General features: G+C 37.1%; 6 protein-coding genes, 1 long non-coding RNA gene and 6 pseudogenes across 11 annotated transcripts; 6 read left to right on the plus strand and 7 right to left on the minus strand.

Annotated features, from left to right (window-relative positions):
• The first annotated feature begins 12,200 nt into the window (after positions 1-12,200).
• LOC130999002 (uncharacterized) lies at positions 12,201-12,973 on the plus strand. The gene is made up of 2 exons (XR_009093374.1): positions 12,201-12,473; positions 12,825-12,973. It is a non-coding gene; the product is annotated as an uncharacterized LOC130999002 (long non-coding RNA).
• Positions 12,974-19,356: 6,383 nt separating this feature from the next.
• LOC130999003 (pentatricopeptide repeat-containing protein At1g52620-like) lies at positions 19,357-21,813 on the plus strand. The gene is made up of 2 exons (XM_057924465.1): positions 19,357-21,220; positions 21,358-21,813. Exon 1 carries the CDS (start codon positions 19,408-19,410, stop codon positions 20,872-20,874), a length of 1,467 nt encoding a protein of 488 aa, XP_057780448.1. The 5' UTR covers positions 19,357-19,407; the 3' UTR covers positions 20,875-21,220; positions 21,358-21,813.
• A 1,073-nt stretch (positions 21,814-22,886) lies between these two features.
• On the minus strand, positions 22,887-26,307 carry LOC130999004 (pentatricopeptide repeat-containing protein At1g80150, mitochondrial-like). Of its 5 annotated transcripts, none has more exons than XM_057924470.1 (4): positions 25,951-26,307; positions 24,122-25,789; positions 23,981-24,029; positions 22,887-22,949 (listed from the first exon to the last, which is right to left on the minus strand). In XM_057924470.1, exon 2 carries the CDS (start codon positions 25,639-25,641, stop codon positions 24,361-24,363), a length of 1,281 nt encoding a protein of 426 aa, XP_057780453.1. In that variant the 5' UTR covers positions 25,642-25,789; positions 25,951-26,307; the 3' UTR covers positions 22,887-22,949; positions 23,981-24,029; positions 24,122-24,360. The 5 variants fall into 5 exon arrangements, with proteins under 5 accessions (XP_057780453.1, XP_057780452.1, XP_057780450.1 ...); XM_057924469.1 differs by having other exon boundaries at positions 24,122-25,840; XM_057924467.1 differs by lacking the exon at positions 25,951-26,307 and having other exon boundaries at positions 24,158-25,864.
• Positions 22,887-50,104, minus strand: LOC130999006 (pentatricopeptide repeat-containing protein At1g80150, mitochondrial-like; annotated as a pseudogene).
• Positions 33,040-34,925, plus strand: LOC130998654 (uncharacterized; annotated as a pseudogene).
• LOC130999007 (protein DUF642 L-GALACTONO-1,4-LACTONE-RESPONSIVE GENE 2-like) lies at positions 40,446-42,098 on the plus strand (annotated as a pseudogene).
• Positions 50,105-53,465: 3,361 nt separating the features above from the next.
• On the minus strand, positions 53,466-54,886 carry LOC130999008 (protein ENHANCED DISEASE RESISTANCE 2-like). Its single transcript, XM_057924472.1, has 4 exons — positions 54,728-54,886; positions 54,196-54,297; positions 54,010-54,060; positions 53,466-53,708 (listed from the first exon to the last, which is right to left on the minus strand). Exons 1-4 carry the CDS (start codon positions 54,869-54,871, stop codon positions 53,571-53,573), a joined length of 435 nt encoding a protein of 144 aa, XP_057780455.1. The 5' UTR covers positions 54,872-54,886; the 3' UTR covers positions 53,466-53,570.
• A 253-nt stretch (positions 54,887-55,139) lies between these two features.
• On the minus strand, positions 55,140-56,353 carry LOC130999009 (uncharacterized). The gene is made up of 2 exons (XM_057924473.1): positions 55,685-56,353; positions 55,140-55,342 (listed from the first exon to the last, which is right to left on the minus strand). Exons 1-2 carry the CDS (start codon positions 56,350-56,352, stop codon positions 55,282-55,284), a joined length of 729 nt encoding a protein of 242 aa, XP_057780456.1. The 5' UTR covers position 56,353; the 3' UTR covers positions 55,140-55,281.
• Positions 56,354-62,552: 6,199 nt separating this feature from the next.
• LOC130999010 (protein DUF642 L-GALACTONO-1,4-LACTONE-RESPONSIVE GENE 2-like) lies at positions 62,553-64,205 on the plus strand (annotated as a pseudogene).
• A 6,633-nt stretch (positions 64,206-70,838) lies between these two features.
• On the minus strand, positions 70,839-72,213 carry LOC130999011 (pentatricopeptide repeat-containing protein At1g80150, mitochondrial-like; annotated as a pseudogene).
• A 3,355-nt stretch (positions 72,214-75,568) lies between these two features.
• LOC130999012 (protein ENHANCED DISEASE RESISTANCE 2-like) lies at positions 75,569-76,994 on the minus strand. The gene is made up of 4 exons (XM_057924474.1): positions 76,831-76,994; positions 76,299-76,400; positions 76,113-76,163; positions 75,569-75,811 (listed from the first exon to the last, which is right to left on the minus strand). Exons 1-4 carry the CDS (start codon positions 76,972-76,974, stop codon positions 75,674-75,676), a joined length of 435 nt encoding a protein of 144 aa, XP_057780457.1. The 5' UTR covers positions 76,975-76,994; the 3' UTR covers positions 75,569-75,673.
• Positions 76,995-84,648: 7,654 nt separating this feature from the next.
• LOC130999013 (protein DUF642 L-GALACTONO-1,4-LACTONE-RESPONSIVE GENE 2-like) lies at positions 84,649-86,301 on the plus strand (annotated as a pseudogene).
• Positions 86,302-93,004: 6,703 nt separating this feature from the next.
• LOC130999014 (pentatricopeptide repeat-containing protein At1g80150, mitochondrial-like) lies at positions 93,005-94,311 on the minus strand. The gene has a single exon (XM_057924477.1). The coding sequence runs from the start codon at positions 94,235-94,237 to the stop codon at positions 93,011-93,013; it is 1,227 nt and encodes a 408-aa protein (XP_057780460.1). The 5' UTR covers positions 94,238-94,311; the 3' UTR covers positions 93,005-93,010.
• Between the last annotated feature and the right edge of the window lie 38,709 nt (positions 94,312-133,020).

Below are 133,020 nucleotides of genomic sequence, written 5' to 3' on the forward strand. Positions count from 1 at the left end.
TGCCTCCCGATAAGCGCCATTATTTAAAGTATTTGGCTAGACTATTGATGCAATCATAATCTCGTCTGAGGTGACAATGGAATTTCTTCCAATGTTGTCATATGAGATGCATCGCAATATGGCTCCAACTTGTGATAGTTGACTACAAACGTCTTTGCCGTAGCCAAACTCTTAATCTCCACTGGTCCGCCTGGCCAAACAGACTGTATCTCAAAAGGACCTATCCATTGCCTTCCAAGCATGAATCGGACCTTTTCACCGACTTCAAATGTTCTCCAGAATCGATGCTTGTGATAAGCTATCGCTATTAGATCTGCATACCCCATGTTGGTATTATAGGCTTCCAAACGGAGCTCCTCCTCACACTTATCTTTTAAATCGGGTGGTTCCACATTAAAATGCAGAGTTCTATAACGTGGTTTCCATCTGGGCAAACGAACCGTATGTCCAGAACCTGTGAATTTCGGGTCATCATGAAGAATTTTGTCCTGTTTGGGCAAACAGAACGTATTTCCAGAATCTGCCAATTTCGGGTGGGCATGAAGAGACTTGGTAGACTCTTTGACTTCTTCATTGTTCATCCCACGAGCATCAAGACCAGTTGCCCTTTTGGTCAAAGTTGGTTCCAACTTGTCCTACATAGATTTAGTCTCAAGATGTTCTTGGACAAAAGGGTCAGTAACATTAGTGGCACAAATAGTTTTAACAGCAGGGAGACTTTTCATGGTATCATGCATCAATATTGAAAGTAAACTTCTCTCCATGATAATCCAAACAAATAGTACCACTATAAACATCAATGACCGCCCTAGTGGTCCTTAAGAAAGGACGACCTAATAGAACACCAGTTGACTTCTTCGATTGCATACTACTCATTTTCACCACATAGAAATCAGCAGGATAAACAAAATTATTTACTTTCACAAGGACATTTTCAAGCAAACCTTCAGGGTGCACACATGATCCATCGGCTAACTGAATCACAACTCTAGTATCTACCAATTTCACACCATTTAAACTATTATAAACAACTAACGACATGACATTAATAGAAGCTCCTAGATCACACATAGCATGCTCAATCTTAGTTTCACCGATATAACATGGCAGAGAAAACATACCTGGATCCTTGCATTTGGGCGGCAACTCTTTTCGTATCACTACTGACACGTTCTCGCCCATCACAATTTTTCCAGATTTCTTAGACTTACCAGCAATGAAGTCTTTCACAAACTTGCCCAGATAAGGAATTTTGAGTGCTTGGAGAAATGAAAGATTGATCTCTAACTTCCCAAAGATTTTCATGAAATCAATGAGCTCTTCCTTCGGCTTCTTCTTTACTAACAGCCTGGGAAAGGGAACGGGTATCTCGATCTCGGGATCATGTAGACTCAAAGGTTTATGAACCTTAGACTGCTCACCCTTAACCAATTTGTGCTCTGCTTCTTGTTCTTTCTGCCCAGCTGTCGGATCATTGTTCTGTTTGGCCAAACCGGACTGTTCTGTATTCTGGATTGCAGAATCCACCTTGCCTCCAGAATTTTCGAATTTTTCCAAGCTGAATTTGACTCCAGAATCCTTGCTCGGACACTTCTTTGAATTCTGGGTTGTGGGCTTACTCAACTCCTTGCCACTCCTCAAAGTAATCATTCTAACGTTCTCCATCGGATTCAATTGGACTTGTGATGGTAAAGCACCTTGATGGCCCTTGAGTTGATTCACGGACGTTGCGAGCTGAGACACTTGACGAGCCAACCCATCTATTTGCACCTTCTGCTCGGCTTGAGATTGTTGAAGTTGCTGCACATTACCTTGCAAAAGTTGCTGGTTACCAATCAAATCCGCCATCATATCCTCAAGCGACTTGCCTTGCCTTTCGGGAGTAGGCTGCTGAGTTTGTGGTGCCTGATACCCCGTCCTTTGATGTGGAGGGCGGTAGTTTTGCTGCTGCGGCTGCTGCATTGCTGGTTGCTGCTTCGGTTCGGGATCTCCACAACAAAAGTTGGGATGGTTTCTCCATGGTGCATTGTGGTTGTTCGAGTACTAGTCCCGTTTGGGCAAAGGGGGCAGCAGATCAGTACCGCTGTAGAAATTGTGGGAAGAATTCGCTTGAGCTTGATATTCTTCCTCACCCCCTGTGCACTGCAAGCTCGTATGGCAAAAGTTTCCACACGCTCCACATGGTTTTTCCGTCGGTTGTCCAGCGCTCGCCACTTTCTCCACCACAGTGCTTAGCATTCTCTCTATCCTTCCCAATCTCTCTTCGAACTTGTCATCCAAATTTGAGGAGCTTGCTTGCGCAGCTTTCTTGAGCATTTGAATGCGTGGCTCATCATACTCCCTCGTTGCATCCACCAAGTGCTGAATCAATCGTTTGGCTTCACTCACAGTATTCTGGGAAAATCCCCCTCCACTTGCTGAATTTACCAAATTCTTAGTGTCTATTGTCATCCCCTGATAGAAGTACTGCAGAAGGTCTCCTTCAGAAAATTTGTGGTTTGGACAACTATCCACCAATCTCCTGAACCTGGTCCAATAAGCGTTTAATGACTCATCATACTCCTGCTTCGCTCCACTGATTTCCTTCTTTAGCGCATTTGTCTTGGTGGGAGGGAAAAAATGCTCCAGGAATAGCTTTTTCATCTCCGCCCATGTAGTGATAGAATAAGGTGGAAGACTCGCGAACCAAGAGTTCGCCTCTGCTGTCATAGTGAAGGGAAAAGCAGCTAGTCTGAAGTGTTCATCTGTTACCCCAGTAGGGCGCTTCTGCACCTTGCAGATCTTGATGAATTCACTTAGGAAATTATATGGATCTTCCCCCTTCTTGCCGTAGTACTTGATGAACATTAAGCAGTCCAAGCTTAATCTCTATAGCAGTAGCAGCCTCCGGCATCCGGATCGGGGTTCGGGGGTCATCAGCTTCGTGGCTGGAGAGATCGCACAGTCTAGGGTCGTCAGCCATGTCGCTCTCAGTACTTGCAACAGAAATCGAGTCGGTTTCCTCTTCACAGTCTGCTTCTGTCTCTGAATCGTGGTCTGTTTGGGCAAACAGAGCCTCGTCAGCAGCGACGGCACTGGGCTTCTCCTCGACGAACTGTTCCGTTCGAACAGAAAGGTCCGACTGTGAATCCAGCAGATCCAGTAGCTTCCTTGCCTTAGCCTATTTCCTTAATTTCTTCGCGGTTTTCTCAATTTCACAATCGTAGAGGAGGTTCGACTTGGAAGATCTGCTCATAAACAAAAGAAAATAAAAAAGAAAAAATAGATCAAAGGAAAAAGAATTAGATTAACACCGCTCCCCGGCAACGGCGCCAATTTGGTGGACGTCGTTTTCCACCAAATAATTCCTGCAGAATTATCAAAACTAATTAGTATAATGATAAGCAGGGTCGATCCCACAGAGAGCAGGTAAAATCATTCAATTCCCTAAAATCTATAATTTTGGTGATGCCACCACGCCTTAATTTGAGAAAAATATTAATTAACTAAGAATGCAATAAATCAAACTAAAACTACTCTTGAAATAAATCAATAAAAAGGTAATTCGGCTCAAATAAATCCACATTAATTCAAAGCTCTGATCATCGACGCAATAATTAATTAATCCCTATTAACCAATTAGTTATAGGATACCGTGATACGCACTGACATACCCCAATTCCTACTTACTGTGTCGATAAACAGCTGGAGACGCCAGACCTGCTTATTTCCCTTATTAAAATATAACCTAACTGGAGACGTCAGACCTAGATTTAATATTCTAATAGCATTAAGATGAAGGAACCCAATTTATATCAATTATCCTAGAGACGCTAGTAACAATTAATACACCAATTAATTCCTACTACGAACACGGTAGCTTTATCACTAATTAGTCCTCTTCCAACAATTACGGATTGGCAGGAACTAATTGACTGTAATCCAATTTAAACTAAGTTGACCAGGCTTAAATAAAATCGGAATTATCCTTAAACCCTAGGAATTAATCAAAATTAATAGGAATCAATTTTAAAACCAATTAGGTCTCACAGATTATTAAATTAATGCTTCATTATTCTCGCCGAATTAAAATATTTAGCTACTCATAATGAAACTAAAAACAATAAAATAATTAAAAACAATCATAAAACAATAAAATAAACTGGAATTGAAATTGGAAGAAATCACCGAATTAAAAACCAAATAGATTCTACTGCCACAAATCTTCAAAACAGCCACACTCCTCCAAAGTCAAAAGAGAAAAGAAAGAAAGAATTAAAACCTAAAATCCTAAGTGAAGTAATCGTGTAGTGCTCTAAAGGGTTGACCAAATAAAACTTAAAACTCTCCCTAAATATATGCGGCTGTGTCATGTGTGGTGTTATTCGAAATTAAAATCTAACACCAATATATATACCTAATCTATGCGGCTATTATGGAAACAAAAATTAGGGAATTAATACTCCCTTAAGCCACCGCCTCTCTAATCCCTACGGGCTTCGGCCCTTAATAAAATCAAACCCAAAATACTTAAAAATATGAGTTTTGGACTTAATTAAATTTGGAACAATTATCTTCAAGCTCAATCTCTAAAATTCCTCCATCTTTCATGCGATTCTTCATAAATTCTCGAATTTCCACCATCTCTTCCATCCACGAGCCTCGACTCTCCTCCATGCAATTCCTACATCAATCACACCAATTTACGACAAAAACACACTAATCTAAATAACTCAAATACACACATCAGTATATATATATATATATATATATATACATTTGAAAAAGACAAAAAAATGAGATTTGGTTACCTTGTTATTGCATGTTTGGTGAGGGCAGTAGTATTGGTCTATGATGACAGGATTGTCAGCTGATTCGAAGTTTATGTTGGAGAAGACGATGTTCTTGGCAAATCCCGCGCCTCCCTTCACACAAAAGAAAATGAAAATGCAGTGAGGTCACAAAGATATATATTAATTTAGTATGTGTTAAATCTGTTACCTGCCATGATTTGATCCTCACGCCATTTTGGGTCCTAATAAAAGTGCAATTTTCTACATGTATTCCTTCAACTTCGTCGTGTTTCTCATTTTTACCTAAACTTCCAATGCTGCAAGGAGCAAGAACAGGAAAGTCTCTTACTAAATAAATTTATTGAACTTCCCCGTCCCATAAAAATATATGGGCATGTGACGAAGGGAGTATTATATTAGTGTAAAAAAATTAAGAGGTCAAAGACAACGAATCGTACCTTATACCATGACCGGGGCCACATGTGATCCTCGAAATAAAGACACTAGAAGTGCCTCCATTGATCGCGATGCAGTCATCCCCTGTTAGTGAAACAAGACGAGGATTATATATATTGTACTCTCCTAACTACTAATTACAATAAATTGATTTAAAAAAAATTAGAATTTTGAAAGGGGCTGGAGAATGTACCTGTTGCCATGACACAATCTTGAATGTTAAGATTTGTGGAAGAACTGATGTCCATGCCATCTGTATTAGGACTAGTTCCAGGTGCAGTAATATGAAGATTTGAAATATTTGCATGATTGCATCCATTTATTGAAATGTGGTTTCTTTGGCTATTCATGTGCTTCAATCCGCTGACGTGGAGGTTGTTGCTGTGAGAAAATCTCATTGCCTGAAATTAATTTTCACAAGTTTGTATAGATACAATGTTAGTGCTTTGATGCTGATTATAATGTTTGTTATTTTGTAAAAGATTGCTTTGTACTCAATCTTGAACTTACTGTTGGTGTTTGATGCTGATTATAATGATTGTTATTTTGTAAAAGATTGCTTTGCACTCAATCTTGAACTTACTGTTGGTGAGTTACTTTGATCGCCCTGAACAGAGAAAAAATAAAAGTGAGTTAAAATATTTAAAAGAATACCATAAATAGTTATGTTAAGGGAAGGAATTTTAAACTCAATTCGAACAATAAATTATTCTAAAACCTTATTATTTTTAATTGATATCATACCAGTGAAAGAAGTATCACATATTTGAATACTACTAGCAGAAAGAACGTACGTTGTACATGTAATTAATGTTATTTTAATTGGTAATCTATTAATTCATTACTTTTATTAGATAATTTATTGGATGGATATATTTATTTATAAGCCTTATCAATAGCTATAGATATAAAGTATTCTTTATAGATTTGAGTGACAAATAAATGTATATCAAAATAGATTTATATTTTATAAATATAATAATAAATATATATAATAGGGGTAAAATAGGCAGTCCACAAGTTATGTCTTAGACTGGCTTAGGCTCAATAGCTATAGATATAAGAGCATCCGCAATGGGCTTACTTGATAGCCTACCTGATAGCCTACTTGATAGTGGGTTGTGTTATTGAGTAGGTAGTGCTGCATTGGGATTACTTGATAGCCTACTTGATAACATTAGTTTTGATTTTTATGTTTTTCATTTAAATTTAATTGCTCAAATTTAAATAACACAATTTATTTCAAATTTCAATTGCATTAATTATAAAATCCTAAATATTACATAAAACTTAAATAAAATAAAAACAATTCCTAAAAATTAACTACTCTGGCCCTAGAGGTCCGAAACGTGCCCAAAGGTGCTCCACCAAATCATTTCGGAGCTGACCATGTAGATGTCTATCTCGGAGAATTGTATCCCTTCGCACATATTCCTCGAAGGACACCGGTGTTTGTCCACTCTCCGTTGAAGCACTGCTAGACGCCCCGTCATCATCTCTCCAGTTGACAGCCGCTTCACCTTCGTGCTCCACAATCATGTTGTGGAGAATGATGCAACACAACATGATGTCCTTCAGGTGCTCTATGTACCAATTGCGCGCCAGACTTCGAATGATTCCCCACCGAGCTTGAAGGGCTCCGAAGGCGCGTTCGACATCCTTTCGTGCCGATTCTTGCATCTTCTTGAACCTTGCCTCCTTCGGATTGGTTGCCATTGATGGACTCTTGACGAAGCAACGCCACTCCGGATATATGCCGTCACATAAATAGTAGTCCATCCGGTATTCGCGCTGGTTGGCATGAAAGACCACCGGCGCCGCAGTTCCTCCTAACACGTCGGAGAAGAGAGGCGACTGATTCAGCACATTGATGTCGTTGTTTGAACCAGCGATGCCGAAGAAGGCGTGCCAAATCCACAAATCGAAAGATGCAACGGCCTCCAATATCAAGGAAGGCTCTCCCTGATCCCGGCGTGTGTAGGCGTCGTGCCACGCCTTTGGGCAGTTCTTCCATGCCCAATGCATGCAGTCTAAGCTCTCGAGCATCCCGGGAAAACCATGTCGCGCCTCGTGCATATGAAGTAGGCGTTGCACGTCAGTTGGCGTTGGACGGCGCAGGTAATAGGCTCCAAAAGCCCGTATGACCACCTTGCAGAACTTCTTGAGACATACATGTCCGGTTGAGTCCGTCACTTTGAGATACACATCGAAAACATCCGCACTAACCCCAGTGGCTAATTGGCGGATAGCCGACGTGCATTTCTGTAAAGGAGAAAGAGAATCTCGACCGAGTGCATCAGTGCTCATATGGAAGAAAATATCTTCACCTTGAACAGCCTCGACGATGCGCAAGAACAGCTCCTTCTGCATGTGAAAACGACGCCGGAAAAAAGTAGGGCCGTACGTTGGATTGTCGATGAAGTAGTCTTGCATAAGACGTACATGGGCCTCTTCACGATCACGGTGGACGTATGATCGGGGACGTTTGACACGCGCCGGCTCTAGCGCCGGTTGGGGGCAGTATGATTGAAGCACTTGTTTCTGCAACTCAACCAACTCCATGAACCTTTCAGCTACTTCGTCGGAATCGGGCGAAGAATCATGTTCGGGTGACGACATTTTTGGAAGAACGAAGATGATATTTTGCAAGAAAAATTGTAGGAGGAAGAAGGAGTGAGTTGTGATGAATGAAGAGTGAGTTGTGATGAATGAGGGAGGGAGAAGTATTATTTATAGAGTGAAAAGAAGAGAAAAAAAAAATGGGCTCAAACGACTAAAAGAGCAGTTTCAAAAAAAAAAAAACAAAAATATTCAAAAAAGTCGTTGGAATTTTTTATTTTTTTATTTGAGGCGTGTGCACAGCACGCGCCGCTCGAGTGCTACACGAGCACTCGAGTTAGGATTTATTAGTCTCTAATTAGAGATTATTAATATTCAGTGAAAATTTAATTAAAACGAATACACCGTACATTTGAATATACAGTGTACATGTGTTTTGGGATCGTATTACTCACGTGTCGCCACCAAGAATCGCCTTGCCCATTTATGACGCCTTGTCCATTTCCCACCCACCACAGAAAGCCCTTCAACTTGATGGAAGAAAATCCATTCACCAACATCCTCATTTCCCCAAGCTTTTCTTGGATGTGCAACAATGCTTCCCAATATCTGTCAAATAAATTTGTATCATCAATCTTCTCAAAAGGTCTTTTTTGATTGTGAATTCACAACCACTCGAATTCACAACCAAAATTTAATTCACAATCACAATTTGTTTTGGTTGTGAATTCAAGTAACTATAATTTATTTTGATTGTGAATTCAAGAATATTAAGTTGTGAATTCATCGAGATGATTGTGAATTCAAGAACATTAAATTGTGAAATTTAGTTTTTAAAGTTTGAATTCACAACTAAAACTATAATTTATTTTGGTTGTAAATTCGAGTTTTAGTTGTGAATTCATAGATCTCGTTGTGAATTCAAGAATATTAAGTTGTGAATTCATTGAGTTGGTTGTGAATTCAAGAAAATTAGGTTGTGAATTCATAAATATGGTTGTGAATTCAAGAATATTAAGTTGTGAATTCATAAATCTGGTTGTAAATTTAAGACCATTAAGTTGTGAATTCATAGATCTGATTGTAAATTCAAGAACATTAATAAATTATCCAAAATCTCTTTCTCTTTAATCAATCAAATCTCTCCAATAAAAATCACAAATTCAGTTGCGCATAAAAATACATTTCCGCACAAGCCTAAGTGAAGATAAATTGTTCCAACTGCAGCATTGAATTTTCCTAAATGGACTATCTCTTATTCTTTCACCTTAGATTACTACAGTAGCAGAAAACGAAGGGTTAGAACAATAGCATCCATAATTAAAGCCATCAGGCTGCCCAACACCTATCTCTCTCTTTCTCTTGGTAATTGGTGGTGGGACTAGCAAGAGAGGAAAAGAAAATCAAAAAAACTATGCGTGCTTCACATCACAAAATCCAAATAACAAGACGACCTGCCGGATTTACTGAAGTCAACGGAGCGCCACGGCAGTCGGAGGCGCGGAGACGAACGGTGAAGGAGAGGTAATCGACGAAGGAGGAGCTGGCGGTGAGAAAAATGCCGTAGGAGAAAGAGAAGCCGATGAGGATGCAGGAGCCGCCGCCGCCATTTCAAGCACTCCAGATCTCCGGCGATCGACGGCAATGTGAGATAGAAGTCAATGTGCTTCTGGGAATCAACTCTCACAAGGAAAGATGGAACATTCACAACTTGTCTCCCAACCTTGGAGAAGTACATAATTTAGTCTACAATCATCATATAAAATTCAAGATAGCAACACTGGGGAAGTATATAATTTAGTCTACAATCATCATAAAAATTCAAGCTGTCTACTGACCCTATACTGGAGAAGTATATAATTTTGTATACAATCATCATATAGAATTCAAGACAACAACAATGGAGAAGTATATAATTTAGTCTACAATCATCAGATAAAATTAGCAAGTATAATCTATCATTAATAATTGATAGCAAGGGATCATCATCATATAAAACTGATAGCAAGGGATTATCTATCATTAATAATTGATAGCAAGGGATCATATATCATTAATACCTAATGTGTCTTTGCCTGATCAGCACTCTAGCATGGTGAATAGACTTGGCCATGCCAGCCTTGAACACTAAAGTTTGGAGGTGACGCTCGAGGAAGTTCTCCACAGTGAGGGACAGGACATAATCGAGCTTGTTATGTCAGAGGCGGGGAAAGCAACAAGCAGTGCATAGAAAGCAAGGCCACTATGAATGAGCATTCCCACCAAATGCCGCAGCCACAACTCATTATCTTCCACAGAATATGCGGTGATGGTGTCGCGGCCACCTAAACGCACAAGAAAGAATTGAGCCCACAACAAATTCAATTCAATTCCGGCCTTATCATTCATACTCTTCTCGCATGCATCAAGAGTGTTCTTGGTGATGATGCCAAGGGAAACCACTGCCACCCAATCTGCCAATACGTACGCACACCAAATAATGATTCTTATCCAAACCTTGCATACATACTTCCTGCGATTGCCCAACACCACCAGTAAAATTTGCAATGCCATGCTCAGGATAACGAACATCCTCACTTGCCATTCATTCAAGAATTTTACCCAACCTACTAGGAATACTTCCACAACTTCTCCCCTGCCACCAACAACTAGTCATTTTAGCCAAACATAAAATCAGCTTCAATTTCAATCACTTCATCAACAATGCACTAATATTGTCACAGCCCGACCTAAGTTTGTGAATAGTTAAGTCGGGAAAAAGTGTGACTGAAAACAAAGTAAGAAAAAGAAAAAGAAAATAGATCTCAATAAAAATCACTAACCTGCTTAAACAATAATTTACCAAAATATTTGGCAATCATAAAAAATCTTTTCAAAAACTCAAAAGCAGACAACTCACAATACATAACGACAAGTTGTCTAAGTATCAAGTGACATAATTCTGTAAGCTATTAGTTTGAAATCTTTGCAACAAACCAATAAAGTAAAACGCACTAAGCGTTGCAGCGGAATAGCTTAAGTGGATTACATGTATGAAGACATGGAATCCTGAGCCTAATTTAGTACTTATATATCAAAAACTTTGCTCTGCTGACATCCATCTGCATCACAGCTAAACCTGCACATTTAGAAAACATATACATGGCTGAGTACTAAAAACATACTCAATGGTCACATGCCGAAATAACTTTAAAGCTTGCTCTTAGAGCTATATATTGAAGTTGCCATCTCAACCATCACACAGGAGTTTTATTTAAATAACCTGTGCATGCAAAACTGTAAAACTTCCATGTAATTATCATAAACTTCATATACGTCTGCAGACATACTTCTTTGTACTCTACCATATCTGCAATGATAACTGTGTGCCGAGAAGGTGGCCACCTTCTACGGTCACTGACCGGCCGATACGCTAACCGGCTCAAGGTCCTAGACCGGCCGATACGCTAAACCAGCTCACGGACCTAGACCGGCCGATACTCTAAACCGGCTCACGGTCCTAGGCCGGCCGATATGCTAGATCGGCTCACGGTCCCTTGTGTACACTAATCCTGTCTAACATCTGGATAGAACATGATCCGAATTCGATTAACTTCTGGTGCCAGATATGTATCATACAAGCTCATAAATTTTTGGCAAGTCAATAACTTTAATATAACATCATTCATATAATAACATAATTAAATAGTGCGCACTTCAAATTTCGAGTTTAGAAAGCCCACCTGATCGTGGTCTGACGACATTAGTAATTCTGAACTATTGCTTTACCCTTGCTTATATCCGACCTTCAGTATAAAAACTAACTAATAAATAATGAGGAAAATGATGTGGACTGATTTAGACAATACTTATGTTGGTTTTAAGGTGATGGTTCTATTGAAAATTATGGTATGAAGACTAGTTGATATTTGGCAAACTTACCAACAAATACCAACATAAACTTAAACTGCAATACTCATAACTCTAGCGTTAATCATAACTCTACTCATTCTAATTTAATAAATAGCTATTAACTGGAAATAATATAAATCTATTTTTCTCTTCTTTCAAGAATTTGATTCTATAATAATCTAGTGTCTAATTTATGCATAATTACATAGAGTAGTAGCATAATTTAATTATATGTCTAGGCCATTTAATAAATCAAGCCAATTATTAGCAAATACCTAATAATCCTTTATACATATTTATAGGCTTAAATTAAAATAAACTCATCTCAATTAAATGAATTAAGGACCCAAACCAATAATTAAGTCCATAATCTAATTTATTACTAAGGTCCAATAGTAATTACTGGCCCAAGTATTTTCTAAGCCCAATCAATTATTAATCAGATTAAAATTATCAATATCTAAATCAAGAATCCCTTTGTAAATTAAAGAAATCAAATGCAGATCTCCCCCCCCCCCCCCCCTTCCTCTGCTCACACACGGTTCTCTCTCTCACTTCTCTCACATGCGTCTCTCCTCTCCCTCTCGGCCGGCGAAGTCGCCGGTTTTCGCCGCCTCCGGCGCGGCGGGGCCGGTGCCACTTCTTCACCCTCCTTTTCTTCCCCATTTCATCTCCTAAATCTAAAATCCCAGAATTAAAATAGATCTAGGGATTCCTATTTTCAATTCACGTTCTCCGGTGAGTTCCGCCACTGCCGCCGCCGTCTCCATCACACCACCGCTACCTCCGTCTCAGGTAAACCCCTTATTTCTTTCTTTCTCTCTGCGACTCTCTCCTTTCTCTCCCTCTATGTCGCTCTGCTTTCTCTCCTGTCCACCTCTCTCTCTTTGTGTCTCAGTCTATTTCCCTCTCCCTCGCCCAAACTCTCACTCTTCTCTGCTACTGGCGGCCACTGCAGACCGCCTAGCGTGGGCAGTGCCGGCGGTCGCTGCCGCCAATCGTGCCTTCGCCGCGGTTGCTGCTGCCATCCCTTCCGCTGTTCTAATTATTTCCTTCTTCTTTTCTCTTTTTCTTTATTTTCTATTTCAATAACCTATTTCAGTTCTAATACCTCAAACTAATAAATCCCTAATTTTTCTATTTCAGGAGTCCATGATTCAGGGTGTCTCTCGGAGTGGCTACTGCTCAAGATCCGATTTTTATATGTGATTATAGCTATTATTCATCACTGTTCTTGGTTACTACCTTTATCATGTAAAGTTAACTGAATTGAAAAGAAAGACTACCTTCTTTGATGTCTGCTGTGGATGTGTGTAATTTTGTGTGTTGGATGGATGTTTACTAGCAGTTAAGATTTTGCAGAATGAAGAAAATGGTTCAACGCATGACGGATGAAGCTTATACCGACTTGAGTCGGTTTGTGTGAGCAGCTGCGTAAAAGCTAAATGCTACGTGTATGAAGAATAACTAATCTGGATTAGAAGTTTAATCTGAATAATTTAACTTACGCTAATAAGGTTGACTAACCTGCTTAAGGAAAGAATGTTGGGTTTGGGCTTCCTCATCATTTCTTAATATGCTTAGCCCAACCAAATAGCTATTGTTTTTATACTTAAAAACTGAATTCATATACACAAATATACACAAATTGGGCTCTGGCTTTATTGGGCTTTTTGCATAAAATCCTATCAACCTTAAAATCATGAAATACTCGGGCTTCTATGATTTTAAAAATCTCGATATAATCTGCTCGTTAAATAACTAAGTTCAGGTTTTACATAAAAATTGAGACTTCTCTTTCTTCTTTAAAATCATAGAAAACAATATTAATAATATATATACTGCAGTGAAAATGCTGGGTGTTACAAATATGTTTGCACATGTTAGGCCAACAATGCTAATTCAACATTTACAACACCAATCAACAACTTACATCAGCCAAAACAAGTGTTGTGTAGGCGGCGTGCCACGCCTTTGGGCAGTTCTTCCATGCCCAATGCATGCAGTCTAAGCTCCCGAGCATCCCGGGAAAACCATGTCGCGCCTCGTGCATATGAAGTAGGCGTTGCACGTCAGTTGGCGTTGGACGGCGCAGGTAATAGGCTCCAAAAGCCCGTATGACCACCTTGCAGAACTTCTTGAGACATACATGCCCGGTTGAGTCCGCCACTTTGAGATACACATCGAAAACATCCGCACTAACCCCAGTGGCTAATTGGCGGATAGCCGACGTGCATTTCTGTAAAGGAGAAAGAGAATCTCGACCGAGTGCATCAGTGCTCATATGGAAGAAAATATCTTCACCTTGAACAGCCTCGACGATGCGCAAGAACAGCTCCTTCTGCATGCGAAAACGACGCCGGAAAAAAGTAGGGTCGTACGTTGGATTGTCGATGAAGTAGTCTTGCATAAGACGTACATGGGCCTCTTCACGATCACGGTTGGATTGTCGATGAAGTAGTCTTGCATAAGACGTACATGGGCCTCTTCACGATCACGGTGGACGTATGATCGGGGACGTTTGACACGCGCCGGCTCTGGCGCCGGTTGGGGGCAGTATGATTGAAGCACTTGTTTCTGCAACTCAACCAACTCCATGAACCTTTCAGCTACTTTGTCGGAATCGGGCGAAGAATCATGTTCGGGTGACGACATTTTTGGAAGAACGAAGATGATGTTTTGCAAGAAAAATTGTAGGAGGAAGAAGGAGTGAGTTGTGATGAATGAAGAGTGAGTTGTGATGAATGAGGGAGGGAGAAGTATTATTTATAGAGTGAAAAGAAGAGAAAAAAAAAATTGGGCTCAAACGACTAAAAGAGCAGTTGCAAAAAAAAAAAAATCAAAAATATTCAAAAAAGTCGTTGGAATTTTTTATTTGTTTTATTTGAGGCGTGTGCACAGCACGCGCCGCTCGAGTGCTACACGAGCACTCGAGTTAGGATTTATTAGTCTCTAATTAGAGATTATTAATATTCAGTGAAAATTTAATTAAAACGAATACACCGTACATTTGAATATACAGTGTACATGTGTTTTGGGATCGTATTACTCACGTGTCGCCACCAAGAATCGCCTTGCCCATTTATGACGCCTTGTCCATTTCCCACCCACCACAGAAAGCCCTTCAACTTGATGGAAGAAAATCCATTCACCAACATCCTCATTTCCCCAAGCTTCTCTTGGATGTGCAACAATGCTTCCCAATATCTGTCAAATAAATTTGTATCATCAATCTTCTCAAAAGGTCTTTTTTGATTGTGAATTCACAACCAAAATTTAATTCACAATCACAATTTGTTTTGGTTGTGAATTCAAGTAACTATAATTTATTTTGATTGTGAATTCAAGAATATTAAGTTGTGAATTCATCGAGATGATTGTGAATTCAAGAACATTAAATTGCGAATTTTAGTTTTTAAAGTTTGAATTCACAACTAAAACTATAATTTATTTTGGTTGTAAATTCGAGTTTTAGTTGTGAATTCAAGAATATTAAGTTGTGAATTCATTGAGTTGGTTGTGAATTCAAGAAAATTAGGTTGTGAATTCATAAATATGGTTGTGAATTCTTGTGAATTCATAAATCTGGTTGTAAATTTAAGACCATTAAGTTGTGAATTCATAGATCTGATTGTAAATTCAAGAACATTAATAAATTATCCAAAATCTCTTTCTCTTTAATCAATCAAATCTCTCCAATAAAAATCACAAATTCAGTTGCGCATAAAAATACATTTCCGCACAAGCCTAAGTGAAGATAAATTGTTCCAACTGCAGCATTGAATTTTCCTAAATGGACTATCTCTTATTCTTTCACCTTAGATTACTACAGTAGCAGAAAACGAAGGGTTAGAACAATAGCATCCATAATTAAAGCCATCAGGCTGCCCAACACCTATCTCTCTCTTCCTCTTGGTAATTGGTGGTGGGACTAGCAAGAGAGGAAAAGAAAATCAAAAAAACTATGCGTGCTTCACATCACAAAATCCAAATAACAAGACGACCTGCCGGATTTACTGAAGTCAACGTAGCGCCACGACAGTCGGAGGTGCGGAGACGAACGGTGAAGGAGAGGTAATCGACGAAGGAGGAGCTAGCGGTGAGAAAAAGGCCGTAGGAGAAGGAGAAGCCGATGAGGATGCAGGAGCCGCCGCCGCCATTTCAAGCACTCCAGATCTCCGGCGATCGACGGCAATGTGAGAGAGAAGTCAATGTGCTACTGGGAATCAACTCTCACAAGGAAAGATGGAACATTCACAACTTGTCTCCCAACCTTGGAGAAGTACATAATTTAGTCTACAATCATCATATAAAATTCAAGATAGCAACACTGGGGAAGTATATAATTTAGTCTACAATCATCATAAAAATTCAAGCTGTCTACTGACCCTATACTGGAGAAGTATATAATTTTGTATACAATCATCATATAGAATTCAAGACAACAACAATGGAGAAGTATATAATTTAGTCTACAATCATCAGATAAAATTAGCAAGTATCATCTATCATTAATAATTGATAGCAAGGGATCATCATCATATAAAACTGATAGCAAGGGATTATCTATCATTAATAATTGATAGCAAGGGATCATATATCATTAATACCTAATGTGTCTTTGCCTGATCAGCACTCTAGCATGGTGAATAGACTTGGCCATGCCAGCCTTGAACACTAAAGTTTGGAGGCGACGCTCGAGGAAGTTCTCCACAGTGAGGGACAGGACATAATCGAGCTTGTTATGTCAGAGGCGGGAAAAGCAACAAGCAGTGCATAGAAAGCAAGGCCACTATGAATGAGCATTCCCACCAAATGCCGCAGCCACAACTCATTATCTTCCACAGAATATGCGGTGATGGTGTCGCGGCCACCTAAACGCACAAGAAAGAATTGAGCCCACAACAAATTCAATTCAATTCCGGCCTTATCATTCATACTCTTCTCGCATGCATCAAGAGTGTTCTTGGTGATGATGCCAAGGGAAACCACTGCCACCCAATCTGCCAATACGTACGCACACCAAATAATGATTCTTATCCAAACCTTGCATACATACTTCCTGCGATTGCCCAACACCACCAGTAAAATTTGCAATGCCAGGCTCAGGATAACGAACATCCTCACTTGCCATTCATTCAAGAATTTTACCCAACCTACTAGGAATACTTCCACAACTTCTCCCCTGCCACCAACAACTAGTCATTTTAGCCAAACATAAAATCAGCTTCAATTTCAATCACTTCATCAACAATGCACTAATATGTTTGCACATGTTAGGCCAACAATGCTAATTCAACATTTACAACACCAATCAACAACTTACATCAGCCAAAACAAGTGTTCTGTAGTTTGGATGATTTCAACTTTTTGGGGAAATTCTCATCCCTTTGTAATACCTGCATGAAGGACATAATCGAGCTTGTTCTGGCTCTCATCCAACAGACCATACCTGTTCATCCTCCCCCCTCGAAAATACGACGAGGATCCTTTTCATCAAGGGTCAAAAGATTTCTAGCATTATTCCTAATGCGGCTCAAGGCATACTGAACCCTCCATAGCTCTCTTTTGCACCTCAAACCATACTCTCCAACAAGCTTTAGCTCAGCATCGAGTCGCTCCTTCTCATAAGGACGACGAGGCTTCTTGAATGTCTTCCCATCTGTAAGATGGACATGTTAACAAAGTTTTGCATAATCTCATTCATATGTCTGAATCTTTTCCATATTACATCGACAATTAATTCGACTAATGCTCGTCTAATTGCAAAATACAGATTTTGGATTTATCAACAAATATTCCCAAATTAATAAGTTTGTTCTAATACTAAAACATATATCGAGCTCAACAAATATTCCAGGAGATGGCAGATTATTGGTAAAAACATGAAACATCAAATTTTGGAGCTCGAAGTCGGAATCAATGGATTCGGTGCTCTAACCACTGCGATGCCTCCGATTACGCCACCGATTGATGAATCCAAGGAATTGAGATCACCGCGCGACGACGACGGCCACGGCACACACACTTCCACCACCGCCGCCGGATCCATCTTCTCCGGCATGAGTTTGTTCGGTTACAGCGGCGGCGCAGGGACAAGGTCGTCGATCGTCGATGGAGGTGTGGATATTGGTGACAGAGATCACCGGTGGGGGAAGAGGGGAGGAGATGCGTGAGTGAGGGTTCCGTGGTGGTGGTTGTCACGGCTTGCCTCGGTGGTGGAGATGGTGCGGCGGCTACCACGACCAGCTCAGAGACGGCGGCGGCGATTCGCTGGAGATGGTGCGGCAGGCGGCTGATTTCCGACGCCGAGAGAGAGAGATGGAGCAGATCTCGACTCGTCAATCGCTGAGCGAAGGAGCTTGTGGTAGCGCGAATTTCCGACGCCGAGAGAGATGGTGGAGACGGCGGCGGCGACGACGGCGGAGAATGCTACGAGGGAGAGATGGTGGCGGTAGTGAGATAGAGAGAGAGTGACGTGAAGGTGAAGAGAGAGAGAGGAGAGGGATAGAAATGAGTGGATATTTTTTATTATTTTAAAGTGAGGGTTATTTCCGTCATTTCAATCATAAAGTGGACAATTTTTAATGTTTTTATTTTAGTGGATAATTTTTATTTTTACAATATGAAAGTGGATAGTTTTATGTATATTAACTCAAAAATTAACCCGTCAAAGAAGGGAACAACGTGCAGAACTGAAATTTCAAATTATATTTCAGACACCCAATCATTATTGTTTATGAATGACACGAAACACAATTTTTTCCTGACAAAGAAATATTAAAAAAATAGAATGATATGAGGTGTAGCAAAAATAAAAAATGAGTATTAATAAATCTTGATGTGGTACTTTGAATTCCAATAATTGTGTATGGTAATTATGTATTCCTCACCTTTCTAAAAATTGGCAGTGCATAAAACTCATAAAAATCGAGAGAGAGCGGGTATAGAGGTAATTTAAACTGGGTGTAAGCAGCATACCTTTGTCTACATGTCCATTTCAGACTCATTACCCTTCCCCCCCAACCTAGAATCAGTCGCGTTAAATCTATCATCCTCATCATTGGCTGAAGTTTTGAACTTTCCGAAGTGAAGAAAACAAAGAGTCCTTCGCTTTATTTGGGATGATATTACCTTCATTCCACTAGTGTTCGACAAAATTCGCGATGCGAGGATAGTTCTATGGTTCTCTTCAGTTGACCTGATGGGTTCGTACTCTACTTTGAGCTCTTGGTCGGTCCAGAGTCTTCGCAGAAAGCGACCGTATTGTGGAGGTTTGCTTGAAGAAGCGCCTACTCACGAGCCGATCTATCTGTGGTGACACACGGCTGCCCATTACCGCTGATCTTTGCTTACGGCTTGTGAAGGAAGACATGGACGCTCGTGGGTTGTTAGTGTGCGGTGATGCCCGTGAATAGTCAATTCCAGTGTTTCAAAGGTGAGGGATGTGTACGAAGGCGTTGAGAAACCAGTGATTGGAAGGTGGGAACCGCCTTCCCAATATTGTTCTATACCTTTATGATATGCAGAGAGGTGATCACGGGGCCGAGTTAAAAGTGAGGGTTCTTCGATAGACGGGGCTATGATTGGATCAAAGAGGGAGTTGGAAGGTTTATGTAAGGAAATGGAGTCCAGCGGTATTGAGGTGACTACCGTTAATCTATAACAATGTGTTGATGGTAAATGTAAATATAGCCTTGTTGGAGAAGCTTTCGAGACCACAAGAAAGATGATGGAAGTAGGGTGCCCGTTGGACATTGTGACGTATAATTCTTTGATTTCTAATGCTTGTAAAGATGGGAATGTGCTGGACGCGGAAAAGCTTTTGGAGGAGGTAATCAATCGCGGATTGGTTCCCAATAAGCTAAGCTTTACCCCTCTTATACATGCCTACTGCAGGGAGCAAAATTTTGAGAGAGCATCATGTCTTCTTGTTGAGATGACACGAAGTGGACATAAGCCCGACTTGATAACCTATGGAGGTCTCATTCATGGCTTAGTTGTTGCTGGAGAAGTTGAGGCTGCTTTGACAATCCGAAACAATATGGTGGAAAGGGGAGTGTCTCCCGATGCATGCATTTACAATGTGTTAATTAACGGACTTTGCAAAAAGAGTAGGTTTGCTGATGCAGAGCAGCTTCTCCAAGAGATGCTTGGCTGTAATGTGTCTCTCGATGCATATGTTTATGCCACTTTGGTTGATGGATATATAAGAAGTGGCAACTTTGATGATGCTGAAAAACTTTTTGACCTCATAATCAAAAGAGGTGTCGATCCTGGGATTGTAGGGTATAATGCTATGATTAAGGGCTACTGCAAGCTTGGGAAGATAAAAGATGCCGTTCTTTGCATTAATAAGATGACTAGAAGAAACATCTCTCCGGATGAATTTACATATTCTACAATCATTGATGGATTCATAAAGCAGAATGATTTGCTTGGTGCATTGACTGTATTTGGCCTCGTCATCAAACAGAAGTACACGCCAAATGTTGTGATGTATACCTCAATCATCAGTGGCTTTTGTCGTTGTAGGCATGTTTCTGGTGCAGAAAGGATTCTCCGAGGAATGCAATCAAATGGTGTGCCGCCTAATGTTGTGACTTATTCTGTAATGATAGGCAGCTGTTGCAAAGAGGGGAAACTTGCACAAGCATCTTCCTTTTTCGAAGAAATGATGATGAGCAAGTGTAATCCCAATGATGTTACATTTCATTATTTGGTGAACGGGCTATCAAACAATGCTGCTTCTATTATTCAGTCGACACAAGATGGTTCTGAGTGGCATAAGCCTATGCTTCTTGATATCTTTGGGACAATGGTGTGTGATGGTTGGCATCCCATATCTGCTGCGTACAGCTCGATTGTCGCTTGTCTTTGTTTAAACAGGATGCTTGGAACTGCGTTACAGCTGACTGATAAGATGTTGAATAAAGGCTTCCCTCTAGACTCGGTGAGTTTGGCTGCTCTATTACATGGGGCTTGTTTAGTAGGGAAATCTAAAGAATGGAATAGCATGATTACTTCCAAACCTATTGATGCAAAGCTTGATGTTGCTTTGAAGTATTTGACCATATTTGGGCGCTACTCGACTCATGAACTGACTAAGGAGACCTCAGTGATTTTGCATTCCTTGCTACAAGATTCATGTCTAACGAATGAATTGGCAGGTTCTAGAAGTCTTAATAAACAATAGGAAACACTTCAAAGTCTGAGCATGTGATATTTCTTGTGATGGTGTACAGTTTTCTGGGAATTTGAGGTTGAGAAACTCTACATTCCAAGCTATTTATTTCGTGATTTTGTTCTGTATGGCTCACCGGATTATCATATTTCAATGGGTGTATGGCTTTCCTCCATTTGGTAGCTTATATCAGAAGCAACTGAGGCACCAACTACCATGATGTATGCAGCAGCAACATATGAACAAGCAGATAATGAGGCGAACATCCCACTGTTCTATTCGTTCAAAGAAGCAATTATGCGCCCTTACGTAACATGTCATCATAAGGCAAGGAAAACGTAGACTACATCTGCAGATGGTAGCTCATAATATTTCTAATCTAGTTCATTCTTGATTCTCGTGCAGTTTATTGATAGCATACTTTTCGCTTCTACATGACCTGCCTGTTGGCATATTGCTGTTCATGGAGGAATCTAACAGGTAATAAAATTGCAGGATGGATCACCTGCAGGGAATAGGCTGATTCTCTCATCATACTTCCCTCAGCAGGCAACACTTTTCCAACAAGTGAGAAACTATTATCTCCATATTTCGTTCTGAACCAAGCCATTTTCACCAGGAGATACAGTATGGTATTTTCTTCGAAAGTAGGCAGTGTGGGAAAGGTGAAGCTACGGTTATCTTGATGTCGCACTATCAAATGAATGGACTGTGGTGTTTTACTCTAAGAATGGCGTGGGGGCAGAGTAGCTATTGTTAGCAGGGTATATTTTTCCCTGGAGGTTGATCTGAAAGATTTTATTACATTGTAACAGATCTAGATGGAAACATAAGCAGATTTCAAGCTAAAAGTGCAATTTTGAATTGTTCTTATTCAGATTTTCATAATAAGTGTAGAACATCTTGAAGATTTTATTCACTTTTACATATTAGGCTCTGCGAATTTCAACAGATTTCTCTGCTTCAAGTTCAAATTTTCAGAAGCCCACTTGCAGATTTGCATGCTAAATATGGATATTTTAGTCCAAACCTTGCATCTGATTTCATTAGTGTGCATATATACAACACAATTGATAACCATTGTTGTATTGAAGAAATAAAACATTGATATAGGTATGCAACCTTGTGTAAACGGAGTGCCTCCAATATCTCACAGAAAACAATAAATCCACTAACAAAACACAATTCCACTGCATATAATTCCATTAAAGGGTTAATGAACAACATTGAAAGAATAGCTACACCTAAAGCAAAAGCTTTAACCACAACAAATTCAAGAAACAATTTGATACAAAACTTTAAGCCATTATTCAGACTTCCTCTTATGCCATTTTACATGACTAAAACACATGCGACATCCATAACAGTAGGCATAATAAGAGAAGACGGCTTGAAACATCAACTCTGACTAGGCTTATTCTTCATCATTTCCATTCTCCCTACCCTCTTGCGCCACGGCCATTAACTCATCAAAATTTGCTGTTTTCCCAAGTACTACTTCAATCTATATGGGGAAAAAAAAGGGTACCATAAGATGTTAAAGAAAAAGTACCTTAGCATCAACTCATGGTATTCTTATCACATATGGGAAGAAACATATATCAGGATAAAAACATCAACACTAATCCTTATACACAAAACCGGTCTGAACAGGAATCAACTTACCTTGGCTTTTTGAACGGGCCTTCCCCGAGAATCATCCTTTATCTCCACAGTCGATGTCATGATTTCTACATGTGTAAAAGTAGATACATTTAATTTAATCTATGTAACATATATGATGTATTTGTAACGTTTATACACTTGATTAGAAAACAGCAATCAAATTGAAGGCTTTGATTTATAAGATTACGCAATTTCCTTCATTTTGTAACACCATTTTATCCCAACAACCACCAAAATTACTGCTATAGCTGATTACTCAATCAAACCTTTTCAAATCAGTATGGCATTTTGTTTCCAAAGTTGCATGTGTTGGTTACAAAACAATAATAAAGAATATGGGGCTGTAAAGAATAACTCACTCTTCTCAACAGCAAATCCATTGTTCTTCAGAATTTCAGCAACTGAGACAACTGTTGAGATTGCTATAATAGCATAAGAACAAACACAAAATCAGTACAAAACCAGGACAAAGAGAAAAAGAAAAAATTAAAAATCATACAATATGGGATGGGATCCACTCAGCAAATAAAAAACAAAGTAGAAGTTCAGAATTCACATTCTACAAAATAATCTACATCAAAATCATGTAGATCAGATATGTACAGGAAGCAGAAAATAACTTTTGCTCCTCCCTGCCACGTAATGGCTCCAGTAACGAGTGCTTATCTATTTGCAATAAATTACTCTAGAGTACATTATGGTGGAATATGTTGTATTTCATGGCACAGAAAAACATCCTCAGCAACTCGCAGAAAGAGAATGAGTAGTAGGCTGCCAGCACAAATACCAATTAGACATTTTCACATGACTAACTGGTCCCGAGAGAACCGCACCACAATCTTAGAAACATACGGAGCAGTCGGAGCAGTGTAGTTTAAGGCACATCAGAAGAACACAGTAATTCAACCACTAATAGCTCTTGACAGGGTTACGGTACGGAACTAGTAAACAGGCACATTGCATTTCTAACACAGGAGCAACCGGAAAATGTCACTGACCATTGGGCAAGTGAGCTACTCTTACAAAGCTACACATTCTACACAACACTTTTACACAAGCAGGTAGCACCTCCTTATGCCATCATAAAGTATAGACCAACATAACTAAACAATCTATCATAGCATCTTGACACCAATTCCTTCCTTATGAACATAGAACTAACATAGAACTGAAAACAACAAAAGGACTAAAAGGAATTGATATGCTTAAAGAACGTCCAACTCATCACAGCAAAAAGTTTCTAGTCTAGAACTCAAGATGCTTTCACAATTCACGTAAAATTGGAAACGCGTTTGACAAAACAGAGCATAACCCAACAATCTAAACCCCTTTCATTCTTATCAGTCACGATCAACATTATTCATACAAAATAAAAAAATGAGAATCGAAACCGATAACCAGGTAAAAGGTCGAGGAAAAACACATTTAATGTACAAATAGGGATTGGAGTTACCCATGCCAAGTCCGGAAAGCTCCACCTCACTGTGTTGCTACATATACCTCTAGATAACACATGACCTCAAATAAATTAAAACACAATTCATAACAGATGTCGAATCCGAATAAGCAGATACAGACACCAAGAAATCTATACCTTTGTAATGTAATTGAGTAATTGAGTTAAACTTACGACTTAGTGAATCCGTCCTCTTAGAGCTTTCACATCACTAATAACTCATTCGGGCAGAACCAGAATCGGCTGAAGAAATTACATGCAGTCACCAAAGGTAGTATCTCAAAGGCAAAGCTCCAATCGACCTTGCTCTGCAACCAATCAATCAAATTACCTCCCTATGAGACGGTTGACCCGTCCAATAAATTAGTTCATTTCCTTCATACTAAGGATTTCATGAATTCAATTTGAGCCGAATTAAAAGGAGGTTTCCTTTTCAAAGCAAGACTATAGATATGCCTTGCCTTATCAATCTTCTCAAGTTTTCCATCTCTGACCAGGCCATCGATCAGCTTGTTGATGGTGTCCACACTAGGATACCAGTTATTCTCCATACTTTGTTTACACATGTTGTATGCCATGTCGATTTCTCTTGCTTCACAGAAATAATGGATCAAGGTTTGGTAAATTTTTTGATTTGGCTTGTAGCCCTCACTCCTAAAAGCAGAATACACATACATAGCCATTTTTAGATTTCCCATTTTGCAGAAACCTTTGATCACCAAATTATATGTGATCTCATCAGGAAACTCAGGAGATTTCTTCAATCTCCGCATGTAATCCAACAACTTATTAGCATCCCATGTACGCCCCTTATTTACCAAGTATTGAATCCTCACATTGAAGGTCGCAATATTGGGAAGACAACCTTTTAATACCATCCGGCTCCACAATCCATTCGCAATCTCTGGCCAGTTCGACTTGTAAGAGGCCTCTATAAGCAAGGTGTATGTAAAAACATCAGGAGCTAGTCCCCATTTTCCCATCCCAGCCATGACAAGAAACGCCTTATCCAGTATACCCATTTCACATAAACCCTTGATAACAATATTAAAAGAATATGCATCTAGCACAATTCCAAATCTAGCAGGAACATCATTTAGAAACCAATTAATCGCCTGTAAATCCCGAGATTCAGTCAATACCTTCAAAGCAGCATTGAATGACTTAACAGTCCTCACACAACCATACAAATGCATGTCACAAAACGTATTGACAGCATGCTTAGTCATTCTAGCCCTCCCATACAACATAATTATTCGTATAATGAACCCTTCCCGACGACCCTGTGGCAGAGTCTTCTGATGCTCAAGCAAATTCTCGATATAATCAAGCTGGCCCGCCCCAGCTAACCTAGAGACTGTGTCCTCAAAGACAAATCGGTTCTCAACAACAAGCTTATTTGTGGCATTGGCCTTAAATAAATTGAACAGTTTCTCAGGGTCCCTTTCATTCTTTAGCTTAACCAATGCAGGCTCATCTACTGAACTAGGTTTTCCAGCACTACTGCTGGCGGAGATAACTTTATTAACGGATGAAGAAACAGCTGCGGTGGCCAGATTACGGTGGGTGAGCATTCGGATTACGGATCGGATTTTTGCTTGATCCGATCCGATCCGAAAATCCGAAGTTTGAAGAAAATAAAATCCAATCCGAACCATATAATCCGTTGATCCGAATCCGAAAATCCGAAGTTTTCGGATAAAATCCGATCCAAACCGAAAAAATCCGAAATATAAGCAAAATCCGAAAATCCAATTGAGGCTGATGCACCTACCCAATCCTCAAATTCGAACACAATTCATAAGGCTGCACCAATTCATTCGAACAAAATTGAAACACCTGCACCAATTCATAAGGCTGAAAAATTCGAACACATCAACAAAATTCGAACACAATCATAACTCATAAATCATAATTAAGCATCAATTTTCAACATTCTTGAGGTTCACTAAAAACTAAAATCGAACCTACTGCAGCCTGAAGGAATGACGCGCCGATGAGGTGCTCTGGGGAGGGCGTCTGAAACTCTGAGGTCAGAGGTGGAGGGCGTCGGCCGTCGGGAAGAGAGGCGCAGATCTGCGGCGCTCTGCGCTCGAGCTTCGAGCTGCTCTGGGGGATTGCAAGCGCGGAGGTGGCGTGGTGGGCGATTGCAGGCGCAGAGTAGGTGGGGTGGCGGCCGGCGGCCGGCGGGATGGGACGGCGCGGACCGCGCGGTGGAGACTGGAGAGGGATGGGAGTCAGACAAGGCGCGGTGGTGGAGCTGTGGCTGTGCGGCGCTGATTTAGTTTAGGGAATTAGGTTTTAGGTTTTACTTTTTAACATATTCAATAATTCAAAATTATATATATAGCTGTTTGATATATATTAAATACAATTCGGATTTCGGATTAGTTCGGAATTGAAAAGTACTGATCCGATCCAAATATCCGAATTTTTCTTAAAATTTGATCCGATCCAATCCAAAGATCCGATTAATCCGAACCAAAGTTTAAATTTCGGATTGGATCGGATCGGATATTCGGATTTCGGGTATTTTGCTCACCTCTGTGTACGGCGCCAAACCTGCGAATCAGTCGCAGAGTGAGCATGTTCTAGAAAAGCCCTAATTTTCATGCATACCCACCGGCCAAAATCACAGATTTTATCAATAAATCGCCGCAAAATGCATTCACCTATCTCAAACACCCACAACAAAACCAAAATTTTTTGATCGTGGATCAAATTAATCAAATCCCATCTCGAGAAACAAATGAAATCAATCAAATGCAGCACAAAATCCCAGAAATAAAATCCAACCAAAAAACGTAATATAATAAGCCCCAAAATCCAAATGAGGTTTCCCCAAATTGCAGATTAGAATCTGGGCAAGTGATATAATAGCTAAAACAATGCGAATATTGAATCGATATGCTTTGTTTAGAGATTGGAACGGATAAATAAGATAATCAAGATAGAGGAAGAGATGGGTTATATACATATATTTGTATGTATATGTTAGTTTGGGTGAGTGGAGAGGGTTTTGAGTCCATGAGAATTTTAGGTTAGGGGTTTTGGGTTCAGTTTTTACATAACTGAGGTCTTATTGATCTGATGCACGCGGTTACACGATAAGTTTTTTTCCCTGCTGATGTGGCCAAATACTATTGGCTTTCCTGTAGCGCCGCATTCGGCTGGCAATGGAATTGACTATGCTCTCTAGCACTCAGCATCAGTCAACGTGGTTGATCTCTTTCGTGACACGAAATTCCCTTTTTACCGCTAAATCTTGTGCACAGTGTTTTTATGCATTAAATGGAGACAAAATTTAAAAGCTTAAAACCAAATAAAGAATAGGGAAATGCTGAACGCACATAATATGTGCGCACATAGTTGAATATTTTTGTCATTCTATAAAGTGTTAATGGGCAAAAATGCCCTATCCCTTATGTGTTTTTTGAAAAATGCCATCTCTTATCATATAAAACATTTTATGCCCTACATATGTGAAGTGCCTAATTTACCCTTTGATGTTGATGGGTTTGCTTGGTTTTTTGTGAAAGTCTTACACATTTGACCGATTTGACAGCCATCGGTCATAAAAGTCAACGATTTGACAGCTATCGGTCAAGAGTATATGTGTCCGGCCGGTGGCTAGATCATGTGTCCGGCCGGGCGGACACATGTTTTCACCGGCCGGACACATGTTTTCACCGGTCGGACACATGATCTAGCCGGTCGGACACATGATTTTATCGGTCAGACATGTGTCCGATCGATAAAATCAAGTGTCCGGCCGGTGAAAACATGTGTCCGCCCGGCTGGACACATGATCTAGCCACCGGCTGGACACATATACTCTTGACCGATAGCTGTCAAATCGTTGACTTTTATGACCGATGACTGTCAAATCGGTCAAATGTGTAAGACTTTCACAAAAAACCAAGCAAACCCATCAAATCAAGGGGTACTTAAAGAATAGGGCATGAAATTCTTTGTATAATAAGAGAGGGCATTTTTACAAAAAAAGATAAGGAAGTGGGCATTTTAAATTTTCACTCTATGATCATGATAAATCAAAATAATTGTATTTTAAATAAAAAAACTAACAAAATCGTGTTTATATCTTTTTCTAAAATGAAGTGCCAATTGTTATGTATAGGATCTTGATTAGTGGCCGTATCAATATTTTGTTTCCAAAATTGTTGCAATAAATAAAGGGAAAAAATTTCCAATATTAATTAAGGGTAATTTAGTAATAATAAAAATTCAAATTAGGAAATAAATTTTCAAGGACATTATGTGCGCACATATTATGTGTATTTAGCAGTACTCTTCGATAAAATATCACAATTTGTACACTAAGGTTCCAAACTAATATCATACCTCAAGAGATTTCGTATAGTGTTAACGGGCGAAAGCACGCGCATTCATAATTTATCTATTAAAATTATCCATTTATTAATAAATATATTCAATTTATCCTAAAGTAAAACGATATTGATGAGTTTGCATTGTTTTTTGTAAAAGCTCTTACACAATTGTACTTATGTAAGAAAAATGTAAAATTATTAGTTAAAAATTATATAAAATCTGAGAAAGAGGCATTTATTATTAACTCGCGTCACTTTGTAACCCTACTATAGTACTATACTATAAATTTGAAAATATGAAAAATTAAGGCACGTTTGTGTTATAAAAATATTAATACGAAGGCGAAAAAAATACAAACTTATATATATTATGAAATAAAAATAATTCCGAAGTTAATGGCTTAACTAGTCGTCGATAACCCTTAGCTGTCGTCACTATCCGCCGTGATATATTAGATGTAGATTATTTTTCTAGATGTAAATATATCACTAGCCGCCGATAACCCTTAGCCGCCGGAAAATTATCCTCGTGGCTAGTGTCGGTGGCTATGAGTTATTGGCGGCTAGTTAAGTCATTAGCTTCGATTTTTTTTTTTTTTTATAATATGCATAAGTTTGTATTTTTTTCGTCTTCGTATTAGTATTTTTTTAACACAAACGTGCCCTAATTTTTTCAATTTTTCAAACTTACAGTATATTAGGGTTACAAAGTGACGTGAGTTAGCAATAAATACATATTTCTTATATTTTGTACAATTTTCAACTAGCAATCTTACACTTTTCTTACACAATTGTACTTGTGTAAGAAAGTGCAATAACTTTTACAGAAAATAATGCAAACCTATCAATATCACTTTAGTTTTGGGTAGATTGAGTATATTTATTATAAGGGTGGGTAGTTTAAATTTCAACCCTTTCATATATACTCGCTCCTATTTAAAATGAATATCTTTTTAGGCTCTTTTTTTCCAGTCCTGATTCCATTATTACCTCTAATAACTCACCTTAAAACCCACAATTTTTAATTTTCATTAATCACAAATTAATAATTTATTAAGGGTAATTTTTGGCAAAAATAATTTTTTGAGGAAGACATTATTTGAATAGAAAGAAGTATCCTGCAGTGAATTGATAATAATAATAAAAAAAAAGATAAACTAATGGAATTTGCTTTCGTATTCTGCGTAGACTCCAGAAAGACTATGGCTGAGGGTAATCAAACTAAATTGAATAGTGTTAAACTCAAATCCAAATAAAAAGGTTTAATCTTACTTTGATTTTATCACATTAATTTAGATTAGGCTTTGAGCTTGAGCACGAACGTTGTATTAAGGGAGCTAATTATTAAAATAGGACTGTAACTTTCAGTGTTCTACAAAAATAGGATTATATGTTATGAAATTTAAAAATGAGGACTATATGTTACAGAATTTAAAAATGAGGACTATAACTTCCAATTTTTATATTTACACTACTATATGTCCTCATTTACACTACTATATATCCTCATTTATAGGAGTGTAAATGTAAAAAATAGAAATTATAGTCCTCATTTTCAAATTCTGAAACATATAGTCCTCATTTTCAAATTTCGTAATATATAGTCCTATTTTTGAAAACATTGAAAGTTACGGTCGTATTTTAACTATTAGCTCTGTATTAGGGTGTGTTCTCTTTGTGTGATAAATTTATTATGATAAAAGAGGGGATAATTATAAATTCTCCTTTTGAATCTCATTCTTTTTTCTAATTTTTTACAAAATAGAATTTAACAATTTTTCATTCCTCATTTTACTTCAAGTAGGGATAATATTATCACACTAAAAATAGAGGAATAATTTATCTCTTCTTAGAGTGAAAAGAATTAATAAGAAATGGTGGAATTCACTATTGTAGAAAATGAGAGGAAAAAAAAATAAGGCATTTAAAAATATAAATTTTAGTTATCCCTCATTTTTTTATGATAACTTATCAAACAAAGAGAACACACCTTTAGAGTAAACGGTTAATGATAGCTTTTATCCACTTCCAAAGATAAAACTTTAAAAAAAACTCACTATAAAAAGGAACTATAAAAATTACTCATTTTGAGCTTGAAAAAATACTAAGTTGTCCTTACTTAGATTTGAAACTTCATCTCAATATTATATATATGTTACTCAAATCCCAAATTTTGTTTGATATACTTGATCAATGCGAATCGAGCATGTTGAACATTAATGACAAATATTTAACATGTTCGACCATTGTTAGTTGAGTAATCGAACAGCCTCAGAAAAAGCACACGAATTACAATTCTCCAACCATATCACGTCCAAAACATACACTATATTAATTAATTTTTTTAATCATGCTTAAAAATGTGATCTTTAAACTAGAAGGGAAAAAGTGAGTTTACATGCTTAATAATTAGTTAGATGCTTCTGCTTCAGTCTCAAAGAATAACGGTAGGAAATTGGTTTTAAGTTGACCAATATTTAATTAATTTTCAAGTATCGAGAACATTTAATTTAACAGAAGTAAATGGCACAGTATCGATCCACGTTTCAAATAAATGATCGTAGTATATTTATCTACTCAAAACCGATTTCCGGTAAGTAAGAAGTAATTAATTAAAGTTTGATACTTGAAATATGGAGTTGTGGAAAAGAGATAAGTATTAAAGAGATATTAATGTTTATCCCATATTGATTTGTAGATAATAATTATTATAGTATATAAGTTATTACATCCAGTGACGTAGCTAGAGGGGGGCAATGGGGGCACTGGGCCCCGCTGAAAATTTTAAAAACATTAGGGGTATTTTAGTAATTTTATATTTGATATTAAATAAATACATAAATATTAGTATTATTTTTAGTAATAATTCCAATTTCTCTACTCAATCGTATATGAGATACGTTATCGAATGATTGTCTAATATCTTACATCAGAAATGATGAATTTGTAAATATGTACTAATGAAACGATTATATAGCGATTTCAAAACATGAAAATTAAATAGAAGAGAAATTTTATGATGGTAGAATATTTATTTTTATTTTTGTAATATTATGGTGCAACTAATGTAGCATTATGATTTTATTGAAATTGCTAATATTCGGAGTCTTTTATAATATTATGATTATTACTTTCTTCGTCTCAGCTAAGTTGATCAACTTATTTTCGACAGAAAATTTAAGAACTTAGTATTTTAAGTGTCTTTGGTAATAAAGTGAAATAAGTGATTAATTTTTTATTTTTTTTTGCTTATATATATTTATTCCATATAAGAAAATTGATCATCTTAATTGAGACGGTTAAAATTTTTTTTACAAAGTTAGTTGGAACCAAGAGAGTATTTGGCCCCCCCTGACTGAAAAGTCTGGCTACGTCACTGATTACATCAATACATGAAATAAAACCGTGTGTACAAGTGATGGGTTGCAAAGTCCACACGCGCGCCCCGCCACTCGTCCGCCTCGGCTCCCGGCATCAAATGGGCTAGAACAGGAAGCTGCGCGGTGACCTTAAAGGCGTCGATGATAATACGGTAGACCGGATTTCTTTTTATTTTTTAATTTTTTTAAGAAGAGTAGTAATTAAAATTATGTCGTTTGATCGATAAGCTTGTCACATCAATTTTATTTTTTTCACGTCAGCTTTGATATGGGGAAAAATGAAATTTATGGAAAATTTCAAAAACTCTCAATATATATATATATATATATATATATATATATATATATATATGTTAGCACTAATTTTATAGTATATGGTAAAAATCAAAATTTTACTATAATATATGAATTTATAATCAATTATATCCTAAAAAATATTACACATGATCTCATATGCATAGCAAACGAGGTAGATATATAGAGGAGGATATGGGCGGAGCCGCCGTAGACAGCGGAGGAGGATTGGCGGTGCTGACGTGGCGGAGGACAATTATATTAATATATGGTGGTTTTCCTATATTTATGAATATTCAAGAGATTTCTTGCACTATACAATCGACAAAGTAATTGCAAGCTGTAAAGTTGTTCCACGCTTGCAAAATCAAAACAAAACTATCCAAGAAAAAGAATCAAACACATAAATAATTAAAATATTGCAGAATCCGGTGGAGACAAAACGAATTTTGCATGCGTGAAAATTAGTATTTCAATGGTACAAAAAATGTTTGACTCTTGACTCCGTGATTCTGTTTCCACGAGTTGATGTACAGACCTCATTCTTTATGAATCATCCTTGCAATTATCTGTTGATCAATAACACTACATTATTTATAGTCATAATATATGAAATAATTTTTTAATTAATTTAATTTAATCATTAAATTGATGGTACAATTCAATCTATAATAATCTCTCCAATTTTAGTCAATTAAATGTTAATTTTCTATTGAGAGATGGAATATATTGTTTTTTTTATTTAAGTTTTCATTTCATAAAAAAGTTGATGTGGGGTAGAAGATTTTAAAAAAATAAGAAGATATAGCAAAAATTTACTAATATTATAGAAATATAAATTTTTATTAGAAGCTAAATTATGTCTTTCTAATAAAGCACTTATTTAGAGAGAACCTCGAACGCATAAGAAATTTATGGCTCAAAATAGAGAATTTTGGACGACGATCGAGTTAGACATTACGAGACTGCCTGTAAAGTCCTTGACATTATACCCCAAGATTATTATCATACGATTTCAATGATATATAATCAAATGGTCGTATTAATTCAAGTAAGGTAGAACAAACAAACAAACAAATAACAACAATAAAAAAGAAGGATGGTTCTATTCATAGCCCCCATTTTACTCCTTATAGCCCCTCTATTAATATTAATAATAATTAATTAAGAATTTACTATTCTACCCTATATTTTATAGCCCCCAAATTTTATTAAACTTTAAATTAATTATCACTTCAATTTTATAACCCCCATTTCATATTGAAGAATTCATAGCCTCCCTTCCCCCATTTATTCGTTCCCCCATTTCATATTGAAGAATTCATAGCCTCCCTTCCCCCATTTATCCGTTCATAGCCCCCCATAAAAGAAATCACAATTCATCAAAGATTTAATCAAATCATCCGTCCCTTTTCTCTCAACATTTGTGCCATTGCTCTGTTTCTTCATCAAAGAAGAAGTGAGATTCTTGGGCACACCCTTTTCCGCAATTCCCTTTTAACCATTTGCAGAGATGTTCTTGGCTCCAGAGGCAGATTCCGACGATGAATTCGCCGTCGTGTTAGCTGGTTCGGAAGGTTTTGTGGCCGAAATTGTGGTCTGATTCGGCTTCAAGACTTCAACTTTATCTTGAATTTGAGTCTGATTTTGCTTCGATACTTGTCGCCACAAGTCACCAACCGTTGGGAAACCTCCTGGGCTGTTCAGAACTCGAGAATTAGGTGCTCCGTCACTTCCAAGTAAGTCCCTTTTACCTGCAGAATTCTGTTTTTGAGGTTTTCTTGATTGAGTGGAAGTTGAAGTTGATGCCTTTCTGCAGTGAAGTTGAAGCGCCGGCGACGGTGAAGTTAGGGGAAATGAAGAAGAACGCTGAGTGCTATGGGGTTTTCTGTCTCACTTATGATCTCAAAGCTGTGAGTTTTTTATTGCACACACTGCGCTCGACATAATCCTCATGTGTTTTTCCATTGTTTCTTTTTTTGTTAGACTTAATTGTTTGTTTACGAGGTTTTGAGAGCTAGAATTAGTAGTTTTGAGTATGTAATCGAACTAGTTCAAATAAAGCCAAGATAATTTAGGTAATATACAAATATTGGAAGTAGATCAATGGTGGGAATAAGTGAAGATTGAATGTTTCATCATGTAAAACTCTTGAGACATTACTACATTGCTTCATTTACTTGGATCAGAACCGATGTTCTAATGTGCGGATGCACGTTTTTTTATTGTGTGTGTGTGTGTCGTTGGTAGGAAGAGGAGACGAAGTCACGGAAGAAGTTGGTTAACATTGCTTTCTCTGGTGTTGCGGGGATGATATCCAATCATCTTCTCTTCAAAGTAAGAATTTTTTTTACTCCAATAATATATAAGTTGGGATTCTATTGAACAATCAATGCAGAAATGAAGGCTTCATTGTGAAGTATTTACAAGTTTTTGAGTAATAAATTTTTCTGATCTTTCAGCTTGCTTCTGGTGAGGTTCTTGGACCTGATCAGCCAATTGCATTGAATTATTAGGATCCGAGCGATCACTGCAAGCGCTTGAAGGTACGAATTTACCAAGTTTGCACCGATGTATGCCGTACACAGGCACCTTCTGTCCCTTTGATGTCATGACAAAGGGCGGTGCAAGTGAGATTAGGAAAATAGAAGTTTCTTTGAGTGTCAGTTTACTAATTCCGATGACGAGTGATGTGTGACACAGCTAGTGCCGTGCCTTCAGTTTATCGTTGTTATATTGAGATTATTCTTTATAATTTTTAATCTTGCAGTTTAATTTGTTTTCTTCTTTTTGGTTTTCTGAGGTTATGAGAAATGGGAGGCAGTTTGAGGCAACAATACTTGAGCAAGATAGTAAGCTTGAGTGATTTCCTTTCCTTCTTTCATCCAATCAGTATCATCCCTACTTACTTAAAAGCCCTCGAGGCCAGATCAGAGTTACTCATTCCAACACTTCCTTATCACTCTCTATCCCCTCCTAATCCAATCAGCATATGAACTGATGTTTGCAGAATTTAAAATGTTATCACTTTGCTCTTGTGTCATACTCCTTTTGCGTGCTCTCCCTGAAGTAGTTTTTCATAAATATTTAAAAAATACATAAAAGTCCATATAAAAACGTATTTTAGAAAAAATATTAAAACTTCAAACATTAAAAAAAAGTGGTGGCAAATAAATACGTGTAATATAGGGGCATAAAAAAAAAAAACTTTTGTATGTTCTTTAATTACGTTTATAGAATTCATTTTTTTTTACCAAAAAAATTTTATTTATGGTAGCTACCAGTCTACCTCAAATATTTTTGGTTGAATATCTAGTACTTTAAACAGTATTGAAATTTACTTTTGTTTAGTCATTAACCCATATTAACTTTTGTCTTGCAACAAACAAACACCCAGGGTTTTTAATTAAGGGCCTCTTTTAAGTTAGGGTCGAAAATAGTCCAGATGGAACTGATATAGTGCTAAGTCTCAGTTAGTTTGTCAGCTTGCGTATTTTATGCTTGAACACGCTTGACTAAATTTCTTCAATCTAAATTATATACTACCTACACTGACATAGCGTATGCAGTTCATTGAAATAAACAAGTAGAGCCTAAAATTATGTATGTCTGAATGTCTCAAACCTGCACATGTGCTACTTTGAAGATCCTGTATGTATTTTTATTTTTTGGTTGACATGTTTACAAAAATGGCATGGCATTCCTATTATAGTCTCTTATTGTTTTGCAGTCAAAAGTAAATGGCAAGAGTCTCTATCCCGGACAGGAGGATCTAGGTGGACGTGGGATTAGCAGAAAAGCTTCTATGCTCAAAGAAAACGAAAATTCACACTCCACTTCTGATCTTTGTGATGTGCCATTTGAATCTGATAGGAAAGAGAAGTTAAAGATGGTAATTGGCAAATCAAAGAAAGATGCACAAGAGACAGAGAAAAAATCCCAAGAATGTGGATTTACTGTAGATGCAGCTGCAGCAGCTGTTATCCTTAAGGCTGCCACAAAAGGAATTAAGAGCTCTGGTTTGCGATACATCACTAACACTGCCTCAAATTCGCATACTAATGCTATTAGAAATGAGGAGGGGCAGCCTGCAAGTTCAGGCAGTCTTCAGCCCTTGCTACCATTTAGTACCGGTGAAAAGTCTGATAAAAGTGGAAGTTGCAATATCTCTGCAATGTTGCCAAAGACAATTGCTGGAACAGCTTCTCATGAAGTTGCAGGAGGGGATGATTCTTCTAATGCAAATCTGACAGAAGTGCAGAAGCTGAAAGCCGAGAGGCTCAAAAGGGCTAAAATGTTTGTGGCTATGTTGAAAAGTGGGGCATTCCCATCTAGAACAGAAGCATCAAGAGGATCATCAGCAGAACCAGTAGAACCTGGAGTGTTGAAACCTGCTGCTAGGCTCGTTGTGCTAGCCAAGAAAGAGAGGGCAGCTTCACTGAGGCAAAGTGAGCGACAATCAAAAAGAAAGTATGGCTCGAAATCTATTGCAACATTTTAAACAATGTAATAAAAGCTTCTAAGCATGCAGTGTGTTCCACTTAGATAAAATTTTATATGAGATATGTGAATGCGTGGTTAATGCATCCCAGACATGTTCATATGATCAGAAACACATGTATTTTGTTCCCATGGAATCATAAAAGCAATATAATACACACAAAATCTGACAAGCTAAGGGTCTTAATCATCTTATATACTATTCAATTAAATAAGATAAAAAAATCAGGAAACAACCTGTTTCCTTCTACTTTTGACTATTACAAATGCCGAAAAACATTATAGAAGCATGTCAAACATAAGCACTTTCACATATATTCTTCAATTAAAGTCATTTCATATCTCAACATTGAAAAGAATGAATGTGAGACCATCATAAATTAAGAAAAATTTAAAATACCTGTACAAAATGATTGCCATTTACGAATCCAATCGCTATTACCCTATGTTGCGATTGTGGCGGTGGACTAGATCGCAGAGGAAGATATGTGCAACATTGTTGTTTAGAAATATGAACTAGTGCCACATTATATCTCGTAGCAACCAAGTGACCCATATCAGGTAAACTCATCCAGTTTTTATATGGGGCTGGAGTTGAAAAAAAAGATAAAGCATCCAACAATTCAGCAACACTTTCCACTGACCCGTAGAACTTCACATAATAAGAACGATGACTGCATAATTCTTCAACCAATTCTCCCCGAACTTTTGACCAATTATCTTCCCCAAAGCCAAGTAGACCTGCAATTGCACGAAAACCACAATGTTCATCTGCTTCCACATCAGTTATACTACGAACATGTTGGTGTATATATAATGGAAAAGAATCCAAATAATGCATTGTGCGGTTAGATCTTTTCACTGTTAATTTTGCTCGCTCTTTAGTGGTAACTGATTTTGCACTAAGCATTGCTTCATGCTCGGAAGCTAATGTCTCAACAATTTCAAAGTATGAAGGATCACGACGAGTTGAGTCAGACTTTTTGTAGGATTGTCGTCCCTTGGTCTTAGCCTTTTGCAATGGTGGAGTAAGAAAAGTTGTTGTCGGATTTCCAAGCTCTCTTAACTTTCTTTTCAACATCAACTTTCCTGTTTGATCAGAAGCATGAAAACACGATAATATCGTATTTATTTCATCATCAATACTCACCTCGAATTCATTAGTACACTGGGTTTTTTCTAAATTCAATTTCAACCAGTGAGGATGAATACTTGAAATAGAAATCGGGCGAGAATCTCTCAAGCACTCAGCAATCTCATGTGCACAAGGCAATCCATGTGTACTTTTGATAATGCACTTACATAAAGATGAGTCAACTCCAATATCATTCGCTCGTTTTGACTCATTAAGAATCGAATTTAACGCCTTCCTAGAAACAAAACCCCGCAACTCTCTGAACAATGCAGGCTTGAAATTATGTTCTACCACATATTCAGGCTTTGCTCGAATGAAGCTTTGATTTCAATGTGTTGCGTCTCAATCATAGAGTTAATTGTATTCCAAGAACTTTCAAAATCACTCTGAGATGAACCGAGGGATCTCTTTAACTTTGCTTGTGCACTCTCAACTCTACAAAAAAAAATTATATATAAATTAATTAATTTGGGTTCTTAATATCCTAGAAAAAAGAAATTCATATTGCGCATAAATATGATTTCATTGAATAATAAGTATTATTTAATTAATATTATAGCTAAATACAATTAAAATAATATTTTTAAAGAAAAAATGTTGGATCTAAACAACCAACGTACTTTCATCACTTCGCGCGAGGCTACAGTTTAGGTAATTACATTTTTTTTTCTTAATAAAACGTTCTTTACCTTTAATTTTAAATTATCACATGTAATTTTATTATCATTTAATCAAACTAAATTTATTTTCCTTGAATATTATAGGATTGCATACTTTCAAAATCACAAATACTATAAATAGCAGTCAACTAAAAATTGCCATAAAATATTTCTAATATATTAATTCACTCATGTATCTAAAGTGCTTTATACATGAAATCGACAAATTAATTCACATAATTTATAAATTAAAAGACAATAAAATACAAATTATAGGGCAAATACCGAAATTGGAAGAGTAATGCAATTTACCCTATGATTGGTACACGCAAACAATAAATAGCTTTGGTTAAATTCCTGCTAGCTAGCAAGGTGATAAAGACCAAAATACCCTTGGACTTTAAACATTATAAATAACCTTGGAAGTATCTCACAGAAGCCTCTCTCTAAAAATAGTCATAATTGTGAGTGAGGGAGAACAAAAATGAAGATAGTGCTACTGCTACTCTCAGCAGCTTTCCGCATCGCGTTATCATCAACAACTCATGACGGTAATAAGCTTTCCAAATTTAATTACTACTATTTTTCACGCTTTTTACGTACTAATTTTTTCACTAGATTAGTGCATTCTATTACGTTCGTTATCTCGTCGAATAAATGCTTCCGAAAAAGAAAAAAGAAAAAAAAAACTGAGGAGAAATTTGTAGTTACTTTTTTTTTGAGAGAAAAAATTTGTAGTTACTTGAATGTATTGCGTTGTTGTTCGTTTGGGTTGTTGAAAAATTAAATAAAGAAAAATCGAGATCAGTATATCTAGTGCGAGGAGTTTATTAAAGAGTGTTGGAATATAAAAATAAACTTGATTTTTTTTTAAGTGAAGATATTTGTATTAGAAATATCTAGAATCAAGATATTTTAAGAAGAAAAAGAAAGAAAGAAAAATATAGAGAATTCTAGAAAAAGTGACTAAGTGAAGATATTTTGTAATAGTAAAATAAGTATAAAAATCTAGATAGAAATCAAGAGAATACTAGAATTCTCACTTAACTACTATATATATGTGGAGGTTGTATCAATTGAGTAATGAAGTAAAGAAGGAAGTGAATTGAAGAAAGATTGTGTTAGCAAACTCCAATCCTCCCACTCAAATTCTTAAGCACACACACGTCCACAACCAATTTCTCCAAATTTCCTCCTACCAATTAAATAAATTCTCCATTATATATTCTTATATTCCAACAAAGAGGTCGTGTACGAAGAACGATGATATATATTGAGATAATATAGTTTCTGAAATTGAAAAAAATATAATTATATATATATATATATATATATTTTAAATATAATTATTTTAAATTTCTAGATTATAAAGATCTATATGACTTTATTGAATAAATTTGTGATCACGAGCTAGTTTGAATCCTATAAGGTTAATGTTTTTTTTTTTAATCTATCATGTTTTACATATATAGAATTTATAATATGTTCATAATTCGTAATTTATTTTTATACTAATAGATTTGCTACCAGCGCATTATTTTGTTTCTTCATCTGGTCAGGAGAGGACATATATATAGCGTTTTCTTTGAGACAATATAATAAAAAAGTTCAAGTCCATGTGCATAGTTTGGTATGGAAATGAATTTAATGTGATGAAATCTAAATTAACATCGCATGCATAATAAATGCAATTGTGCATGCAGTTGCTTTATGGAGCAATTGATTATTTTTAATACGGTAGATATATAGGCCGCGTAAAATAGTAACCTGTCGAGAAATTCTTTTTTATTAGTGTTAATTAAGTTCCTCAAAAAAAAAAAAAAAAAAAAAAAAATTAAGGTGATAGTAGCAACTATCGAGGATTATCCTAAAAATAGTATTATTTGGGCAAAATATGTTTAGATTAAAAAAATCAATTTTTTTTATGCGAATAACATCATTGCTATAATTTATCATAATAGCATTTTGCCAGCACAAAGTGAAGGAGACCATTGATACTTTGATTTTTATGGAGTATTTATTACTAGTAGTTGTGGATAGTTAAAAAATTAATTGTTGATAAATGTGTGTCAGTACATTTTCATTTTTATTTAGACAATAATTATAATATTATATGGTTAATGTACTATTGTCTACAATATATATACGATGTCTGACAGCCTTTCCTAAACAGATGAAGCATGTATGTCACGCAACCTCTAATCTCCTCATTGTTTTTAACTAGTAATCTTTGTTACCCTTACATCTCAACATCACAATTTTTCTCTTTTACTAAATTAGAGATTGTTCGACATAACACGTGGGCACAGTGACAACGTGACATTAATTACAGATCGAGATTTATAGATCCAAACCATTAGAACATGCACAAATCTATAAGAACATGCTCGCAATATTTTCTAAGTTGGAGGATTGAGATTCGCAAATTATTCCTTTTTCGCTTAAAAACTATTCCTTCAAAGAAAAAATTAAAAAAATATTTAATGTATTTTGAAAAAGAATGATGAGAAATTTTGAAGATTTATTTTAGGGCAAATACCAAACGGAAACTTCGAGTATGGGCCAAAAGCGTGGCAAATGAAAGGGACGAAAGTGACGGACCCTCATTCCATCCCATTTTGGGAAACCAGCGGCTACGTGGAATACATAAAATCGACGCGCTGCTGGTGGTGCCGGAGGGGGCCTCGGCCGTGCGGCTGGGCAACGCGGCCACCATCAAGACGAAGGTGAAGGTGGCCAAAGGAATGTTCTACGCCATCTCATTCAGTGCATCAAGAACATGTGCACAAGAGCAGAAGCTGAGGGTCTCAGTTTCACCAGACAGTGAGACCAAAGATTGGGGAATCTGGCCCATCCAAACAGTGTATAGCTGTGACGGATGGGATTCCTATTCTTGGGGATTTGCGGCCAAGTCCAATGAGATGGAGGTTATGATACACAATCCCGGTGTGGAGAAGGATCCCGCTTGTGGCCCACTTATCGCACTCAAGGCCTTGCCCAAACCTCTTAGACAAAAAGGCAACTTGTTGAGAAACGGCAACTTCGAAGAGGGTCCATACATCTTCCCCAACAGCAGCTGGGGTGTCCTAATCCCTCCCACCCTGAAAGACGCCAACTCCCCCCTGCCCTGCTGGATGATCGAGTCCCTCAAGTACATCGATTCCGACCACTTCCGCGTGCCCCAGGGCAAACGGGCGGTGGAGCTCGTCGCCGGAAGGGAAAGCGCCATCGCGCAGCTAGTCAGAACCACGCCGGGGAAAACCTACGACCTGCTGTTCTCGATAGGCGACGCCAAGAATTCATGCGAGGGGTCGATGATGGTGCAGGGAGAGAGATTATGCAAGTTCCTTATGAATCTAAGGGAATCGGAGGGTTCAAACGTGCTAAGCTTAGGTTTAATAAGGCCGTCTCGTCTCGCACTAGGGTTAGGTTTTTGAGTGCGTACTATCACATGAAGAGTGATAATTCGGGTGCATTGTGCGGCCCGGTTGTTGATGATTTGAGGTTGGTTAGTGTGCGTAATCCGGATCGGGTTTAGGGTGATGATTAATTATACTATGTGTTTCTTTAATTTGAGATGCATGAGGCCGATCGAGTTCGAGTTATTTTTTACGTGTAAACTATGAGATGTTTAAGCTTTTGTATTAGTTCATGTTTTTTTATCATTGATGTTTAATTAGTGGTTCGCGATCAAATTTGATCACGTGAGTTTTTAAATATTACGTACGTGGGCTTATACTCGTCATCAATGTAGAGAAACATCAGAATGAGATTCAGTATACCATACTTTATGTCCTACTTTGTGTCTCACTTTCAATTTTGTTTAATTTCTTATGTGTATTTTTTTAATTTTAATTTTATATGCTTTAGTTTAATTTGGTGATTATTAACTACAACTTATTCCATCAATTTAAGGTATATAATTATTTTTTATCATTTAATTTCGCTTTTATTAGTGAATAATAGGTTGATAAATTCAAAGTCATGATATATACTTTTTAAAAAAATTAATTTTTTGAAATAAAACTTCAATATAATTCATAGTATTATAATAAATTTTATTTTTATAAAAAATATTTTTAAAATAATAGATATAAGCATGAGACATAGTGATACACATGAAATTGTGAAACACTGAATCTCATCTCAGAAAAATCATCACATAATTTAATTTGTTCGGATTCGTCCCTTGGATAATTGAGGTCCGGTGCCAAATATATATTTGACTTTTTCATGAACTATATACATAATATAGGAAAGGATTCAAATAATAATATTTTTATTGTAAGAACTGAAGTAATTCATACATTTAGTGTATATATAAATCTCAATTGAACCAATTCCTACCTGTATCTATATGTTCTAATTATATAACAATATTGACTAATTATTTGTTATGTTCTAATTATATAGTAACAATATTGACTAATTGTTATATATCTATGTGCATCAAACTCGAACAGACCTCCTAAATAGATAAATTAAACGTGTATATAATATGTCTAGAATTTTGAGAATCGTGATCATTGTTTGTGTATCATTGTTGGTGTATCTTCAATCTCAAATTTTTTTAGCTTTCTGTGGGTTATCGTAACATATTTTGGTGGTTTTTAGTTTAGTTTTGATTGGTGTAAAATATATAATTAGTTTATACTCCCTCAATCCAAAAAGTATATAACCTTGGAGTTGATACATGTTTTAATAAAATGATTGATCGATGCATTTTTAATGAATAAATGGTAGAAATAAGTTTTTGAAGTTTAAATTATCATTAACAATTGAGTGTGAGCCATGTTTTCATTATATAAAGGGTGTTTGTTATGTTGAATTATAAGGGTAAAGCGTGAGGTCCATGTCCTAAAAACAGAGATATACTTTTTGTGGATATTGAATAAGACAATTGTGTTGTACTTTTCATGAACAAACGAAGTACTTATGCTTATAGAGTAATTCAACAACAACTTTTGTTAAAAAAGTTTAGCATAATTAGAAAAGTCTAAATATATAAAAATATTTTATAATAATTAGAAAATTTTTAAAAAAAATGATGAAAAAAATCTAGAAAATCAGAAAAAGTTCACGTGGATTGATGTCTAGAATGAAATTAAAATGTTGAAAGCTAATCACATTCGCACGTAAAATTTATTGTTGAACGATCAATTGACCACCCGTTGCCGTTAGTATAAATAGGTCTGATGCTAATTTTAAAAGTTTTTACCATGAAATTATGAAATACTTAGAACATAAATACAAGACGTACACATTAACCTATAACTTTGTTTAGCTTAGAAAATTACATTAATGCATTTTATACATACTTTGAAAATTAATCTTAATAAATTGCATATAAGATATATTATTTAATATTTTACCTCAAATCCAATATTTAATTACTTTGTCGTTGCTCAAAAATAATAAGTTTAAGGTATGAGGGTTAGACAATTTTCGATTTTATTTTATCTTCTCCAATAAAATATTTATTTCTTAAATTTTTTATTTTCAAAGTTTGTATTCTTGATACTATTTCATTGGAAAGAATTTGTATTGCACATCCTATACTAACTTATGAGGACTATAGAAGACAATCGATTTTGAATTGCTGAAAAATTAATATTGCCGATTTTGAATTACTGAAAAATACTGACTATTTCAATGCATGCATATACAAATTATAGTGAAGAAAATGAATGTTCAACACTTACTTCTTTTTAGCAAGAAAGAATTAAGTAAAAAAATATTTAATTTTCTTTTTGTAAAAAAAAGGAAATTAGAAAATGGTCTAATAAGCAATATTTTCATTTTTAGACTATGCGCTCCTATATTCAAACAATTTGGTTTTTGATCCCGGCAAGATGAATGATGGACAAGAGAGAATAGCTAGGGTCCATCAGTCGTTTCTTGCAACAAACGAAGATCTGCTTTTTGATCCCGGCATTGGCATTGACAATTTGGATTTGAGGACAAATCCTCTTCAAGAAGAGGAGAATGATGCAGCCCAGAGCAGAGCTCCGAGTGCAGCCCAGAGCAGCGGAATCAAGCAGAGCAGCGGACAGAGCAGAGCGGAGCGGAATTGCCAGAGCAGAGGGGAATTTCCAGAGCAGAGGAGCGGAATTGCCAGAGCAGAGAATTCCCAGAGCAGCGGAGCGGAATTGCCAGAGCAGAGGGGAATTGCCAGAGCAGAGAATTCCCAGAGCAGAGGAGCGGACTTTTCAGAGCAGAGGAACTGTCCCACCAGAGCAGAGCGCATTTGCCAGAGCAGAGGAATCGTCCCGCCAGAGCAGAGCGCTTTGTCAGAGCAGAGGAACCGTCCCGCCAGAGTAGAGCGCATTTCCAGAGCAGATGGATTTCTCGCTAGGGTTATTTTGACTTACTGAACAAGTTCCTTTTGTTTCCAAGTTTTAGTTGTTTCCTTGTTTTTAATTTTCCTTTGTTTCTACGTTATTTCCTTCATTAGATTAGGGTTTAATTTGCCTATATATAAGGCTTGTGCGTGAGAACATAAAGATAACTTTTAACATATATTTTATCAATCAAATTTGTGAGATTATTCTCTCTTGAGGACTTCGAGTTCTTCCTGAATTTTTCCCAAGCAAATTCAATTTATCGACGTAACGGCGAGTTCATCATCCCTCGTCGCGTGTCATTCAGCGTCCCCGAGTTGCTGCACCGATCACATCGTTGGGGTCTAGAGATCCGTTCTCTAGGAAACTTCGTAGATTAGGTCAGGGGTTTTGGGATATCCACACTTTATCTTTACTTTATTTCTCGTTTCAAGTCTTCCGCGCGTATTTATTTGTTCATTCCGGTGAAGTTCAAGAGGTTACCGGCGAATACCACATCATCTGGTTCATATCATCTGATACCTCATATCAACAAGCATGAGCACCAAACACACACACTTGACATGTTTTTGCGAGGCATGCACATGTCACCAGAGGGGGGAGTAGGGTGTACACCCACCACCAGCATTCACTCGGGAGGGAGCAAAGGAGTGCTAATCGATGTTTAGCAAGTTGTTCCAATAACCGTAAGCCACGAAAGTTGGTTGCACCCCCCGGGTCTTCCATGCTCCGTGCAGGGTGTTCTCTTAACCGTAAGCCACGGAAGTTGGTTGCACCCCCCGGGTCTTCCATGCTCCGTGTAGGGTGTTCCAATAACCGTAAGCCACGAAAGTTGGTTGCACCCCCCGGGTCTTCCATGCTCCGTGCAGGGTGTTCTCTTAACCGTAAGCCACGAAAGTTGGTTGCACCCCGGGTCTTCCATACTCCGTGCAGGGTGTTCCAATAACCGTAAGCCACGAAAGTTGGTTGCACCCCCCCGGGTCTTCCATGCTCCGTGCAGGGTGTTCTCTTAACCGTAAGCCACGAAAGTTGGTTGCACCCCCCGGGTCTTCCATGCTCCGTGCAGGGTGTTCCAATAATCGTAAGCCGCGAAAGTTGGTCGCACCCCCCGCGTCTTCCATGCTCCGTGCAGAGGGTTACTGTTCAATCGTAAGCCGCGAAAGTTGGTTGCACCCCCCGGATCTTCCATGCTACGCGCAGAATGTTCCAGCCGGCAAGGAGGGAAGCAACAAAGGAATGCACACAAAGGAGGGAAGCAACAAATGAATGCATACAAAGGAGGGAAGCAGTAGAGGAATGCTCTGCCACCGTCCGTGACCCAAATGCTCTACCACCGTCCGTGACCCCAATGCTCTGCCACCGTCCGTGACCCCAATGCTCTGCCGCCGTCCGTGATTCCTATGCTCTGCCGCCGTCCGTGATTTCAATGCTCTGCCGGGATTTCAATCCTCTATCGGGATTTCAATGCCCCGCCGGGATTTCAATGCTCTGCCGGGATTTCAATCCTCTATCGGGATTTCAATGCTCTGCCGGGATTTCAATCCTCTACCGGGATTTCAATGCTCTGCCGGGATTTCAATCCTCTGCCGGGATTTCAATCATCTGCTCGCTGGTTTTCTTACACGCGGATTATCTATTGGTCTTCTCACGCGCTGGATTTCTTACGCGCTCAACAACAGGGTATATTGTTCAGATTCGACAAATATTTATGACGGGTTTTCTCACATGATCAGAGTATCATATTTCTCAACTTCGACATGGGTCTTCCTATGTTATTCGGGTATTCTTGCAACGGTCTTCTGATTCATCCAACACAAAGCATTTATATTGTTTATCTATGCAAAGTATTCAATATGGGGTATTCTCAGCGCTTGTCTTCTTATGCGCCCAAAGAAATGGAAATCATTTATCTTTGTCAACATTCAACAAACAAGAAGGAAATCTAACTTGGAACTACAATTCCAAACTCAAGGGGAAAAATGCTTATCTTTGCTTTCTTACAGTATTAAAACTCTTATGTCTTCATGATTTGCAGGGATTAAGGAAAACAGCACAGCGCTGGCTTTAACAACATTTCGCTGGCTGAACACGAAGAATACCCGGTTCAACCAGACTAGGGGGAGTAGCTGATGAGGACGGAAATATGCACCAGCGCTGTGCTAAACATAACGGGAATATTTCTAGTTATGACTATTATTATCATTATTGTTATTGTGGTTATTTCTGATATTTGATACAGGATTGCCCTGACTCTCGGCTTGGCTCAGCTCGGCTCCGCTTTCCAACTCTGATGGCTCAATTTCAAGATGTAGATTAGAATAACGGGGCTTGGGCTTGATTCATTGGGCTAATGGGCTTTAGGGGTCTAATGGGCCCAAGGGCCTTAAGTTTATGTTCATGCTTATAAATAGGGCCTTGATGCATAGATTAGGGGGAGATAGTCATTATTTCTTAGCCTACAACTTGTAAAGTGTAAAATACTCTCTCAATTATAGTGGAAAACCCCCAACACCCCCGTGGACGTAGGTCTTCTCGACCGAACCACGTAAATCCGGTGTCGTTTACTGCTTTTATTTACCGTTTTATTTCTCGTATCACCAAAGTTGCATTTAAGGATTTCAGGTCAGCCTGTCAAATATGTTTGTGCCTCACAGTTATTCCTCGTGGTCAATTTACGGACTATGTCACAAATATTAACACAAAACAAACGAAGTGAGCTTCTTTAGTAAGCTAAATTAGAGGTTTGTTAAACAAGAACCCAAACATGAGTTCAATCATGTTAAGCTTGCCAAGTGTGCATTAGAATTCAACAGGGAACATCAGCAAAAGGGAGTTCCCCAAAGCAACCGGAGGCACTAATACAACTTAGCTTGTAAGACTAGTGCGGTTACTATATTTCAGAGATTTAACGTATATGAATAGGATGTGAAAACAAAACAAAATGCACCCTGTTTTGTCCTCCCTCATGCTCACTCTGGCAACCCACTCTAACTCGTTCCTACATATTCTTCTAAACTAACATGCAACAAACAACTGAATTAAACAATTAGTCTAGCCCTTCAATTTACCAACTGTTGGAGCTTCAACATAATCAATGGGGAGTCACCTGCTGCATCCGGCAATCAGCTCAAAACCTGAAGACAACATAATTTACAATATTGGACTATTGGTTTTGCACTACATAATCGTGACAAAGCCATTAAAGTAATTGAGTTAAACTTATGACTTAGTGAATGCGTCCTCTTAGAGCTTTCACATCACTAATAACTCATTCGGGCAGAACCAGAATCGGACTGAAGAAATTACATGCAGTCACCAAAGGTAGTATCTCAAAGGCAAGGCTCCAATCGACCTTGCTCTGCAACCAATCAATCAAATTATCTCAAAGGCAAGGCTCCAATCGACCTTACACAAGCAGGTAGCACCTCCTTATGCCATCATAAAGTGTAGACCAACATAACTAAACAATCTATCATAGCATCTTAACACCAATTCCTTCCTTATGAACATAGAACTAACATAGAACTGAAAACAACAAAAGGACTAAAAGGAATTGATATGCTTAAAGAACGTCCAACTCATCACAGCAAAAAGTTTCTAGTCTAGAACTCAAGATGCTTTCACAATTCACGTAAAATTGGAAACGCATTTGACAAAACAGAGCATAACCCAACAATCTAAACCCCTTTCATTCTTATCAGTCACGATCAACATTATTCATACAAAATAAAAAAATGAGAATCGAACCGATAACCAGGTAAAAGGTCGAGGAAAAACACATTTAATGTACAAATAGGGATTGGAGTTACCCATGCCAAGTCCGGAAAGCTCCACCTCACTGTGTTGCTGCATATACCTCTAGATAACACATGACCTCAAATAAATTAAAACACAATTCATAACAGATGTCGAATCCGAATAAGCAGATACAGACACCAAGAAATCTATACCTTTGTAATGTAATTGAGTAATTGAGTTAAACTTACGACTTAGTGAATCCGTCCTCTTAGAGCTTTCACATCACTAATAACTCATTCGGGCAGAACCAGAATCGGACTGAAGAAATTACATGCAGTCACCAAAGGTAGTATCTCAAAGGCAAGGCTCCAATCGACCTTGCTCTGCAACCAATCAATCAAATTACCTCCCTATGAGACGGTTGACCCGTCCAATAAATTAGTTCATTTCCTTCATACTAAGGATTTCATAAATTCAATTTGAGCCGAATTAAAAGGAGGTTTCCTTTTCAAAGCAAGACTATAGATATGCCTTGCCTTATCAATCTTCTCAAGTTTTCCATCTCTGACCAGGCCATCGATGCAAGTTATTCTCCATTCTTTGTTTACACATGTTGTATGCCATGTCGATTTCTCTTGCTTCACAGAAATAATGGATCAAGGTTTGGTAAATTTTTTGATTTGGCTTGTAGCCCTCACTCCTAAAAGCAGAATACACATACATAGCCATTTTTAGATTTCCCATTTTGCAGAAACATTTGATCACCAAATTATATGTGATCTCATCAGGAAACTCAAGAGATTTCTTCAATCTCCGCATGTAATCCAACAACTTATTAGCATGCCATGTACGCCCCTTATTCACCAAGTATTGAATCCTCACATTGAAGGTCGCAATATTGGGAAGACAACCTTTTAATACCATCCGGCTCCACAATCCATTCGCAATCTCTGGCCAGTTCGACTTGTAAGAGGCCTCCATAAGCAAGGTGTATGTAAAAACATCAGGAGCTAGTCCCCATTTTCCCATCCCAGCCATGACAAGAAACGCCTTATCCAGTATACCCATTTCACATAAACCCTTGATAACAATATTAAAAGAATATGCATCTAGCACAATTCCAAATCTAGCAGGAACATCATTTAGAAACCAATTAATCGCCTGTAAATCCCGAGATTCAGTCAATACCTTCAAAGCAGCATTGAATAACTTAACAGTCCTCACACAACCATACAAATGCATGTCACAAAACGTATTGACAACATGCTTAGTCATTCTAGCCCTCCCATACAACATAATTATTCGTATAATGAACCCTTCCCGACGACCCTGTGGCAGAGTCTGCTGATGCTCAAGCAAATTCTCGATATAATCAAGCCGGCCCGCCCCAGCTAACCTAGAGACTGTGTCCTCAAAGACAAATCGGTTCTCAACAACAAGCTTAATTGTGGCATTGGCCTTAAATAAATTGAACAGTTTCTCAGGGTCCCTTTCCTTCTTTAGCTTAACCAATGCAGGCTCATCTACTGAACTAGGTTTTCCAGCACTACTGCTGGCGGAGATAACTTTATTAACGGATGAAGAAACAGCTGCGATGACCAGATTACGGTGTACGACGCCAAACCTGCGAATCAGTCGCAGAGTGAGCATGTTCTAGAAAAGCCCTAATTTTCATGCATACCCACCGGCCAAAATCATAGATTTTATCAATAAATCTCCGCAAAATGCATTGAGCAAAAATTTAAAGTGCCCACTTCCTTATCTTTTTTTGTAAAAATGCCCTCTCTTATTATACAAAGCATTCCATGCCCTATTCTTTAAGTACCCTTTGATTTGATAGGTTTGCTTGGTTTTTTGTGAAAGTCTTACACATTTGACCGATTTGACAGCCATCGGTCATAAAAGTTAACGATTTGACAGTTATCGGTCAAGAGTATATGTGTCCGGCCGGTGGCTAGATCATGTGTCCGGCCGGCCGGACACATGTTTTCACCGGCCGGACACTTGATTTTATCGATCGGACACACTTGATTTTATCGGTCGGACACATGTCCGACCGATAAAATCATGTGTCCGACCGGTGAAAACATGTGTCCGGCCGGCCGGACACATGATCTAGCCACCGGCCTGGACACATATACTCTTGACCGATAACTGTCAAATCGTTGACTTTTATGACCGATCGCTGTCAAATCGGTCAAATGTGTAAGACTTTCACAAAAAACCAAGCAAACACATCAACATCAAAGGGTAAATTAGGCACTTCACATATTTAGGGCATAGAATGCTTTCTATGATAAGAGAGGGCATTTTTCAAAAAACACATAAGGGATAGGGCATTTTTGCCCATTAACACAAATGCATTCACCTATCTCAGACACCCACAACAAAACCAAAATTTTTTGATCGTGGATCAAATTAATCAAATCCCATCTCGAGAAACAAACGAAATCAATCAAATGCAGCACAAAATCCCAGAAATAAAATCCAACCAAAAAATGTAATATAATAAGCCCCAAAATCCGAATGAGGTTTCCCCAAATTGCATATTAGAATCTGGGCAAGTGATATAATAGCTAAAACAATGCGAATATTGAATCGATATGCTTTGTTTAGAGATTGGAACGGATAAATCAGATAATCAAGATAGAGGAAGAGATGGGTTATATACATATATTTGTATGTATATGTTAGTTTGGGTGAGTGGAGAGGGTTTTGAGTCCATGAGAATTTTAGGTTAGGGGTTTTGGGTTCAGTTTTTCCAGAACTGAGGTCTTACTGATCTGATGCACGCGGTTGCACGATAAGTTTTTTTCCCTACTGATGTGGCCAAATACTATTGGCTTTCTTGTAGCGCTGCATTCGGCTGGGAATGGAATTGACTATGCTCTCTAGCACTCAGCATCAGTCAACGTGGCTAGATCATGTGTCAGGCCGATTTGACAGCCATCGGTCATAAAAGTCAACGATTTGACAGTTATCGGTCAAGAGTATATGTGTCCGGCCGGTGGCTAGATCATGTGTCAGGCCGGCCGGACACATGTTTTCACCGGCCGGACACTTGATTTTATCGGTCGGACACATGTCCGACCGGCTAGATCATGTGTCCCCCGGACACAAAATCAAGTGTCCGGCCGGTGAAAACATGTGTCCGGCCGGCCGGACACATGATCTAGCCACCGGCCGGACACATATACTCTTGACCGATAACTGTCAAATCGTTGACTTTTATGACCGATGGCTGTCAAATCGGTCAAATGTGTAAGACTTTCACAAAAAACCAAGCAAACACATCAACATCAAAGGGTAAATTAGGCACTTCACATATTTAAGGCATAGAATGCTTTCAGAGAGGGCATTTTTCAAAAAACACATAAGGGATAGGGCATTTTTGATATATGTAGATAGTTATTTCAGTGAGAAATGGTTCAAGCTTATTCTATCTAAGGGGACACTTATTTTGGAGAATTAGGTTTGCTAGATAAAAATAGTAAGGTTAATTCCTTATTTAGTTTGATGGATTGCAACTTTGGAATATCCAAAGATCCTTGATTATTTTTATACTTCAAATTAATTTTGCTTGATTCTTATCTCATGAAAATAATGGGATTAAAGATATTCTATTTTTGAGAGTAGAAATAATTTTCCTCAAAAAAAAAGAATAAAAATACTCAATCTTATTACTATATATAATCAATCATGCAAACTTTGGATAAAATTGTAAGGTTTAGCAACTCCGAGTGAAGCTTGGGATAGATTCAGAGCCACATTTAAGGCTTCACGGACGAGAAAAAAATCCTTTTGCGATGGTTATTCTTTATTTGGTTTTAAGCTTTTAAATTTTGTCTCCATTTAATGCATAAAAACACTGTGCACAAGATTTAGCGGTAAAAAGGGAATTTCGTGTCACGAAAGAGATCAACCACGTTGATTGATGCTGAGTGCTAGAGAGCATAGTCAATTCCATTCCCAGCCGAATGCGGCGCTACAAGAAAGCCAATAGTATTTGGCCACATCAGCAGGGAAAAAAACTTATCATCCAACCGCGTGCATCAGATCAGTAAGACCTCAGTTCTGGAAAAACTGAACCCAAAACCCCTAACCTAAAATTCTCATGGACTCAAAACCCTCTCCACTCACCCAAACTAACATATACATACAAATATATGTATATAACCCATCTCTTCCTCTATCTTGATTATCTGATTTATCCGTTCCAATCTCTAAACAAAGCATATCGATTCAATATTCGCATTGTTTTAGCCATTATATCACTTGCCCAGATTCTAATATGCAATTTGGGGAAACCTCATTTGGATTTTGGGGCTTATTATATTACATTTTTTGGATGGATTTTATTTCTGGGATTTTGTGTTGCATTTGATTGATTTCGTTTGTTTCTCGAGATGGGATTTGATTAATTTGATCCACGATCAAAAAAATTTGGTTTTGTTGTGGGTGTCTGAGATAGGTGAATGCATTTGTGTTAATGGGCAAAAATGCCCTATCCCTTATGTGTTTTTTGAAAAATGCCTTCTCTTATCATAGAAAGTATTCTATGCCCTAAATATGTGAAGTGCCTAATTTACCCTTTGATGTTGATGTGTTTGCTTGGTTTTTTGTCAAAGTCTTACACATTTGACCGATTTGACAGCCATCAGTCATAAAAGTCAACGATTTGACAGTTATCGGTCAAGAGTACATGTGTCCGGCCGGCCGGACACATGTTTCACTACAAGAAAAATGCTAATAGACAACATGCGAAGCATGTCATCTATTTGAAAATCGCATGTCATCTATGTAGGTGTAGTCTATTAGGGGCGCTAATAGACAACGAGCATGCACATGTCGTCTATTAGCTGATAGACGACATGCGCATGCGCGTTGTCTGTCAGCTGATAGACAACACGCATGCGCATGTCGTCTATCAGTTAATAGACAACGGGAACATGCATGTTGTCTATTCGTTGATTTTTTTAATTTTTTATTTTAATTCTACAGTTATACTTAAATTTCGTATTTTTTCAAATAAATATTTTATTAAATCCAAAAATTCATAATAAATAATTTAAAATATATACACGAATAATAAAAAGGTCATTCATTAATTTCAAATATTCTTTATCATCCTACATTGAAAAAGTATCTATCATACAATCATCCTACATCAAATCCAATAAAATATTGTTGATCATAAAAATGCCTCTTCTCGTTTCCTTTTGGTTTCAGTCACTTTAGCTGCTTGTTTCTCTTGCTTCTCCTGCCACTTCTTTGTTTGATTCGTCTGATCACTTAAGAAATATTCTCCACTTTCCAGTAGCAAATCAACCTGACATTACTCAAATGGCAAAATTAATGAATGAAATCAATCTTGCAAACTTCCATGTGCCAAAAAAAAAAGGAATGCACATATACATATACATATACACGTGCAAGATCAAAAGACAAAATAATGATCATATCTCACAAACAATAATATTGCTGCAGTCCTAGCCTTAGAAGTCCAATCAACAGACATGTTAACATCATGACAACACATGATATATACTGAGATATATATCTCAATAGTTTAAGAGATGAAGTCAACAAAGGAATTGCTCAAAACAAGATAGAAAAATCCATTAACTCACCTGTATGTTCACAATAAAAAAGAACTCGGGACCCCCCTTAGCAGCATATTTTTGCACGGTAAAAATAGTTTCATTTTCATCTACACAAACCAATAGCAATAGTGATTCGAGGCAAATTCTGAAGAGGTGACTGAATGTCTATAATTTATATTTTATAAAAGGCAAAGTGCAAAAAGTAACACTGACCTGAACTATGCCCCCGGGACGGCCACCAAGATCATCTTCTCTCTTGTCAGATCTCAACCAGTCAGCACCAACCATTTCCATCAATGTGCCTTTTGCTTTAATCTGGGTAGACAAAACATATCAATGAATCGTACACAGATGGAGTATTTCACCACTGCGGTATTCACAAATCAAAAAAGAAAAGCCAAAGCAAAAACAAAACATTTGGGCCTTGTTAGCACTAATAGTTTCAACATCAGCAACTGCAACTGCATTGTATCATGATTCATATTGCAATAATCCAATATGTCTCTAAAAAGAAAGGATAAAACTAAGCAATCACCATCAACCATCAAAATACAAAGAAAACAAAAAAGATGTAAACATCTACATCTTAACGCAATATTCCACCAATCATTATGATTTGCCATGTATAAGCAACTATTAATTATTATCTGAGATATTAAAGTAATTTTATAAATTAAAATACCACTTACTGGAGCTAAAGTAAGGTAGTTATACTGTAAATTCAAATGCTAGAAAGGGAAACTACCTTTTTTCTGTCATCCAAATAAGTCTTTCCACGAATAAGATATGTTGATGGATCTGTTGCTGTCCAACTACATAGCAAATTACAGGTTGGATCCTTCGGAAGAGTGTATCCATATTTGCACGATAGACTGTCTTCCCTTGCCATAGACTGTCTTCCCTTTCATCACTCAGAAAATCAAGTGGTATTCTCTGTTCAGTATGAGTTCAGAAACAAAAGTACAGCATCAGAGGGTGTATCGGCGACATATGAAAGAAGCAGCACAAAAAATTAAAGCAAGAGTTGGATTGTAAATTGATACTCACCTAAGCAAAAACTACAAGATTTATCTCATTTACAGCACATCTACTATATATTTATATTTATATATCCGTGGCTGAACTTGTACCTAATGCTGCTTCGATCATGCCGCAGGGTCTGCTGGAGCTTCTCCATCCCTTGATAACTACAGTAGTTTCCTGCTCCCGGAGGCAGGAAGGTGACGCTCTGCGCGAGGGTCTGCTGGAGCTTCTCCATCCCTTGCGACAGGGCGTCCTCGGCCTGCATACACGAGTGCTTCAAGTTATCAACATCGGCGGTTTGCTGGTCGGTGAGTGGCTGCAGCTGAGGCATAACCACCTGCCACCAAAACCATGTATTATTAAAAGTGCAAGAGGTTGGGTGTAAAGCATGTGTTAGAAACAAAAGTACAGTACTACGTTTAACACAATTCGCTTAATAACATCAATTGTCTGCCCTTGCATCGCCTCCATAAACCATCTTCTATCCTCCTCACTAAATCCAAAATTATACCAATTAAAGCACACATTTTGAATCAACCAACTAAGCATATGAATTCAACTGACAAACATTTGCTCACAACAAAATGAGAACCAAACTAAAATGGAAAAAATGAGCAATTGGATTAAGAAATTGGGGAAATAATAGCGAATGGCTGCCGAATCGGCAGTTGGGACCAACCTTTGTCGATGAGACAATCGGAAACAATAGCGAATGGCTGCCGAAACGGTAGGAGAAGAGGCGGCGTCGCGGCGGTTTGTGATGGGAGGACTGGGCACGACCCTTGCCTCCGTCGGGTGCGCGTGAGTGAGGATGTGAGATGTGGAGCAGGGGACGGCGCTGGCGTCGCCAATTTCAGAGACGGCGACAGCCGGCCTCGCCGGAACTATTCGCAGCGGAGATCCACGGGGAAAGAGAGAAGGGCGAGCTCCATTCGCCAGCAGACGAGCTCTGTTGTGAACGGGAATTGAGAGAGAAAGACACTCCGGTGCACGGCGTCGACTTTGCCGGAGTTTCAGAGCCGCGTAGGGCGGCGATGCCGCCGGAAGTTGTAGCAGGGCGGCGACGATTTGGGCAGAGGAAGAGCTAGGGCACGATTCAGATGAAGGAGAAAAATTGGGGCTTTTCATCTTCGCCTTTTCCAGAGGATTTGAGGAAGAGCTAGGGCACGATTCAGATGAAAGAGATGGTCGACGGCTGCGGCGCCGGATTCCTCGCCGGAAACATATCGAGAGAGATGAGGAGCTCTCAGCGTAAGGAGAGAGAGAGATGTGTTTGGGGGTTTCAGCCGAGGAGTGAGAACGAGAGATGGGGAATTCTCTCTTATTTTTAATTAAAAGACACGACATGCATAACCACGTCGTCTATCACATTAAAGACGACACGCGAAGTATTATGTCGTGTATGAACATTATAGACGACGTGATTGAAGCGTGTTGTCTAAGAGTCTAAGACCGCAATAAATAGACGACACACTTTAGCTATACGTCATCTATTTACATAATAGACAACATGTTTCGAAGCATGTCGTCTATATTGTGTAGTCTATGACCATAATTCTTGTAGTGTTTTCACCGGCCGGACACTTGATTTTATCGGTCAGACACCGGCCGGACACATAAAATCATGTGTCCGGCCGGTGAAAACATGTGTCCGGCCGGCCGGACACATGATCTAGCCACCGGCCGGACACATATACTCTTGACCGATAACTGTCAAATCGTTGACTTTTATGACCGATGGCTGTCAAATCGGTCAAATGTGTAAGACTTTCACAAAAAACCAAGCAAACCTATCAAATCAAAGGGTACTTAAAGAATAGGGCATTGAATGCTTTGTATAATAAGAGAGGGCATTTTTACAAAAAAAGATAAGGAAGTGGGCACTTTAAATTTTTGCTCTTATTATTTTCCTATCCAAACTATAGTTTATTTTACAATGTTAAATGATCGAGTAATTTCTTTTGGCACTTTATTTTTCAAACTCTGTGATCTTAATTTGGGTTCTTAATATCCTAGAAAAAAGAAATTCATATTGCGCATAAATATGATTTCATTGAATAATAAGTATTATTTAATTAATATTATAGCTAAATACAATTAAAATAATATTTTTAAAGAAAAAATGTTGGATCTAAACAACCAACGTACTTTCATCACTTCGCGCGAGGCTACAGTTTAGGTAATTACATTTTTTTTTCTTAATAAAACGTTCTTTACCTTTAATTTTAAATTATCACATGTAATTTTATTATCATTTAATCAAACTAAATTTATTTTCCTTGAATATTATAGGATTGCATACTTTCAAAATCACAAATACTATAAATAGCAGTCAACTAAAAATTGCCATAAAATATTTCTAATATATTAATTCACTCATGTATCTAAAGTGCTTTATACATGAAATCGACAAATTAATTCACATAATTTATAAATTAAAAGACAATAAAATACAAATTATAGGGCAAATACCGAAATTGGAAGAGTAATGCAATTTACCCTATGATTGGTACACGCAAACAATAAATAGCTTTGGTTAAATTCCTGCTAGCTAGCAAGGTGATAAAGACCAAAATACCCTTGGACTTTAAACATTATAAATAACCTTGGAAGTATCTCACAGAAGCCTCTCTCTAAAATAGTCATAATTGTGAGTGAGGGAGAACAAAAATGAAGATAGTGCTACTGCTACTCTCAGCAGCTTTCCGCATCGCGTTATCATCAACAACTCATGACGGTAATAAGCTTTCCAAATTTAATTACTACTATTTTTCACGCTTTTTACGTACTAATTTTTTCACTAGATTAGTGCATTCTATTACGTTCGTTATCTCGTCGAATAAATGCTTCCGAAAAAGAAAAAAGAAAAAAAAAACTGAGGAGAAATTTGTAGTTACTTTTTTTTTGAGAGAAAAAATTTGTAGTTACTTGAATGTATTGCGTTGTTGTTCGTTTGGGTTGTTGAAAAATTAAATAAAGAAAAATCGAGATCAGTATATCTAGTGCGAGGAGTTTATTAAAGAGTGTTGGAATATAAAAATAAACTTGATTTTTTTTTAAGTGAAGATATTTGTATTAGAAATATCTAGAATCAAGATATTTTAAGAAGAAAAAGAAAGAAAGAAAAATATAGAGAATTCTAGAAAAAGTGACTAAGTGAAGATATTTTGTAATAGTAAAATAAGTATAAAAATCTAGATAGAAATCAAGAGAATTCTAGAATTCTCACTTAACTACTATATATATGTGGAGGTTGTATCAATTGAGTAATGAAGTAAAGAAGGAAGTGAATTGAAGAAAGATTGTGTTAGCAAACTCCAATCCTCCCACTCAAATTCTTAAGCACACACACGTCCACAACCAATTTCTCCAAATTTCCTCCTACCAATTAAATAAATTCTCCATTATATATTCTTATATTCCAACAAAGTGGTATCCGAGCCATAAAATCCTACCTGTGGAATGGCCAACCTACAATCGTTTCAAGTCCCCATGCTCTAACAAGAGCAACTTCGATAATTGGAGCATCAAGATGAAGGCACTATTGGGAGCCCACGACGTTTGGGAAATCGTGGAGAACGGCTACGAGGAGCCGCAGGACAAGGCCGCACTATCCCAACAACAAAAGGATAGATTGCGAGACGCGAGAAAGAGAGACAAGAAGGCTCTCTGTCTGATTTATCAAGCGCTAGGGGACGATGATTTCGAGAAAATCTCGAATGCAAGTACCGCCAAAGAAGCGTGGGAGAAGCTCCAGAACGCGTGCAAAGGAGCGGAGCAAGTAAAAAAGGTACGACTTCAAACTTTAAGAGGAGAGTTTGAGTCATTACATATGAAAGAGTCCGAATCAATTTCGGATTATTTTTCAAGAGTTTTGGCGGTGTCTAATCAAATGAAAAGAAATGGTGAAAAATTGGAGGATGTTAGAATTATGGAGAAAATATTGCGGTCACTAACCCCAAAGTTTGAGCACATTGTGGTGACGATCGAAGAAACTAAAAATTTGGAGGAGATGACAATCGATCTCTTGTTGGGGTCGTTGCAAGCATACGAGGAGAAGCAAAAGAAGAAGCAAGAAATTTCAGAGCAACTTTTAAAGTTGCAAGTAAGCCCGAAAGAGAAAGAAGAAGGTCCGAGCAATGGCCATGGACAGTTCGGGAGAGGACGTGGCCAAGGACAAGATCGAGCCAGAGGCCGAGGCCGTGGACGTAGACGTGGACGAGGACGAGGAGGCTTCGTCAACAATGGTGAAAGAAATGAGTTTACAAGTGGTCGGGGGAGGAGCAACCCGCAGTCGAGGTACGATAAATCTTCAATAAAGTGCTATAGTTGCCATAAATTTGGGCACTATGCTTCTGAGTGCAGAAGTGAAAAAGTAAGGATTGAAGAAAGGCCCAATTATGCCGAGAACACGAGCGAAGCAAATGGTAGTGTGCTTCTGGCATATAAAGGAGAAGCTGGAAGAGATGACACGTGGTACCTCGACACCGGTGCAAACAATCACATGTGCGGGAAGAGAAACATGTTCGTGGAGCTCGATGAGTCGGTAAGTGGCAACGTCTCCTTTGGTGATGAATCAAAAATTCCAGTTAAAGGAAAAGGGAAAATTTTAATTCGCTTGAAGAATGGAAATCATGAATTTATTTCCAACGTTTATTACGTGCCCAATATGAAAAATAATATCTTGAGTTTGGGACAACTCTTAGAGAAAGGTTATGATATTCATATGAGAGATTATAACCTTTCAATAAGAGATGGCAAAAATAATCTTATTGCCAAGGTGCCAATGTCTAAAAATAGAATGTTCTTATTGAATATTCGAAATGACATGGCAAAATGCCTCAAAGCGTGTTACCAAGATAAGTCTTGGTTGTGGCATCTTCGGTTTGGGCACTTGAACTTTGGTGGATTGGAGTTGTTGTCAAAGAAGGAGATGGTGAGAGGACTACCATCCATCAAGCATCCCGATCAACTCTGCGAAGGTTGTCTACTCGGGAAGCAGTTCAGAAAGCCATTCCCAAAGGAGTCAAGCTCAAGAGCTCAAAAGCCACTGGAGTTAATTCACGCTGATGTGTGCGGGCCAATAAATCCAAGCTCCCTGGGTAAAAATAATTATTTTCTGCTCTTCATTGATGATTTTTCTAGAAAAACGTGGGTATATTTCTTGAAGCAGAAGTCGGAAGTATTTGATGCATTCAAGAAGTTCAAAGCTGTCGTCGAGAAGGAGAGTGGACGACAAATCAAGGCCCTGAGGTCCGATCGAGGTGGAGAATTCACGTCAAAGGAGTTTCTAGAATTTTGCGAAGCAAATGGAATTCGGCGGCCCCTGACAGTTCCGAGATCCCCCCAACAAAATGGAGTGGCGGAAAGAAAAAATAGAACAATCATGGAGATGGCGAGGAGCATGCTAAAGACGAAGAATCTGCCTAAAGAGTTTTGGGCCGAAGCAGTGGCGTGCGCGGTGTACCTATCCAACCGATCGCCGACAAGGAGCGTGTGGGGAATGACTCCACAAGAAGCCTGGAGCGGGAGAAAGCCAGGAATTTCTCACCTAAAGGTATTTGGGAGCAAAGCCTACGTGCATGTACCAGATGAGAGAAGGAAGAAGCTCGATGACAAAAGTGAAGCATTCATATTTATCGGGTACGACCCTAACTCTAAAGGCTATAAGTTATATAATCCAAATACCAAGAAAACAGTGATAAGTCGAGACGTGGAGTTCGACGAAGAAGGAGTCTGGGATTTCAGCTCCAACGGTGACTTCACCTACATCCCACAGTTAGAAGAACAAAGAGCAGAAGAGCAAGTTGGAGAAGTCCAACAAGAGCCAGTGACTCCACCAGCTTCACCAGTGCCAGTCACTGAAGACTCGCCACCATCTTTCTTAAATGAAAGAGCCACACCACGAGCAAGGAGTTTGGGCGAGATATATGAAGATACTGAAAGGTTAGAAGATCTTACCTTGTTTTGCCTATCTGCTGATTATGAACCTAAAGCAGCAAATAGTGAAAATTGGCGAGTTGCAATGGACGAAGAGATCAAAGCTATAAACAAGAATGATACGTGTGAGCTCGTGACACTACCAGAAAGGCACAAGGCCATTGGAGTCAAGTGGGTGCATAAGGTTAAGAAGAATTCCAAAGGTGAAGTTGAAAGATATAAAGCAAGGCACGTCGTGAAAGGATTTCGCCAAATTCAGAAGTTTGCTCGGAATGAAAAATCAAGTTTAAGGGGGAGTGTTGGAATATAAAAATAAACTTGATTTTTTTTTAAGTGAAGATATTTGTATTAGAAATATCTAGAATCAAGATATTTTAAGAAGAAAAAGAAAGAAAGAAAAATATAGAGAATTCTAGAAAAAGTGACTAAGTGAAGATATTTTGTAATAGTAAAATAAGTATAAAAATCTAGATAGAAATCAAGAGAATTCTAGAATTCTCACTTAACTACTATATATATGTGGAGGTTGTATCAATTGAGTAATGAAGTAAAGAAGGAAGTGAATTGAAGAAAGATTGTGTTAGCAAACTCCAATCCTCCCACTCAAATTCTTAAGCACACACACGTCCACAACCAATTTCTCCAAATTTCCTCCTACCAATTAAATAAATTCTCCATTATATATTCTTATATTCCAACAAAGAGGTCGTGTACGAAGAACGATGATATATATTGAGATAATATAGTTTCTGAAATTGAAAAAAATATAATTATATATATATATATATATATATATTTTAAATATAATTATTTTAAATTTCTAGATTATAAAGATCTATATGACTTTATTGAATAAATTTGTGATCACGAGCTAGTTTGAATCCTATAAGGTTAATGTTTTTTTTTTTTAATCTATCATGTTTTACATATATAGAATTTATAATATGTTCATAATTCGTAATTTATTTTTATACTAATAGATTTGCTACCAGCGCATTATTTTGTTTCTTCATCTGGTCAGGAGAGGACATATATATAGCGTTTTCTTTGAGACAATATAATAAAAAAGTTCAAGTCCATGTGCATAGTTTGGTATGGAAATGAATTTAATGTGATGAAATCTAAATTAACATCGCATGCATAATAAATGCAATTGTGCATGCAGTTGCTTTATGGAGCAATTGATTATTTTTAATACGGTAGATATATAGGCCGCGTAAAATAGTAACCTGTCGAGAAATTCTTTTTTATTAGTGTTAATTAAGTTCCTCAAAAAAAAAAAAAAAAAAAAAAAAATTAAGGTGATAGTAGCAACTATCGAGGATTATCCTAAAAATAGTATTATTTGGGCAAAATATGTTTAGATTAAAAAAATCAATTTTTTTTATGCGAATAACATCATTGCTATAATTTATCATAATAGCATTTTGCCAGCACAAAGTGAAGGAGACCATTGATACTTTGATTTTTATGGAGTATTTATTACTAGTAGTTGTGGATAGTTAAAAAATTAATTGTTGATAAATGTGTGTCAGTACATTTTCATTTTTATTTAGACAATAATTATAATATTATATGGTTAATGTACTATTGTCTACAATATATATACGATGTCTGACAGCCTTTCCTAAACAGATGAAGCATGTATGTCACGCAACCTCTAATCTCCTCATTGTTTTTAACTAGTAATCTTTGTTACCCTTACATCTCAACATCACAATTTTTCTCTTTTACTAAATTAGAGATTGTTCGACATAACACGTGGGCACAGTGACAACGTGACATTAATTACAGATCGAGATTTATAGATCCAAACCATTAGAACATGCACAAATCTATAAGAACATGCTCGCAATATTTTCTAAGTTGGAGGATTGAGATTCGCAAATTATTCCTTTTTCGCTTAAAAACTATTCCTTCAAAGAAAAAATTAAAAAAATATTTAATGTATTTTGAAAAAGAATGATGAGAAATTTTGAAGATTTATTTTAGGGCAAATACCAAACGGAAACTTCGAGTATGGGCCAAAAGCGTGGCAAATGAAAGGGACGAAAGTGACGGACCCTCATTCCATCCCATTTTGGGAAACCAGCGGCTACGTGGAATACATAAAATCGACGCGCTGCTGGTGGTGCCGGAGGGGGCCTCGGCCGTGCGGCTGGGCAACGCGGCCACCATCAAGACGAAGGTGAAGGTGGCCAAAGGAATGTTCTACGCCATCTCATTCAGTGCATCAAGAACATGTGCACAAGAGCAGAAGCTGAGGGTCTCAGTTTCACCAGACAGTGAGACCAAAGATTGGGGAATCTGGCCCATCCAAACAGTGTATAGCTGTGACGGATGGGATTCCTATTCTTGGGGATTTGCGGCCAAGTCCAATGAGATGGAGGTTATGATACACAATCCCGGTGTGGAGAAGGATCCCGCTTGTGGCCCACTTATCGCACTCAAGGCCTTGCCCAAACCTCTTAGACAAAAAGGCAACTTGTTGAGAAACGGCAACTTCGAAGAGGGTCCATACATCTTCCCCAACAGCAGCTGGGGTGTCCTAATCCCTCCCACCCTGAAAGACGCCAACTCCCCCCTGCCCTGCTGGATGATCGAGTCCCTCAAGTACATCGATTCCGACCACTTCCGCGTGCCCCAGGGCAAACGGGCGGTGGAGCTCGTCGCCGGAAGGGAAAGCGCCATCGCGCAGCTAGTCAGAACCACGCCGGGGAAAACCTACGACCTGCTGTTCTCGATAGGCGACGCCAAGAATTCATGCGAGGGGTCGATGATGGTGCAGGGAGAGAGATTATGCAAGTTCCTTATGAATCTAAGGGAATCGGAGGGTTCAAACGTGCTAAGCTTAGGTTTAATAAGGCCGTCTCGTCTCGCACTAGGGTTAGGTTTTTGAGTGCGTACTATCACATGAAGAGTGATAATTCGGGTGCATTGTGCGGCCCGGTTGTTGATGATTTGAGGTTGGTTAGTGTGCGTAATCCGGATCGGGTTTAGGGTGATGATTAATTATACTATGTGTTTCTTTAATTTGAGATGCATGAGGCCGATCGAGTTCGAGTTATTTTTTACGTGTAAACTATGAGATGTTTAAGCTTTTGTATTAGTTCATGTTTTTTTATCATTGATGTTTAATTAGTGGTTCGCGATCAAATTTGATCACGTGAGTTTTTAAATATTACGTACGTGGGCTTATACTCGTCATCAATGTAGAGAAACATCAGAATGAGATTCAGTATACCATACTTTATGTCCTACTTTGTGTCTCACTTTCAATTTTGTTTAATTTCTTATGTGTATTTTTTTAATTTTAATTTTATATGCTTTAGTTTAATTTGGTGATTATTAACTACAACTTATTCCATCAATTTAAGGTATATAATTATTTTTTATCATTTAATTTCGCTTTTATTAGTGAATAATAGGTTGATAAATTCAAAGTCATGATATATACTTTTTAAAAAAATTAATTTTTTGAAATAAAACTTCAATATAATTCATAGTATTATAATAAATTTTATTTTTATAAAAAATATTTTTAAAATAATAGATATAAGCATGAGACATAGTGATACACATGAAATTGTGAAACACTGAATCTCATCTCAGAAAAATCATCACATAATTTAATTTGTTCGGATTCGTCCCTTGGATAATTGAGGTCCGGTGCCAAATATATATTTGACTTTTTCATGAACTATATACATAATATAGGAAAGGATTCAAATAATAATATTTTTATTGTAAGAACTGAAGTAATTCATACATTTAGTGTATATATAAATCTCAATTGAACCAATTCCTACCTGTATCTATATGTTCTAATTATATAACAATATTGACTAATTATTTGTTATGTTCTAATTATATAGTAACAATATTGACTAATTGTTATATATCTATGTGCATCAAACTCGAACAGACCTCCTAAATAGATAAATTAAACGTGTATATAATATGTCTAGAATTTTGAGAATCGTGATCATTGTTTGTGTATCATTGTTGGTGTATCTTCAATCTCAAATTTTTTTAGCTTTCTGTGGGTTATCGTAACATATTTTGGTGGTTTTTAGTTTAGTTTTGATTGGTGTAAAATATATAATTAGTTTATACTCCCTCAATCCAAAAAGTATATAACCTTGGAGTTGATACATGTTTTAATAAAATGATTGATCGATGCATTTTTAATGAATAAATGGTAGAAATAAGTTTTTGAAGTTTAAATTATCATTAACAATTGAGTGTGAGCCATGTTTTCATTATATAAAGGGTGTTTGTTATGTTGAATTATAAGGGTAAAGCGTGAGGTCCATGTCCTAAAAACAGAGATATACTTTTTGTGGATATTGAATAAGACAATTGTGTTGTACTTTTCATGAACAAACGAAGTACTTATGCTTATAGAGTAATTCAACAACAACTTTTGTTAAAAAAGTTTAGCATAATTAGAAAAGTCTAAATATATAAAAATATTTTATAATAATTAGAAAATTTTTAAAAAAAATGATGAAAAAAATCTAGAAAATCAGAAAAAGTTCACGTGGATTGATGTCTAGAATGAAATTAAAATGTTGAAAGCTAATCACATTCGCACGTAAAATTTATTGTTGAACGATCAATTGACCACCCGTTGCCGTTAGTATAAATAGGTCTGATGCTAATTTTAAAAGTTTTTACCATGAAATTATGAAATACTTAGAACATAAATACAAGACGTACACATTAACCTATAACTTTGTTTAGCTTAGAAAATTACATTAATGCATTTTATACATACTTTGAAAATTAATCTTAATAAATTGCATATAAGATATATTATTTAATATTTTACCTCAAATCCAATATTTAATTACTTTGTCGTTGCTCAAAAATAATAAGTTTAAGGTATGAGGGTTAGACAATTTTCGATTTTATTTTATCTTCTCCAATAAAATATTTATTTCTTAAATTTTTTATTTTCAAAGTTTGTATTCTTGATACTATTTCATTGGAAAGAATTTGTATTGCACATCCTATACTAACTTATGAGGACTATAGAAGACAATCGATTTTGAATTGCTGAAAAATTAATATTGCCGATTTTGAATTACTGAAAAATACTGACTATTTCAATGCATGCATATACAAATTATAGTGAAGAAAATGAATGTTCAACACTTACTTCTTTTTAGCAAGAAAGAATTAAGTAAAAAAATATTTAATTTTCTTTTTGTAAAAAAAAGGAAATTAGAAAATGGTCTAATAAGCAATATTTTCATTTTTAGACTATGCGCTCCTATATTCAAACAATTTGGTTTTTGATCCCGGCAAGATGAATGATGGACAAGAGAGAATAGCTAGGGTCCATCAGTCGTTTCTTGCAACAAACGAAGATCTGCTTTTTGATCCCGGCATTGGCATTGACAATTTGGATTTGAGGACAAATCCTCTTCAAGAAGAGGAGAATGATGCAGCCCAGAGCAGAGCTCCGAGTGCAGCCCAGAGCAGCGGAATCAAGCAGAGCAGCGGACAGAGCAGAGCGGAGCGGAATTGCCAGAGCAGAGGGGAATTTCCAGAGCAGAGGAGCGGAATTGCCAGAGCAGAGAATTCCCAGAGCAGCGGAGCGGAATTGCCAGAGCAGAGGGGAATTGCCAGAGCAGAGAATTCCCAGAGCAGAGGAGCGGACTTTTCAGAGCAGAGGAACTGTCCCACCAGAGCAGAGCGCATTTGCCAGAGCAGAGGAATCGTCCCGCCAGAGCAGAGCGCTTTGTCAGAGCAGAGGAACCGTCCCGCCAGAGTAGAGCGCATTTCCAGAGCAGATGGATTTCTCGCTAGGGTTATTTTGACTTACTGAACAAGTTCCTTTTGTTTCCAAGTTTTAGTTGTTTCCTTGTTTTTAATTTTCCTTTGTTTCTACGTTATTTCCTTCATTAGATTAGGGTTTAATTTGCCTATATATAAGGCTTGTGCGTGAGAACATAAAGATAACTTTTAACATATATTTTATCAATCAAATTTGTGAGATTATTCTCTCTTGAGGACTTCGAGTTCTTCCTGAATTTTTCCCAAGCAAATTCAATTTATCGACGTAACGGCGAGTTCATCATCCCTCGTCGCGTGTCATTCAGCGTCCCCGAGTTGCTGCACCGATCACATCGTTGGGGTCTAGAGATCCGTTCTCTAGGAAACTTCGTAGATTAGGTCAGGGGTTTTGGGATATCCACACTTTATCTTTACTTTATTTCTCGTTTCAAGTCTTCCGCGCGTATTTATTTGTTCATTCCGGTGAAGTTCAAGAGGTTACCGGCGAATACCACATCATCTGGTTCATATCATCTGATACCTCATATCAACAAGCATGAGCACCAAACACACACACTTGACATGTTTTTGCGAGGCATGCACATGTCACCAGAGGGGGGAGTAGGGTGTACACCCACCACCAGCATTCACTCGGGAGGGAGCAAAGGAGTGCTAATCGATGTTTAGCAAGTTGTTCCAATAACCGTAAGCCACGAAAGTTGGTTGCACCCCCCGGGTCTTCCATGCTCCGTGCAGGGTGTTCTCTTAACCGTAAGCCACGGAAGTTGGTTGCACCCCCCGGGTCTTCCATGCTCCGTGTAGGGTGTTTCCAATAACCGTAAGCCACGAAAGTTGGTTGCACCCCCCGGGTCTTCCATGCTCCGTGCAGGGTGTTCTCTTAACCGTAAGCCACGAAAGTTGGTTGCACCCCGGGTCTTCCATGCTCCGTGCAGGGTGTTCCAATAACCGTAAGCCACGAAAGTTGGTTGCACCCCCCGGGTCTTCCATGCTCCGTGCAGGGTGTTCTCTTAACCGTAAGCCACGAAAGTTGGTTGCACCCCCCGGGTCTTCCATGCTCCGTGCAGGGTGTTCCAATAATCGTAAGCCGCGAAAGTTGGTCGCACCCCCCGCGTCTTCCATGCTCCGTGCAGAGGGTTACTGTTCAATCGTAAGCCGCGAAAGTTGGTTGCACCCCCCGGATCTTCCATGCTACGCGCAGAATGTTCCAGCCGGCAAGGAGGGAAGCAGCAAAGGAATGCACACAAAGGAGGGAAGCAACAAATGAATGCATACAAAGGAGGGAAGCAGTAGAGGAATGCTCTGCCACCGTCCGTGACCCAAATGCTCTACCACCGTCCGTGACCCCAATGCTCTGCCACCGTCCGTGACCCCAATGCTCTGCCGCCGTCCGTGATTCCTATGCTCTGCCGCCGTCCGTGATTTCAATGCTCTGCCGGGATTTCAATCCTCTATCGGGATTTCAATGCCCCGCCGGGATTTCAATGCTCTGCCGGGATTTCAATCCTCTATCGGGATTTCAATGCTCTGCCGGGATTTCAATCCTCTACCGGGATTTCAATGCTCTGCCGGGATTTCAATCCTCTGCCGGGATTTCAATCATCTGCTCGCTGGTTTTCTTACACGCGGATTATCTATTGGTCTTCTCACGCGCTGGATTTCTTACGCGCTCAACAACAGGGTATATTGTTCAGATTCGACAAATATTTATGACGGGTTTTCTCACATGATCAGAGTATCATATTTCTCAACTTCGACATGGGTCTTCCTATGTTATTCGGGTATTCTTGCAACGGTCTTCTGATTCATCCAACACAAAGCATTTATATTGTTTATCTATGCAAAGTATTCAATATGGGGTATTCTCAGCGCTTGTCTTCTTATGCGCCCAAAGAAATGGAAATCATTTATCTTTGTCAACATTCAACAAACAAGAAGGAAATCTAACTTGGAACTACAATTCCAAACTCAAGGGGAAAAATGCTTATCTTTGCTTTCTTACAGTATTAAAACTCTTATGTCTTCATGATTTGCAGGGATTAAGGAAAACAGCACAGCGCTGGCTTTAACAACATTTCGCTGGCTGAACACGAAGAATACCCGGTTCAACCAGACTAGGGGGAGTAGCTGATGAGGACGGAAATATGCACCAGCGCTGTGCTAAACATAACGGGAATATTTCTAGTTATGACTATTATTATCATTATTGTTATTGTGGTTATTCTGATATTTGATACAGGATTGCCCTGACTCTCGGCTTGGCTCAGCTCGGCTCCGCTTTCCAACTCTGATGGCTCAATTTCAAGATGTAGATTAGAATAACGGGGCTTGGGCTTGATTCATTGGGCTAATGGGCTTTAGGGGTCTAATGGGCCCAAGGGCCTTAAGTTTATGTTCATGCTTATAAATAGGGCCTTGATGCATAGATTAGGGGGAGATAGTCATTATTTCTTAGCCTACAACTTGTAAAGTGTAAAATACTCTCTCAATTATAGTGGAAAACCCCCAACACCCCCCGTGGACGTAGGTCTTCTCGACCGAACCACGTAAATCCGGTGTCGTTTACTGCTTTTATTTACCGTTTTATTTCTCGTATCACCAAAGTTGCATTTAAGGATTTCAGGTCAGCCTGTCAAATATGTTTGTGCCTCACAGTTATTCCTCGTGGTCAATTTACGGACTATGTCACAAATATTAACACAAAACAAACGAAGTGAGCTTCTTTAGTAAGCTAAATTAGAGGTTTGTTAAACAAGAACCCAAACATGAGTTCAATCATGTTAAGCTTGCCAAGTGTGCATTAGAATTCAACAGGGAACATCAGCAAAAGGGAGTTCCTCAAAGCAACCGGAGGCACTAATACAACTTAGCTTGTAAGACTAGTGCGGTTACTATATTTCAGAGATTTAACGTATATGAATAGGATGTGAAAACAAAACAAAAAGCACCCTGTTTTGTCCTCCCTCATGCTCACTCTGGCAACCCACTCTAACTCGTTCCTACATATTCTTCTAAACTAACATGCAACAAACAACTGAATTAAACAATTAGTCTAGCCCTTCAATTTACCAACTGTTGGAGCTTCAACATAATCAATGGGGAGTCACCTGCTGCATCCGGCAATCAGCTCAAAACCTGAAGACAACATAATTTACAATATTGGACTATTGGTTTTGCACTACATAATCGTGACAAAGCCATTAAAGTAATTGAGTTAAACTTATGACTTAGTGAATGCGTCCTCTTAGAGCTTTCACATCACTAATAACTCATTCGGGCAGAACCAGAATCGGACTGAAGAAATTACATGCAGTCACCAAAGGTAGTATCTCAAAGGCAAGGCTCCAATCGACCTTGCTCTGCAACCAATCAATCAAATTATCTCAAAGGCAAGGCTCCAATCGACCTTACACAAGCAGGGTAGCACCTCCTTATGCCATCATAAAGTGTAGACCAACATAACTAAACAATCTATCATAGCATCTTAACACCAATTCCTTCCTTATGAACATAGAACTAACATAGAACTGAAAACAACAAAAGGACTAAAAGGAATTGATATGCTTAAAGAACGTCCAACTCATCACAGCAAAAAGTTTCTAGTCTAGAACTCAAGATGCTTTCACAATTCACGTAAAATTGGAAACGCATTTGACAAAACAGAGCATAACCCAACAATCTAAACCCCTTTCATTCTTATCAGTCACGATCAACATTATTCATACAAAATAAAAAAATGAGAATCGAACCGATAACCAGGTAAAAGGTCGAGGAAAAACACATTTAATGTACAAATAGGGATTGGAGTTACCCATGCCAAGTCCGGAAAGCTCCACCTCACTGTGTTGCTGCATATACCTCTAGATAACACATGACCTCAAATAAATTAAAACACAATTCATAACAGATGTCGAATCCGAATAAGCAGATACAGACACCAAGAAATCTATACCTTTGTAATGTAATTGAGTAATTGAGTTAAACTTACGACTTAGTGAATCCGTCCTCTTAGAGCTTTCACATCACTAATAACTCATTCGGCAGAACCAGAATCGGACTGAAGAAATTACATGCAGTCACCAAAGGTAGTATCTCAAATGCAAGGCTCCAATCGACCTTGCTCTGCAACCAATCAATCAAATTACCTCCCTATGAGACGGTTGACCCGTCCAATAAATTAGTTCATTTCCTTCATACTAAGGATTTCATAAATTCAATTTGAGCCGAATTAAAAGGAGGTTTCCTTTTCAAAGCAAGACTATAGATATGCCTTGCCTTATCAATCTTCTCAAGTTTTCCATCTCTGACCAGGCCATCGATGCAAGTTATTCTCCATTCTTTGTTTACACATGTTGTATGCCATGTCGATTTCTCTTGCTTCACAGAAATAATGGATCAAGGTTTGGTAAATTTTTTGATTTGGCTTGTAGCCCTCACTCCTAAAAGCAGAATACACATACATAGCCATTTTAGATTTCCCATTTTGCAGAAACATTTGATCACCAAATTATATGTGATCTCATCAGGAAACTCAAGAGATTTCTTCAATCTCCGCATGTAATCCAACAACTTATTAGCATGCCATGTACGCCCCTTATTCACCAAGTATTGAATCCTCACATTGAAGGTTCGCAATATTGGGAAGACAACCTTTTAATACCATCCGGCTCCACAATCCATTCGCAATCTCTGGCCAGTTCGACTTGTAAGAGGCCTCCATAAGCAAGGTGTATGTAAAAACATCAGGAGCTAGTCCCCATTTTCCCATCCCCAGCCATGACAAGAAACGCCTTATCCAGTATACCCATTTCACATAAACCCTTGATAACAATATTAAAAGAATATGCATCTAGCACAATTCCAAATCTAGCAGGAACATCATTTAGAAACCAATTAATCGCCTGTAAATCCCGAGATTCAGTCAATACCTTCAAAGCAGCATTGAATAACTTAACAGTCCTCACACAACCATACAAATGCATGTCACAAAACGTATTGACAACATGCTTAGTCATTCTAGCCCTCCCATACAACATAATTATTCGTATAATGAACCCTTCCCGACGACCCCTGTGGCAGAGTCTGCTGATGCTCAAGCAAATTCTCGATATAATCAAGCCGGCCCGCCCCAGCTAACCTAGAGACTGTGTCCTCAAAGACAAATCGGTTCTCAACAACAAGCTTAATTGTGGCATTGGCCTTAAATAAATTGAACAGTTTCTCAGGGTCCCTTTCCTTCTTTAGCTTAACCAATGCAGGCTCATCTACTGAACTAGGTTTTCCAGCACTACTGCTGGCGGAGATAACTTTATTAACGGATGAAGAAACAGCTGCGATGACCAGATTACGGTGTACGACGCCAAACCTGCGAATCAGTCGCAGAGTGAGCATGTTCTAGAAAAGCCCTAATTTTCATGCATACCCACCGGCCAAAATCATAGATTTTATCAATAAATCTCCGCAAAATGCATTGAGCAAAAATTTAAAGTGCCCACTTCCTTATCTTTTTTTGTAAAAATGCCCTCTCTTATTATACAAAGCATTCCATGCCCTATTCTTTAAGTACCCTTTGATTTGATAGGTTTGCTTGGTTTTTTGTGAAAGTCTTACACATTTGACCGATTTGACAGCCATCGGTCATAAAAGTTAACGATTTGACAGTTATCGGTCAAGAGTATATGTGTCCGGCCGGTGGCTAGATCATGTGTCCGGCCGGCCGGACACATGTTTTCACCGGCCGGACACTTGATTTTATCGATCGGACACACTTGATTTTATCGGTCGGACACATGTCCGACCGATAAAATCATGTGTCCGACCGGTGAAAACATGTGTCCGGCCGGCCGGACACATGATCTAGCCACCGGCTGGACACATATACTCTTGACCGATAACTGTCAAATCGTTGACTTTTATGACCGATCGCTGTCAATCGGTCAAATGTGTAAGACTTTCACAAAAAACCAAGCAAACACATCAACATCAAAGGGTAAATTAGGCACTTCACATATTTAGGGCATAGAATGCTTTCTATGATAAGAGAGGGCATTTTTCAAAAAACACATAAGGGATAGGGCATTTTTGCCCATTAACACAAATGCATTCACCTATCTCAGACACCCACAACAAAACCAAAATTTTTTGATCGTGGATCAAATTAATCAAATCCCATCTCGAGAAACAAACGAAATCAATCAAATGCAGCACAAATCCCAGAAATAAAATCCAACCAAAAAATGTAATATAATAAGCCCCAAAATCCGAATGAGGTTTCCCCAAATTGCATATTAGAATCTGGGCAAGTGATATAATAGCTAAAACAATGCGAATATTGAATCGATATGCTTTGTTTAGAGATTGGAACGGATAAATCAGATAATCAAGATAGAGGAAGAGATGGGTTATATACATATATTTGTATGTATATGTTAGTTTGGGTCAGTGGAGAGGGTTTTGAGTCCATGAGAATTTTAGGTTAGGGGTTTTGGGTTCAGTTTTTCCAGAACTGAGGTCTTACTGATCTGATGCACGCGGTTGCACGATAAGTTTTTTCCCTACTGATGTGGCCAAATACTATTGGCTTTCTTGTAGCGCTGCATTCGGCTGGGAATGGAATTGACTATGCTCTCTAGCACTCAGCATCAGTCAACGTGGCTAGATCATGTGTCAGGCCGATTTGACAGCCATCGGTCATAAAAGTCAACGATTTGACAGTTATCGGTCAAGAGTATATGTGTCCGGCCGGTGGCTAGATCATGTGTCAGGCCGGCCGGACACATGTTTTCACCGGCCGGACACTTGATTTTATCGGTCGGACACATGTCCGACCGGCTAGATCATGTGTCCCCCGGACACAAAATCAAGTGTCCGGCCGGTGAAAACATGTGTCCGGCCGGCCGGACACATGATCTAGCCACCGGCCGGACACATATACTCTTGACCGATAACTGTCAAATCGTTGACTTTTATGACCGATGGCTGTCAAATCGGTCAAATGTGTAAGACTTTCACAAAAAACCAAGCAAACACATCAACATCAAAGGGTAAATTAGGCACTTCACATATTTAAGGCATAGAATGCTTTCAGAGAGGGCATTTTTCAAAAAACACATAAGGGATAGGGCATTTTTGATATATGTAGATAGTTATTTCAGTGAGAAATGGTTCAAGCTTATTCTATCTAAGGGGACACTTATTTTGGAGAATTAGGTTTGCTAGATAAAAATAGTAAGGTTAATTCCTTATTTAGTTTGATGGATTGCAACTTTGGAATATCCAAAGATCCTTGATTATTTTTATACTTCAAATTAATTTTGCTTGATTCTTATCTCATGAAAATAATGGGATTAAAGATATTCTATTTTGAGAGTAGAAATAATTTTCCTCAAAAAAAAAGAATAAAAATACTCAATCTTATTACTATATATAATCAATCATGCAAACTTTGGATAAATTGTAAGGTTTAGCAACTCCGAGTGAAGCTTGGGATAGATTCAGAGCCACATTTAAGGCTTCACGGACGAGAAAAAAATCCTTTTGCGATGGTTATTCTTTATTTGGTTTTAAGCTTTTAAATTTTGTCTCCATTTAATGCATAAAAACACTGTGCACAAGATTTAGCGGTAAAAAGGGAATTTCGTGTCACGAAAGAGATCAACCACGTTGATTGATGCTGAGTGCTAGAGAGCATAGTCAATTCCATTCCCAGCCGAATGCGGCGCTACAAGAAAGCCAATAGTATTTGGCCACATCAGCAGGGAAAAAAACTTATCATCCAACCGCGTGCATCAGATCAGTAAGACCTCAGTTCTGGAAAAACTGAACCCAAAACCCCTAACCTAAAATTCTCATGGACTCAAAACCCTCTCCACTCACCCAAACTAACATATACATACAAATATATGTATATAACCCATCTCTTCCTCTATCTTGATTATCTGATTTATCCGTTCCAATCTCTAAACAAAGCATATCGATTCAATATTCGCATTGTTTTAGCCATTATATCACTTGCCCAGATTCTAATATGCAATTTGGGGAAACCTCATTTGGATTTTGGGGCTTATTATATTACATTTTTTGGATGGATTTTATTTCTGGGATTTTGTGTTGCATTTGATTGATTTCGTTTGTTTCTCGAGATGGGATTTGATTAATTTGATCCACGATCAAAAAAATTTGGTTTTGTTGTGGGTGTCTGAGATAGGTGAATGCATTTGTGTTAATGGGCAAAAATGCCCTATCCCTTATGTGTTTTTTGAAAAATGCCTTCTCTTATCATAGAAAGTATTCTATGCCCTAAATATGTGAAGTGCCTAATTTACCCTTTGATGTTGATGTGTTTGCTTGGTTTTTTGTCAAAGTCTTACACATTTGACCGATTTGACAGCCATCAGTCATAAAAGTCAACGATTTGACAGTTATCGGTCAAGAGTACATGTGTCCGGCCGGCCGGACACATGTTTCACTACAAGAAAAATGCTAATAGACAACATGCGAAGCATGTCATCTATTTGAAAATCGCATGTCATCTATGTAGGTGTAGTCTATTAGGGGCGCTAATAGACAACGAGCATGCACATGTCGTCTATTAGCTGATAGACGACATGCGCATGCGCGTTGTCTATCAGCTGATAGACAACACGCATGCGCATGTCGTCTATCAGTTAATAGACAACGGGAACATGCATGTTGTCTATTCGTTGATTTTTTTAATTTTTTATTTTAATTCTACAGTTATACTTAAATTTCCTATTTTTTCAAATAAATATTTTATTAAATCCAAAAATTCATAATAAATAATTTAAAATATATACACGAATAATAAAAAGGTCATTCATTAATTTCAAATATTCTTTATCATCCTACATTGAAAAAGTATCTATCATACAATCATCCTACATCAAATCCAATAAAATATTGTTGATCATAAAAATGCCTCTTCTCGTTTCCTTTTGGTTTCAGTCACTTTAGCTGCTTGTTTCTCTTGCTTCTCCTGCCACTTCTTTGTTTGATTCGTCTGATCACTTAAGAAATATTCTCCACTTTCCAGTAGCAAATCAACCTGACATTACTCAAATGGCAAAATTAATGAATGAAATCAATCTTGCAAACTTCCATGTGCCAAAAAAAAAAGGAATGCACATATACATATACATATACACGTGCAAGATCAAAAGACAAAATAATGATCATATCTCACAAACAATAATATTGCTGCAGTCCTAGCCTTAGAAGTCCAATCAACAGACATGTTAACATCATGACAACACATGATATATACTGAGATATATATCTCAATAGTTTAAGAGATGAAGTCAACAAAGGAATTGCTCAAAACAAGATAGAAAAATCCATTAACTCACCTGTATGTTCACAATAAAAAAGAACTCGGGACCCCCCTTAGCAGCATATTTTTGCACGGTAAAAATAGTTTCATTTTCATCTACACAAACCAATAGCAATAGTGATTCGAGGCAAATTCTGAAGAGGTGACTGAATGTCTATAATTTATATTTTATAAAAGGCAAAGTGCAAAAAGTAACACTGACCTGAACTATGCCCCCGGGACGGCCACCAAGATCATCTTCTCTCTTGTCAGATCTCAACCAGTCAGCACCAACCATTTCCATCAATGTGCCTTTCGCTTTAATCTGGGTAGACAAAACATATCAATGAATCGTACACAGATGGAGTATTTCACCACTGCGGTATTCACAAATCAAAAAAGAAAAGCCAAAGCAAAAACAAAACATTTGGGCCTTGTTAGCACTAATAGTTTCAACATCAGCAACTGCAACTGCATTGTATCATGATTCATATTGCAATAATCCAATATGTCTCTAAAAAGAAAGGATAAAACTAAGCAATCACCATCAACCATCAAAATACAAAGAAAACAAAAAAGATGTAAACATCTACATCTTAACGCAATATTCCACCAATCATTATGATTTGCCATGTATAAGCAACTATTAATTATTATCTGAGATATTAAAGTAATTTTATAAATTAAAATACCACTTACTGGAGCTAAAGTAAGGTAGTTATACTGTAAATTCAAATGCTAGAAAGGGAAACTACCTTTTTTCTGTCATCCAAATAAGTCTTTCCACGAATAAGATATGTTGATGGATCTGTTGCTGTCCAACTACATAGCAAATTACAGGTTGGATCCTTCGGAAGAGTGTATCCATATTTGCACGATAGACTGTCTTCCCTTGCCATAGACTGTCTTCCCTTTCATCACTCAGAAAATCAAGTGGTATTCTCTGTTCAGTATGAGTTCAGAAACAAAAGTACAGCATCAGAGGGTGTATCGGCGACATATGAAAGAAGCAGCACAAAAAATTAAAGCAAGAGTTGGATTGTAAATTGATACTCACCTAAGCAAAAACTACAAGATTTATCTCATTTACAGCACATCTACTATATATTTATATTTATATATATCCGTGGCTGAACTTGTACCTAATGCTGCTTCGATCATGCCGCAGGGTCTGCTGGAGCTTCTCCATCCCTTGATAACTACAGTAGTTTCCTGCTCCCGGAGGCAGGAAGGTGACGCTCTGCGCGAGGGTCTGCTGGAGCTTCTCCATCCCTTGCGACAGGGCGTCCTCGGCCTGCATACACGAGTGCTTCAAGTTATCAACATCGGCGGTTTGCTGGTCGGTGAGTGGCTGCAGCTGAGGCATAACCACCTGCCACCAAAACCATGTATTATTAAAAGTGCAAGAGGTTGGGTGTAAAGCATGTGTTAGAAACAAAAGTACAGTACTACGTTTAACACAATTCGCTTAATAACATCAATTGTCTGCCCTTGCATCGCCTCCATAAACCATCTTCTATCCTCCTCACTAAATCCAAAATTATACCAATTAAAGCACACATTTTGAATCAACCAACTAAGCATATGAATTCAACTGACAAACATTTGCTCACAACAAAATGAGAACCAAACTAAAATGGAAAAAATGAGCAATTGGATTAAGAAATTGGGGAAATAATAGCGAATGGCTGCCGAATCGGCAGTTGGGACCAACCTTTGTCGATGAGACAATCGGAAACAATAGCGAATGGCTGCCGAAACGGTAGGAGAAGAGGCGGCGTCGCGGCGGTTTGTGATGGGAGGACTGGGCACGACCCTTGCCTCCGTCGGGTGCGCGTGAGTGAGGATGTGAGATGTGGAGCAGGGGACGGCGCTGGCGTCGCCAATTTCAGAGACGGCGACAGCCGGCCTCGCCGGAACTATTCGCAGCGGAGATCCACGGGGAAAGAGAGAAGGGCGAGCTCCATTCGCCAGCAGACGAGCTCTGTTGTGAACGGGAATTGAGAGAGAAAGACACTCCGGTGCACGGCGTCGACTTTGCCGGAGTTTCAGAGCCGCGTAGGGCGGCGATGCCGCCGGAAGTTGTAGCAGGGCGGCGACGATTTGGGCAGAGGAAGAGCTAGGGCACGATTCAGATGAAGGAGAAAAATTGGGGCTTTTCATCTTCGCCTTTTCCAGAGGATTTGAGGAAGAGCTAGGGCACGATTCAGATGAAAGAGATGGTCGACGGCTGCGGCGCCGGATTCCTCGCCGGAAACATATCGAGAGAGATGAGGAGCTCTCAGCGTAAGGAGAGAGAGAGATGTGTTTGGGGGTTTCAGCCGAGGAGTGAGAACGAGAGATGGGGAATTCTCTCTTATTTTTAATTAAAAGACACGACATGCATAACCACGTCGTCTATCACATTAAAGACGACACGCGAAGTATTATGTCGTGTATGAACATTATAGACGACGTGATTGAAGCGTGTTGTCTAAGAGTCTAAGACCGCAATAAATAGACGACACACTTTAGCTATACGTCATCTATTTACATAATAGACAACATGTTTCGAAGCATGTCGTCTATATTGTGTAGTCTATGACCATAATTCTTGTAGTGTTTTCACCGGCCGGACACTTGATTTTATCGGTCAGACACCGGCCGGACACATAAAATCATGTGTCCGGCCGGTGAAAACATGTGTCCGGCCGGCCGGACACATGATCTAGCCACCGGCCGGACACATATACTCTTGACCGATAACTGTCAAATCGTTGACTTTTATGACCGATGGCTGTCAAATCGGTCAAATGTGTAAGACTTTCACAAAAAACCAAGCAAACCTATCAAATCAAAGGGTACTTAAAGAATAGGGCATTGAATGCTTTGTATAATAAGAGAGGGCATTTTTACAAAAAAGATAAGGAAGTGGGCACTTTAAATTTTTGCTCTTATTATTTTCCTATCCAAACTATAGTTTATTTTACAATGTTAAATGATCGAGTAATTTCTTTTGGCACTTTATTTTTCAAACTCTGTGATCTTAATTTGGGTTCTTAATATCCTAGAAAAAAGAAATTCATATTGCGCATAAATATGATTTCATTGAATAATAAGTATTATTTAATTAATATTATAGCTAAATACAATTAAAATAATATTTTTAAAGAAAAAATGTTGGATCTAAACAACCAACGTACTTTCATCACTTCGCGCGAGGCTACAGTTTAGGTAATTACATTTTTTTTTCTTAATAAAACGTTCTTTACCTTTAATTTTAAATTATCACATGTAATTTTATTATCATTTAATCAAACTAAATTTATTTTCCTTGAATATTATAGGATTGCATACTTTCAAAATCACAAATACTATAAATAGCAGTCAACTAAAAATTGCCATAAAATATTTCTAATATATTAATTCACTCATGTATCTAAAGTGCTTTATACATGAAATCGACAAATTAATTCACATAATTTATAAATTAAAAGACAATAAAATACAAATTATAGGGCAAATACCGAAATTGGAAGAGTAATGCAATTTACCCTATGATTGGTACACGCAAACAATAAATAGCTTTGGTTAAATTCCTGCTAGCTAGCAAGGTGATAAAGACCAAAATACCCTTGGACTTTAAACATTATAAATAACCTTGGAAGTATCTCACAGAAGCCTCTCTCTAAAAATAGTCATAATTGTGAGTGAGGGAGAACAAAAATGAAGATAGTGCTACTGCTACTCTCAGCAGCTTTCCGCATCGCGTTATCATCAACAACTCATGACGGTAATAAGCTTTCCAAATTTAATTACTACTATTTTTCACGCTTTTTACGTACTAATTTTTTCACTAGATTAGTGCATTCTATTACGTTCGTTATCTCGTCGAATAAATGCTTCCGAAAAAGAAAAAAGAAAAAAAAAACTGAGGAGAAATTTGTAGTTACTTTTTTTTGAGAGAAAAAATTTGTAGTTACTTGAATGTATTGCGTTGTTGTTCGTTTGGGTTGTTGAAAAATTAAATAAAGAAAAATCGAGATCAGTATATCTAGTGCGAGGAGTTTATTAAAGAGTGTTGGAATATAAAAAAAACTTGATTTTTTTTTAAGTGAAGATATTTGTATTAGAAATATCTAGAATCAAGATATTTTAAGAAGAAAAAGAAAGAAAGAAAAATATAGAGAATTCTAGAAAAAGTGACTAAGTGAAGATATTTTGTAATAGTAAAATAAGTATAAAAATCTAGATAGAAATCAAGAGAATTCTAGAATTCTCACTTAACTACTATATATGTGGAGGTTGTATCAATTGAGTAATGAAGTAAAGAAGGAAGTGAATTGAAGAAAGATTGTGTTAGCAAACTCCAATCCTCCCACTCAAATTCTTAAGCACACACACGTCCACAACCAATTTCTCCAAATTTCCTCCTACCAATTAAATAAATTCTCCATTATATATCTTATATTCCAACAAAGTGGTATCCGAGCCATAAAATCCTACCTGTGGAATGGCCAACCTACAATCGTTTCAAGTCCCCATGCTCTAACAAGAGCAACTTCGATAATTGGAGCATCAAGATGAAGGCACTATTGGGAGCCCACGACGTTTGGGAAATCGTGGAGAACGGCTACGAGGAGCCGCAGGACAAGGCCGCACTATCCCAACAACAAAAGGATAGATTGCGAGACGCGAGAAAGAGAGACAAGAAGGCTCTCTGTCTGATTTATCAAGCGCTAGGGGACGATGATTTCGAGAAAATCTCGAATGCAAGTACCGCCAAAGAAGCGTGGGAGAAGCTCCAGAACGCGTGCAAAGGAGCGGAGCAAGTAAAAAAGGTACGACTTCAAACTTTAAGAGGAGAGTTTGAGTCATTACATATGAAAGAGTCCGAATCAATTTCGGATTATTTTCAAGAGTTTTGGCGGTGTCTAATCAAATGAAAAGAAATGGTGAAAAATTGGAGGATGTTAGAATTATGGAGAAAATATTGCGGTCACTAACCCCAAAGTTTGAGCACATTGTGGTGACGATCGAAGAAACTAAAAATTTGGAGGAGATGACAATCGATCTCTTGTTGGGGTCGTTGCAAGCATACGAGGAGAAGCAAAAGAAGAAGCAAGAAATTTCAGAGCAACTTTTAAAGTTGCAAGTAAGCCCGAAAGAGAAAGAAGAAGGTCCGAGCAATGGCCATGGACAGTTCGGGAGAGGACGTGGCCAAGGACAAGATCGAGCCAGAGGCCGAGGCCGTGGACGTAGACGTGGACGAGGACGAGGAGGCTTCGTCAACAATGGTGAAAGAAATGAGTTTACAAGTGGTCGGGGGAGGAGCAACCCGCAGTCGAGGTACGATAAATCTTCAATAAAGTGCTATAGTTGCCATAAATTTGGGCACTATGCTTCTGAGTGCAGAAGTGAAAAAGTAAGGATTGAAGAAAGGCCCAATTATGCCGAGAACACGAGCGAAGCAAATGGTAGTGTGCTTCTGGCATATAAAGGAGAAGCTGGAAGAGATGACACGTGGTACCTCGACACCGGTGCAAACAATCACATGTGCGGGAAGAGAAACATGTTCGTGGAGCTCGATGAGTCGGTAAGTGGCAACGTCTCCTTTGGTGATGAATCAAAATTCCAGTTAAAGGAAAAGGGAAAATTTTAATTCGCTTGAAGAATGGAAATCATGAATTTATTTCCAACGTTTATTACGTGCCCAATATGAAAAATAATATCTTGAGTTTGGGACAACTCTTAGAGAAAGGTTATGATATTCATATGAGAGATTATAACCTTTCAATAAGAGATGGCAAAAATAATCTTATTGCCAAGGTGCCAATGTCTAAAAATAGAATGTTCTTATTGAATATTCGAAATGACATGGCAAAATGCCTCAAAGCGTGTTACCAAGATAAGTCTTGGTTGTGGCATCTTCGGTTTGGGCACTTGAACTTTGGTGGATTGGAGTTGTTGTCAAAGAAGGAGATGGTGAGAGGACTACCATCCATCAAGCATCCCGATCAACTCTGCGAAGGTTGTCTACTCGGGAAGCAGTTCAGAAAGCCATTCCCAAAGGAGTCAAGCTCAAGAGCTCAAAAGCCACTGGAGTTAATTCACGCTGATGTGTGCGGGCCAATAAATCCAAGCTCCCTGGGTAAAAATAATTATTTTCTGCTCTTCATTGATGATTTTTCTAGAAAAACGTGGGTATATTTCTTGAAGCAGAAGTCGGAAGTATTTGATGCATTCAAGAAGTTCAAAGCTGTCGTCGAGAAGGAGAGTGGACGACAAATCAAGGCCCTGAGGTCCGATCGAGGTGGAGAATTCACGTCAAAGGAGTTTCTAGAATTTTGCGAAGCAAATGGAATTCGGCGGCCCCTGACAGTTCCGAGATCCCCCCAACAAAATGGAGTGGCGGAAAGAAAAAATAGAACAATCATGGAGATGGCGAGGAGCATGCTAAAGACGAAGAATCTGCCTAAAGAGTTTTGGGCCGAAGCAGTGGCGTGCGCGGTGTACCTATCCAACCGATCGCCGACAAGGAGCGTGTGGGGAATGACTCCACAAGAAGCCTGGAGCGGGAGAAAGCCAGGAATTTCTCACCTAAAGGTATTTGGGAGCAAAGCCTACGTGCATGTACCAGATGAGAGAAGGAAGAAGCTCGATGACAAAAGTGAAGCATTCATATTTATCGGGTACGACCCTAACTCTAAAGGCTATAAGTTATATAATCCAAATACCAAGAAAACAGTGATAAGTCGAGACGTGGAGTTCGACGAAGAAGGAGTCTGGGATTTCAGCTCCAACGGTGACTTCACCTACATCCCACAGTTAGAAGAACAAAGAGCAGAAGAGCAAGTTGGAGAAGTCCAACAAGAGCCAGTGACTCCACCAGCTTCACCAGTGCCAGTCACTGAAGACTCGCCACCATCTTTCTTAAATGAAAGAGCCACACCACGAGCAAGGAGTTTGGGCGAGATATATGAAGATACTGAAAGGTTAGAAGATCTTACCTTGTTTTGCCTATCTGCTGATTATGAACCTAAAGCAGCAAATAGTGAAAATTGGCGAGTTGCAATGGACGAAGAGATCAAAGCTATAAACAAGAATGATACGTGTGAGCTCGTGACACTACCAGAAAGGCACAAGGCCATTGGAGTCAAGTGGGTGCATAAGGTTAAGAAGAATTCCAAAGGTGAAGTTGAAAGATATAAAGCAAGGCACGTCGTGAAAGGATTTCGCCAAATTCAGAAGTTTGCTCGGAATGAAAAATCAAGTTTAAGGGGGAGTGTTGGAATATAAAAATAAACTTGATTTTTTTTTAAGTGAAGATATTTGTATTAGAAATATCTAGAATCAAGATATTTTAAGAAGAAAAAGAAAGAAAGAAAATATAGAGAATTCTAGAAAAAGTGACTAAGTGAAGATATTTTGTAATAGTAAAATAAGTATAAAAATCTAGATAGAAATCAAGAGAATTCTAGAATTCTCACTTAACTACTATATATATGTGGAGGTTGTATCAATTGAGTAATGAAGTAAAGAAGGAAGTGAATTGAAGAAAGATTGTGTTAGCAAACTCCAATCCTCCCACTCAAATTCTTAAGCACACACACGTCCACAACCAATTTCTCCAAATTTCCTCCTACCAATTAAATAAATTCTCCATTATATATTCTTATATTCCAACAAAGAGGTCGTGTACGAAGAACGATGATATATATTGAGATAATATAGTTTCTGAAATTGAAAAAAATATAATTATATATATATATATATATATATATTTTAAATATAATTATTTTAAATTTCTAGATTATAAAGATCTATATGACTTTATTGAATAAATTTGTGATCACGAGCTAGTTTGAATCCTATAAGGTTAATGTTTTTTTTTTTAATCTATCATGTTTTACATATATAGAATTTATAATATGTTCATAATTCGTAATTTATTTTTATACTAATAGATTTGCTACCAGCGCATTATTTTGTTTCTTCATCTGGTCAGGAGAGGACATATATATAGCGTTTTCTTTGAGACAATATAATAAAAAAGTTCAAGTCCATGTGCATAGTTTGGTATGGAAATGAATTTAATGTGATGAAATCTAAATTAACATCGCATGCATAATAAATGCAATTGTGCATGCAGTTGCTTTATGGAGCAATTGATTATTTTTAATACGGTAGATATATAGGCCGCGTAAAATAGTAACCTGTCGAGAAATTCTTTTTTATTAGTGTTAATTAAGTTCCTCAAAAAAAAAAAAAAAAAAAAAAAAATTAAGGTGATAGTAGCAACTATCGAGGATTATCCTAAAAATAGTATTATTTGGGCAAAATATGTTTAGATTAAAAAAATCAATTTTTTTTATGCGAATAACATCATTGCTATAATTTATCATAATAGCATTTTGCCAGCACAAAGTGAAGGAGACCATTGATACTTTGATTTTTATGGAGTATTTATTACTAGTAGTTGTGGATAGTTAAAAAATTAATTGTTGATAAATGTGTGTCAGTACATTTTCATTTTTATTTAGACAATAATTATAATATTATATGGTTAATGTACTATTGTCTACAATATATATACGATGTCTGACAGCCTTTCCTAAACAGATGAAGCATGTATGTCACGCAACCTCTAATCTCCTCATTGTTTTTAACTAGTAATCTTTGTTACCCTTACATCTCAACATCACAATTTTTCTCTTTTACTAAATTAGAGATTGTTCGACATAACACGTGGGCACAGTGACAACGTGACATTAATTACAGATCGAGATTTATAGATCCAAACCATTAGAACATGCACAAATCTATAAGAACATGCTCGCAATATTTTCTAAGTTGGAGGATTGAGATTCGCAAATTATTCCTTTTTCGCTTAAAAACTATTCCTTCAAAGAAAAAATTAAAAAAATATTTAATGTATTTTGAAAAAGAATGATGAGAAATTTTGAAGATTTATTTTAGGGCAAATACCAAACGGAAACTTCGAGTATGGGCCAAAAGCGTGGCAAATGAAAGGGACGAAAGTGACGGACCCTCATTCCATCCCATTTTGGGAAACCAGCGGCTACGTGGAATACATAAAATCGACGCGCTGCTGGTGGTGCCGGAGGGGGCCTCGGCCGTGCGGCTGGGCAACGCGGCCACCATCAAGACGAAGGTGAAGGTGGCCAAAGGAATGTTCTACGCCATCTCATTCAGTGCATCAAGAACATGTGCACAAGAGCAGAAGCTGAGGGTCTCAGTTTCACCAGACAGTGAGACCAAAGATTGGGGAATCTGGCCCATCCAAACAGTGTATAGCTGTGACGGATGGGATTCCTATTCTTGGGGATTTGCGGCCAAGTCCAATGAGATGGAGGTTATGATACACAATCCCGGTGTGGAGAAGGATCCCGCTTGTGGCCCACTTATCGCACTCAAGGCCTTGCCCAAACCTCTTAGACAAAAAGGCAACTTGTTGAGAAACGGCAACTTCGAAGAGGGTCCATACATCTTCCCCAACAGCAGCTGGGGTGTCCTAATCCCTCCCACCCTGAAAGACGCCAACTCCCCCCTGCCCTGCTGGATGATCGAGTCCCTCAAGTACATCGATTCCGACCACTTCCGCGTGCCCCAGGGCAAACGGGCGGTGGAGCTCGTCGCCGGAAGGGAAAGCGCCATCGCGCAGCTAGTCAGAACCACGCCGGGGAAAACCTACGACCTGCTGTTCTCGATAGGCGACGCCAAGAATTCATGCGAGGGGTCGATGATGGTGCAGGGAGAGAGATTATGCAAGTTCCTTATGAATCTAAGGGAATCGGAGGGTTCAAACGTGCTAAGCTTAGGTTTAATAAGGCCGTCTCGTCTCGCACTAGGGTTAGGTTTTTGAGTGCGTACTATCACATGAAGAGTGATAATTCGGGTGCATTGTGCGGCCCGGTTGTTGATGATTTGAGGTTGGTTAGTGTGCGTAATCCGGATCGGGTTTAGGGTGATGATTAATTATACTATGTGTTTCTTTAATTTGAGATGCATGAGGCCGATCGAGTTCGAGTTATTTTTTACGTGTAAACTATGAGATGTTTAAGCTTTTGTATTAGTTCATGTTTTTTTATCATTGATGTTTAATTAGTGGTTCGCGATCAAATTTGATCACGTGAGTTTTTAAATATTACGTACGTGGGCTTATACTCGTCATCAATGTAGAGAAACATCAGAATGAGATTCAGTATACCATACTTTATGTCCTACTTTGTGTCTCACTTTCAATTTTGTTTAATTTCTTATGTGTATTTTTTTAATTTTAATTTTATATGCTTTAGTTTAATTTGGTGATTATTAACTACAACTTATTCCATCAATTTAAGGTATATAATTATTTTTTATCATTTAATTTCGCTTTTATTAGTGAATAATAGGTTGATAAATTCAAAGTCATGATATATACTTTTTAAAAAAATTAATTTTTTGAAATAAAACTTCAATATAATTCATAGTATTATAATAAATTTTATTTTTATAAAAAATATTTTTAAAATAATAGATATAAGCATGAGACATAGTGATACACATGAAATTGTGAAACACTGAATCTCATCTCAGAAAAATCATCACATAATTTAATTTGTTCGGATTCGTCCCTTGGATAATTGAGGTCCGGTGCCAAATATATATTTGACTTTTTCATGAACTATATACATAATATAGGAAAGGATTCAAATAATAATATTTTTATTGTAAGAACTGAAGTAATTCATACATTTAGTGTATATATAAATCTCAATTGAACCAATTCCTACCTGTATCTATATGTTCTAATTATATAACAATATTGACTAATTATTTGTTATGTTCTAATTATATAGTAACAATATTGACTAATTGTTATATATCTATGTGCATCAAACTCGAACAGACCTCCTAAATAGATAAATTAAACGTGTATATAATATGTCTAGAATTTTGAGAATCGTGATCATTGTTTGTGTATCATTGTTGGTGTATCTTCAATCTCAAATTTTTTAGCTTTCTGTGGGTTATCGTAACATATTTTGGTGGTTTTTAGTTTAGTTTTGATTGGTGTAAAATATATAATTAGTTTATACTCCCTCAATCCAAAAAGTATATAACCTTGGAGTTGATACATGTTTTAATAAAATGATTGATCGATGCATTTTTAATGAATAAATGGTAGAAATAAGTTTTTGAAGTTTAAATTATCATTAACAATTGAGTGTGAGCCATGTTTTCATTATATAAAGGGTGTTTGTTATGTTGAATTATAAGGGTAAAGCGTGAGGTCCATGTCCTAAAAACAGAGATATACTTTTTGTGGATATTGAATAAGACAATTGTGTTGTACTTTTCATGAACAAACGAAGTACTTATGCTTATAGAGTAATTCAACAACAACTTTTGTTAAAAAAGTTTAGCATAATTAGAAAAGTCTAAATATATAAAAATATTTTATAATAATTAGAAAATTTTTAAAAAAAATGATGAAAAAAATCTAGAAAATCAGAAAAAGTTCACGTGGATTGATGTCTAGAATGAAATTAAAATGTTGAAAGCTAATCACATTCGCACGTAAAATTTATTGTTGAACGATCAATTGACCACCCGTTGCCGTTAGTATAAATAGGTCTGATGCTAATTTTAAAAGTTTTTACCATGAAATTATGAAATACTTAGAACATAAATACAAGACGTACACATTAACCTATAACTTTGTTTAGCTTAGAAAATTACATTAATGCATTTTATACATACTTTGAAAATTAATCTTAATAAATTGCATATAAGATATATTATTTAATATTTTACCTCAAATCCAATATTTAATTACTTTGTCGTTGCTCAAAAATAATAAGTTTAAGGTATGAGGGTTAGACAATTTTCGATTTTATTTTATCTTCTCCAATAAAATATTTATTTCTTAAATTTTTTATTTTCAAAGTTTGTATTCTTGATACTATTTCATTGGAAAGAATTTGTATTGCACATCCTATACTAACTTATGAGGACTATAGAAGACAATCGATTTTGAATTGCTGAAAAATTAATATTGCCGATTTTGAATTACTGAAAAATACTGACTATTTCAATGCATGCATATACAAATTATAGTGAAGAAAATGAATGTTCAACACTTACTTCTTTTTAGCAAGAAAGAATTAAGTAAAAAAATATTTAATTTTCTTTTTGTAAAAAAAAGGAAATTAGAAAATGGTCTAATAAGCAATATTTTCATTTTTAGACTATGCGCTCCTATATTCAAACAATTTGGTTTTTGATCCCGGCAAGATGAATGATGGACAAGAGAGAATAGCTAGGGTCCATCAGTCGTTTCTTGCAACAAACGAAGATCTGCTTTTTGATCCCGGCATTGGCATTGACAATTTGGATTTGAGGACAAATCCTCTTCAAGAAGAGGAGAATGATGCAGCCCAGAGCAGAGCTCCGAGTGCAGCCCAGAGCAGCGGACAGAGCAGAGCGGAGCGGAATTGCCAGAGCAGAGGGGAATTTCCAGAGCAGAGGAGCGGAATTGCCAGAGCAGAGAATTCCCAGAGCAGCGGAGCGGAATTGCCAGAGCAGAGGGGAATTGCCAGAGCAGAGAATTCCCAGAGCAGAGGAGCGGACTTTTCAGAGCAGAGAAACTGTCCCACCAGAGCAGAGCGCATTTGCCAGAGCAGAGGAATCGTCCCGCCAGAGCAGAGCGCTTTGTCAGAGCAGAGGAACCGTCCCGCCAGAGTAGAGCGCATTTCCAGAGCAGATGGATTTCTCGCTAGGGTTATTTTGACTTACTGAACAAGTTCCTTTTGTTTCCAAGTTTTAGTTGTTTCCTTGTTTTTAATTTTCCTTTGTTTCTACGTTATTTCCTTCATTAGATTAGGGTTTAATTTGCCTATATATAAGGCTTGTGCGTGAGAACATAAAGATAACTTTTAACATATATTTTATCAATCAAATTTGTGAGATTATTCTCTCTTGAGGACTTCGAGTTCTTCCTGAATTTTGCCCAAGCAAATTCAATTTATCGACGTAACGGCGAGTTCATCATCCCTCGTCGCGTGTCATTCAGCGTCCTCGAGTTGCTGCACCGATCACATCGTTGGGGTCTAGAGATCCGTTCTCTAGGAAACTTCGTAGATTAGATCAGGGGTTTTGGGATATCCACACTTTATCTTTACTTTATTTCTCGTTTCAAGTCTTTCGCGCGTATTTATTTGTTCATTCCGGTGAAGTTCAAGAGGTTACCGGCGAATACCACATCATCTGGTTCATATCATCTGATACCTCATATCAACAAGCATGAGCACCAAACACACACACTTGACATGTTTTTGCGAGGCATGCACATGTCACCAGAGGGGGGAGTAGGGTGTACACCCACAACCAGCATTCACTCGGGAGGGAGCGAAGGAGTGCTAATCGATGTTTAGCATGTTGTTCCAATAACCGTAAGCCACGAAAGTTGGTTGCACCCCCCGGGTCTTCCATGCTCCGTGCAGGGTGTTCTCTTAACCGTAAGCCACGGAAGTTGGTTGCACCCCCCGGGTCTTCCATGCTCCGTGTAGGGTGTTTCCAATAACCGTAAGCCACGAAAGTTGGTTGCACCCCCCGGGTCTTCCATGCTCCGTGCAGGGTGTTCTCTTAACCGTAAGCCACGAAAGTTGGTTGCACCCCCGGGTCTTCCATGCTCCGTGCAGGGTGTTCCAATAACCGTAAGCCACGAAAGTTGGTTGCACCCCCCCGGGTCTTCCATGCTCCGTGCAGGGTGTTCTCTTAACCGTAAGCCACGAAAGTTGGTTGCACCCCCCGGGTCTTCCATGCTCCGTGCAGGGTGTTCCAATAATCGTAAGCCGTGAAAGTTGGTCGCACCCCCCGCGTCTTCCATGCTCCGTGCAGAGGGTTACTGTTCAATCGTAAGCCGCGAAAGTTGGTTGCACCCCCCGGATCTTCCATGCTACACGCAGAATGTTCCAGCCGACAAGGAGGGAAGCAGCAAAGGAATGCACACAAAGGAGGGAAGCAACAAATGAATGCATACAAAGGAGGGAAGCAGCAGAGGAATGCTCTGCCACCGTCCGTGACCCAAATGCTCTACCACCGTCCGTGACCCCAATGCTCTGCCACCGTCCGTGACCCCAATGCTCTGCCGCCGTCCGTGATTCCTATGCTCTGCCGCCGTCCGTGATTTCAATGCTCTGCCGGGATTTCAATCCTCTATCGGGATTTCAATGCCCCGCCGGGATTTCAATGCTCTGCCGGGATTTCAATCCTCTATCGGGATTTCAATGCTCTGCCGGGATTTCAATCCTCTACCGGGATTTCAATGCTCTGCCGGGATTTCAATCCTCTGCCGGGATTTCAATCATCTGCTCGCTGGTTTTCTTACACGCGGATTATCTATTGGTCTTCTCACGCGCTGGATTTCTTACGCGCTCAACAACAGGGTATATTGTTCAGATTCGACAAATATTTATGACGGGTTTTCTCACATGATCAGAGTATCATATTTCTCAACTTCGACATGGGTCTTCCTATGTTATTCGGGTATTCTTGCAACGGTCTTCTGATTCATCCAACACAAAGCATTTATATTGTTTATCTATGCAAAGTATTCAATATGGGGTATTCTCAGCGCTTGTCTTCTTATGCGCCCAAAGAAATGGAAATCATTTATCTTTGTCAACATTCAACAAACAAGAAGGAAATCTAACTTGGAACTACAATTCCAAACTCAAGGGGAAAAATGCTTATCTTTGCTTTCTTACAGTATTAAAACTCTTATGTCTTCATGATTTGCAGGGATTAAGGAAAACAGCACAGCGCTGGCTTTAACAACATTTCGCTGGCTGAACACGAAGAATACCCGGTTCAACCAGACTAGGGGGGAGTAGCTGATGAGGACGAAAATATGCACCAGCGCTGTGCTAAACATAACGGGAATATTTCTAGTTATGATTATTATTATCATTATTGTTATTGTGGTTATTTCTGATATTTGATACAGGATTGCCCTGACTCTCGGCTTGGCTCAGCTCGGCTCCGCTTTCCAACTCTGATAGCTCAATTTCAAGATGTAGATTAGAATAACGGGGCTTGGGCTTGATTCATTGGGCTAATGGGCTTTAGGGGTCTAATGGGCCCAAGGGCCTTAAGTTTATGTTCATGCTTATAAATAGGGCCTTGATGCATAGATTAGGGGGAGATAGTCATTATTTCTTATCCTACAACTTGTAAAGTGTAAAATACTCTCTCAATTATAGTGGAAAACCCCCAACACCCCCGTGGACGTAGGTCTTCTCGACCGAACCACGTAAATCCGGTGTCGTTTACTGCTTTTATTTACCGTTTTATTTCTCGTATCACCAAAGTTGCATTTAAGGATTTCAGGTCAGCCTGTCAAATATGTTTGTGCCTCACAGTTATTCCTCGTTGTCAATTTACGGACTATGTCACAAATATTAACACAAAACAAACGAAGTGAGCTTCTTTAGTAAGCTAAATTAGAGGTTTGTTAAACAAGAACCCAAACATGAGTTCAATCATGTTAAGCTTGCCAAGTGTGCATTAGAATTCAACAGGGAACATCAGCAAAAGGGAGTTCCTCAAAGCAACCGGAGGCACTAATACAACTTAGCTTGTAAGACTAGTGCGGTTACTATATTTCAGAGATTTAACGTATATGAATAGGATGTGAAAACAAAACAAAAAGCACCCTGTTTTGTCCTCCCTCATGCTCACTCTGGCAACCCACTCTAACTCGTTCCTACATATTCTTCTAAACTAACATGCAACAAACAACTGAATTAAACAATTAGTCTAGCCCTTCAATTTACCAACTGTTGGAGCTTCAACATAATCAATGGGGAGTCACCTGCTGCATCCGGCAATCAGCTCAAAACCTGAAGACAACATAATTTACAATATTGGACTATTGGTTTTGCACTACAGAATCGTGACAAAGCCATTAAAGTAATTGAGTTAAACTTACGACTTAGTGAATGCGTCCTCTTAGAGCTTTCACATCACTAATAACTCATTCGGGCAGAACCAGAATCGGACTGAAGAAATTACATGCAGTCACCAAAGGTAGTATCTCAAAGGCAAGGCTCCAATCGACCTTGCTCTGCAACCAATCAATCAAATTATCTCAAAGGCAAGGCTCCAATCGACCTTACACAAGCAGGTAGCACCTCCTTATGCCATCATAAAGTGTAGACCAACATAACTAAACAATCTATCATAGAATCTTAACACCAATTCCTTCCTTATGAACATAGAACTAACATAGAACTGAAAACAACAAAAGGACTAAAAGGAATTGATATGCTTAAAGAACGTCCAACTCATCACAGCAAAAAGTTTCTAGTCTAGAACTCAAGATGCTTTCACAATTCACGTAAAATTGGAAACGCGTTTGACAAAACAGAGCATAACCCAACAATCTAAACCCCTTTCATTCTTATCAGTCACGATCAACATTATTCATACAAAATAAAAAAATGAGAATCGAACCGATAACCAGGTAAAAGGTCGAGGAAAAACACATTTAATGTACAAATAGGGATTGGAGTTACCCATGCCAAGTCCGGAAAGCTCCACCTCACTGTGTTGCTGCATATACCTCTAGATAACACATGACCTCAAATAAATTAAAACACAATTCATAACAGATGTCGAATCCGAATAAGCAGATACAGACACCAAGAAATCTATACCTTTGTAATGTAATTGAGTTAAACTTACGACTTAGTGAATCCGTCCTCTTAGAGCTTTCACATCACTAATAACTCATTCGGGCAGAACCAGAATCGGACTGAAGAAATTACATGCAGTCACCAAAGGTAGTATCTCAAAGGCAAGGCTCCAATCGACCTTGCTCTGCAACCAATCAATCAAATTACCTCCCTATGAGACGGTTGACCCGTCCAATAAATTAGTTCATTTTCTTCATACTAAGGATTTCATGAATTCAATTTGAGCCGAATTAAAAGGAGGTTTCCTTTTCAAAGCAAGACTATAGATATGCCTTGCCTTATCAATCTTCTCAAGTTTTCCATCTCTGACCAGGCCATCGATCAGCTTGTTGATGGTGTCCACACTAGGATACCAGTTATTCTCCATACTTTGTTTACACATGTTGTATGCCATGTCGATTTCTCTTGCTTCACAGAAATAATGGATCAAGGTTTGGTAAATTTTTTGGTTTGGCTTGTAGCCCTCACTCCTAAAAGCATAATACACATACATAGCCATTTTTAGATTTCCCATTTTGCAGAAACATTTGATCACCAAATTATATGTGATCTCATCAGGAAACTCAGGAGATTTCTTCAATCTCCGCATGTAATCCAACAACTTATTAGCATGCCATGTACGCCCCTTATTCACCAAGTATTGAATCCTCACATTGAAGGTCGCAATATTGGGAAGACAACCTTTTAATACCATCCGGCTCCACAATCCATTCGCAATCTCTGGCCAGTTCGACTTGTAAGAGGCCTCTATAAGCAAGGTGTATGTAAAAACATCAGGAGCTAGTCCCCATTTTCCCATCCCAGCCATGACAAGAAACGCCTTATCCAGTATACCCATTTCACATAAACCCTTGATAACAATATTAAAAGAATATGCATCTAGCACAATTCCAAATCTAGCAGGAACATCATTTAGAAACCAATTAATCGCCTGTAAATCCCGAGATTCAGTCAATACCTTCAAAGCAGCATTGAATAACTTAACAGTCCTCACACAACCATACAAATGCATGTCACAAAACGTATTGACAACATGCTTAGTCATTCTAGCCCTCTCATACAACATAATTATTCGTATAATGAACCCTTCCCGACGACCCTGTGGCAGAGTCTGCTGATGCTCAAGCAAATTCTCGATATAATCAAGCCGGCCCGCCCCAGCTAACCTAGAGACTGTGTCCTCAAAGACAAATCGGTTCTCAACAACAAGCTTAATTGTGGCATTGGCCTTAAATAAATTGAACAGTTTCTCAGGGTCCCTTTCCTTCTTTAGCTTAACCAATGCAGGCTCATCTACTGAACTAGGTTTTCCAGCACTACTGCTGGCGGAGATAACTTTATTAACGGATGAAGAAACAGCTGCGATGACCAGATTACGATGTACGGCGCCAAACCTGCGAATCAGTCGCAGAGTGAGCATGTTCTAGAAAAGCCCTAATTTTCATGCATACCCACCGGCCAAAATCATAGATTTTATCAATAAATCTCCGCAAAATGCATTGAGCAAAAATTTAAAGTGCCCGCTTCCTTATCTTTTTTTGTAAAAATGCCCTCTCTTATTATACAAAGCATTCCATGCCCTATTCTTTAAGTACCCTTTGATTTGATAGGTTTGCTTGGTTTTTTGTGAAAGTCTTACACATTTGACCGATTTGACAGCCATCGGTCATAAAAGTCAACGATTTGACAGTTATCGGTCAAGAGTATATGTGTCCGGCCGGTGGCTAGATCATGTGTCCGGCCGGCCGGACACATGTTTTCACCGGCCGGACACTTGATTTTATCGGTCGGACACATGTCCGACCGATAAAATCATGTGTCCGACCGGCTAGATCATGTGTCCCCCGGACACAAAATCAAGTGTCCGGCCGGTGAAAACATGTGTCCGGCCGGCCGGACACATGATCTAGCCACCGGCCGGACACATATACTCTTGACCGATAACTATCAAATCGTTGACTTTTATGACCGATGGCTGTCAAATCGGTCAAATGTGTAAGACTTTCACAAAAAACCAAGCAAACACATCAACATCAAAGGGTAAATTAGGCACTTCACATATTTAGGGCATAGAATGCTTTCTATGATAAGAGAGGGCATTTTTCAAAAAACACATAAGGGATAGGGCATTTTTGCCCATTAACACAAATGCATTCACCTATCTCAGACACCCACAACAAAACCAAAATTTTTTGATCGTGGATCAAATTAATCAAATCCCATCTCGAGAAACAAACGAAATCAATCAAATGCAGCACAAAATCCCAGAAATAAAATCCAACCAAAAAATGTAATATAATAAGCCCCAAAATCCAAATGAGGTTTCCCCAAATTGCATATTAGAATCTAGGCAAGTGATATAATAGCTAAAACAATGCGAATATTGAATCGATATGCTTTGTTTAGAGATTGGAACGGATAAATCAGATAATCAAGATAGAGGAAGAGATGGGTTATATACATATATTTGTATGTATATGTTAGTTTGGGTGAGTGGAGAGGGTTTTGAGTCCATGAGAATTTTAGGTTAGGGGTTTTGGGTTCAGTTTTTCCAGAACTGAGGTCTTACTGATCTGATGCACGCGGTTGCACGATAAGTTTTTTTCCTTGCTGATGTGGCCAAATACTATTGGCTTTCTTGTAGCGCCGCATTCGGCTGGGAATGGAATTGACTATGCTCTCTAGCACTCAGCATCAGTCAACGTGGCTAGATCATGTGTCAGGCCGATTTGACAGCCATCGGTCATAAAAGTCAACGATTTGACAGTTATCGGTCAAGAGTATATGTGTCCGGCCGGTGGCTAGATCATGTGTCAGGCCGGCCGGACACATGTTTTCACCGGCCGGACACTTGATTTTATCGGTCGGACACATGTCCGACCGATAAAATCATGTGTCCGACCGGCTAGATCATGTGTCCCCCGGACACAAAATCAAGTGTCCGGCCGGTGAAAACATGTGTCCGGCCGGCCGGACACATGATCTAGCCACCGGCCGGACACATATACTCTTGACCGATAACTATCAAATCGTTGACTTTTATGACCGATGGCTGTCAAATCGGTCAAATGTGTAAGACTTTCACAAAAAACCAAGCAAACACATCAACATCAAAGGGTAAATTAGGCACTTCACATATTTAGGGCATAGAATGCTTTCAGAGAGGGCATTTTTCAAAAAACACATAAGGGATAGGGCATTTTTGATATATGTAGATAGTTATTTCAGTGAGAAATGGTTCAAGCTTATTCTATCTAAGGGGACACTTATTTTGGAGAATTAGGTTTGCTAGATAAAAATAGTAAGGTTAATTCCTTATTTAGTTTGATGGATTGCAAATTTGGAATATCCAAAGATCCTTGATTATTTTTATACTTCAAATTAATTTTGCTTGATTCTTATCTCATGAAAATAATGGGATTAAAGATATTCTATTTTTGAGAGTAGAAATATTTTTCCTCAAAAAAAAAAAAAAGAATAAAAATACTCAATCTTATTACTATATATAATCAATCATGCAAACTTTGGATAAAATTGTAAGGTTTAGCAACTCCGAGTGAAGCTTGGGATAGATTCAGAGCCACATTTAAGGCTTCACGGACGAGAAAAAAATCCTTTTGCGATGGTTATTCTTTATTTGGTTTTAAGCTTTTAAATTTTGTCTCCATTTAATGCATAAAAACACTGTGCACAAGATTTAGCGGTAAAAAGGGAATTTCGTGTCACGAAAGAGATCAACCACGTTGATTGATGCTGAGTGCTAGAGAGCATAGTCAATTCCATTCCCAGCCGAATGCGGCGCTACAAGAAAGCCAATAGTATTTGGCCACATCAGCACGGAAAAAAACTTATCGTCCAACCGCGTGCATCAGATCAGTAAGACCTCAGTTCTGGAAAAACTGAACCCAAAACCCCTAACCTAAAATTCTCATGGACTCAAAACCCTCTCCACTCACCCAAACTAACATATACATACAAATATATGTATATAACCCATCTCTTCCTCTATCTTGATTATCTGATTTATCCGTTCCAATCTCTAAACAAAGCATATCGATTCAATATTCGCATTGTTTTAGCCATTATATCACTTGCCCAGATTCTAATAGGCAATTTGGGGAAACCTCATTTGGATTTTGGGGCTTATTATATTACATTTTTTGGATGGATTTTATTTCTGGGATTTTGTGTTGCATTTGATTGATTTCGTTTGTTTCTCGAGATGGGATTTGATTAATTTGATCCACGATCAAAAAAATTTGGTTTTGTTGTGGGTGTCTGAGATAGGTGAATGCATTTGTGTTAATGGGCAAAAATGCCCTATCCCTTATGTGTTTTTTGAAAAATGCCCTCTCTTATCATAGAAAGCATTCTATGCCCTAAATATGTGAAGTGCCTAATTTACCCTTTGATGTTGATGTGTTTGCTTGGTTTTTTGTGAAAGTCTTACACATTTGACCGATTTGACAGCCATCGGTCATAAAAGTCAACGATTTGACAGTTATCGGTCAAGAGTATATGTATCCGGCCGGTGGCTAGATCATGTGTCCGGCCGGTCGGACATATGATCTAGCTGGTCGGACACATGATTTTATCGGTCGGACACATGTCCGACCGATAAAATCAAGTGTCCGACCGGTGAAAACATGTGTCCAGATGAAGAAACAGCTGCGGTGGCCAGATTACGGTGTACGACGCCAAACCTGCGAATCAGTCGCAGAGTGAGCATGTTCTAGAAAAGCCCTAATTTTCATGCATACCCACCGGCCAAAATCACAGATTTTATCAATAAATCGCCGCAAAATGCATTGAGCAAAAATTTAAAGTGCCCACTTCCTTATCTTTTTTTGTAAAAATGCCCTCTCTTATTATACAAAACATTCCATGCCCTATTCTTTAAGTACCCTTTGATTTGATAGGTTTGCTTGGTTTTTTGTGAAAGTCTTACACATTTGACCGATTAGACAGCCATCGGTCATAAAAGTCAACGATTTGACAGTTATCGGTCAAGAGTATATGTGTCCGGCCGACCGGACACATGTTTTCACCGGCCGGACACTTGACAGTTATCAGCAGGGAAAAAAACTTATCGTGCAACCGCGTGCATCAGATCAGTAAGGCCTCAGTTCTGGAAAAACTGAACCCAAAACCCCTAACCTAAAATTCTCATGGACTCAAAACCCTCTCCACTCACCCAAACTAACATATACATACAAATATATGTATATAACCCATCTCTTCCTCTATCTTGATTATTTGATTTATCCGTTCCAATCTCTAAACAAAGCATATCGATTCAATATTCGCATTGTTTTAGCCATTATATCACTTGCCCAGATTCTAATATGCAATTTGGGGAAACCTCATTTGGATTTTGGGGCTTATTATATTACATTTTTTGGTTGGATTTTATTTCTGGGATTTTGTGCTGCATTTGATTGATTTCGTTTGTTTCTCGAGATGGGATTTGATTAATTTGATCCACGATCAAAAAATTTTGGTTTTGTTGTGGGTGTCTGAGATAGGTGAATGCATTTGTGTTAATGGGCAAAAATGCCCTATCCCTTATGTGTTTTTTGAAAAATGTCCTCTCTTATCATAGAAAGCATTCTATGCCCTAAATATGTGAAGTGCCTAATTTACCCTTTGATGTTGATGTGTTTGCTTGGTTTTTTATGAAAGTCTTACACATTTGACCGATTTGACAGCCATCGGTCATATGTTTTCACAAATGCATATATCATGTGTCCGGCCGGTGGCTAGATCATGTGACCGATTTGACAGCCATCGGTCATATGTTTTCACAAATGCATATATCATATATCATGTTTTCACAACGATTTGACAATTATCGGTCAAGAGTATATGTGTCCGGCCGGTGAAAACATGTGTCCGGCCGGACACATAAAATCATGATTTTATCTAACAAGGCTTATCATCAAATGTAAATTGTGCCTGAGGAAATCCTAATTAGTCTCTAATTAATCAATACTAATTGTGGACTTTTGTACCATATTTTTTTTGTTTTTCTTTCTATAACCCCACATTTACATAAAATATATATATAAAGAGAGTTGGATTATAATAAAAATCTCATGTAACATAAAAATTATGAATCTTGTACTAATAATGCAACTACAACTTAATACAGAAAGTAAATTGTATTGTGTGCGTATGTTGGCCAAGCGATAAGGAGTTAATGTCTAAGACCAAAAGTCTTTGATTCAAGTCCCCTGTGAAGCGACTTTTATAAATACAAATAATTTATAAATTAAATGTAAATACATGTTAAAGTGCAATTCATATATTCAATACCTCAAAACAAATAAATCCCGCATAGGTCCATCATAATAGGTTATTTCCCAGCCCTACAAGTTCTTGAAACAGTAGATTCCAAGTGACCCAGCCAATAATCTTTTCAATAAATATGGAGGCTACAATGATAAACTGGTTTAAATTTTGTCAAAAATAGATTAGTGAAAAACATCACGTGGCAATGCATCATTCTTAAAATTCATACAGCTGCGCTGCATATACATTAATTCTGGAAATTTGTTGTTCGATTCAGATCTAAAAAATTCCAGCTACGAAATCACCTACTCCACAAATCTTATCAATGAAAGCAAAGGCCCCTTTTTTAATTGCATGTTTTGTATCTCAATTATTATGTCTTGATTTGTCGCACTTCTGGAATTAACCACTACTGCCATCCCACCATATTTCCTCAAATATAGGACTAAATATATTCCATAAATAAAAAATAAAAAAACGGAAAAGGAAAAGACCAAGATGGCTGGCAAAAGCGACAATGAAGAGATATGTTACATAGTTTCTTCATCTAAAAAGCACATGGACACACATAAATTCAAAGGGATCTATTAGCAGACAAACATTTGTTTATGTGTGTTAATATGTTAGAAGAAGAAAGTGGTCTAAAAAGTGAAACTGGACCAGAAATTAAGCTAAAATAGGGAGATGGCTCAGTAATGCGGCCATCATGTGGTTTGAGACTATGTGTTTCATGTGACAACTATGAACTATACATATGTCACACCTATCTTATTATTTTCTCTTTAAACATATTGAAAACTTCTTAAGTTAGGCAAGTCGGCAAGCTCTGGTGTGCAAAAACGAAATTAGGTGATATTAATGCAATGAATTTGGAAATTTAATGATAAAAAAAAATCTATGGAACATATATATTTTATGGTCAGAACCGCTCTCTTATCCACCGTTAACGTGCTCATCGCTGATGTGGTAAATGTAAGTAGCCATCGTGATCATATTCAAATTACCATTAGTACATCCTAATATCATATAGGAACTAACATTTTTAACATTATTAATTTAATAAGATTTTCTTAACAACTCATCTTCTAATTTACATCTTTTAACAGTCTCCCATTTTCCCCCAAACTCCCGTAAGTTAATTAAATACAAATTTTTCATAAATATGAGCTTAAGATATTTCAAAAACTTCTTTTTCAATGGCAGATATGAGCTTAAGACGAAAATACATGGAGTTTTGGGGGAAAATGGGAGACGGTGATTAAAAGATGTAAAGAAGATGAGTTGTTAAGAAAATTTTATCAAATTAATAAGGTTAAAAATATTGATTTCTATAATACTATGATGTAATAATGATAATTTGAATATGAGTCAACTATGATGGTCACGTCACATTTATCACATTAGCAATGAGCATGTTAATTCTTGTTCATAGTGAATAGGGGAGCAGTAGTTATGTTCTTATGGCATGTATATCCAAAAGGAATGCAAATAAAATTATCTTTAATAATCAAATATCTTTCAAGATATATTATTATTATTATTTAAACATATATATTTTTTTTATTGGGATTTTTGCCTTATGAATAGTACTTGTGAAAAAAATCAATCCTTTCAATAAGTAGTTCAAAATGACTAGGGAGTTTTGTATATATATTTTCCATAATTTTTCTATATATGATATTAGCTACTCATATTGTAAAGTTTTTTCATTCCCGTTTAAGTGCCATAATATGAAATTTTAGAATAAATTTAAGCTAAACATTTTGTGCCCATGTCTTTAATATTAGAATTAAATGCATAAATTTAATATCTTCTCCACTTCATATTAAAGTTAGAAAATATAAGTAAGGGTATACATATAAAATTAATTATACTCTATTTTGGTAAGTGTAATCTTGTGTTATACGACACTTATTTGAATATGGAGTATAACTTATAAAACATGTGTCATTATCTCTATGCAATCACCAGATTAATAACTTTTTATTTATTTTTTTTGTTTTATTTTTTTCTAAAATTGTAAAATTTGACAAATTACAAAATATTTAATATGCATATCAAATTAAAGATCACGATAAGAGCTTTAATTTGATACTATAGTTTATGTAAATATTTGATTTAAAATATAAAAATTATATTTATTTAAAGATTTTTTTAAAACCCATCTTCTCTCTCGTCTTTTTTGAATAAATATATTTTTAATTCTTTTTGTTTTACTTTTAACTTATTTTTTTACCTTTTCATAATATAAATTTTTATTATTGTGAATTCTGTTAGATTATTTATATACTCTAAGTTTTGTTGTCATTATGTAAAGCAAAGAAATATCTTCTTGGAGTTTCTCAGAATGTCTCTTGTTGGGTTGCTTCTTCAGTCTCTTGTCTGACAGTTTTTTCTCTCTCTACGGGTTTTTAGTTTGAGATAGGCTTGGGCCTTCAAGTTTGCTAAGGAGTCTTTATTCCTAGGGCTTTTATGAACCCTATTTAGTGTTGCCTCAAGTAATCCCTTCGATGAGCGACCAAGAGCCCAAATTGCCAAGAACCCAAACTTCCAAGAGCCCAAACTTCTTCTAGGGTTTGGCTATATATTTGGTGATGAAGAGATTTCGTTTTTGGCTGCTGTTTGATCTGATATTCTACTTCTTTGAGAGAGTATTTTCGTGCCTTTGAGTGAGCATACCATCCGTGAGTGTGTGCTGTTGTTTTACTCTTTATTTCTATGTAAGCGTAAGGCTTCTTTGGTTTAGTGATCTGAACTCCAGCCTGTTGGAGTGTTTCTTGATGTTGGTTTGAACGTGGATTGAGGTGCAGTCACGTTCTGTGAGTAAGTTCTATCTTGCTCTTATTTTTGTTCACGTAGGTGAAGGTTTGGGAAGAAATAGAGGCTAGGAAGATCGAGTCCTCGCGTGTAAGTCCTTTGTATTTCTTATCTTCACTAGTGAACTGTTGGAACTGGGCGTGGCCCCCCAGACGTAGGTGTGTTATCACCGAATTGGGTAATCATTGCTGGTGTCTTGTGTTCTTTACTTTCCGCTTGATTTTCTTTGAGTATCGCTGCTTACGTTATTTGTGTGTGGCCGAGACAATTGATTGTTGGATAGGTACAATTTCAATTGGTACCAGAGCGGGATCACCCAAGTTATCGGTGTTGATTCCTGGTGTATCTATCCCGTTCTTTCCGCTGCTGTGTGCGTGTGCTTCAATGGCTTCGAATGGAGATTGTATTGTGAAACCCCCTGTCTTAGATGGATCTAATTATTGTTTTTGGAAAGATCGCATCAGATCATACATCAGATCCATTAGTGAGAGTGCGTGGACTTCTGTGGAAAATGGTTGGAGTGCCCCCGTAGATGCTGATGGACGTGAGAAACCTAGAGATAAATGGCTTGTTAGAGAATCAAATGCGTCATGTATGAATCAAAAAGCCATCAATATTATCCAATCAGCTGTTACTGTGGAAATATTCTCTCTTATATCTACATGTGAAACTGCTAAAGAAGCATGGGATACTCTTCAAAGTACTTTTGAAGGTGATTATCGTGTGAAGGGACATCGACTTCAACAACTAACTTCCAAATTTGAGATGTTGAAAATGGAAGAAGATGAAACTATTGGCGAGTTTCATTCCAAGCTTCTCACTATTTTCAATGAGAGTTTTTCCTTGGGAAAAAGGATTAGTGAGGAAGAATTGGTGAGAAAAGTCTTGAGATCTCTCCCGGAAAGGTTTGACTTCAAAGTTGCAGCCATTGAAGAAGCAAAGGACTTATCTACCATGAAGTTGGGTGATTTAATTGGATCATTGCGAGTTTTCGAAATGGGCAAGAAATATGACAAGTATGAAAAGCAGGAAAGCGTCACTTTTACTGCCATAAACAAAGATGCTCAGAAATCTGTCTCTACAAAGGTTTCTACTGCCGAAGAAACAGATGCAGATACTTTGGCCTTCACAGCCAGAATTGAAGATGTGCAGAAATGTGTCTCTACAGATGTTGCGACTGTTGAAGAAACTGACAGTGAAACAGAAGATCTGGATGAGAATTATCTTGCCGAAAACTATGGTCTTATGCATCAAAAGTGCGTGGCTGTTCTTGAAGTGAACAGATCTTTATCCATACAGCTTAGTGAGGTAACCAAAGAAAGAGATGAGCTTAAAGACCTTTCAGAAAATCTCAAGAAGGATATCGTAGTTCTTCAACAGGCTATGAACTTGAAGATTGGCGAACTGGAACATCATCAGAAACTTGTCAGAATGATGAACACGGGTACTGACAAGCTTGAAGAAATTCTGGAGAGTCGTCAGAATTCTAGCAACAAAGCTGGAATAGGTTTTGAAGAAAAATGAGAGATTCCCAAAGCCGATGTTATCAAGCCAGATGTCAATCCATCAAAGGAGGAAAATCAGAATATACCTCAGGATGTTCACAAACCTGCTGCGTACAGGAATCTTCCACCAAGAAGGAACAATTCTCAATCTTTTGTTCCTATTTGTCATTATTGCAATCGTCGTGGACACATCAAACCTCGATGCAGATTTTTTCTTGATGATAGAAGGAAGATGGTGGATACAGGAAGTTATCAGGTGAATAAAGTTCCTATTACTGGAAAACGTGACAAAGAAGGCATTGGTTATTTCAGAGGAAAGATTGGTCAACCTCATTCGAATAGATCATCTGTAAGTGCTTGGCGTCCTATCTGCCACTTTTGTGATAAACCTGGTCATATTAAACCTAATTGCAGATCATACCTTGAGGATAACCAGAAGAAGAAAAGAAGAAAAATTCGAAAGAAATGGGTGCAGAAATTAGTACGAGTTTCTTCTTCAGTTTCTGAGAATGTCAAAACTGAAGTCTCTGCAGATGTTAAAACAGTGAATGATCCTATTGATGTTATAGGTTATCCGAGCAAATTAGTTGTTGATGCTCCTGTTGCTACGAATGAAACTGCTACAGAAGTCGCTATTTTCGTTGGTTCAACAGCTGTTCCTGTAGCTGTTACAGAAGTCGCTCCTGCCATTGTTTATAAGTCACTTGATCCTGCTATGAAGACTTTACTCCGAAGTATGTTCTTTAAAATGTTCTTTCATAAGAACACATCTATCTTTTGTTGAGGGAGAGTTGTCATTGATGTATAACAAAAAGGGGGAGTATATGGATTATTGTATTGAGGGGGAGTTGTTGCTGTTTTGTTTCTGCTATGTATTCATGTGTTGAGCAGAATTTGATTTTGTCTACACCAATGACAAAGGGGGAGATTGTTAGAGTATTTATATACTCTAAGTTTTGTTGTCATTATGTAGAGCAAAGAAATATCTTCTTGGAGTTTCTCAGAATGTCTCTTGTTGGGTTGCTTCTTCAGTCTCTTGTCTGACAGTTTTTTCTCTCTCTACGGGTTTTTAGTCTGAGATAGGCTTGGGCCTTCAAGTTTGCTAAGGAGTCTTTATTCCTAGGGCTTTTATGAACCCTATTTAGTGCTGCCTCAAGTAATCCCTTCGATGAGCGACTAAGAGCCCAAATCGCCAAGAACCCAAACTTCCAAGAGCCCAAACTTCTTCTAGGGTTTGGCTATATATTTGGTGATGAAGAGATTTCGTTTTTGGCTGCTGTTTGATCTGATATTCTACTTCTTTGAGAGAGTATTTTCGTGCCTTTGAGTGAGCATACCATCCGTGAGTGTGTGCTGTTGTTTTACTCTTTATTTCTATGTAAGCGTAAGGCTTCTTTGGTTTAGTGATCTGAACTCCAGCCTGTTGGAGTGTTTCTTGATGTTGGTTTGAACGTGGATTGAGGTGCAGTCACGTTCTGTGAGTAAGTTTTATCTTGCTCTTATTTTTGTTCACGTAGGTGAAGGTTTGGGAAGAAATAGAGGCTAAGAAGATCGAGTCCTCGCGTGTAAGTCCTTTGTATTTCTTATCTTCACTAGTGAACTGTTGGAACTGGGCGTGGCCCCCCAGACGTAGGTGTGTTATCACCGAACTGGGTAATCATTGCTGGTGTCTTGTGTTCTTTACTTTCCGCTTGATTTTCTTTGAGTATCGCTGCTTACGTTATTTGTGTGTGGCCGAGACAATTGATTGTTGGATAGGTACAATTTCAAATTCTTTTTCTTTTTTTCAATATTCAGCTCAAATATATTCAGTTAAAATTTATTATATTTATAAATATGATAATTGAGTTTGTATCAATTTTATATAAATATAGAAAATAAAAATATTTCCCGTGCATTGCACGGGGTGCAAATGCTAATTAAATTGTATGTTAAATATATTATCTTAATTAATCTATGTGAAAATTGAGAGGGGAGTATTTTGGTGGAATGGATGGGATTGTTTTAGCTAACTTGAAGTGGTATAATTTAGAGGGTGGTTTTATGGAGTTTTTGCAAGTGTGGGCATTTATGTGTTTGTATGAACAAAAATGTTGAGAAATAAAGCAACTAACATGAAGTATTGAATATCATGCAACTAGACAAACAGAAAGACAGATTATAGGCTTTTTCACAAGAAAGGACGAAACAACTACTCTATATTCTTGGAAATGTGGCACCAAAAGTCTGAAAATATAAGAAGCAAGATTAAATGAAAGTGAAAAATGGTCCCCCAATATGTTTTGGGAGTATTTTCGACAGTATTAACACAAGTGGGACTACCACATATCCTCTCTTAAATAACACCTAAAAAGATGTGGCCCCTTCGTTTATACCATGTGCATCAAATTTATGACCATTCTTCAACACTTGCATAAGATTATCGATTTACAATTATTTCTGTTATTATTAACAGTCGTTTTTTTTTTTTGTAACATTTAGGTTGGAAATAACAAGATTTGAAACGGTTGATGAAAAGGTCTTTCTTAGTTCGTTTAGTTTGTTTCATATATGTTATTGCAAGAATTTTTGGTTGTTTCTTTGTTTATTTTTAATTTCAAAAAATTAGTTTAAAACCGTCTTACGGACAAAAGATTTGGGGATGGATCAATATCTGGATGATTGTATATTTGTATCAAAAATTAAATATCCATATATATGTAGTGGTATATATATGTTTTCCGTAACTCCATCTGGTTTACTTTATCTTGTGTCTCCGAAAGAAATGGTCCATTTATTGATGGGCGAACGACGGGGATTGAACCCGCGCGTGGTGGATTCACAATCCAGTGCCTTAATCCACTTGGCTACATCCGCCCCTACCCCCACACAGGTTTAAGTCTCCATCTACGATCAGATCCTTTCTGAACTCCCCTATGACTGCTATCAAAGAGAAGCTTTGTAATCTCTTGGTATTGATAATTTTATTTGAATCCAACATTTGATCCATTTTACAGATTTTGATCCATTTAGATAATTTCACACAAGACTTCTCAAATCAATTTGTGATCCATTTCTTTTTTCTCTAAGTTGTTTTGAAAAAATCGCTTAATAGTGATTTTTGGGGATTTAAATCTCAAGTGAAGAATATTGAAATTAATAATCATATTGCCAAGTTTCCCTAAAAAAAATATGATCATATTGTCAAGTTAAATCGTCCATTGCCATTTCTTTTTCCGAAAAGAGTTCATTGCCAATTCGCTTTCTCTAGGAATTTAGGTGAGCAAAAATCGAACTGAATCACACTATTTCGGTGGGGTACGGTTCCGCATCTGTTGGTGCGATTTCGAAACATGAAAATCGAAAATTTTCAGTTTGGTTGCGGTTTCCCCGATTTTTTTTCGATTGGGGCCCGCACCGAACCTATAAATATATATTATTATATATTTATATTATAATTAATATATATATATATATATATATATATATATAGGGGCGCGCTCCAGTGAGACCCCCTATTTTTCGTGTAACATGTGTACAATGAATAAGACATATAATACTAATGAACAAAACATATATCTAATGAACAAGATGTATATACTAATGAAAAATAAAATTTAAAAAATTCATAATGAATAAGACATATATACTGATGAACAGGGCCGTATTTACTGATGAACAATGCAGTATATACTAATGAATAACAAAATTTAAAATATTTTGCTCCCTCCAGGATTCGAACCCTGCGAAAAAAAAACCACCCTCCAGATACAATATCAGCCATAGGATTGATAAAATATACGCACCAGATTGTGCCCTAGATCTCACTAAAATTAGGGGGTCTCATTGGAGCGGCCCCCTATATATATATCTATATATATATGTATATATATATATATATATATTAAAATTAATTATAATTTCCTAATCAAAACCCTAGTCCCTAGAATATGAAATTCTTAATGCCGCTCCCCTCTACTTCTCTTCGACCATTTCCATATCTGACCCACAAATCCGACTCCGTTCATCACCTGCCGGCGTCAGCCCGCCGTCCGCGATAGCCCAGGCCAGGTTTGTCTCTTTTTTGGCGCGAGTCGTGCGACAACAAGCAAGTTCGTCTCCCTTATGGCCTTCCGTCCGCGACAGATCTTCCTGGCTTGCCCCCTTCCGGCGCGGTCCATCCCCGGTCCCCCGCTTCCAGTTCCAGCGACAACAAATTCTTCGATTTTAATAGGGTTTTTTCGAAAAAAAAATGTAAAGAAAGGTATCGGTTCGGTCCAACCGACCGAAACTGACAATTTTATCGGTTCGGTTGGATCCCTCCCATTGGTGCGGTTCGGTCTCCAATTTTTCATGCGGTTCGATTTTTAATTTTTGAGATTTGATGTAGTTTTGCACCGAATCGAACCGATGCTCACCCCTAGGATTCCACTCTAAGATTCGAACACAAAATTAAATGATTATTCGTGTATTACTAACAGATTATTCAACACTATATATATATATATATATATATATATATATATATATATATAGGGATGGGCTAAAATAAGAGCATTTCTTAAGATATAAAATAAGAATCATTTTCAGCCCTTAGATCATCAAGATCTACGGTTGATTCATAATCCTGTGGGATGGATTTATGGTCCTGAGTTCGAATCTCAAAGGTAGCAAAAATTTATTTTTCACAATTCATACCTTTATACAGTGAATTCATACGTGTTCTATATAAAATTCATACATTAAAAATTGCTCTTATTTCTTATTTTAAGATGTGCTCTCACGGTAGCCCACCCCTATATATATATATATATATATATAAACGTTTTTTAAAATATACGTTTTAAAACACTTCTTAAAATATAAATATAAACGTTTTTTAATGTACGAATTTATCCAACAGGGTTACGAATTCATCAAACATGCATGGTTACGAATTGTGAAAAATAATTTTTTGCTACCTTTGGGATTCGAACTCAGGACCACGAATTCATCCAACAGGGTTACGAATCAACCGTAGATCTTGATGATCTAAGGGCTGAAAATCATTTATATTTTATACACTTAAGAGTGTTTTTATTCTAGCCCTCCCCTATATATATATATATATATATATATAGGGGAGGGCTATTCAGAAAACTCCTCTTAGACTATAAACTATAAACTAATTAAAATGTATGAATTATATGTAGAACACCCATGAATCTGCTGTGTAAATGTATGAATTATAAAAATTAAATTTTTTGCTACCTATGGGATTCGAACTCAGGACCATGAATTATTCCAACAAGGTGATGAATTAATCGTAGATCTTGATGATCAAAGGGCTGAAAATGGTTCTTATTTTATAGTTTAACTTTGATTTTTATTTTAGCCTTCTCCTATATATATATATCACTTCTCATTCTCACAGTATATGATCATTCTCATTGAAGTTATTCTGCAATATTGCATGAATAACCATTCGATGTATATATATAGATTATATGGATAAGTAATTATATAATCTTGAAACCTAATCTTTATTAGCCGATAGCTGCGATAAGACTGCTTTTGGTGGAAAAATACAATTGTTTGTGCCTCTTCATATGACCTAATCTCACGACTTTAAAATAAAATTTCATTCAAATCTTATTATAAAGTTATATAGGTTGAACTACCAACTACTCGTGTATCTATAAATATTGACTATGAATATGTTTATTGTTTACTTAAATAAAAAATCGGTGTCCCTACATCCGATAAATACAAAATCGGTGTCGTCGTAATCGTCATCAAATAATAATATGATTAGTGATTGAAATCATCTTCTTAATTGGTAGTCCTATATACATAGCATTTTTATTTACCTTTTTAATTTCATAATTTAATTCTAATAATTATTGTATTCTAAATTTCTAATCATTCTTTTTTTTTTATATATACGATATCCTAATCATTCTTAAATTCGTGAAATTCATAATTTACCTTAATTAGATTATTGCATTAAATTTGTAGATGGTTATCTTAATTATATTATTTGCATTATATATTCATATCTAATATTTTATTATATTCTAATTATTATAATTCCATAAAATCTGTAATTAAATTATTACATTAAATTTGTAGATTATTGTATTAATGAAATGATTTGTATTATATATTAATATTTTCTAAAATATGATTATAAATTCATTTATAAAAACTTAATAAAAACATCTTATTTTAATTGTTGGGTTTAGGTTACGTAGATCAAAATAGAAAAATATCGTGCGCCTTGTGCATTTACAATACGATGCACTAATTAACAAGTACTAATTAATAAGTATTATTCTACATGTTCGAGATTAGAACCAATAATATATAAGCTTATTTTTTCTTAAATTTGAAATGGATACATGCATGTATACATACATTTTAGAAGGATTTGGATGACTGAACTATACTAGCCTCATCATTTTGGTGAATTGTCGTGCTCCACCACAGTCAACGATTTTAGATTTTCAACCCTACAAAAGTATAAAATTAATTTTATAATTTCTATTTATAAATTATAATATAAAATAATTCACAATCAAGTTCTAAGTATAAATTATAATAAAAAATAATTTTCATCGAAATAAAACGGACTAATTAAGTTTAATATATAATATAACTATACGAACATAGCATATAATAATACCTACCTACTATACATAGTATTTATAAAAAAATCAATTTTCTATTTGACCCGATTTTTTTTTCTTTAATAAGAACCACTCGAATGGTGAGGGGTTAGGCAGACCCCCAACCTATAAATAAATATCAATCAATATCCCATACATAGTGTTGCTCAACAGTGACAGCACCCAAAGAAGATAACCTGGAAAAGACGAGAAACATACAACCAAAAAAATAGCCAAACAATCCACCCAAAAGGCAAAGCATACAACATCAAAACTGAAAGAAGCCAAAACAGATTATCTATCATCATGGAAATGAAATTTAAAGTTAGGATAACCAAGTTGGTCTAGATCTATCCTAATAAGAGCAAGAAAATGTCTAGGAGCCGAGAGACAATCGAAAGTAGATAACTCTTAAACCTGGTACCCTCGACGCGCCATAAAGTCAGGATGCCGATTTTCCTCCCAATATTTGACCCGATTTGATTCCATATGTTATCATCAACTCGAAGCATTTAATTATAAACTAGTAAGTGACCCGTCGAAATTCGACGGGATCTATTAAAATATAAATTTATAAAATTATTTAATATTATATTTTTTTTTCATGAATTTCTTTTCACTAAAATAGAGAATTTAATAAAATTATTTTAAAGTAAAAAGCTGTAATATTTATTTGAAATTGATCTAATTTAAATGTCTTATGAAATTTATATGTAAGCAAAGCAAAGTTTCAACCCACAAAATATTAAAAGAGAAATTGAAACAATTATTTGAAACGTACCTAAATTAGATGCTTGTAGCTGGAACCAGTAACAGAAAAAATAAGAAAAAAAATAAATTAAATAAAATTATTAATGACTTAAACTATCAAAGTTTAAATAAATTATTAAATTTGACACGTAGAGTTGTCTATAACTAAAAACAGATTTCGTTAGGTATATATAATCCTACATTTGAAAGAGATTGTCCCTGATTTTTATTTATTTTCATAGCAAAACAAACACTCACAGAGAATTGTCTTCTCTAAACCGAATTGAAAATTTAGTAAAATCTGATGGACTCATAATCATTCCAGCTATAGAAAACTATTTGCTCGTATTTTTTTTTTTCTGAAATGAGTTTGCCTTCAATTACACGTTCCCCAAGTTTAATTACTATTAGTCTAGTGTCATTGCAAAACTCATTAGATGGATCAATATTTCTAAAAAGCATGATTATGCATCCCTCTTAATTTCATGACTCGGCAATCCTGAACACTTGATCGTGTTTAGATATTCATTCGAGAATACTTGTTCATCTAGGTCCACTTGTCCATCTTCTTTGCGAATGCTGTTTGAACTTAGGAAAACCTTTTCTTTGATAAACATTAGAGACACGATGTCATCATTTATCGTATCAACCATCTCATTGGTGGGGGGCAAGATAGCTCTATTCTTAAACATTTATGGGTCAAATACATTATTCATTACGTCTATGATATGTGTTTTCCACTATAGTTGCAATAGGATTTGTTGAATCACATATAAGAATGTCTTCTGATAACGTCACAACAGATTCTCCATCACTGAGACTCTGGCCTGCAGTACAGTCAACTATTTTAAGTATCCATTCTGCAAATACTTTGGTTTCTTTTGTATCCGAATCAGAAACATTTGCCTATTTTTTATGAGAAAATTATTATATGTAATATGTATATTTGAAATCAAAATGTACTTTTATCAAATGAGTACTCATTCATTTTTTGTACAAAGGAAGACAATTAATCAAAACTTAAATAGCAAAATAACAAATTTTAGCTAATGAGAAAAATATATTAGACCAGCACTTGTGACCATATACATACATACATAAAGACAATTAGTAATTTTTATATTTTAATATTTTTTTCTATTTTCTAAAATGCAGGACGAACTTAAAACATAAAGACAATTAATACTACCCCTCCCACGTATGATCGAGTATAAGGTGTTCCAAATATATGTCTTTCCTATACCACCATATCCATATAGAAAGAAAAATCCTCCCTACACCACTATCAACCACGGCTATTATTTTTTCATAAATCATTCTTTGTTCATATGTCAAATAGGGATATAGACATATAGTTAACAGATTTAGATTGTTCTAATGTGTGTCTAGGGGGTAAACCGTTAAGTGTTGCTTTCCCTAGACTTTTCCTTCTGTGTACTGATAAATGTGTGTCTATCGAAGATTCGGGGAGCTGGGTGGATGGGTGTTGGGTGTGGGATCTCAAGTGGAGAAGAGAGTTGTTCGATTGGGAGAAGGGGCTTGTTAACGACTTACTTGTGCTTGTTTCAGGTGTTGTTCCATGTGTCGGGAAGAAGGACAGGTGGGGCTGGATGGCGGATAAAAGTGGGTCTTTCACAACCAAATCTGCTTACTCTATCATTGCAGCGAGCAAAGAGAAGGACCCACCATCACAGGCCCTGTTCAAAGCACTTGCAAATGTTTGGGATGTCCCGGCTCCACACAAAGCAAGAGTGACAGCTTGGAGATGCCTGAGAAATAGGCTTGCTACTTGCGACAACCTTGTCAAGAGGCAGCTGGAACTCAATGTGGAAGAGACGAGGTGTAATGCGTGCATCTCGAGAGGAGACGGCGGATCATCTGTTCTTACTGTGCCCGAAAGCTTCAATGGTGTGGGACTCTATCTTGAGCTGGATGGGAGTTTCAACAGTTCGCCCGAGAGACATCGTCCAACATTTCACTTCGTTTTGTCATCTCGGACGAGGCAAGAAATGTTTGATGATCCTCAAAGCTTTATGGACAAGTATTATTTGGCTTTTGTGGAAAAAAAGGAATGAGAGTAGGTTCGATGGAAAATCTTGGAATGTTAAAAGAACGGTGTTGGAGGTGAAAGGCAGGCTGTGGAGCTGGATAAAAACCTTTGATATTTCCGGTGTTGACGTTAGCTTTGATGTTTGGTGCTCTGGAGATTTTCTGTTTTCTTCTTGTATTAAATTCTAGGTACCTCTGGTACCGTTGAGTGATTAATATTATCCCTTTCTTTTCTGATAAAAAAAAAAGAACAATCTAAATCAAAATTATAAACTATAAATCTTAGACATATTCATAAATTATTTTTAGTGAAAATTAATTAAAGTTTTGAAAAAAAAAATTAAACTTGAGATATGTAATTGAAACTCAGATGTTAACTAATTAGTATTTTGATATATATGAGCTGCATATGAATCTAAAATTTATTGGAATAAGTTGATGTATATATTCTGCATATTAATGTAAAATTCGTTGGAGCATTGTATTGTTATTAATTGTACAACTTGAAACTCAAAAAATGCATACTAATATTATATTCGTTGGAGTAACTTATATATATTATTGATTGATTTTTATATATTTATATATTATTGATTTTTTATAGATTTTTTATTGGGTGGAGTTTGATTAGAGGTGAAGATTGATTAGAGATATTGAAAAATATAAGAATGAATGAGAATTGAGGAAAATTGAAATAAAGTGATTATACGTCGCCACGTAGGATAGAGTTTATTTTACTTTTATATATTTATATATTATTAATTTTTTATAGATTTTTTATTGGGTGGAGTTTGATTAGAGGTGAAGATTGATTAGAGATATTGAAAAATATAAGAATGAATGAGAATTGAGAAAAATTGAAATAAAGTGATTATACGTCGCCACGTAGGATAGAGTTTATTTTACTTTTATATATATATAGATAGATTAACTGACAAAGAAGCTCGTTAATTTTCTTCGGGAGTAGTGGAGTAGTAAAAATGGCTATACTATACGCAATGCCACAACAGTGAATTTGGATAATCCAATTCCCAACATTTTTATGTCACAAGCATGTCCCACTAATAAATTATTATTAATAATAATATTTATTATAGTATAATAAACACTAATTAATATTATTATAAAAAAATAAAAGCTTAAATAAATTGTAGTATATCATAATTATGGCGTAATCTGTCCTAAATAAACTACAATATATTTTTGTAGGGTAAAACACAAGAAATTGAAAACAAACAAATATTGTACAAAGTCCCAAAACGTATTTTAGATTTTCACTCAAGTGTATGTGATTTTCATTAATTCTTTCTTGGATTATTGCATTTCTCAAACGGAAATAGCTAGCATGCGTGTGTGTATATGCGTGTCTAATGTACTATTGTAATAAAATTCTCTATTTCTTTGTGATAAATCTTTTCATGATTCTACTTTCCCTAAATGGTAGACGACTTAGAATTTTTTTAGCAAATAAAATCTATCTTAAATCCGAATGATGTCATCAATCACTTAATAATGCGAGCGTGTTGCGACTTTTTCTTAGAAAGCGATTTACGTTACGTGTTACTGAGACAAAAATATCCTTAAACAAATGTATTTTGTTATTAAATTGAGATTTATTATAAAAAGAAAAAGAAAAAAGCCTTTGAAAGCACAAGAATGCAGACTAGAGGCCCGAGACTCGAAAAGGAGCTCGTCAAACAGGAAACAACGCAAAAAGCGCTCTAAAAACCATTCAAAAAACACCTAATAATAAATAAAATCGTCCATCTCCATGTCCTCCGACCAGCGGCCTTTGGCGATATTATTCATAACACGCAAACTAGCACTTCTGCTATGATCAATGACGAAGTCCCTCGGCTTCTGACCCATTTCCTCCGCATTTCTGAGGCGACTTTTTATGCTATCTTCCTGAGTCTGTGGAACGCGCGGACGCTCCATACCCTTTGGAGGACGTCCCCGTCGCTTAGGCGGTGCTTGCTCAACAAGCATTTGCATTCCTTGGCTAACCTGCGCCTCTAACCGACTGATACGACTATCAATATCTTCTGGAGCAGGAGTGTGCGAGTCTTTGCTTTGCCCACCCAAATCACCATCCAGTTTTTTAGCCTGCTGACCAACCAACTCTCCAGCTTGCTCAGAATTTCGAGCTTCATCCAAAGCAGCAGCAGCCGTAACAATCTCAGTCGGATCCCCAGCCGGCGTCTCCATCTCAATATCCTCGTCCACCTCGTCCTCACTACCAGTCGGCTTATCAATATTAATCAAAGCACTAAAAGAGTTTTGTATCTGCACCCCCTGATCTTGGTACTCAGCCAACTTCTGCTCCAAATTCTGAATATTAGCAGATCGTGAACTCTGCTGTTGCTGCTGCAAATTAGATCCATGGCCCAAATTCGAATCCTCCCCTTTAGTTAGACTCTGAATAGGAGATGAAATTTCTCTACCCACCGCAGCCTCCGCCCTATTCTGGGACGACTTCGGCTGTCCAAGGGCATTCTGCCGAGAAGAAGAAGAATGAGCAGCACCCTCCGCCTCCTGCACAGTGCTGTCCTCCAACTCCTTACCATGAATAATGCTTCTGACCCCCGTAGCTTGCCAAGTCTTCTTAGGAAGCGTAGGCGGCGTGGCCTTAGCTTTCTGTCTACGACGACACGTATCCTGAGAATGTCCAGTGATCTTGCATTTGAAACAGAAAAGTGGCAATTCTCATAACTAAACTCAACATTAAAAGCATGATTGTCTCCAACAATAAGCAAATATTCACGCAACGGCAACGACATATCAACTTCCACTAGAATACGAGCAAAATGCCCAACTTGACGATGAGCCGTGGCGCCGTCAAGTTTTATCGGCGTCCCTATAGCGTGCCCAATGCCCGTTAAGAATTCCGGGTGCCAATACTCAATAGGTAAATAATAAATTCTAACCCATACTGAAGCAAGAGAAGACACCTCTTTGTAAGGATCGAAATTTGTAGTCCAATTGCGAATACGAAGAACTCCTCTCGATAATTCCCACGCAAGCTGTGCCTTAGCTATTTTCTGATCTTCTTCATTCCCAAACTGAATAGTAAAATATCCCCTTCCCATCGGAATGAGATTCCAGGCAGCCGAAGGATTCCAAACTTTTTGCAGTTTATTCTTAATTTCTGGCAATGGGTGCAGTTTATCACCCGTCCTTAACATCAGTCGTCCAATGACAGCAAATTGAAATTCGTCCACCTGCTGACGAAGAATATCACGAGGAACAACAATCGAGCAATCGTCCCCATTAAACGTTGGACGAACAGCATGAAACCCATGCGTGGCCACATCGGGTTGACGGGGAAAGCGCGGAGCAATCGCATCCGCATAGGAGGTCACTGGAGCTTTCCCTGCTCGAACGTTTTCTGAATCATCTCCAGATCTACTGACATTGAGCAGCGGCTGCTGCGGCGGAACAGTAAAAGCCGGAGTAATGCCGTCAGAGGCGGCAGCTATGACATTAGGGTTATTCCGCAGGTGTGAAGAAGAAGAGTTTTCACGAGAAATTGAACCGAGCCTTGCTGGAGCGGAGTTGGGGCTGGAGAAGTTGTTGGAAACCGGCGGTAGCCGGAGAGCAGACCGATCGTAACCGGCCATCAGAAGTTGACGGCGGCGTGAATAGGGTTAGGGTTTGGGGGGCGCATCTTTTCACCGTAAAAGCATCTTTTCGCTCAAAATAAATCAAGCCCCAACTCCCAAACAAATGTATTTTGTTACTGAACCCGAATTATATATGGTTAAATCTTTATTTTATTTTTCGGTTTTTATTCTTAATTACTACAATCTTTGATCACATATTATTGCAGGTTCAGTTTTTCTTATATGGTTCGGGCCGACTCCTCGTCTCACAATATCTGATCCAACCATAATCAGAGAAATATTTTTTTCAAAATCAGAATATTTTGAGAAATATGATCCACCATTACAAGTAAAAAGAATAGAAGGTAATGGTTTGTTGAATCTTAAAGGAGACAAATGGGCTCACCATAGAAAGATTATGTAACCATTTTTTCGCATGGAAAATCTCAAGGTATTTATTTTAGAATAATGCTAGACATACATAATATGTGCACACATAATACCCTTAAAATTTTATTACCTAAATTAAATTATAATCATGACTAAATTGCCCTTAATTTATATGAGAAAGTTTTTACAGATTTTATTTCTTTTTTCAACTTTGATAATTTTGGAAAGTTATTGATTTATTTCCTAAAATATGGCCACCTTTTTTTTGTAAATGATATGTAACAATATTGTTAATTTTTTTCAAATTGGAAAGTTTTTAAAGATTTATTTTTTATATTTATCTATAAAGATTAATCATTAAAAATAAACCTTCCTTAATTTAAGCTTTGTAAATAAATGCCCTAGAAGTAAACGCACTAGGTATATGGTCACCTTTTTCTTTTCTTTTCTTTTTTTCATTTTATTTTGGACTCTAACTAGATTTTTTTCTTTATCTTTTTTTTGAAATATGGCCACTTTTGTTTGCAAATGATATTGCATATATTAATATTATTATTTTTTCTTTATTTTATTTAATATTATCATTTGGACTCTAACTATTAATTTTTTCTTTCTTTTTTTATTTTATTTTTAAATATGACCACTTTTTTAAAAATGATATTGTATAAATATTATTAATTCTTTCTTTATTTTATTTAACATACAATTTTATACGGTCAGTTTATTTTGTCATCTGTTTTTTTTTTTAAAATCTCCACTTTTTTTTGGAAAATGATATAGTATGTATCAATATTATTAATTTTTTCTTTATTTTATTTGACATACAATTTTATATGGTCACTTTATTTTGTCATCTAACTATTATTATTTTTATTTTAAATATGGTTACTTTGTTTTGGAAATGATATGTAATACTTTATAATATAATGTAATATCTAATTGATGATGAGTAATATATGCAGAGCAAGGGAATGAGCTTTATCAGAGGAACGGACCTCGCCAGAGGAACGGGTGTCGTCAGAGAAATGAGCCTTACCAGAGAAATGGCTTTCGTCAGAGAAGCCATACCCGCCAGAGAAATGGCCTCTGCCAGAGAAGCCACACCCGCCAGAGAAATCATCGAAAGAGCGGAGAATTCTCTCGCTTGGAAGCAAATTTACTACTATGCCCTCGACCATGCGAGGCGCATGTTTCAGCACCGAATTTACTATTTTGCCCTTAGCTTGTAATCTATAAATAGCCATGCATACACCCTTTGTAATTTACGCTTACTTCACTTGCAATACTACAACAACCAGATTTTCGTGCTCTCAACTTTGCTTTTCTCTCTTTTCCAAACAACACTAGGTATAATTCGTAATTCTATAACAAATCACCGATTAAATCTGTATCCGTTCGATTATACTTCACCACTAATAATATATGACATTCCTTAATTGCTTTTTCAAGAATATCTTATAATTTAATTTTATGAAAATAATTGATCAATGTGCTCCACATATGACATTACTTTCATAGATATAATCATTTATTTTTTCACACACATACACACACACACACACACACACACACACATATATATATATATATATATATATATATATATATATATATATGCCCCGCTCTTTTAATTACATATTAGAATAAATAGTTGCATTAATTACGATATTTCTTTTGCATATTTAATTATTACTTGAGATTATTATAGTGATTCCGATATTTAATTATTATTTCTTTTAATTACATATTAGAATTATTCTTTATTTATATTAGATAAATAAATGAATGGGATTTCCTACATCCTCAAAGGTACATGAAGTACTTCGATAAAGGAAGAACGATTGTATATGAGTTAGATACAGTCGTTTAAGAAAAAATGGGTAGTTAGAGAAAGGAGTGAATAGTGATTCACTGCATTTGTTGTTATCTTTTCTATTATTCACTCGATTGTATTGAATTGTAGATGCATGTGACAACGAATGACACTATTCCAAAATAATTATAGTCATTCATTTTTATTTTCTATTTTTTTATTTATTTTCCCTAATTTGTTATGATTTTTTCGTTAATATATACCTTTATAAAATAATTAATCAAAGAAAGTAGCTAAGAGTGTGTTATCATTTGAACTATTATTACAGTACTTTCATATTTTATATTTTATATTCACTAATTCATTATAATATAATGTCCTATATTATAATTCCATTGAGCAATCGATCGATGTGCGCAAAGTAAGACATTATTTTATAATTTTACTCATTTATTTCTATTATTTCAATTTCACTAATTTATTATAATATATTATTGTATAGTATATTTCTATTGAGTTGTCCATCAATGTGCCCATATTGTCATTCACTTTTATTTTCTAATTTTTATTTCTACTTCCCTAATTTGCTATGATTTTTTCGTTAAGCTATTCCAAAAATTATATACTTTAAATATATAGCTAATTATTCATCTTTAAATTAATATTAATACAAAATCTAGTTTTGCAATTTTAAAAAGAAAATAAAGAGTCCTAAAGTGGATTAATCGCATTCTTCTTAATGGCATAATAGTTATCGTAATAAAAAAAATATGCAAATAAAAACAATAAAATTGATATCTTATAAAAATATATAAATATATCATTATTATAGAAAATAAGAAATAAAAAAATAAATAAGAAAATCGAAAACTCCAAATTTATGAGAATGGAGTTTTTATGATGATGGAGTTTGATAACGATTTGATAAACAAATTATGCTAGTTATAACAGTGATTCTATCTTAGCTATATAATCATGTTGAATGGTGGAGTTTAATAATAGAATAGTTAAACATTAATTGCACCTAAAAAAGGATAGTTAAACAATTTGTGGGATTGATTGATATAATTGAAGAAAGTAAGGTTTAAATTATTATGGAAAGATTATGGGTAATCTTTTCCTTTATAGTATCATGGATATTTATGTAAAACATAAATGCAAATAAATAAAATTAATTTTTTTAGAGTTTGAAAATATATAAAATAACCAAAAAGTCCAATTATGTGCGCACATATTATGTGTGTTTAGCAGTACTCTTTATTTTAATATTGTTTCTATATGATATATCATTGATTACTAACCTCTTTATTTTTTGCATTATGTAGCTAATTGCACCAATTATGGCTAAAACCATGGAGGAAGCACTAGTGAAATTGTCTGAAAATATGTCCAAATTAAAATGGAAGTTTGGAAATTGAGATTGAAGTATCTGTTTGGTTCCAAAATTTGTTGGAAGATGTAATTACCAAACAATTAATCTATCCATACATAATATGGATATACATAATACCCTTCAAATTTTCACTAAATCCGCTGAGTTATTTTTAGACATATTCAAGCATTAATTATCTAACTCAAAGGCTAATTTACCCCTCCTAATCTTTGGCAAATATATATGGCAGTGGACGTACTATTTTATTTTACTACTCAAATCCCTGTAACACCAATTACAGTCATTTTATTATTATTATTATTATTATTATTATTATTATTATTATTATTATTATTATTATTATTATTATTATTATTATTATTATTATTACTATTATTATTATTATTATTATTTTCCTTTACTTGTAATTGTTGTTCTTTATTATTATTTTTTTGTTTAATGATTTTCCCGAAATTTTAATTTCAATCAAATAAAAGTAAGTAAAAAAAATTAAAACAATCCAATTAAAATATAGCCAAAATTAGCGAGTCATGTAGCTCTTTTTCTATTATTATTTTTTTGCCAACTTTTGCTAATTAAGTCTTAAATATTTTTTAACAAATTATGATTTCTTCAAAAATAAAATAAAATTAGGAAGCAACGCACTTACATAGTAGCAAATTATGATTTTTTTTAAGTCATTAGTAAATTAAATTAAGTAGTCATTTAGTAAATTAAACTAGTACCATGATATATTTAATTATGGCAAAAAACTTAAATTATTATGGAAAGATGAAACTTGTGTAATACCCCGTTTCCCTGAGTTAAATTTAGAATTTATTTTTGAACTTAGATATTAAGTTGATTCACGCCGAATAAAAGAAAATGAATTTATTTTAATTCCAACAAAAATGATTTACAAAAATATTTGTAAATTAGTTATTGAATTTATATGCATTGCATATTTATTTAATTTAGCATTCAAGTATTTTTCACGAAATATTTATTTAGCAAACCTTGAAGTATTTATTACAGTCCCGATATATTATCTATGTTCCTAATAGCCACCCTATATCATGATTATTTTTAGCATACATGTAATTATGCAGACTATTAAATCATCTCATATCTAATCAATTTCTTTTGCTTTAGCCATCCACTTTCATTTGCTTCCACTTTCTTTTGCTTTAGTTGTCCACTCTCTTTTGTTTCCATTTATTTTTGTTTTTATGCAGTCAAATCCCACTTAGCAAATCAGCCAAGTTTTCCACTACACCTAACAAATCAGCCAAATCTTTCACACAAGCCGTGGAGCTTTTCCCTTCTTCAATTCTTTAGAACAACAAGCTCATCATTTTTCTTCTTTCACAAGCAGACACAACCCACACATAACAACTCTAAAATTTTCAGCAGCTCTCAACTCTTTCCTAAGCGTTATGATAACTACACATGTAAGTTTGAGGTTTTGAACTTGGCAATTCTCCATTTCTTTCATGTTTCATCATCTGTTCTTTTAAACATGATATATATTTCAGTGAATCTCTTCCACTAAAGACAAGAGAAGCAAGACTTGAATATTAAACCAAGAGAAAAACCAGCAAGCACAGATCATTTCACAAGGTTTCATCTCTCAACCGAGCTAAGACAGAGAAACATTCTCATAAATTCACCCCATCATTTACAGAAATACATACATGATACATATATATATATATATATATATATACATAATGGCAGATCATAAAGTTCATATTTTTTTAAACGAACTATTGCGATTTCAACCAAAAACAAACTTGGTGTGATGTGTGTGTGCGTGAGTCTTGGGGTGGACGGCGGCGACCAGCTGCTGGTCGTGGCAGCCGGAGTTCAGTGAGGGAGAACGGCGAGGCGGCTTACCGCTGCTGCAGTCGCCGGAAGGTCGAGAGAGAGAGACCGAGGGAGGCAGCGGCGTTCCGTCGTTGCCAAGGAGGAGAGAGAACAGGGGGGTACAGAGGGAGATGAGGTGGGTGGTCCTTCGTTGGTGGCCGAGCCGCGGCGGCGGAGAGAGGCTGGGATGGCAGCCGGCGATGGAGAAGATGTACAGCAACAGCAGCGCCGGCTCTGGGATGGTGGCAGGCGGTCCGACCAACCGCTGCTCTCTGTCTCGGGGCAGCGAGGGCGGCCACGCTGTCGGCTGAAGAAGGAGAAGGTGATGGTGGTGTCGGGTAGGAACAGGCGGCGTAGCTGCGGCGGCGGGAGTGACAGGAGACGAGGGAGAAGTTCCGGACGGCGCTCGTCGCCGGGCAAGATGGAGCAGTCGAGGGCAAGATGGAGCAGTTGAGGGAGAGGAGAGTCAAGGGTGGCGGCGTATTCGGCGGTGGCTGCCGTTGTCCGCCGGAGGAGATTCGGGGGAGAGAAGGGGCGGGTTTGGCGTGAAGAGGGAGAGAAGAGAGAGGCAAGAGAGGCGTGTGTGTGTGAGCGGCTGAAGGGGGGGAAGAAAAGGGGGATAAGTGTGGATTAGGGCTTGGTTAGAGTTTGGGCCGATTTTTAATGGGCTGGGTTTTTTTGATTTAATTTTCAGTGGGCTTGTGAATTGGGTTGATTTTAATTGAGAGTTGGGCCGATTTTCTTTGCTTGAAATTTCGAATTGGGCTGAGTATTTGGGCCGAGAATTTTATTTATTTTTGTTTCAGCTGGGCTTTTAATTATTAAATCTGTTGGGCCTTTACTAATTTATTTAATTGGGCTGTGCAGTTTCTTTATTTTAAAATGGACTACACTATTTAATTAATTAGACTTATTAAGTTTGATTAATTATTTTAAATTTTTATAATAATATTAAATTATTATTATGTGCATATTTTAAGTAATTACTTATTATATGCTAAGCATGACATGATTTGCATTATATTTTGCAATAAGAATATTTATGATTTAATTGGTTTTATTATAATTCCAATTATTAAAGAAAGATGAGTAAGAATATTGTTGGTGTTCTTAACTCAAGAGAAATGTTTTCAATTATTTATTCATTAAATTTTGAAAACCCGGCTAAGTGAATCATAGAATATTAAGCACTACACCATGACTTAAGATTAGAATTCAAGGAGACCTATTGAGAATAGATTTCTTGTAGGCTTTGAGCATCAGGAGGATTAGCACTGCTATTCCGATTCAGAAATAAAGTTAAACGACAGGCTTTGCCTAGATAGGTGGGCTTATTTTTCAAATGTATGATTTAGCTATTGAGCTTAAATATTCGTGTAATATAAACTGTTTATCCAATAAAAATATTTTTGTGCACTCTACCATGTTTAAGGCTCGTACAGTTAATCAATTGAGGTTCTCTTATGACCTAACACGTTGTTTGAGAATTGTGTACACTTGTTAGCTGACTCGGTGGGTTGATCTCCATCGGGCACTAACCAGAGGCGTTATAAGGGTGCTCGACGGGATGTGTTCCGGAGCATAGAAATGATATGCCTGTCTGGATTAATTTCCGAGGTTTATTATACTTGGCTGGGTTACGCCCTCAGTTCAAGTCAGCGGGAGACAGAGATCCGTCGGTGGCTAGAGGTCCGGGATCACAGCGAGTAACAGAATGGAGTGTGCAAACGCGCGCAAAATAATTAAGTATATATATATGAAAATGTTTTAACATGCATAGAAGTTATTTCTCTTTAAAACCTTCTATGTCATGTCAGTAAGATTGGATAAACTGTTCTTCAGATTATGAAATGCTTTAAAAGTTGCAGCCCACTAAGTACATTAGTACTTAGCCCAAAATTACTTTCAAATGTTTTCAGGTTAATGGCTGGTGATGACGGGGCAGAGCTGAGGCTAGGGTTCAACTCCGTATTTTGTCTTCCGCTATTGCACTAGCTTTTATTTGTCTTTTGTTTCTCCAACTTAAGACTTTTATGTTAAATTCTGAATTATGTTTTTATCGAGCTTAAACTCTCAACTTCTAGCTCTATGTTATTTAACGTTGGTTATCGGAAGAATGAAACCGAACTTGTGATCCTAAGGCTTTGAATGTTGTTGATTGATTAGTATCACTTGATTTCTATCTTTCTTCATTCAAAGGGCATTGCCCAACATTTTTATTCTATTATCTGAATTTCACAAGGTTCTTCCCTTGTTCATTTATATGATTTTAGTCGTACCCCAGTTATAGTTTATTCCTTCAAGAATTGGGGTGTGACAACTTGACATATGCTAATATAGCTAAATTATCGGTTAAGGTTAGATAGGTAAAACACTATTTCAATTAATTAGAACTAATTAAGTATTAATAATTAATAAAGTAAAATTACTATAATATCCTATTATGTATATACATAATATGTATAAATAGCACTACTCATTACCAAAATCACCTTTGGTAATAACTATGAAGAAGGATTAGTAATTGCTAAACTCCAAGCACACCAAACAGCCCATGCCACTGAAGCTTATCCACTACAAAAAAACTGCGTAAATAGCGACGAAAATTACCGACGGCGGCGCCGCCGCCGGCAATTACCGACGGCACGGCGGCGGCAAAAAAGGCGACCCGCCTTTTGACTATTACCGGCGCATTACCGACGGCAAACGGGCCGCCGCTAATTAGCGGCGGTTACGCCGTCGCTAATTTAAATATATATTAATATAAATATATATTATTTATTACCGACGGCAATTGCCGTCGGTATTTACCGGCGGCAACCAGCCGCCGCTAATCACCACCGCCGGTGACATCCGGCGATAGCACCACCGCCGTCCGGCCAAAATTACCGACGGCATTTTTCCGCCGCTAATTACCGACGGCAAATGCTAATTATCGATGGTCGAGGCAGTCAAGGAATGGAAGGCACCATCAAACGTCAATGAGATCAGGAGTTTCCTCGGTCTAGCAGGTTACTACAGAAGATTCATCGAAGGATTCTCGAAATTGGCTAGGCCAATGACTCAACTTTTGAGAAAAGGGACTAAATACGTTTGGTCTGAAGCGTGCGAACAAAGTTTTAAGGAGCTCAAGACTAGGCTGACTACTGCACCAGTGTTAGCAATACCAGAAGAGAATGAAGGATTCGTGGTGTATACTGATGCCTCGAAACTAGGATTGGGTTGCGTGTTGATGCAAAATCAGAAGGTGATAGCATACGCGTCTCGTCAATTGAAAGCCCCATGAGCTGAACTACCCGACTCATGATTTAGAACTAGCAGCCGTCGTGCACGCGCTGAAGATTTGGAGACACCACCTCTATGGAGTTAGGTGTGAGATCTTTACAGATCATAAGAGTTTAAAGTACTTCTTCGAGCAAAAGGATTTGAACATGAGACAACGAAGATGGCTCGAATTAGTAAATGATTACGACTGCACCATCAGTTACCACCCGAGAAAAGCGAACGTAGTAGCTGACGCCCTGAGTCGAAAGACGAAGGCCAAACTGGGATATCTCATCACCCAGCAGAAGGAACTGATTCGTGACTTCGCCTCACTCAGTTTAGAAATTGTTCATCCTCCAGACACAGTATCGGGTTGTGTTGCTGCATTGATAGCTAAACCTGATTTGAGAGAAAGAATTGCGCAAAGCACAAAGAGAAGATTGGTTCTTGGAGAAGATGCGTCTCGCTGCAAGAACGAATGAAACGAAAGGATTCACTGAAGCAAAGGATGACGCACTTATGGTTGGTGAAAGATTGTGTGTACCACACAAAGAAGAGTTAAAGAACGAAATTATGAGCGAGGCTCATGATGCTTCTTACACTGCACATCCAAGGCAGCACAAAGATGTACCAGGATTTGAAGAAAATTTTCTGGTGGAAAGGAATGAAAAGAGATATAGAGTTGTTTGTGGAACGATGTCTCGCTTGTCAACAAGTGAAGGCTGTGCATCAGAGGCCGTATGGAATGCTGCAACCACTACCTATCCCCGAGTGGAAGTGGGAGCACATCAACATGGACTTCGTCGTAAGCTTACCGAGGTCGGCACGTGGAAACACTGCTATTTGGGTCATAGTGGACCGATTATCAAAGTCAGCGCACTTTCTGCCAATTCAAATGACTTTTGGATTGGAGAAACTTGCAAAGTTATATGTCAAAGAGATAGTACGCCTTCACGGTGTACCTGTATCTATCACGTCAGATCGTGACACCAGATTCACATCGCGTTTCTGGAAAGGTTTACAAGAAGCAATGGGCACTCAGCTGAACTTCAGCACAGCGTACCACCCTCAAACTGACGGGCAGTCAGAAAGAACGATTCAGATTCTAGAAGATATGTTGCGAACGATTGTCGCAGACAAAGGTGGAAGTTGGGAGGATTTGTTACCTCTCGTGGAATTTGCTTATAACAACAGTTATCAAGCAACAATTGGAATGGCTCCATATGAGGCTTTGTATGGCCGAAAATGTCGATCACCACTTTACTGGGATGAAGTAGGTGAAAGAAAGCTATTAGGTCCTGAGCTGGTCCAACAGATGGTTGAGAAAGTCGACCACATCAAGCAAAGAATTAAAGAAGCTCAAGATAGACAAAAGTCTTACGCTGATAAACGCCGATCAGAGTTAGAATTCAATGTTGGGGATCGAGTTTTCCTCAAAGTTTCTCCCTCAAAGGGAGTTATACGTTTCGGAAAGAGGGGCAAGTTACGACCCCGTTATATAGGACCTTTTGAGATCCTAGATAAGATAGGCCCCGTAGCCTATAGGTTGGCTTTGCCGCCCAGTATTGGAGACGTGCACAATGTATTTCATGTCTCTCAGTTAAGAAAGTATGTGTTTGATCCAAAGCATGTGATTAAGCACGATGAAGTGGTCCTAGCCCAGGACTTAAGTTATGAAGAGAAACCGGTCCAAATACTTGATCGCAAGGTTCAAGTTTTACGGAACAAGAATATTGTTCTTGTTAAAGTGAAGTGGAACCATCACGGGATGGAAGAGGCCACATGAGAACTTGAAGATTCAATGAAAGTCAAGTATCCCCAGCTAGATTATCAAGGTATGTAATTTCGGGGACGAAATTTTTTTTAAGGAGGGAGGGATGTAATACCCCGTTTCCTCGAGCTAAGTTTAGAATAATTTTTGAACTTAGATTTAAGATGATTCACGCCGGATTGAGAAAAAGAATTTATTTAATTCCAACAAAATGATTTACAAAAACGTTTGTAAATATTTTAGCTATTTAAATTTTTGTGCATTGCATATCAATTTAAATATGAGCATGTGTATATGTGAAATATTTTACATATAATTAATATTTATTTTTACAAGATTTAAATTAAAGTCTATGATGGACTTTAATTATTTTATGTTTGGGCTTTATTTTTATATTGGACCCTTAAGTTAAAAGTACTTGATTAACCAAATGAAAGCCCAACCCTTCATAAGCCCAACCCACATTCTTCCTTGATATTTTCGTCTGCCACCACCGCCTCCCTGTTCTCTTCCTCTTCAATATATGTATCTCCCTTATTTCATCTAATTCCTCACCCCAGCAACGAAATTCAAACAGAAAAATCACCAAGCCTAGCTCATCAAGCATCTTTTGCAGAAAACAGAAATCTTTGAACAGAATACATACAAAAGGTTCCTCAACTTCTTTAACTTCAGTTTTTATACCAATATTCCCAAATCAAGCATGACAAATTATTTACATAAATGCTTTCAATCTGTGTACATATTTATATATATATGAAGCATGATTGTTTTAAAAGAAAATGAAGAAAGGTTGAGTCTTGAACTTGTTTGTGTGTTTGCTGTCGAGTCGAGAGTCAGTCAGGGGAGGCCGAGCCTAGGGCTTCGGCGGGCGGCTCCTGCTGCTGCTTGTCGCCGAAGGATACAGAGAGGGAGTGGTGTGCTGAAGGTGGTGGCGCGGAGCCACTGACCGAGGCTGCCGGATCTGTGAACAGAGGGTGGAGAGAGAGGGGCGGCTGCTTCGATGGGGTTCAGCGGAGGGAGGCAGGGCACGGCGGCGGTGCCGCTGCTGCCCGGCCACGGCTGGAGAGAGAGAGAGAGGGTCTGGTCTGGGCTGAGTGCTATCGGCGACGATGGCTTGGCTGTTGTTGCCGGAAGGCCGAGAGAGAGACGGAGGGAGGCGGCGGCGGTATCTATCGCCGTTGCCAAGGAAGGAGGCCAGTCGACGGCTGCCTCGCTGGAGGGAGCTGCGGCGGCGGGATTTGGCTGAGTGAGGATGAGGGAGAAGGGGGCGAAAGGATCAGTCGAGGGAGAGAGAGACTGGTGTGTGCGTGACTGATGAGGGAGGGGCGTGACTGATAAGGAAAAGGGGGAGGGAGTGTTGGGCTGTTGGGCTAGGGCATGAGTGTTGGGCCGAGTTTGTTTAATTTTGTTTCAGTTTGGGTTGGGCCGATTTTTCTTCCTTTTAAATTCCAGTTGGGCCATTGTTTTAAAAAAATGTTTTGGGCCCTTATTTTATTTAAAGACTTGGGCTGCTTTGATTAATTCTATTAATTGGGCTGCCCTATTTTAATTAATTGAACTATTAATTAGTTTAATTAATTATTTTCAAAGAATAGTTTTCATAATAATATTAAATTATTATTATGTGCATATTTTAAGTAATTACTTATATGCTAAGCATGACATGAAATTGCATTACATTTTTGCAATAAAAGTATTTATGATTTAATTGGTTTTAACTATAATTCCAATTATTAAAGAAAGACGAGTAAGAATATTGTTGGTGTTCTTAACTCAAGAGATTTGTTTTCAAATATTTATTCATTAAATTTTGAAAATCCGGCTAAGTGAATCATAGAATGTTAAGCACTTCACCACGACTTAAGATTAGATTCAAGGAGACCTATTAAGAATAGATTTCTTGTAGGCTTTGAACGTCAAGGGGATTAGCACTGCTATTCCGATTCAGAGATAACGTTAAACGACAGGCATTGCCTATACAGGTGGGCTTATTTTCCAAATGTATGATTGAGCTAATGAGCTTAAATGTTCGTAATATATATAAACTGTTTATCCAATAAAATGTTTATGTGCACTCTGCTCTGTTTAATGCTCGCCACAACGAATCAATTGAGATTCTCTTATAGCCTAACACGTTATTTGAGAATTGTGTACACCGTTAGCTGACTCGGTGGGTTGATCTCCATTCGGGCACTAACTAAGAGGCGTTATAAGGGTGCTTGCTGGATGTGTTCCGAAGCATGTAATGAAAGGGCCTGCCTGGGTAGCGTCCCGAGGTCAAAAGTAAACTTGTCTGGGTTACGCCCTCAGTTCAAGTAAATGGGAGAAACGGATCCGTCGGTGGCTAAAAGGTCCGGGATCATAGCGAGTAACAGAAATGAGTGTGACAACTGCGCGCAAAATGAAGTGTATATATATATATATATATATATATATATATATATATGTAACGAAATGTTTTAACATGCTTAGAAGCTCTTTCAATTTAAAACCTTCTAAGTCATGTCAAGTATGATTGGATAAACTGTTCTTCAGGTTATGAAATATTTTAAAGTTGTAGCCCACTAAGTACATTAGTACTTAGCCCAAATATTTTTAAATGTTTTCAGGTTAACGGCAGGTGATGACGGGGCAGAGCTGAGGCTAAGGTTCAACTCCGTGTTTTGACTTCCGTTGTAGAATTGCCAGTATCTGTCTTTTGTTTTCCTTAACTTAAGACCTTTATGTTGTGACTCTAAACAATATATATATTGTTGAGCCGAGACTTTTAATTCACAAGTATTTCATTCTAAATGTTGGTTATCTGAAGCATGACACTAAACTTGTGATCCTGAAGTTTATGCTTGTTGATTGATTCGTATCACTTGAATACATGTCTTTCTTCATCCAAAGGGGCTAAGCCCGATTGTTATCCATTTTATTCGGATTTCACAAGGATTTTTCCTTGTTCATTTAGATGATTAGTCGTACCCCAGTTATAGTTGTTGTTTCAAGAATTGGGGTGTGACAGATTATTACTAATCTAAGATTATTACTAAGAATTCAAGATTCTTAGTAAGAATAAGAATCTTATAATTATAACTTAAGAATGTTAATTTGATTAGTGATTCACTCATCAATCATCACTAATCCAAGATTATTACTAAGAATTCAAGATTCTTAGTAAGAATCTTATAATTATAACTTAAGAATGTTAATTTGATTAGTGATTCACTCATCAATCATCACTAATCCAAGATTATTACTAAGAATTCAAGATTCTTAGTAAGAATCTTATAATTATAACTTAAGAATGTTAATTTGATTAGTGATTCACTCATCAATCATCACTAATCCAAGATTATTACTAAGAATTCAAGATTCTTAGTAAGAATCTTATAATTATAACTTAAGAATGTTAATTTGATTAGTGATTCACTCATCAATCATCACTAATCCAAGATTATTACTAAGAATTCAATATTCTTAGTAAGAATCTTATAATTATAACTTAAGAATGTTAATTTGATTAGTGATCCACTCATCAATCATCACTAATCCAAGATTATTACTAAGAATTCAAGATTCTTAGTAAGAATCTTATAATTATAACTTAAGAATGTTAATTTGATTAGTGATTCACTCATCAATCATCACTAATCCAAGATTATTACTAAGAATTCAAGATTCTTAGTAAGAATCTTATAATTATAACTTAAGAATGTTAATTTGATTAGTGATTCCCTCATCAATCATCACTAATCCAAGATTATTACTAAGAATTCAAGATTCTTAGTAAGAATCTTATAATTATAACTTAAGAATGTTAATTTGATTAGTGATTCACTCATCAATCATCACTAATCCAAGATTATTACTAAGAATTCAAGATTCTTAGTAAGAATCTTATAATTATAACTTAAGAATGTTAATTTGATTAGTGATTCACTCATCAATCATCACTAATCCAATATTATTACTAAGAATTCAAGATTCTTAGTAAGAAACTTATAATTATAATTTAAGAATGTTAATTTGATTAGTGATTCACTTGATTAGTGATTCACTCATCAATCATCACTAATCTAATATTATTACTAAGCATTCAAGATTATTAGTAAGAAACTTATAATTATAACTTAATAATGTCAATTTGATTAGTGATTCACACATCACTCATCACTAATGTAAGATATTACTTAAGATTTCAAGATTCTTAGTAAGAATCTTATAATTATAACTTAAGAATGTTAATTTGATTAGTGATTCACTCATCAATCATCACTAATCCAAGATTATTACTAAGAATTCAAGATTCTTAGTAAGAATCTTATAATTATAACTTAAGAATGTTAATTTGATTAGTGATTCACTCATCAATCATCACTAATCCAAGATTATTACTAAGAATTCAAGATTCTTAGTAAGAATCTTATAATTATAACTTAAGAATGTTAATTTGATTAGTGATTCACTCATCAATCATCACTAATCCAAGATTATTACTAAGAATTGAAGATTCTTAGTTAGAATCTTATAATTATAACTTAAGAATGTTAATTTGATTAGTGATCCACTCATCAATCATCACTAATCCAAGATTATTACTAAGAATTCAAGATTCTTAGTAAGAATCTTATAATTATAACTTAAGAATGTTAATTTGATTAGTGATTCACTCATCAATCATCACTAATCCAAGATTATTACTAAGAATTCAAGATTCTTAGTAAGAATCTTATAATTATAACTTAAGAATGTTAATTTGGTTAGTGATTCACTCATCAATCCTCACTAATCCAAGATTATTACTAAGAATTCAAGATTCTTAGTAAGAAACTTATAATTATAATTTAAGAATGTTAATTTGATTAGTGATTCACTCATCAATCATCACTAATCTAATATTATTACTAAGCATTCAAGATTATTAGTAAGAAACTTATAATTATAACTTAATAATGTTAATTTGATTAGTGATTCACACATCACTCATCACTAATGTAAGATATTACTTAAGAATTCAAGATTCTTAGTAAGAATCTTATAATTATAACTTAAGAATGTTAATTTGATTAGTGATTCACTCATCAATCATCACTACTCTAATATTATTGCTAAGCATTCAAAATTGTTATTGAGAAACTTATAATTATAACTTAATAATGTTAATTTGATTAGTGATTCACTCATCAATCAACACTAAGGTTATGAATGGTGTATAAACTAGATTGATAAAAAAAAAAAAAAAAATCGAAAATTAATAATAAATTAATTAATAAATATTTTTCCGACATAAAAATAATAACGGAAACGAGCCCAATCCGTAATTAACAATATTTTTTGTATATCATCTCGACATATTCTAAGGTTATGAATATATATGATATTGTATATTGAAGTAGACTTTAAATGAATTAATAGATACTATATATATCAATAATACGAGTGTTCTGTACTGGTGACCATTCGAAAAGAACTTCAAGGTTAAACGTGCTTGACTTAGAGCACAACTAAGATGGGTGACCGACTGGGAAGTTCGTCTAAATTATGCAATACTGTATAAATACCGAAATAAATAAAATAAATAAATAAATAAATAAAATAAAAAAAATAAAGTAAAAAATATTACCGAGGGCAAATGCCGTCGGTAATGCCGTCGGTAATTACCGACGGCATTTTGCCCTCGGTAATACCGTGAACAACTCCGGCGTGTGCGCCACCACCGTCCGGTGGAAATTACCGACGGTGATCTCGCCGCCGCTAATTACCGACGGCATTTGCCGTCGGTAATTTTCCGGCAACTCTCCGCCGTTCAACGGCGGTATTTAACGGCGGAAATGCCGGCGGCTTCGCCGCCGTTAATTGCCGGCGGCGGTCGATCGCCATCGGTAATGGCGTTACCGACGAGCCGGTTAGCGACGGCGAGTTGCCGCCGGTAGCCTTTATCACCGGCGGCCGTGTCTTATTACCGACGGCAAAATGCCGTCGGTAATCATGCGTTTTTTTGTAGTGATCAGAATGCTTTCATACCTGGTTATAGTATATACCCAATTCCGGATCCTTTATTGCAATTTTTGTTGCATCTTGTTGTTAATATATTTA

Source organism: Salvia miltiorrhiza, chromosome 8, assembly GCF_028751815.1.
Source record: "Salvia miltiorrhiza cultivar Shanhuang (shh) chromosome 8, IMPLAD_Smil_shh, whole genome shotgun sequence".
Lineage (NCBI taxonomy): Eukaryota > Viridiplantae > Streptophyta > Magnoliopsida > Lamiales > Lamiaceae > Salvia > Salvia miltiorrhiza.

Coding starts and splice junctions, on each gene's coding strand:
- LOC130999008 (XM_057924472.1), bottom strand. CDS start 54,871: ATGGCAAGGGAAGACAGTCTATCGTGCAAATATGGATACACTCTTCCG. Junction 54,298..54,727: donor ATTTGGATGACAGAAAAAAG/GTAGTTTCCCTT, acceptor TTGTCTACCCAG/ATTAAAGCAAAAGGCACATT. Junction 54,061..54,195: donor GTCCCGGGGGCATAGTTCAG/GTCAGTGTTACT, acceptor TTTACCGTGCAA/AAATATGCTGCTAAGGGGGG.
- LOC130999004 (XM_057924470.1), bottom strand. CDS start 25,641: ATGGTTCGGATTGGATTTTATTTTCTTCAAACTTCGGATTTTCGGATC.
- LOC130999009 (XM_057924473.1), bottom strand. CDS start 56,352: ATGTCGTGTCTTTTAATTAAAAATAAGAGAGAATTCCCCATCTCTCGT. Junction 55,343..55,684: donor CGATTGTCTCATCGACAAAG/GTTGGTCCCAAC, acceptor TTTTGGTGGCAG/GTGGTTATGCCTCAGCTGCA.
- LOC130999014 (XM_057924477.1), bottom strand. CDS start 94,237: ATGCTCACTCTGCGACTGATTCGCAGGTTTGGCGCCGTACATCGTAAT.
- LOC130999003 (XM_057924465.1), top strand. CDS start 19,408: ATGATGGAAGTAGGGTGCCCGTTGGACATTGTGACGTATAATTCTTTG.
- LOC130999012 (XM_057924474.1), bottom strand. CDS start 76,974: ATGGCAAGGGAAGACAGTCTATCGTGCAAATATGGATACACTCTTCCG. Junction 76,164..76,298: donor GTCCCGGGGGCATAGTTCAG/GTCAGTGTTACT, acceptor TTTACCGTGCAA/AAATATGCTGCTAAGGGGGG. Junction 75,812..76,112: donor TTTTTATTGTGAACATACAG/GTGAGTTAATGG, acceptor GAGTAATGTCAG/GTTGATTTGCTACTGGAAAG.